General features: G+C 44.6%; 1 protein-coding gene across 3 annotated transcripts; it reads left to right on the top strand.

The window, feature by feature from the left end:
- The first annotated feature begins 46,381 nt into the window (after positions 1-46,381).
- On the top strand, positions 46,382-128,493 carry Klf7 (Kruppel like factor 7). Of its 3 annotated transcripts, none has more exons than XM_041631859.1 (4): positions 46,382-46,916; positions 86,253-86,681; positions 122,168-122,291; positions 128,074-128,493. In XM_041631859.1, the coding sequence occupies exons 1-4, from the start codon at positions 46,815-46,817 to the stop codon at positions 128,109-128,111; spliced, it is 693 nt and encodes a 230-aa protein (XP_041487793.1). In that variant the 5' UTR covers positions 46,382-46,814; the 3' UTR covers positions 128,112-128,493. The 3 variants fall into 3 exon arrangements, with proteins under 3 accessions (XP_041487793.1, XP_041487792.1, XP_041487791.1); XM_041631858.1 differs by having other exon boundaries at positions 86,253-86,880; XM_041631857.1 differs by having other exon boundaries at positions 86,253-86,883.
- Positions 128,494-144,179: the final 15,686 nt, after the last annotated feature.

Below are 144,179 nucleotides of genomic sequence, written 5' to 3'. Positions count from 1 at the left end.
ACGAAGGGCTTATGGCAGGCCTGGGCCCTGTGGTGGCCCTAATATAGCCATCACTGGAATGCCAAGAGGCAGCCTGCTGTGTTAACAGATGTCATTCTGTGCCAAACTCACATAACTGAAAGGTTATGGGCCAATAAAAAAATGTGGCTCTCCTTCTTTGGTTATGAGATGCAAGAGCAAGCATTTTGGAGAGCAGGCTGCCTTGTTTCCTGTTAAAATATGCCTGTCAGAGTGGCCAGTTTCTATGGTGTGTTGTGTTTTGTAAAGACATTGTGCCAGCTTTCCGTTGTCTGGTGGGTGAGTCTTACTTGGGTATACGCTCACTGCTTAACAGCAGATCAGTGCGGGAAACTGATGCAGGGTGCAGGGACCCGAACATTTGGGTCAGGTTGGTGGTTTGCAGCAGGGCCAAGATGCCTCGGGGTCAGAATGAAGAACAAGGTGTCCACACTCTCTGAGAAGAAAGCTCTTGTCCAGCTACCTAATGATTGTTTAATTTGGTGCAGGCCATGCAGCTGGCAAGAGCCTCCACCGTGTAGTCTGTGAATAGGATTCATTTCAAAAGTATTAAAAGATCAGAATGAGTCTGTACAGGGTGCCTTAAAATTACAGTCAGAAGACTCCTAAGTCTTATTGGTCTACCCTGTAATAAGCAGTTTATGTTATGCCACTTCCTTTTCATAATTGCTCAACCATGTCAGTGGCATCTTCATTCTCACATTACAGGAACGTGGGTCTAGAAGTGATGGAGGTGGAGGGCTAAGATCCCTCCCTGATCCTAATCTATTGGCTCTGTATCATCCATCACTAAAAACTAAGCCGTACGGCTGTCTATGTGTCTCAGAGAAGTGAAAGAAGATTCGGTGCTCAAAGTGAGTTTCCTAGCACCAGGCAGGCAGTTGGGAGGCACTTCAGCAGTCCTGGGATGCTCAGTTCATTAGGTTCACAGGTGCCACACCTCTGTTTTTGAAGAAAAGCCCCTCCTGACATGTGAAGCTAATTTCCAAAGTCCTGTGTGTGTTTACATGTGACTCTGACCGCCTGGTACCTGTAAATCTTCACTGAGTGCTGCCTCTTGCACCAGAGCCTCAGTAAGAGGCTGGGCTGAACTCTGGCATTGCTCAGCGTCTGCTGGGGGTGGGGGGGGGAGCAGGGCCAAGTGGCAGGTGAAGGGCTCCCTTCTCCTAGAACCAGAAGAGCCAGGAAAGACCACAGTGTGATGTGAAGTGAAGACTCTATGGATATTCTAGAAGGCTCTAAGCAGCAGCCCTCTGAAAACACAGTGCTCCCAAGACACAGAAAACAAAGAGTGGTGATCAGGACTGTGTTCCTTCCAGCGGAGGCCTTAGTGCAGGTGGACAGTCAAGTAGAAGGCAGGCAGCCTTGGGGTGTTGCACGCCAGCACTGATATCCTTAAGATGGGCACAAGATGGCTCCAAAGGGCCCCTCTGACTTTTGGAAGCAAGGGTTGGAGCAGTTTGTGGAGCCCTGGATCTGAACCAAGGCCATGGTGGTTTGAGATCCAGCAAGTGGCATATCTTTAGTACCAGATTTCAGGCAGGACTTGAACCTGTCAATGTCTCGTTACGGTGGATCTGTCCCCTCCCTGTTAAAGAACAACACAACAAATCCAAATTCATTCTGACTCTGATTCAGCTTCTGCCTTAAGTGTGTTATTCTAGTATGATGAGTCCTGGCTCCGAGTCTCCTGCAGCCTTTCCCATGTAGGGTTAGTTGAATTTTTGACATATTCTGAAAGCGCCACTCCACGAACCCCGATGTTTATTAGCTGTATCAGCGTGATTGTTTCGGTTAAGCATTTGCGGTGATGGGGACAAGTGTTGTGAGTCCTTTCTGTGCACTTTCCATGGCCACAAGCTCATTGTGTGTCTTATCCAAATTAGCAGAATCTCAACCTTTGGATCAGCATCAGGAAAATGCAAATAACGGCGGTATCGAGGAAGCGTTTCCAGGACTTAATTAAAGCACAAAGTCACCCTTGCTGATCTTCTCTGTGGAGCTGTTCTGATGCCAACATAATGATACTGAAGATCAGTATACAACCAATGAGTGGCACCCAAAACTCGCAGCGTTTTAATATTTAGCATGCCGCTATCAGAGAAGATACTTATCACTGCTTCAGTGTGAGCAGTGTTAGGACGCTCCAAAGGTGTGCACAGAAGTTCTCTGCTCCTTTCTAGTGATCGCTTCTAGGGAACAGAGGTATGTAACACTTCATAACTCAGTCTGCCATGAAAATGCACTCCAATGTTTAAATGCTGGTGTGGGAGAATTGTCTGTAATCCGTCAATCATGTTTTAAATAAACGCTGATTGGCCAGGCAGGAAATATAGGCGGGAAAACCAGACAGGAAGTAGGAATGATGTAATGAGAACAGGAGAATTCTGGGAAGGAGGAAGCTGATTCCTCCCACTCCTGCCTAGACCACCAAAGCAGCAGGATGTGATCTGCCCCACTAAAAAAGGTACTGAGCCCCATGGCTAACATAGATCAGAAAGATGGGTTAATCAAGATGTAAAAGTTAGCCAGGGAGAGGCTAGAGCTAATGTGCCCATCAGCTTTATAACTTACAGAGATCTTTGTGTGATTTTTCTCTGGGACTAAACAGCTAGGGGTACAGGCAGAACAGAAACCCAAACAAACAAGCCGCCCCCTCCATGTTACAAAATGCCTATAGTTAAGATTAGCATGTCTTCCACTCTGGAGAATTCTTTCAAGTAGGTTATCAGGCAGTTGACATCAAGGTGGGCACTGTATCTATAAGTACCTTCCAAAATGCAAAGTGCTGAAGCATTGTTCTGTAATTTGGATACTTCTTCTGGCTCCCTTTGTGACACTCAAAATTACCTTTACGTGTCATGACTCTGTAGTGGACACTGTTTCATTTCTGCCTTACAAAAAAAGAAAAAGAAAAAAGAAAGAAAAAAAGAGAAAAAAATTAAAAAAAAAGAATTTTAATGGAAATTGAGGTCATACAGAATGTGATAAGAATAGATATCAAACAAAGTCTCGGCACTGCAAAGCACAAACCTCAGAATTGCACAACGTCTATCAAAGGCTTTCCTTTCACCCCGGGGAAACACTGTCTATGCACGGGCAATGGGACACTTCTGGGCCTTGACTATGATAATCATTGAGCAAAGTCATGGGGATGAGCTGAGGTGCTAGATAGCATCTGGCCTCAGATTCTGATTCTGTCATACAACTGTTCAATCTCAAAATAATCTCAAAGACACCCTATCTGTGCGGGGAGGGAAATCCTTCATAGGGTTATGGAGAGTAAATGGGTTAACACTTAAATCATAGAGACTCTGAGTGGATCCACTCAAGAAGCCTTGAGGGATGGTTCCTGATGATTGGACGAGATGCTGTGACAGAAGAACTTGGCACAGAGTTGGTTCTCTGTAAGCAGTAGCTATGGGCCACATTGATTCATTATATGGTCTATTTTGTCCAATTATAACTTTTGACTTCCAGTCTTACCTACTTTATATGGCATCCAGTTTTGCAAAATGTTTTTCCAAATTGTCCATTTGTCCTGGTTTCCTATTTTTATGCAACATGTGTACTTTACTGTTTTGCAAAAAACCTTCATCCTATGGTCTTACTGATTCTCCTATCCCTTTCCTCCCATCCCTCTCCAAGTCCTCTTTCTCATAGGGCCTGGATCTGCTCTGTCCATGGTCCTGACTCAGCATTCTTGACTCCCTTTAGCTATTCCAGTTCTCAAATTTCAAGCTGAAGCTAAATTTCCAGATGGTTCACAGAAGACTCTCTGATTACTCCAGTCCGCACACAATTACTAGTGTGAGTTTTGGCGGTGCTTCAAAGCCTACCTTGATCATATTTGACTAGCCCTTCTGTGGGGGCTCTCAGCTGACACAGGGAGTGGACTGGACCAGTAACAAGGCCACATCATAGTTAGAGGTTATAGATAACTAAAAACTGCACTGAATTCATTTATAACAGTCACATGCAATGCTGGCACAATGATGATACATCAGAAAATAATATAGAGAAAAAATAAATCTTTATATGAATTTCTATAAAATAGGCACAGTTAAGTACCTTTAATTAACTTGCTAAAATGAGAACATTGTATTTAAAAGGGATTTTTCTTACTTCTTATCAAAATATTCATGAAAGTGTGTAAAATGTGCAAATGTGTTTACAGTAGCACTAAGACATCAAAAAATTTCATTGATATATATTGTTTTCAGTGTTTTCATTGATATATATCAATGATACTTAAAGCTGCCAAATATTCATGCACAGAATACCATGTAGCTCCTAAAAAGAACAAAATGGATGTATTTGTATTCAAGGAAAGACATTTTTGCTACATTACATATGAAAAGTTGCAACAGTTTATACTATTTCATTTTATAAAATGGGAATATATTTGAATACAGTTTATGTTCATTTATGAGTAGAAAAAAACAGATATTCTCTAATTTGTTAAAATACCTCTGAAGACTTACATATTGGAGATTAAAGAATGGTGAATTAGATCATTTTATTTTTTAAGTACATATTCAACAAATAAACTCCTTGATGTCACACATTTTACCAAACCAATACAGCTGTATGTACTTAAAACCTTGTCTGTGTTTTCTTACAGTCTTATGGTTTTTTTTTTAAATATAGCATGCATGATTACAAGAATTGAATTTTTCTCAATGTGAACTTTCTCCCAGCAAGAAGTGTTATTTGGTTGCTTTCCTTGATATTTAGGTATTATTTGGGTATTTAAATATTATTTGCTATTTAGATGTTCAGATTTAACATAGTTCTTCTAAAAAATGAACACTGCATGGATTAAAATTTATCATCCCAATAAATACATTGTAAGTGATGATATTTTAAAAATGTATTGGATCTTAAATGGCTTTTGTACTGACCAGCCAGGACAGATGCTGAAGGGGATTCATGGCATCCTGGCAGAAATCCAAGGTTGGGCTGCAGTGTGTGAATTAGTAAGAAGTGCCACTTGAGTCTATCCATTGCTTGTATCTTCTTGATTTCCTCCCTTCCTATCAGGTTCTGAGACAGGAGATTATATTGAAGGACACTGCTCATCCAGCAGGGAGGCAGGCACACCTGTTATGTATATACCTTGGACAAGATAAAACAAAGTGAATTGGCATGATGGAGGAAGAGTGTGGGCTTTGAAGCTGACAGATCTGGGCTTGGTACCTGATCTATCATTGCCCTCCTGTATGGCCCGATGCCAGCCAGATAATCTCTGTGAGTCACTGTTCATATGTGATGAAAGCATCACTACCTCTTAGACACGTGACTGGGTAAAATGAGGCAGCCTGCCAAGTGTCTGGGGGTATGATTGATACTAATAAATGTTAATAATCTTCTCTCCCCTTCCTCCAAATCTTCCTTTTCATATGTCCTTAACTTACCTCATGAATGTGAGTCAGGGCTTTTTAATATCTATAGCTAACTGACTTTCTCGGCCGGAGACTGGCCATTTTTCTCTTGTCCAGTCCTGTATCATGCGCTCATTGTTTCTCAGGATTAAAAGGATAATGTTTCAAGCACCAGGATTTTTTAGGAAGCATCAAATACACCATTGTGCAGAGCTTAAAGTATATAGAATACACCAACTCAGCTTTGTGGTCCTTAATGGTGAACTAGGTCAGTTTACTCTTTTTCCCTCAAGTGAGTGCTCTCTCAGGTCAGACGCCAATGTTGACCTACTCTCTATCTCTATGTCTTGAAAAATTATCAGTATATTCATCAAATACTGAATGACTGACTGACCCACGCATCGCGTAACCTCTTTAGGTATGAGAAAGCAGCTTTAAAATTGGCCAGCAGGGTTTGATATAAAGCTCAACTCTGATTGCTGGGGCTTAATTACATCTCCCAGGCAAGCACAGCTATACCTGTGTTATTCCAGATCAGATAAGATCTTCCATTTGTACCTATTCTTCATTTTCTCGTTGGCTTTGCTGGGGCTCATTAGTGTAATGGAAATTGCTGGAGGCAAGTTTCGATGGTCTGAGAGCACAGGAAGACATCCCTGAGCTTGGAGAAATTACCTGGACAGCCCCAGAGAGCATGAGGGAAAGCTTTGGAGAGGCAATTGAGAAACCTCCCAGCGAGACACAGTCTGCGGATCACTGGCCCGATATCACATAAAGGCCCCATCTGAGCCATTACAGCCTATTGTGTCGATGTGTTTCCGTGGAGGCTGCCATCCATAGATCACCACTGGCAGTGAAGGTAATACTTCTGTGGGAACTGTTACCATTTCCCACCGGTGAATTCTATTAGAGGTCCGTGGGTTATTGCTGCTGGAGTTCATATTAACTCTGTCAAGGGGATGGTGATCGATTCTGTGGAATCTTGTGAATATACACAGAATACATTTCATACTGTCATTTGGGTTTTGTACTGCTATTCCATGATCCCTACTACGTGGTAAAAGCACAATATCAGCTCCTTAAATTGCTACAGAGGAAAAAAAATCCCCACGCTGAAATATAATGCTTACTTCTTTTCTTCTCTGGTCACAGAAGATTTAGACATAAACCACTGACTGCTCCCGTAACTTGACAATTTGGTCTGAAGGAAGGGGCATATATTGAATGCCTACTGTGTACCTAAAAGCGAGGGAAACTATGAGATGATACATAAAGCTGAATACATTAATATTCTCAGAGAGTTTATGAAGTTAGAGATACAAATGATTAAGGAATATCATTATGAAATGGGTAACAAGATATGATAAACTCATAACCAGGTTCAACACCTAGCGCAATAGCTGTGTTCTCCAAAAGATGGGTGACTGCAATACTGGGGGGCGCTGAAAAGAATGAGCTCTTTACACAGAGCCGATGGACGCACCTTCGTCACCTCGTGTACAGAGATTAAAAGTGGTGCACTTTAGGTACAGTTTAGGTACACTTTAGAATTATTCTCTGCCCTGAGGTAGCAGTGGGTCCTTCATAGCCACCCAGGATACCCAGGTAGAATCAGACTCTGTATGTAACTATGCTTTTGTCCTATAGATTCCCGTAATGATATTTCATTTATGAATTAGTCACAGTAAGAGATTATAAAAGATAACCAGTAATAAAAACAGAACTGGGATAATATATTGTAAGAATGTTATGTGAATATGATCTATCAAAAGAATCAAATCAGATATTAATATTTTAGACCATGATTGACCATAGGTTATGGAAGCCAGGAAAAAAAAATGAAGCCACTTGTCTCGTCGTAATGGGAGACTGGTCTAGTAATGGGGTTACTGGTCTAGCAATGGGGTTACTGGTCCAGGAAAAGCAGTAAGAGGTAACTATAGAATATTGCCTGGATGGATTGTGTTTTAGATGAAGGCTGTTACGTGAAAGGCAAGAGCTGATAGCAGTTTGGGGGAAGAACAGCTTTCCCACGTGCTCGAGGTGGGAGAAAATGCATCAGGTCCCCTCTCCTCCCTCAGTAGGTGCTGCTCAGTGTAGGCTAAGTTACGTGTGTGACAGGCTGTGGAGCCCTGGCACTGTTTGAGTACTGGGGATACGACTTCTGAGCTGCACTGTTCCAGTGCATTCTATACTCAACATTGGGGTGATCTGTGTCTCTGACATATAGACATGGGTCGTCCTGCGCCTCTGCCCGTGTCTGGACTGCTGGATCAGCAGCTCCTCGAGTGCATGCTGGATGTTTTAGCCAATACCACACTGATTTAAAGGGGCACAGGGATGTCATTCTTTATGGCACCTCTTACTGAAAGGCAGAGTAGCCTGATGTCTCCATTGTGAAGATGGACTGAAGATGGTCTGGTTGGACAAGACCCTTCCTTAGTTGCCCCTTACTGTGTTCCTTGAATTTGTACCTCCTTTTAATTTTTACAGTTCTGGTAAATTGGATTCATTTTGTCAGAAGGACAAAGAGACAATGATGGATGGATACATAAAGAAATATGTAGGTAGAAAGACAAGACAGACAGACCAACTATATTTATACATATTATACTATATTATATTATATAAATAGATTATAGATATGCAGATATATTAATATAATGTCAGTTGATCTTATTTTTAACTCTTTCTTTATCCAAAAAAAAATTCAACAAAACCAGCTGTCCTCAAGTCCATAGACAACAATCCTCCAATCCCGTTACCTATTACATTAACAGTCCCCATTTTTCTCTGGCCTAACTAAGTCCCTCTGACCACCCCCAAAACCATCTCTGGACCTGTATATTACCACTGGGATTCCTCTTGCCTTTGAACTTTCTGTTCTCTCCTAAATAAAGTCCATTTCCCCTTCTGTGTTTCCCCTGGGAATAGCACAGTGCTCCAAAGTCCTGCCCACTTTCCTCTCTAAGCCACTTTGATGAGAACAGGCACACCCCCCTCTCTTTTAGGATACCTTCCTTATTAAGGCATTGGTGCCTCGTTCCTCTCTGTTTCCCACTGAAAAGGAACCTTCACAGCTCATCTTTTCCTCAACACGCCACACAGTCTTCTACAAGAGCAAGGGTCACACAACTGAGTTGGTGCCGCTCCTCTCCAGGGCAGATGCGATGAAGCTGCGACCCAAGGGGGACGTAGGCTAGAATCTCCCTGGTAAGTCACCACCTTGTGGTGCTACACACATTAATAGAAATGGGCCAAGCAGGGTTTATATGAATACAGTTTGTGTGTTGTTATTTTGGGGCATAAGCTAGCCAGGCGGCTGGGAGCTGGGTGGCAGGAATGCAGCCCACAGCTCCTTCTACAGAATGGCGCCCGAACAGGGACTTGAACTCTGGACCCTCAGAGTAAAAGTCTGATGCTCTACATTATTAGCAACAAAGATCACTTGGGATCCTACCGCTTCTATTGTCTATAGTGGCAGACATATAATATGAGAGAGCCCACCTCCCCATCCCCAAAGCAGTGAAAGGGAACTCAGTGATAGGAGTTCCTTCTTATTCCACTGGCCTTGAGGAAAAACAGTGTACCCTTGACCTAGACGAGGAAATCCAGCTCAGGTAACAAGTTATGACATCAATTACTGTATTAGTCTAGCTGAAGAAACTAGCCATGAACGGGAAGGTCTAGTCTGCTGCATTGCTCACTGTATTCTCCCAGCCTAACAGGCTGCTTAGTATGTAGTTTCCAGTCAGGATATAGCTGTAGAGTGGGTGTTTGTGGTGGGGATAAATGATAAAATGTATGGAAAGGTTTGGTGATGTGTATTGGTTTAAGGATGGTAATTAGTAAACAGATATGACTTGAAATTGATGGAGGAAGGTCATTGGTTAAGTAATAAAGAAACTGCTTGGCCCCATAGGTTAAAACATAGGTGGGAGGAATAAACAGAACAGAATGCTGGGAGGAAGAGGAAGTAAGCTCAGAGACGCCATGCTCCCCTCTCCCAGGCAGACGTGATAGCTCTGCTCTCTGAGGCAGACGCACGCAATGAAGCAAGCCGCCACGTCAGACATGCTGAATCTTTCCCAGTAAGACCGGTGCTACACAGTTTATTAGAGATGGGTTGATCGGGATATCAGAATTAGCCAGTAAGGGCTAAAGCTGATGGGCAGTGTTTAAAAGAATACAGTTTGTGTGTTATTTCGGGGCATAAGTTAGCCAGGCGGCTGGGGTGCTGGGGACGCAGCCCCGCCGCTCCGATTACTACATGAAATACTACATACAAATGATGATCTTTCACTTTCAGTATATGTATTTCAGATAGAAAAAAACCTAAACCAATAGCTCACACTAAAAATAGCAGTGCTTTGGGGGAGAAAATAAAACGGAGAAAAACCAATTAGCACTGGGGCAGCACGTAAAGAGAACATCAATAAAAACAATCATTTTCAATAAATTATGGTAACTTAGACATAAACATTGTATTAACGTTCAGCTAAATACTCCGTAGCACGCAGAGGACTTAAAAGGGAAGGTGGCTTGGTAAAGGGGCTGACTATTCAGGAGCGGAACAGATCTCTGCCAACTGTGCAGACACGATGAGAACGCACAGCGACTGGGAAGTCTGTGTAAGTGACCATTCCAAGACAGAGCTGGATGGACAGCCCAGAAAGGCATCCCCTACGGTTTGCTACACCAGCACCGTCTATGGAACATTACTGTGTGGACAGAAAGGTCTGTGTGAACGACCCAGTGTGCAGTACACGCTCCACTGACACAAATCCTTTACCAGTCATAGACGGCTGCTTTGTATTCTGCAAACAAGAGGGGTAACAGATTATTCCCTCTGAGTACACTCGTGACCCCCTGATGGGTCACACTAGTCTTCCATGTAGGTCAGCGGTTCTCAGTTGGTGGGTCACGACCCCTTTGGGGCTGCTTATCCAATATTTACAATTCTTATCAGTAGCAAAATTAATTACAGTTATGAAATAGCAATTAAATAATTTTATGGTTGGGGGTCACAGCACTAGATGGGTTGAGAACCGCTGGTGTAGACTATGAAGCATCTTTGTATTGTGTGTTTGTGTGTGTGTATGTGTGTTGGTATGTTTAACATTCAAGAATTAAGAGATTTTAAAATTAAAATTGGGACTTTGTGGTTTTTTTCTTCATAGCAATAATTCAGTGAACTGGTGGGAGGAGCCTCCCATTGAAATAGTGGTTCTGTTAATTAGTAAAACCTGCATGAACAGCGCTGGCTAGTTCTATCTCCCAGCCTTCGGGGCTCTGCACACGTGTGCCTGTGTTCATAAGTCAGGTGGTTGTGACCTAAGGAATGCCTGTGGCTTATTTGTATCTACAGATTTTTTTATTCTCTTTTAATGTATGGACGTGTCATTGCCCTAAATGCATAATTTTTTTTTTCATTTAAAAGTGACCTAGATCCATACAAAACAGGTCACAGATAAATGAGATAAATGAATCCCAGGAATAGAAAAGGAAATAATGAGTTTTTTGGAGAATCAAACATTCCACTCCTAATCACCATCATTAACTGCTTAAGGAAGATCTGTTGGTCACCACTGGGTAGTATTTTGGTGCGTTCTTTTAAATTTGATGTGATTTAACTGCTGTGGTCCTTGTGGAAAGACAAATGTGTATAATGCCAATGAATTTTTATCAGCTGCCTCCCACACAGTTACTTTAACATAAGCCTTCTTCATGGCTATACTTTGACGTTCTGTAACTAGTATTAGCGGAAACAGAACTTAAAACTGTTACATCACAGCTATCTAGTTATTTGTAATGTTTATAGGGTTATGAAAATGAAATCAGAAGACATTTTTATATTTGACTTTTATTTTGTAATGGAGATATTTAATAAATAACTTCCTACATTTTCCTAGAATATATAAATTGGATTCCAGGTCAATGCCCTATATACATCTTGTATTTAAAAGAATTGGTTTGGAGCTTGTAGTTTCTTCACATCTAACTCCTATGGTATGTTACTACCCACTGCATTCTCAGAGTGAAGAATCAGAAGCCATGTTTCTGCCTTTGACCCTGGACCAGGTTGCATGAAGTTTAAGCCTTAATCCCAAGGAGCTCATATCTCTGAACCTGCATATGATGTCTATGTGTTCACTGCATCAAGCTCACTCTGTCTTATTCCAACAGTGACTGACAGCTTTGATGTTAGTCCATTAAGCTAAAAGATTTTTCTATGGATGACCAGTCAGAATGAGAATGTTCAATAGAAGACACAAAATCTATAATCTTAGTTATTGCTCTTATGGACAAAGAGTGGAATGAAGAGGTCACAAAATACAAATACATATAAATTAATGTAACAGGTTCTTTTGTCTTTATGATTTTACATAGTTAAATATTATTGGAAAGAGCCATAAGCAATAATCTAGCATGAGATAATCTAGTAAATGACAAGTAAATATTTTAGGTCATACATTCACTAACCTTACATTCATACAAAGCAGCTCAGTTTCCTGTTCCTTTTGATGCTGTTGATATATAGTTGTGTTTTGATAATCAGATTGAGTACATTTCTTTGTACTACCCTATGATCATAATGTAAATATTTTATTAAAAATACTTTAGCAGGGGCTGGAGTGATGGCACAAGAGTTAAGAGTACTTGCTCTAGTTCCAGAGGACCTAGGTTTGGTTCTTGGCACCTCCATGGCAGTTCACAACTGGAACTCCAGTCTCAGGGGTTGCCATACCCTCTTTTGAGCTCTGTGGTACAGACACACACATGGTACAGAGACACACATGTAGAAAAATCTCCTGTATGTAAAAAAAATTATTATTTTAATTGTTGAATTTGTAGTGTAAGAATTTGTGATTTTTCATATGAGTATCTTTGTATTATAAATATTTCCATAAAAATAAAGTGTTACAAAAGATCAAGTGTGTCTACTCTCCCTCTCCCCTCCTCTCACCAGCTGAGCATCTAGTCCCACATTTAGGGCAGCAGCTATCTCAAACCATTCTTTGCAACTGCTTCTGTTTAAGACTTCTATCTCGAGTTAAATCTATATCAAACTACAGCAGGATCTGTCCTCTTCAAATAAGCATTGCTTTACGTTTTTTCAAACTTTGTACTCTACTAGTTTCTTAAAAAAATTCTATTCTCATCTTATTGATGATTATTAAAGGAGTCACTAAATAGATGCATGCATTTTATCCATTTTATCTGTAAACACATTTTTCAATTTTCTTTTTTTTTTTAGAATGTTCTGCTTGTAAAATGAGCCTATGGGTAATGCAGAGTCCTGTTTACATTGCATGTCTTTGTATTTCCTCTGATGAGGTTGATGTTGCCACCATCATAAAGGAGCAAGCCCTGAGAGCTAGGAGAACTGGTCTATCCTTGTAATGTTCATTCTTATTCCCTACCTGTTGCCATGCATACCTTGAAACTACTTAACAGTACTACAGCAATAATAAATGCATAAATAGAAGCCAAAACCTGGACAAAGGAAATGAGAGCCAGAGGTGTTTCAAGTTTAGGATCAATACAGTGAGTTGAAGTCTAAAGAGTACAGTTATAGATCAATAGGCTTTGTCCTTAACATGCTGTATTAGTTAGGGTTTCTATTGCTGTTAAAAACACTGTGACCAAAAATCAAGTTGGGGAGGAAAGGGTTTATGATGTGGGATTCCCCTCTGCATGCTGTGAATACTATTGCTTAATAATTAAGCTGCTTGGCCCTATTGCAGCGCAGAATAAGGCAAGGTGGGAATGCCTAGCAGATAAAGGAAGAGAGAGTAGGCGGAGTCATGGAGATGCCGGTGCACACACAGCCATCTTGTAGAGTGGATGCTGAAGGTCATGGCACAGGCAATGCTAGTGAATGGGGTGTATGGTCTGTCTCTGAGGGGTGATGGAGACAGCATTGCCTGTGCTGTGTCCTTCTCAGGACAGCATATGCAGTTTGACCCAGAGCACAATAATCTTCCTTGCTCTTATCTGCTAAATCCCCTTTCACCAACGCAAGAAAAAGAAACCCTCAGACTTAACCATTAATTCACTAATATGATGATGTCTGGTTTGTTCTGAAGGAAAATAACTTTATAGGTCTTACATAGTGTATGATTACATGACAGAACTGCAAGTGATCTAGAAGTGTTCAAGGACAAAGAGAAACAAGACAGGAAGAGATGAAGGCACTAAATTCCACAACCAGGATCCTGCCCCCCTATTGCTCAGGTGAGAAGCCATTTTAAGAGGGATCATGTAGATAAAGGGTGTCATGATAGCAGATCGTCCCAAGGTTACTATTTTAGGCAGTAAGAAGTGATTCTTAATTTGACTTAAATTTAGTACAAAGAAAAATAACAAAAGAAGTGAAACGAAAGGATTTGCTGAGCCAAATCTGCTCGCCACTCTTGTCTTCTGCTACCATGTAAAGAGTCACACTGGACCCTACCTTGGATTGGAACACCCATCATGGATGGGGATAGAGACTTTTGAGTCCAAACTTTAAAAAAGGAGCCCATATGTTACTGTTTAGCATGTGAGCCTTGCAGAGTTTCTGCCACTTTGGAATTGTGGCTCTAGGTAAAAGCAATAAACACCAGGTGCTCCTTTACACACACAAAATCAATGAGTATTTTAAAATCATAGAGTCACACAATGGATAGATGGATGTTCAAGGCAGTAAAGCTCTGCCCCCCCCCCCAACAAGACCATGAGCATGGACAACATAGGTAAACCCACGCGAAGAAAGTGAATTTTCAAGTCATCCTTACAAAAGCTCCTTTTGAGAATGCTTTACAGCGTGCACACACTGACTTAGCAAGTGGAACAAGAACATCACTTTCAAAGAAATGGACAAGTGTGCTTTGAAGATGCAGGCTCCACGTTGCCTTAGAGGAGCGTCTTGTCAAGACTTAGAGTCCTGCCAGGTGGGAGATGCAGGCCCAGCCTGGGAATCCTCTGTGTCAGTATCTGTTTGCTCTTCCCCACTCTCTGTCCCCTCCTTCCCAGACAAGCCGGAAAATCAAGATGGAGCACTGCTATCCCAAAGAGCCCAAATCCCACAGGCAGGGTAGGGTAATGTAACACAGACGGAAGTCATCTAGCCCCACTCATTTCCGTGCCTAAATTAATGCTATTTCCTGTGTTTAATGCATTTTGGTGTGAACTTTCTCAAATACACACTCTGAATTAAAGAAAGAGGTGCCCCCTCCCCAATGTGTCCAGAAGAGGCTTTCACTAGTCCCGGCAGATTCATACAAATTCTCATGCTTCAGTACACGATTGAAAGAAAAAGCATAAATAGGCTCGAAATTTCTCCCACACATCTTATTTATGTGATTACTTTGCCTTGCTAAGAATTTGCCTCTTGTTGACCTTTAAAACACTTATTAGAATATTTATCAGTTATTAATGCATGTGTGCATTCACAGAAAGAAGCTAGCTCTTTAGTTACTTCCTGCTGGGACTAATTTAGGTTATAATATCGTGTATGTGAATTTGTAAGTAACGGAGTCCAAGAGTGGATGGAGGGAAGACTCCTCCAACTTGGGGAGAGAAGCCAGATTAGCCAGCAGGTGCAGACGCGGAGATCACTGCCTGCTACATTTGGGTTTTTAGATTCAAATAACCAGGCATAGGGCTACTGTTGCCCATTACCGCAGACATAGAGCTACTGTTGCCCATCACCGCAGGCATGGGGCTACTGTTGCCCATCACCGTGGCTAATTTGGTGTGCTTGTGTCACATTCCAGAGACTGGTTGGGTTCAGGACTGAAATAATTTTTCCCACAGTTCTGGAAGCTGAAGTTCAAGTTCAAAAGCATCATAAAGACCAGTTTCTTCTGAGCACGCTCTCTCCCTCTCCCTCTTTGCCCCCCTTCTTTCTCTCTCCCATTTATAGATGAACATTTTCTTCCTGAGTATGCATTTGGTCTTCTCTCTGTGTCTGAGAAGGTCACTCGACACAGTAGACTCGGGTCTACACTCATGACTTTATTTTCATTCATTTGCCTCCTTCAAATTCCTGCCTCCAAACACAGTCACATTTGAGGCACTGGAAGTTAGCTCTACAACATCCAAGTGGGTACAAGGTATAATTTCAACAAGGTGAAGGCTCCTTGGCTACCCTGACTGCATGCATTCCAGCCAAGTCGCCGCTGACATGGTACTGGAGAGTAGCTTTCTTTGATCCAAACAGCCTTTACACAGCTTTGTGAAATGTTTTATTGTGTAGCTATTGAAGAGTTTGTTGCTCTTCGTGCTGGAGATGGCTGTGTTCCAACAAGGAATGGAGTGTTTCCTGAGCCGATTCTGTAATGAAAGAACTAGAGGGAAGAAAACTGGGTATATTAGGACTCCAGTCATTGCTACAAGATATTCAAGCATGCAACTTTTTGTCCCATTTGGAGGTTTCGTTTGCTTGCAAAGAATGCTGTTTATGGGTTGATGTAAAGTTCAATTATTTTTCTCCCCATTCAATCCCACCTGAAGTGACGCGAATTTGAACACTCCAACATATAGTGAAGAGAGTCAAAATACAATTGGCTTGCTAAGTGACCACACAAGATTCTCTTGCTGGCACTTGCAGTATTTTCTTTGGCTGACCAAGTACTTTTCTTCCTAGAAAGTAAACAGAAAACAGCTGTCTAAGAAATGGGTCAGATAAAATGTATTTTTTCAGGTGCAGGATAAATAGATCATAGATTCGCTAAAATTGTCCTAAATAAAACAAAACAAATCTCTGCCACACACACAAGCCCAACCTGAAGGCTTTCAAAGACAAAGCAAAACAAAGCAAAAACAAAGAAAAAAATCAAATATATTCATGGGTGGTTCATAATTATCTTCAATTTTGTTTCCAAAAGCTTGACTATTAGAATTATAGGTGATCAAAATATTTTAAAAATCAACCCAAAACACAGAGTCTAGAGAGAATTGTCCTATGATGTCATGTGTCATGGAGGGCTGGAGGGCTGGAGCCCTCGAAATCATAGATGGGATGATGCGGTGAGTACTGAATGCTGCGTGAGGCGGGAGGAAAATACACCAAGTTGACAACCAGGTCTTGTATTTTAGAAGACAACCTATTCTTTTAGCCACTCGGAAAGGATGGAAGAAATACAGGATGAAAGGAAACAGCAAAGGTGAGGGATGACTTGGTGGATAAAGTGCACGTTCTACAGACATGAAGACCCGTGTTCAGCAGAGAGCACCTATAACCCCTATGGGGGTGGTGGAGTCGGGGAGAACCTAGAGCTTCCTGCCAGCCCGTGGACCCTAGATGGCAGGCCCCAGGTTCCATGTGAGACCCTCGCTCCAGAATTCAGGTAGGGAAGCTGAAGAGGAAAGCAGTTGAGCTTTCACAGGTACATACACGGCACAAAGACCCAAACCCACAGACACGTGCACACATCAGCATCACACACACATGAGACGGGGGATCAGAGAGAGGTGAAAATCCAATCTGAAGAGGAAACACAAAGAACCTATCGATTTCATCAAAAATGAAACAAAATGATTATTGTTCTGTGTTCGCAAAGAGAATGAGAAATTTGAGGAATCTGGTAGGCAGGAAATTTCAGTGACCTTTTTGGGTCCCCCCCCCCATTCTCTTTCGATGGTCTTCATCCCTTAGTAAAACTAACACTGTTGCCATTGTCAACTAACATGAGAGATTCTGGAGTCCAGGGGAACTTAGGGGTTTTCTCCCTGAAACTCCTTTGCTGTGGAGGGTATCGCTCAGCCTTCTGTCTTCCTCATTGAATTTTCTCTTCCCCCTCCTTCCTGTCTTCGTCCTTAAATACCAATAGTTCTGTTCTTCACATCCTCTCCCGTTCTTGGGAGACTGCAACACCGCCCCCCCCCCCCATGCCAGTGACTCCCACTGTGTATCTGTGCCACAGCTCACAAAGCCAGCTTGCTACAGTCCACCTCTCAGAGCTAAACACAGCAGACTGGAGTTTCAGCATCTTTAATTGTGGTGGCCAGCTTCCAAGACGACCCCCGTAACTCCCACCCCTTGGCGTTTATGCCACTGAATACAGCTTTCCATGCCAGAGAAGAATCATACGTGTAACTCAAGGGACACTGGAAAATGATGGCCCTTGTCTTCCAAGCATGGATCTTAGAAGCAGCTGCAGCTTCTCCAAGGACTTTTGCACCGCTCACTGTAGGTGAAGGTTGCTGCTATGTCATGAAAATGAGCCCCATAGAGACCATGTGTTACAAATAGTGCCCCCTGCTAGCAACCAGCACCCACTTGCTACCCACCTTGCCTATTCTAGTCGGCCAAACGAGAAATAGATTCTCAGCCCCTGATGGCCTGCAGTCTTGGCCAAGCACCTTCACTACAGCAGACCGGAATCGGAACCATCTAGCTAAGCCACTCTCAAATACAACCTCACAGAAACTACAAAGTAACACAGTGTTGGTTTGGGCTACTCTGTTTGGGGATTTTTTTTTTCATGTTGCAAATATATAACCAGTACTCTCCACCAAAGCCCATAGCTCCTGCATTCCCTCCCCTCCCCCCGTGTCCATACCAGAATCCAAGTTCATCAGTTCATGCAACAACTAATGACAACCTTGGCTAAGATGGCAGGAAGAGAGCGAGCTAAAGAGATATTCACAAACATTTTTGGAGTTTGGGGGCAGGAGATATGGCAGAGGGTATTAGAGAACAGTAGGGTGTTGGGATGAGAGGCTTGTTCATTCTGCTGTAGGCTTTCCTGAGCTTTAGTTCAAATGGAAGGTAAGAAAAATCCAATCATGACGGGAAGGGGAAAGTATTAATAATGTGTCACCTCTACGGAAGAATGCTGACAATACTTCACATTTCTGTCCGCACTCTTGGAATTTCCTCTACGTAAATGATCACATTTCCTATTTATAATAATACTGTATGTCATTGGATTATTCTACAATGGATGTAGCAAGAAAGGGTGATATTTGTCTTAGTTAGCATTACTATTGCTGTGATGAGGAAAGGGCTTATTCAGCCCCCACTTCCACATCACTGCTCATCATTAAAGGAAGTCAGGACAGGAACTGGAGCTAGGAGTTGGCGCAGAGGCCATGCAGTAAGTGCCCTTACTGACCTCCTCCTCCTCAAGGCTTGTTCAGGCTCCTTTCTTACAGAGCTCAGGACCAGCAGCCCAGAGATGGCACCACCCACAATGGGCTGGGCCCTCCCCCATCAATCACTAAGGAAAAGCCCTATAGGCTGTCCATAGCCCAGTCTTGTGGAGGCAGTTTCTCAGTTGAGGTTCTCTCTTCTCTGATGATGCTCGCATTAGATTTCCCTGTATAATGTTGTCCGTCTGTTAGTCCTTCTTTCGGAAACTGAGAGGGGACCCAGGGCACAGCATCTCAAGCCAAGGGTGAGTTTGTAACTAAAATGACAGGAGGCGGCACAGCACTTGATGAATGGGATTCAGCCTTCAACGAGGAGACTGGGGCCATCTCTTAGCTGTGTTCTGCCGCTTGCTTGGTGTTCCTGCACTCTTGTGACAGGGTGACGTCAGGCTCCCAGCCTGACCACACCCCACACCCAGCAGCAGCTCAATGGAGCCAGAGGCAGTAGCTTCAGCTAGCTTGTAGGAAAGTCCTGAAGTTCACTCTGATCAAATGTCTACCCCAAAGTTAACCATTACACCAGCTGACAAAAACCAAACAAACAAAACAGTGTGCCATGAAATACTACGTGTAAAAGCTGACAGCACACAGGTGAGCCGCAGCAGGTACGCGGAAAGAAGTCAATAAGTTGAAATGTAAAAACAGGGTTAAAAAAAATAGCGCTTAAGCAGATAATTGTCTGAATATTAGAAAGTGTCACTTGTACCCTAACATAGTGGGGGTGAACAGTCTTGCAGGTTTCAAAGAGAGGATGACTTCCCTCTTCTATCCACTCCCAGCTACCATTTCATTTCATGCTGGGTCAAAGCATCCTCCACTTTAAGTTCTGAGAGAGGAAGCCATGCCCAAGCCAATGTACCGATGCACTGTTGTTTTTGAGATACTGATCCCCAAAGACCCGTGAGACTTGCGGAACAGAATGAGAAAGAGACCTGTTTGGGGGGTGGAGTGTTGCTAAACGCAGTGGACTACAGGTAGGTGCACAAGGCACCTACTGACATCTTCCCAGTTTGCTGAAATCAGTTTCCGGCCTGGAATCCTGGGTGGGAAACCTTCGCCCCACGGCATAACAGGGCAGAGTATGCAGATGGGACCCACACCATGGCAGAACCGGCAGAACCGAGTCTTCTCTGCCACGTTGTCAGAAGCGCGCTCCCTTCTCGGAGCAGCCAAAGGCTTTGTCCTTGAGAAGAGGGCTGGGGGAAAGTGAGCCAGAGTGGGAGAAGCAATCAGGACAGGCCTGCTCAGTCGGGGGCACGCGAGCTTTCTACTCAGACTCCTTAAAAAGCGGTCCTATGGCTGCTCTGGCTCGTTCAGGGGGTTAGCTTTGAACCCACAGCAGGCCGGAAGGTTTAAGGGCATTTGGGGAACAAACGCTCATTTTGAAAGCATGACCTACAGCCGATTCAGTTGTGTGTTCCTTCTCCTGGATGATCAGACTCCATTTTCTGTCTTTAAGGAGAGCTAATTAATTCTAATGTGGGGAGGCTAAAGGATATTTCTTCCTGACTTCTGACCTCACTTTCTTTTCAATTCATTGATATTTTTTTTAACACACATACTTCAGAAATGGCAAGTGACCCCCTGTAGGAACACAATGAAGGGGAAGAGGTACACTATAGAAGCATATATTGAGCCAAAAAGACAGAAAGGCATTATAATCCTCATTATTACTAGCAATGAAAACTGAAGTTCTAAGCCTACATTCAGAAAGGAGAAATGGGAAAAATGCAGCCATGATTTGTTTGTTGAAGGAGGAAGGGCAGTACTTAGCAGCTGGTTTACACTGGTTTTACAGGATCGGTTGTGAATGCCTGCCTTCTGGAGCATGCGTGCACACAGGAGAAAGAAGCAGCAGTATTTTACACTTCAGACCCCAACTCTGAACACGAGACTGACAAAGTTTTACTCATTAATTTCCACACATTTCTAACAATAGCCCCCAGATAGTCTCAACCTCATCGTTTCCTGTCTGATTTGGGACATTTTCTGGTATAGATGGTCATAAATCTTGTAAGGAATATTGCTTTTTTTTAAGAATAAATGGTGATTCCAAGGCGAGGGCTGGCAGCCTCTGTCATACCCCAACATGCTCTCTCTTCTGCGCTGAGGTGCTCCATGGGTGCCAGCAATTCTTGGTGAGTGCCCCACACAGAAAGGGCACATCATCAAATCTTCCCGCTCAGGCCATCTTGTCTTCCTGGAATTTGTAATATTTTTCTGATACGGGTAGGGAATATTTTTGAGAGTGCACAGTCATGTTAAAGTAAATGCCCTGGAGAAATCCTTTCAATTAAAATTCAGTGGGTTTAGAAATCCGGGCTAGAAAGGATTTCCCTGACCTACAAAACCTAATAAGATTTTTTTTACTTTCCATTTTATCCCTTCTTATACCTCCTAAGTGTGCGCGCCTGCCCTGCTTTCTTACCTGGTGGCCCCATTTAGCTCTGCCCTCTAGACATTTCAGTCAGCAAATGGCTTTCAAGAATATTTCGAGAAAACTTGACATACTGATCTACTCTCAAACTCAATGATTTTTTTTTCTGGTGTAGAAGATAAAGAAACCACACATGTGTGTAGGTGTGTGTTGTAAGTATACGTTCATGTAGGTGTGTGCATGTATAAGTAGGCAACCACACTCGTGTATGTGAGTCCAGAGGTTGGTCTTGGCTGCCTCCTTTGATTGTTTTCCATCTTATTTTCTTAATATTTTTATTGACTTAGTGTGGATGTGTGTACACATAGAGGACAGTTTCCACCGTGTGGCTTCCAGAGATCAAACTCGGTTTTTTAGGCTTGGTAGCCAGCACCCTTAGCTCCTGAACTGTCTTATTTCTCTCCGCCTTATTTTTGAGACACATCTCTCATTGGAACAGAGCTCATGGTTGCCAGGCATGACTGGCCAATGACCGCAGAGATCCACATCTGTCTCTCTGTCCTCCCAGGGTTATAGATGCCTGCTGTGATGGATGCCAGGATCTGAACTCAAGTACCACACGTGTGTGGTGCACACTCTCGGGACTGAGCCATCTCCCTAGCCCACTGCCAGCAAAACAGTCAAGAAAAATCTGACCAGGATTAGTGGTGCATGTTTGTGATAAGAGCACATGGGAGCCTGAGACAGGAGGATCATGTAGATGGAGGCCAGCCTGGGCTACACAGCAGCAACACTGCCTGAAAACAATTAAACAAACCATATAAGTCAGTAAAACTTCCCCTCCAACAACAACAATAAAAATTAATTGGGAGATAGGCAAAATCTGTGATGACTGATAAAGGGAGTTCATGCAAGAAAACAGGGATGGGGCTGGGGAGGTGGCTCGGTGGTTAAGTGTGTTGCTTTTATAGAGGCCCTGAACTCAGTTCCTAGCACGCATACCAAATAGCACATAATCACCTGCAACTGTAGCTCCAGGGGACCCTAGACCCTCTTCCGGCCTATGCATGTGTACGTACCCACATGCAAACAGATAGACACACATGCACAATTAAAAATAAATAAACACTAAGAAGACCTGAAAGGAGGGCAAGCAAGATGAGATGTTTCTATCGGCATATGGATGTGCAGTTAGGAACCGTCCTCTCTCCTGTAGAGATCAGCCGTGGCTTTTCAGTTATCACATGCACTATGAATGTCTGGGCTGAGAATTTCTTGGTGAGTTTCACACACTGCAAATGTGACATACAAGGCCACTTTAAGTACTGTGCCTCAAAATAACTCCTTGACTCTTAGAGTTCTCACTATACAATACTAAATGTCCGGGCTCTCCTAATGGCAAGCAAACTCTCTTTATCTGTAAATGGGGTCTCATTAGGACTCTGGTTAAAAGAAAAGATCTTCAACCCAAATTAGAGCCAAGAAGCAGGAGATGAGTGAGATGAACACAGAGTGCTCCTTAGAGTCGATTCTTATTGGAGGAAGAGTTAGAAACAGGGAGTTCCCACAGAAACCCAGGCCAGACACTGAGGAGGCCTGTGCCTTGGGGCCTCCAGGCCAGAGCCTGCCCAGAGCACCAAGAGAGCCTCTGCTGAGTAAATGCCCTGTGTGACCCTCCTGCCCTGTCCTAGTGCCTAACGATGTTCTGAAGCTACAACAGCCACTATTGCCGAAGACCCAGCATGCGTGAGTGAACAGCGGGTTGTGGAAGACTATGAAGTTTAACTGCACAGATGACCTCATGTTCAGTCATCAAAACCCACGGAGGCACTCGCTAAAATTTCCACTGCCAAGGGTAACGAGTCATGACCTCATTCTCTCTCACACCAGTTTCAGTGAAGATACTAAGAATAACAAGTAGGAGCCTTTTATTGGATTTTCAGAGGACACACTGGGGGCTGGGAAACAACTGTCACCTTCAAAGGCTGCCCCCAGATGGCAGAAGATAAGCGAAGTGTCTAATGTACCTCAAGAAACAGGGCAAAGGAATTCTAAGAATACTACAAAATTTCTCTCTAAAGAAAGCACAAATTGGACTCCTAGGTTCAAAGATGCAGGGTTATCCTTAGAAAAACGTAAAGGGCTGGATACGTGCCCAGAACTCAGGAGACAGAGACAGATGGATCTCTGTGAGTTCAAGGTCACCCTGGGCTACATGAAATTGATCCAGTCTAAAAGAGAAACAGAGCTAGGCTGTGATGGCTCATACCTTTAATCCCAGTATTTGGGAGTCACATGACTTTAATCCCAACACTAGGCAGGTGGAGACAGGAGTGATATGGTGGAGAGAGGAATATAAGGTGCGAGGAGACAGGAGCTCAGGGCATTCAGTCTGAGGACTTGTAGAGAGAGGATACCCCATTCAGTCTGAGGATTTCTTAGAGGCTGCTCTGCTTCTCTGATCTTTTAGTTTTCAACCCCTAATATCTGACTGTGGGTTTTTATTGCCAGAGTTTGCAGTACACTCCAGTTTGGAGCAGAAATTTGAAATAACTCCTTGGAGCTCAAGTTTTGCTGTGCAAAGAACACAGAGCTTACTTTACTATGCCCATTATATAGATTTGTATAACTTCTAAGTTATTACAAGTGGGAGTGCCATTTCTGCTCTTAGCATCTTAAGGCTAGCAACATCAGGAAGTATCCCGAGGACCCAGTCAGTGGCAGACAGGAGTGCTGCTCTAGGAAGTGTGGCTGTTTATTCAGCCGACAAGGGCTTATGAAGATTCTCAGACCCAATAGCTAACCTAGAACAAATGAGACTTTTCTCAGAAATCACAGTAATGGAGCAGGAACAGTAGCTCCCTGAAATCTAATTCCTCCCCCAAATGGAAAGGTTGCTATAGAAAATTAGCCCTTACCTCAGAGTCAAGAGGGATAGGCAGGTGAGGGTGCTGTCCTGGAGCTTTATGGTGCTGCATACATACACGTTCAGAAAGAGGATATTGAGGAACCCCAGCTTGAACAGATAAGGCATGTGTGCTTGTGTGCATTCTGGCTCGTGTTTGTGGGGGGGGGGGGAGGGAGAGTGATGTGTTCATATGAGTATGTGTAAGTCAGCGTTTTATATCTGGTGTCTTAAAAAATTCTTTTATATTTTTTTATTTTATTGATTTTTATTGAGCTCTACCTTTTTCTCTGGTGTCTTTTTTAATGGTGACAGTTCTCCATTTTATTTGCTGGTGCATGGTCTCTTACCAGATCCAGATCTTTGCAGTAAGCCTAGCTACCCAGCTTCCCCAGACAACCCCCTGTCTCCTCCTGGAGAATACTAGGATCACAGGAGTGTGTCACACTGACCTAGTTAGGGATACTATTGCTGTGATGAGACACCATGACCAAAAGCAAGTTGGGAAGGAAGGGGTTTTGCAATCACAGTTCCATGTGAGAGGTCATCATCAAAAGGGCAGGAACTCCATCAGAGCAGGAACCTGGAGGCAGGAGCTGATGCAGCAGAGGCCGTGGAAGAGATCTGCTTACTGGCTTGCTTCAATTGCTTGCACAGCCTGCTTTCTTGTAGAACCCAGGACCCTCAGACCAGGGAAGGCCCAACACACAATGAGCTGGGCCTTGCCCCATCAATCACTTAATTAAGAAAATGCCCTGTGGCATTGCAGAATATTATTTTAAGATGTATTACATTTGTTTATACAGTGGAACATTTGTGTAATGATGTAAAGATGTGTTGTATTATTTCATGTTGCATTTCTTTAACTCTGTGAAGCTGGGTTACTTTGCCTGTCCAAAGCACATGATTGGTCTAATAAAGAGATGAGCAGCCAATAGCAAGGCAGGAGAAATGATTAACAGGGTTGTTAGGCAGAGAGAATAAATAGAAAAAGAAACATGGGGAAAAGATCAAGGAGCAAGAAAAGAAGGGGCCAGCTACCCAGCCACACAGCTTGACACGGAATAAGAAGGAAAGGAAAAAATATACAGAAATAGAGAAAGGTAAAAACCCAGAGGAAAAAAAAGGTAAGATGAGATAATTTAAGTAAGGGAAAGGTGGCTAGAAACAAGCCAAGCTAAGGCCAGGCATTCATAAGAAAGAATAAGTCTTCATGCAAATTTATTTGGGAGCTGGGTGGCATGTCACTAAAGAGCAAAGTACCAAAAAATCGAAGAGTACAAAAACAACCAACACTATAGCCCATTCTTGTTGAGACATTTTCTCAATTGAGGTTCCCTCCTTTTAGATAACTCTCTGTCAAGTTGACATAAAACTAGCCAGCACAATTGACCCCTTGTTAGCTTGACACACAAACATCACTGTTAAGCCATAACTTTTCCTTTTTTGTTCATCCCCAAAATTACATATGAATATCAATCTTACAATACAAACATTCTAAATTTTAAAAGTACCACAGTCTTTTAAAATTCAAACACTTAAAAATTCAGTCTCTTTAAAATATTCAGTCTCTTTTAAAATCCAAAATCTTGGTAAAATCCCCAAATCCCTTTAATGGTTCTAAGTCCCTCAACTAAAATGATAAACTCAGCATCTAATGTTTGGGATTCACTCGCTGTGTGCTGGGCTCCTCCAAAGGGCATTGGGTGACTTCTCCAGCTCTGTCCTCTGCAGCACACACAGCTTGTCTTCCAAGTTTCGACAGGTTCTGCTCCGCCACTGCTGCTGTTCTTGGAGGTCATCCCACGGTATTAGCGTCTCCAAAACGCTGGCGTCTCTTGCATCTGGGCTGAACTTTTACCAATAGGCTCTCCTGGGCTCTTTTCGAGATTCCAATTTTGCCCCACAGTGCCAAGCCTCAGTTGCTCTCCATGATCCCTGTATGACTTCAAAACCAGAAGTACCTGGCTGACTTTTACACTACCAGGTTTGACTGCCAGCATGAGGGACAAACTTGGGCTCCCCTGGAACACAGCTTCTGTGTGCTGACCCCAAGGAAACACTTCCTAGAAGATTTTACCTCAATGATGCCCGTGTCTTTGTTTGATTTTCCTTTTTATTTGTTTTGCTTTGCTTTTTGAGACAGGGTTTCTCTGTATCAGAGCTCCAGCTGTCCTGGAACTAGCTCTTGCAGACCAGGCTGACCTCAAACTCACTGAGATCCACCTGCTTCTGCCTCTCGAGTGCTGGGATTAAAGACGTGTGCCACCACTGCCTGGCTTGCTGGTCTCTTTTTAATCACTGCTAATTTCTCAGCTCCAGCTAACCAGCAAAGCAGAGGTTCTACTTCAGTGCTCTGGCCTCTTGATAATCATCACAGCTGATTCTTCAGCTCCAGCTGACCAAACACCACCGATTCCTCACATAAAATACACAGCAGAGTCTTTGTTCCCTTCTGAAACTTTACAAGCCCAGTCTCCAATGTCTCCCAACATTCTTACCTTTTTCTCTAAAGATTTATTTTATTAATATATTTTTATTGATTTGGGGGAAATTTTGCATCATGCACCCCAATCCCACTCATTCCCCAGTCCTTCCATATCTGTTCTCCACCCCTGCAGTCTCCACAACCTACTACACAAAAGAAAATTAAAAAAATAAAAATAATTCTTTAAAAAGAAAAACCAAACCAACCAAACAAAACCCTTAGCTCCTCCATCTTTCCTGCCTCTTTGTTATAGACTCTTTTGTTGTAGTGGCCTTGGGAGCTGTGGTGTCACACAGTAGACCCTTGGCCCAAACAGCTGTACTTGCAAATGTTCATTACACTGAGTGTTGGTCTGGTTCAAGGCCTCTGACTCCCTCTACACCATCAATGCTGGACTCTCACTGAAACTTCTCTTGGATATCCTGCTGTCCCTGAGTAATGGAGATTCTGCAGTACTGTTCTGCAGGACCAGTCCCTTGTCTAGCTCCAGCAGGTCATAGGTGGGGTGGGCCAACTCAAAGCCTGAGTGGTAGTTGGGGTCAGCTTTCTAGCTCTTCAGCCTTCCTACACGCATGGCCACGGATGGGGTCAGCTTTCCCATGTGCAGAGCCAGTTCTCCCAGGGCCGTTTGAATGACTGGGGCCGGCTCTCCCATATCCACACCACTGGGGCCAGTTCTCCCAGGGCCGTTTGAATGACTGGGGCCGGCTCTCCCATATCCACACCACTGGGGCCAGTTCTCCCAGGGCCGTTTGAATGACTGGGGCCGGCTCTCCCATATCCACACCACTGGGGCCAGTTCTCCTATGGGTGTGAGGTGGGGCAGGTCCTCCACTGCGGCAGCTGGCCAGCTCAGGCCACCAGGGCCAGCTCTCCCTCGGTCTCTACTAGGTGTTAGCATGGGTCCAGCTGCGGTAGGAACTTGACCCAGACATGACCTTCGGCTACAGCTCAGGCCTGGATGTCATCATGTCGGAGAGTAGCCGCACAGGCCACTCAGATTGGTGCGACCTTGGTAACGGTGCGGCCCTTAGTCCCCAGTGTGGCCTCAGGGGGCAGCCCAGACCCTGGGCATTCTCATGGCAACGTTCTTATTTTACAGACTCGTACAGAATAGCTCACTGAGCTTTGAACACTCAATGACTTTCTAGCCCAAACTTTCGAAGTCCTTCCACAATCCTCCCCAAAATAACATGGTCAGGCCTGCCACAGCAACACCCCACTCCTGGTGCCAAGTTGCCTTAGTTAGGGTCAATATCGGTACGAGTAAAAGCAACTTGGCGAGGAAAAGCTTTGCTTTCCTCACAGCTATATAGAGAAGCTCGTCATCTACAGTGCAGACAGGAACTCAAGCAGGGCTGGACACTGGAGGCAGAGGCCCTGGAGGGGTGCTGCTTTCTGGCTTTGCTCTGACGGTTTGCTCAGCCTGCTTTCTTAAAGAAGCCAGGACTGCCAACCAGGCCAGGGATGGCACCACTCACAATGGGCTGTGCCTTTCTCCACCATTACAAATTAAAAAAAATGGCCCTCCAGCCAAATCTTGAGGAGGTATTTTTTTCAGCTAAGTTTCCCTCATTTCACATAACTCTAGCTTGTGTCAAGCTGACATAAAACTGACGAGACATCCTTCAAGCTTTTACATGGATGCAGAGGATCCCAACTGTGGTCCTCACATTTGCACATCTAGCACTTTATCCACCAGGTTTCCTCCCCTGCCCCTCCTCTACCCTTACTGTGTAGCCTGGGGCTTTTATTCAAAAGCACCTAGCAGCTCTGTAGGTCTAGATGGGGCTGTCCTCTGTGCTGCCGGGTTGTCTGGTGGTGCAGGTCTAAAGGTTACACCTGGAGCAGCAAAGTCCTCCCTGATCTCCAAAGTGAAGCCAGCCAGGGGCCAGGAGCTTTCCAAACTGAAATTCTGAGGACTTTCTGGGGCTGGCCTTCCTCAGCACGGAAACAGAGGACTGTGGAGATCCTGGCCTGAGTAACCTCAGGATTCCTCAACAAACTCGGCTTACAAAAGAGTGTGGGAAAGCTGGAGGGAGAGACACACAGCAGAGAACGATTATAAACAAATGGTATAGATTAGCCTAGAATGTTGAAACCGAGTGCGGCATGTCATTTAAACATCATTAAATGATAATATGAGGGGGATTCAGGAGATAGACTTAAGGTAGAGACCCTATTTCCTGAACACTGTGGGAATTCTTACAGCGGGCTGCTTGGAGGCCAACCAAAATCTCCTAAATCAAAAGTATATTATTACTTCGACATAATTTCTTTAAAAATTCTATGAGTTACAGCTAAACTCTTAGGGTGTACGGACTCAGAAAGATAAGCAATAGTCTCTAGGGATCAACATCTGTGCTTTACGTTGGAGTCAGGCCAAGCAGTGTAAAGACTGCCTGAGTGGTGACGAAGCCCGGCCGGAGGGCTGTGGACACAGTATTTCTAAGTAACACAGCCACTGAAACGGACCGTGCTGCTGGTGCTGTGGTTTGAACGTGATGTGCTTGCATCTGTAGTTCCAAGCTGATGTACGATTTTAGAAGGTAATAAGATCTTTAGGATGTGGTATATGGCTTTTTCTGTTGGGCCCACCAACCAACTTCCAAATCATGACAGGAAGACTTCTTCCAGCTTAGGCTTGTTTCTAGCTAGCTCTTTGAACTTAAACTAACCTGTTTCTCTTTATCTACCTTTTGCCTGAGGGCTTTTCCCCTCCCTCCCTCCCTCCGTCCCTCCCTTCCTTCCTTCCTTCCTTCCTTCCTTCCTTCCTTCCTTCCTATCCTACTTTTCCTGTTTCTGTGCCTAGCAGGCTGGCCCTGAGTGTGTCCCTCTCTTTCTCCCTCCTCCTCTTCTCTTCCTCTTAAGCCTAGATTTCTCCTATTCATTTTCTCTGCCCACCAGCTCTGCCTGTCCCTCACTTTCTGCCTATTGGCCGTTCAGCTCTTTATTAGACCAATCAGGTGCCTTAGGCAGGCAAGGTGAAAGAGACGTAACACAGCTTTAGATAACTAAACACACACCCTTACATCATGCAACAAATGCAGCGTAAACAAATGGAACACACCTTCACAGGTTAAAGCCATATTCTTCAGCATTAACAAATGTAACATGTCTTTATATCGTTAGATATTTCATAACAAGGTGGGGTCTCTCTGGAAGAAGTGGCTCATCAGGCTGGTCCTTCTGCTTCCTGTCCACAATGTCAGGATCCAAGGAGGAGAGGCAGTAAAGCTGCAGGCTCTTGCCACCCCAGGCCTTCCTGCCACATAGCCGCCCCTCCATGCTAAACCCTATCTCCTTAAACTGGGGTTCTCCCTTAAGTTGCTAGTCAGAAATTCACTCACAGTGAAGATAAAAGTAACTGACATGCATGGTACCACCGTGGGAAAGAGAATGAGTCGCACAGCATGTGCTAAATCCGCCCAGTGTTAGATAGGAAGGCGACTGAGCTCAGTGTAAGAAAGGTGTTTGGGAAGGCTTCAGAGTAGCAGGGTCATCCGTGTTGGTGGAGCTGCAGGCTGTGTTTCTGCCGCCCAGCTCCTGGCCGCCAGCTAGCTTATGCCCTGAAATAACAACACACAAACTGTATTCTTTTAAACACTGCTTGGCCCATTAGCTCTAGCTTCTTACTGGCTAATTCTCATATCTTGCCTAACCCATATTTAGTAATCTGTGTAGCACCAGTCTTACCGGGAAAGATTCAGCATGTCTGACCTGGCGGCTTGCTTCATCGTGTCTGCCCTGGAGAGAGGCATGGTGTCTGAGCTTACTTCCTCTTCCTCCCAGCATTCTGTTCTGTTTACTCCACCCACCTATGTTCTAACCTACCAGGCCAAGCAGTTTCTTTATTAACTAACCAATGAAATCAACAGATTGATATATGACACTCCCACATCACATCACCCTCAGGGTTCTGACAGGGCAGGCACGGGCAAGCAAGACACACAGGCTTTCCACTTAGCTCACCCAGCTTATCCCTCAGCGACTGTGCAGCCTAGAGGGGTTTGTTTCATCCTTCTGTGCCTCACCATTTTAAATAGGTGGACAGTGAGTGGGGTTGTGCGTCCCATGGTATTCTGTGTCTACAACACCAAGGTAGACACAGGATAATATGTGCCAAGCCCTAACACAGGACTAGGTACACAGCAAGCTTTATGTGTTCCAGCTATAATTATCAGGCCTATCTATTTTGTAGGCATAAGTGATGAAGAGTTAGGAAGGGTACCAAATGTGTTAGACTATGAAATCAAGAACTTAAAAAGACTTTCGACTTGAAACATAAAAAAATATTAAAAAGTGACGTTTAATGACAGAAAAGTCCATTGGGGGCAAAATAACAAGAACGAGCTTGTTTTGATAACAATGCACCAATTATAAGTGTTTAGTTGATTACATTTGACGTAAGTTAATATATACTCGCGAAAATTAAATTGAGGTTGACTTAATAGAAATACAGTGTTCAACACTGACCCTACGCTGGTGGAAATACAGTTGGGATTCCATTTCATATTCTTTGTAGGCATTGAAAGTGAGTGCATCCAAAGGAATCAAAGTCTGATGGCTTAGATGAAAACCCTTTTCTCTAAGATTTAACTTTATTTTATGGACATGTGTTTTGGCTGAATGTATATATGTATGTATGTATACACACACACACACACACACACACACACACACATCACATGTGTGCAGTTCCTGGGGAGAACAGAAAAGGGCATCACACTCTCTGGAACTGGAGGTCGTGAGCTCCCACGTAGGTGCTGGGAACTGAACCCCGGTGCTCTATGCAATAAGTGTGCTTCCCTGCTGAGCCATCTTTGCAGGCCCTGGATACATACCTTAAAAGGAAATGTTTGTTTCAAGGAAGAGTCTGGGAAGATTTAGCCAATGTGGTCCTTAGGGGTTGTTCAGAAAAGGGTACGGATCTATGGGGTGGCAGGAACTAAAGGAGACAGATGCACACCCAGCGTGAAGAAGTGAGACGTTAGGTAGACATCTAACTCTTGAACTGACCTAGAAACCTAGGCCAATCAGTGTGACACTCAAAGTCCTTCCCTTGCAAGGGTCATCTACTGTTGCTGTCCACTGTCCCCTCACCCTAGGCACTTACCATGCCAACATTGATGCCCCCAGACTTCTCCCCCACCCCACAACGCTAGAGAATCCCAGCATCTTGCACATGCTATACAAATGTTCCAATACTGAGCTCTGCTCTTTGTTGGTTCTGAGACAGGGTCTTTCCATGCAGCCCACACTGACCTGAAGGTTGCAGTTCACCCGTCTCCACACCCTGTGATGGAATTGGAGGTGTGTACCATCGTGCCTGCTGAAACCAAGCTCCTTGAACTTGCTGACATTTCTCATCTTCTCACGCTTTCAGCTGTGTTTGCTACTTAGCCTCAGTCTTCCCTAGTTATTTTGGTGGCACATGACTCTGCTGATGGATAAACATCTTCCTGGCCTTCCTTTCCCTGCAGGAACTAAGATTGGTGAGTTCGTCCTGCTAGATCACTTCTTTAATATCTGCTGTGGGAAAAACTCCTGTATGCTGTGAATAAGTGTTGCTCTAATTGGTTGATAACAAAAGTTGATTTGACCTAAGACAAGATAGAATAAGGCTGGGAAAGTCAAATGTAGAAAGGGGGAGAGAGAGAGAGAGAGAGATAGAAGCCAACCACAAGAGAAGCAAAATGCTAGAGAAAAGGTAAAACCACAAAGCCATGTGGCAAAATGTATATTATTAGAAATGGGTTAATTTAAGTTATAAGAGCTAATAAGCCTGAGTTATAGACCAAACATTCTGCATTTAATATAATAATATAATTTTGTCTTTGCCTGTTTATTTGAAACTGGGTAGTTGGGACAACAGAAAACTCCGCCTCTGTCTACACCTTCATATTGAAGGTGCTCTCATACTGCCTACACTTTGTTTATTCTCAGGGGGTCTCCCTTGGCTGGAGGCACATTGAGTCTGTCCATGGTGTGGCAACCACTTTCTAAAAGCCATGGCTGAGAACATGGGGTTTCAGCCTACCCACTGTAAACCCATGTGAAACCTGACCTGCATTTAGATTTTCACCCAAGAACATCACATTACCTTGGCAACTTATGTTGCCAGTTATGATTTTTGTCCATATCCATTTCTCTTAGTTATTTTGGTTGTTTAACAGAGAGAGAAACCTGCTTTAATGGTCTTCTCAGCTGTGTTACTCTCCTTGGTTTTCATTTAAATCTTCTTCAACTAACATGTCAGTTCTGAAAGGGGAAGAATCGCATGCATCCTTGTAGACCTAACCCCCAAACTAGTGCTTGTCAGGACAGGCCGGCAATTGCGCCTGAGTAACTGAAACGATACAGCTCCCAATGACAGAGTCTGGGTAGTGGCCTCACCAGAAGTGAAGAACCTGTAGCTCAGTTCTCCCTGTTCAAAAAGCAACAACTAAATTCACAGAGGTAAGATTTTTGTGCTCTAGGGACCTTGATTCACAAAGCAAATTTACAAGGGACTAATTTATATAAAAAAAATCACATCGTGATTAGTATTTAATGGAAGGCCTAGCTAGAATGGCGAAGGGAACCTATTATATTTATTTTTCCCTTTTATATTTGATTTTTGTCTTTCTTTAAATACAAATAGGTTTTTGTATTAAAGATCTTGTTTTTTATTGCATTTATTCATATGAACCTCTGGGAGTCGAAGAAATAATAGGCATGTATGAAAATAAATAAAAATGGATACCATGAGTTTATCCAAATATTAGCAAGGACAATCTTGTATAAGTCAGTCCACTCCGAAAATGAAATCACAGACTAGGAGCTTGCTATAGTAAGGACAAGCCAGAAAGGGGCAATTCAAGGTTGCCAAATTCTCACTGTGACCTTCTGAAGTAGAGACCTCTCAGCCCAGGTGATCTTGAACGGTGATTTGTACGAGGCCATCTCACCTCCTGTCTATGTGGAAAAAGCTTGTAGTTAGCTTCCCTGCCAGCATTGCCGCTGGTTCATAGGAAAGTCCATTATCACACCATGCTTTGTAAAGTGCCCGTATTAGGATCACATAGTTTCTCTTCTAAAAACAATGTAACAAATCTCAGTGTATTTGCTGGTAGGCCTGTGTTAAGATTTAGCTGTAAGCCTACAAAAGGTCCTCAGCCTGCTGAGAGCTGTTAAGATATGATGGGGCCTTTAGGAAGTGGGGCACATTAAGTAAACCTTGTCACAGGAGCGTATACCCATGGAGGATACATTGGCACTGGAGACCCTGTTGACTCTTTCCCTCTGCATCCCGGCCATGGAGAGGTGACGAGGTCCTCTCACGATGTGCTGTGCTGTCACTGACCCAAACAGATGAGGTGCAGAAACCATGCACCAAAGTCTCGAAAATCATGAACCAAAAGAAACCAGTCTTCCATTTTCTTTTCCTCAGGTAGTTTATCATGATGAAGTGAAGCAGACACAACTGGGGAACACCTTATAGGAACACAGAGAGAGGTTGGTATGGTGGCACACACCAGCAATCCCAGAACTCAGGAGAATCACACGTTTGAGATCAGCCTGGGCTACATAGTGAGCGTCAGACCAGCCTGAATCATAGAAGGAGGATAGCCTGTCTTTAAAAACCAAAACAACATGCATGCTGAATCCTATACATTAAACATAGTGTAGATAGTATTCATATATACAGAAAAATCCAGTTACAGAATACTAAAACCCCCTGATGCTCAAGGTCCTTCTATAAAGGGGTAGAGTATTTGCATATAACCTCCACACATACGCCTGTGTATTTTAGATCATCTCTTGCTTATTCATAATACTTAATATGATGTAAATGCTGTGTAAACACTTGTCACACTCTACTGCTTAGAGAATAACTAAAGAAAAATGTTTGTGCATATTGAGGACACACTGCTCTGGGTATATGAGTGCCTCTCTGCCCTGTGGTTTACTGAATCCACAGCTGAAGAATTCATGTTGAAAACCAATGGCACGGAGGTCTTTCTAGAAATCCTAGAACTTTTATTTTCTTGAAGTCCACTTGATATCATATAAAGTAACATTTTCTTTCATTTAGCCAACTTCACAGAAGCTGGTATAATGTATAAACATGCCTGGAGAAGGAGGAATCTTATTTAAAACTTTATTTATCATGTTTTATTGAAAAAGATTATGTAATGTACACACATGTATATGTGCATACACACACACACACACATATGGTCAGTATGTCTGCCTCCTGAGCGCTGTGGTTACAGTGGGTTGCAGTGCCCACTTGGCACTTAAGTGTTTGCTGTGGATCTAAACTCCCATCCCAAAGCTTGTGGACCAGACATTTTACCCACTGAGTCATCTCTCCAGCCCTAAATCTCATAAATTTTTTGAAAAGCAATGTGTATGTTTCTACAGATGATAGGAAATTCTCTGTAGGATTGGTCTCAAAGAGATTCCATCTCCTCAAAGGGGTTATGATGCACGCATGCGCAGAAAGAACGACAGAACAAAGGAACTGGTCTAAAGCAAGCACCCCTTTAATGGCGAGAACTCGTTCTTCAGAAAAACAAAGGTGGCATTAATCTCTAGCACGGGGAGGTCAGTGGCCTCACCTTTGGATGGCTGGGTGCAGAGAGGACTCTTTCTGGGTTGTACTGGTTTTAGTCTTTGCCAAATGGGGCTTCTTTGTCTTTCCAAGTAGTGACACCCAACTTGGATGCAATGTAGGCAAAGAATATTTGCCAAAAAGCCAAAATGAGATAACCCCCAGGGTAAGACATGACCGCTCTGATCAATCCTTCACCATTGTAAACAACAAGGAGAGTTGGTTAAGAATGGGAACGGTTCCAGACGGGCACTGAACCATTATGTCTCCATTGAGACTGCTGGAGAGAGTGTCTCGGCTACTTCTGAGAAGGGCAGTAACCACCACTAAAAGCTGTGGACTTTCTACCCATTCAAATAAGCATTCTTGGTAAAGAAAATTCAGTAGAATTCAAATGAGCCACCAGTCAGCAAAAAACTGCTGCTGACATTATTAATCTTCCAAATTACTCAGATCCATCATATACATAAAACTCATCATCGGGCACTTGTGGAATAGGTATCCTTCACTTAAGAAATGGTCCCTGTCAGCAAAGTTTGCAGTACAGAGACTTTCTATCAAATCAATCTTATTTTCCCATTGATTTCCATTACAAAATCCGAGATGCATTCTGCTGTTAACTACCATTAACGGCCTATGGAATGCTTTGGAAATGGCACACGTAAAAGAAAAATGATAATATCCCAATAAAAATGACATTGATATTTAATATATTAATAATAACATTGTGTTGTATTCAACATGTCACAACAAAAAAAACCATTCAGGCTAAAATATAAAACTGCCTCACGTTCACAAAGGGAAACATTCCCTAAAACATGGGACTTAATTTATCCCTACCTTTATAACGGTCTGGTGTTTCTATCCTCCTACAGTAAAAGTCACTTTTTATCGTTTAGAAAAATCTTCTCATTTCCTGCTGGTTTCTTTCTTTAAATCTTTGTTCAGAATCCCTTTAAGGGTCTCTGATACTGCCCCTAGATGAGGGAAATCAGCCTGTCAGGTTTAGTCATAGTGGGTTAACCCTGTGCTGCAGGGATTGAGAGAACTGGGCGCCTCCTGGAAGGGGCTACAGAAGTTAGTGTTAGTAAAGCATAGGGTAGACGCTTCTGGCGCCTTGTCTACATCCTAGGACAGAGTCTCGGAACTGCCCAACGACTGTCCGACACTGGTGACACATCTGTGTTTACAGTATTATTTTCGGCCTATACCTTAGCACCGTATATTGTGTGTTTTACTGAATGTAAGTTGAATGACTAAATTTCAATGACTTTGCTCATTCTTCGCTACTGCTTCTCAGGTCTAGTTTTTCAAACTAGACAAGTGATTGATGATATTGATTTCTATAGGAATCATGTCATGATGGTGGAATTAAACATCTGTCTAGACATAGAGCCTGGGCTGGATACTCTTGACAATGGGCTTTTGCTGAATTTTTCAGTTCCTTACTTTTTCTTTTTTTTTTTTTAAAAAAAATATTTATTTATTTATTATGTATACAATATTCTGTCTGTGTGTGTGCCTGCAGGCCAGAAGAGGGCACCAGACCCCATTACAGATGGTTGTGAGCTACCATGGGGTTGCTGGGAATTGAACTCAGGACCTTTGGAAGAGCAGGCAATGCTCTTAACCGCTGAGCCATTTCTCCAGCCCCAGTTCCTTACTTTTTCATCATTCTCCATAAAGTTTTGTTAAGCAACAGGTCACTCAAGTTAGAGAGAAAAGCAAACTGACTCCCTAGCCCTTGTCTGCTACCAGTAATGCACCGAGCCATCTTTTTGCCCAATTTGGATGACCTAGTAGAGTGCAAGCCTCAGTATTCTGTATTGGCCTTCACATTTTATGTTGAAATAAATATTCTATTAAACTGTGACCCACAGAATTCTGAAATGTTAAAAACTGAAAAATTGGGGTACAGCTTGAAGTAAAATCAGTAGACTAAATAATTTTAATTTGTTAAGAGTCCTTGGTTAATTCAATCAAGACTTATTATTATTATTATTATTATTTTGGCCGATCATGTTCAGAGTTCTCAACATGTCAGTGTCTCAAGACTGAACCCATATTGAGAGTGAGGTCCATGCTAACTCAACTCAGAAGGAATAAACAGAATCTTATTTATAAACATTTTTTATTGGCATTAGCAATCATGTTGGCTGCAGTGACCATGTTCCTTTAGGAGGTACATCTTTTCCCTGCAGGCTGAGCAGGAGGGATGCCAAAGTATGAGTGGAAGGTGAGCATCGGACGACAACTAAGACAGGTATTTAACCTTTAGAAAAAGTATTCTGTAGATGTGTGGTGGTCTAAACAAGGCATTTCTGAGGCTGTGCTGGAAGAAGCATGCCACTGGGGCTGCGTTCTCAGAGTTCATGGCCTCGCCTTATTTCCTATTTCCAGCTCACTCTCTGTCTTGCACTTACAATTCAAGATGTGAGCCCCTGATTTCTGCTCCTGCGGCCAAGCTGTCCCTGCCATCATGGATGCCAACTCTCTGGAACTGTAAGCCAAAAGTAAACTCTGTTAAGTTTTCCTGGTCACGGTGCTTTGTCATGAGAGTATAGTGACTAAGGCAAGAGGCCAGATAAAGCTGACTTTTCTCGACTTGGAATCACAGGACAACTTTCTCCTCTCTTCTCGCTCTTCCATCTCAGCCTTCAACATTTACACCTCCTCTTGTCTGTTTTTAACCCACCTCCTGTCAGACATTCTTGTTTACACATAGACCACTTCCTCACCTCTCACTTTATTCTAATAAGAGTCTGAAGGGACGGAAGTCATAAATACTTGAAAGTATTTTTAATTTTTTTATTACAGTTATTAATGCATAACTAATTGGACACATTAATGAGTTTCATTATGAAATATCCATGCATGGAAAGTATTTATTCGTGGTAAGACCATTTGTATTCAAATGCTCCTCCCTGATACTCCCCTTCCCCATGAGGACAAAGACAATATAATGCAAATACATTCAATTCTGTTGCAAAGTGAAACTGCAGGTCTGGCAAGAGGTATAAGCATTCATATGCCAATGAAGGTGAGGTAAGGAAAACCACTGGCAAATGAGGGGTGCAGAGTTAAACTCAAAATGCAGGTAAAATCAACAGGCAAGATGACTAGTCAGAGAAGAATACTTCAAATACAAGATGAGATCTTCCAAGATGTGTATGAAGTCTCACGTTTTTACAAAATGGCCCATTCTTTGATTATGCTGCAAAAGTCTAATGATTAGACAAAGTGACTTAGGAGTTGAGGAATTCCTCCCTCCTGTTGGAAGGTTTTACACCCTTCCGATATATACGGATAGCAAAAGATGACTTGGGAGAGAAAGCAAATCAGATTTATTGAATTAAGCAAAGTTATGTGTGAGATGAGGAAGACTGCATCTTAGTGCTTCAGCTTGCTGAAGACGTGGCAGTTTGCTGAAGAAGACGTGGCAGGTTGCTGAAGAAGACGTGGCAATTGTGGGGAGTCTGAGGGGACAAAGGGCATACAAAGGAGAGTGACAGACTGAGGAAGTAAGCAAGGCTGCTGCTCAAAGGCTTCTGCCAGTGTGGGGAGGGACACTTTCAACAGGAGGATCTTAGGGGAGACAGCGGGAAGTCACAGGGTGACACTCTTACTTGCTATGGGTCATTCTGGAGGAAAAGAATCCAATTTTCGCCACAACTTCTGGGGAGTAAGGAGAGGCCAGGGTAACCCAGAAAGATCTTGCTTCATTTTCAACTCAAACTTACTCAGCACAGCAGAACATCTTAGTTTGAGAGTTTGTTGAGACCCCAGACAGGTGCTTCGTATTTTGTAGACAAAATCAAGTGAATAAAATTGATGTTATTAATTAATTCTATAATTAGAACAAAAAGTCCAAAACCACATTTTTTTTTGCTAAGTACCACTTAGAAGAGTTATCTTTTAAAAATTGTTTTTGTTGAGCTATACATTTTTCTCTGCTCCTCTCCCTGCCCCTCCCCTTCTACTCTCTACTCAAGAGATCTTATCTTTTTATCCTTCCTGTGCAGATGTGTGCACATCTCTCATAGGGTCCTCTTTGTTGTCTAGGTTCTCTGGGGTTGTGGACTGTAGGCTAGTTTCTCTTTGCTTTATGCCTAAAAGCCACTTATGAGTGAATGCTGGTGGGAGAGCAAACTGGTACACTGCTTTGGAAATCAGTATGGCAATTTCTCAGAAAATTGAGAAACAACCTTCCTCAAGACCAAGAAATACTATTTTGGGGTACATACCCAAAGGATGCTTAATCGTACCACAAGGACTATGTTCAACTATGTTCATGGAAGCCTTATTCATAATAGGCAGAATCCAGAAACAACCTAGATGCCCCTCAACTGATGAATGGATAAAGAAAATGTGGTACCTTTACACAATGGAGTAGTACATAGCAATCAAAAAAAAAATGACATCTTGAAATTTGCAGGCTAATGGATGGATCTAGAAAAATGCTGCAGCCAGCGCAGCCTGGATAGCCAAGACTGACGAGGGGTGCCAGGATTGAGACTCCTAGGCTTCTTTTCAGGTGAAAGAACAGCAACCTGTATTTTGCCCAGCAACCTTTTATACCTCTACTCCTTCTGTGGAGACCCACTGGCCAGAAAGAACACAAACATCCTTGTCAATTACAGACCACAAGGAAGTTCCCCTGTCAGTCAGGGGGAGTGAGGGCAGATGGATCACAACAACTCCCCCCATTTTATTTTATAATACCTTGCCTGTCATGGGGAATAGCCCTCCAATATTCTCTGTCTTAGGTAGCATCCTGCTCCCAAAGTATTCAGGGGGAGTGAGGGCAGCTGGATCACAACAGAAAAAACCATATTGAGTGAGGTAACCCAGACCCAGAAACACAAATATAATATGTAATCACTCATAGAATAGGTATCTTAAGACTTAAGGCTTTTTATTTATTTATTTATTTTTTGAGAATTCCATATATATAAGTACAATGTGTTTTAATTAACTGTACCCCCTTTTCTCCCTCCTACAATGATATAGGAGGGTCATCTATCTTTTTGTTACTTTCATTGGTTAATAAAGAAACTGCCTTGGCCTTTTGATAGGCCAGGCCTTAGGTGGGTGGAATAGACAGAACAGAATTCTGGGAGGAAGAAAGCAGAGTCAGGCAGACACCATGCTTCTATTACCCAAGACAGACACTGGTTAGAATCCTCCTGGCAAGCCACCACTTCATGGTGCTACACAGATTATTATAAATGGGTTAGTTAAGATGTGAGAGTTATCCAAGAAGAGACTAGATATAATGGGCCAGGCAGTGTTTAAATGAATACGATTTGTGTGTTGTTATTTCGGGTGTTAAGCTAGCCGTGTGGAAGCTGGGCCGGATGAAAAACAGGCCTGCTCCCCTCATCACCACACTGCAATTTCTCTCCTATTTCCCTACCAAAGTTCCTTCCTCATTTCATCTTGGTTTTAAAATCCACTGCTACCTACATTTAGCATTGAGTTTTAGTTTTAAATAAAATTCCAAACAAACCCTTAATTAAAAAAAAAATATTGCTCTAAAATTCGGTCTCTGTTTTAAGTAGCTGTCCCCTGAGGAAGCCCTACTAGTCCTAAGCATAGGAGGATAAGCTATCCATATATTAATAAAGCTGAACTTACCCAGTGGTGATGCCTGCCTTAGTTATGTCTGTGAGTGACATGTCTGTATCAGCTACTTTCATGCCATCATGGTCCGGAACTCATGAACAACTTAACAGAGGAAAGGCTTGTGTTGGGCTTATGGTTTTGAAGAGCTGAAATTCATCCCTGCAGGGAAGGCATAAGGAGGGCTCTGTGTGTGGCAACAGGATCATGAAGAGAGTGGTCACATCTAGTGGACCATGAAGTAAACAGAGAAGGACAAGGCCCAGGCAGGTACATCTTTAAAGATCCTATCGCTTGCTGCCTACTTTGGAAAACCAGGTTTCAACTTATAAAGTCTCCACAACCTTCAGAAGAGCAAGCACCACCAACATGGCAATCAAATATTCAAAACACAAACCGATGGAGGGACATTCAGATCCAAACCATGCTTTATATACTCAATTACAATGCTTTGAAGATTTATTTCATGTGCGTGAGTATATGTATGTATGAACACTGTTTATGTGCCTGGTGCCTGCAGAGGTCAGAAAAAGGTATCAGATCTCCTGGAAATGGAGTTATAGATCATTTTGAGCCATGATGTGGGTGCTGGAAATCAAACTTGGGTTCTCTGCAAGAGCAGCAAGCACTCTCAACCACTGAGCCATCTCTCCAGCTTCTTATATTAAATTACTATTAATAAAATAGTCTCATTTCTGAATTCATGAGGTTAATATTATTTATTCTTGGGTAGTCCCTGTAGTATCACTTCTAAAGTATTTTATTTATTTGATTATTTAAGGCAGAGTTTCACTGTGTAGCCCTGCACTGTCTGAACACACAGATATCTGGCTACCTCTACCTCCCAAAAGTTGAAATTAAAGGTATGTACCACCACCTCTGGCCATTATTATTGAAGATGTTATCATCAGTGTTTCTCAAGGCAATGTTTACCTAGGAGACAGATTTTGGAGTCAGCCTGGAGGGATAGCTATATCTGAATTTGCTTCTAGTACTTAACAGACATGGAAGAATGGGAAAAATACATGCATTCTCTGAGCTTCAATTCTTCAAACAGACCAACACACCACAGTAGTAAAGACCTGATGTGAACAACTGGCAGATGCCGGATACTGCGAAGGCATTCAATGTGTGAGTAAGAAAACTGCAGGCTACTTTTGTTCCCGTGATCTTAATTTGTTGATTATTTCATACACTGACATACTTAACATGTATTTTTGCAATGTGAAACTAGGATTTCTAGGCTATTAAAAATTTCGGAACAAAATCCTAATACACAAGACAGCCCACTCTGAGTTGCTGGTCAGCGGAGTCCAAGAGACTCCCAAAACAATATAGGTCATTTCTGTTGACCTTGCTTGCCTCCCAGAGGTTTACAGTAGGTCCCCTATTGTTGAAGACATTCACTTCCGAGGCTGGATCCAAAGGACCCGAGCTAGATCTGATCTGAAAGACTCCTTCCGGAGGACTAGTTTTCATGGCACTGGAAGGCACCATGCAAGTGTCCGAGAACCACAGCAGCCACCACCATGGCATGGCAACCCTAGTGGCACTCACCTTGGTGGTAACCAACAGCTCTCTAATTTGAGGCCCCTCAACAAGAGGGAACTCATGCCTGGTAATGGAAACCAAGTCAAGTACCCAGGGTTAGTGAGGTCAGGGATCTTGGAGGAAAACCTACTGCTGCGTATCTTTACACCCACAGGTGAGTGCAGCTCTCACCCATCATCAAAGGAATGTCCTTTGCAATAGACAGACACCATAACAGAAAACCACAACTTGTCAGAATTCAGAGAACAAAGAATCTCGAGATGCCCAGCCTCAGTTGCTCCATCTACAACACAACTCCTGCGCCTAAGGCTCGGGAAACACCAAGGAAGAGGAGGCAGAAGACTGTAGGAGCTGAAGGACCAGGAAATCCGCTGTGAGGCTGTCTTCTACAAAGGCATGGGGCGTCACCCATGATTCCTCATGCTGTGAACACGTGCATCTCCAACAGATATGATGGCCTTGGTTGTTTTTACTGTTTTGCTCTTTTTGGGGCCTGCCCAGCTCCCAAACAAATACACACAGAGACTTGTGACTACTTATGAATGCCTGGCCTTAGCTTGGCTTGTTTCTAGCTAGCTTTTCTTAACTTAAATAATCCCATCTATCTTTTTGCCCCTCTGTTTTTACTGTTCTGTCTGTCTGTCGTCTGTCTGTTTCTCTCTCTCTCTTAACATACATTACTATTTTACCATGGGTGTCAGGTTTCCTGGACCTGGAATTACAGACAGCAGTGAGCTGTCACATGGGTACTGGGAACTGAGCCATGGTCCCTCTGAAAGAGCAGTCAGCGCTATTAGCCACTGAGCCATCTCTCCAGTCCATCTTTCTCTATTTTCTCTGTAGTCTGCTGGGTGGCTGGCCCTTGGAGTCTTCCTCTACTCCTCTTTCTCACTCCTCGATCCTCTCTTGATTTTTTTCCCTTATTTACCCTCTCTGCCTACCAGTCCCCCCTATCCTTGCTCCTGCCTTGCTATTGGCCATTCATCTCTTTATTAGACAGGTGTTTTAGCCAGGCAAAGAGACATTACATCACAGAGCTAAACAAACATAACATCTTTGCAGTATTAAACAAATGTTCCAGAACATAAACAAGTGTAACCCATCCTAAAATAATATTCTCCAGCATTATGCTAACAGGGAGGGGGGAAAGTGTCACAGGGCCCACCCCTAGGCAAAGAATGCAGGCGACTAAAGAATGCTGAGCTTCCTGTTGGTTAGCCGGTATCAACTGGTCAGCCCTAAGATCATATACATACAACAACACTAAATGGACTGAGTATACATACATTTAGACATGTGTGTGTGTGTGTGTGTGTATTATACAAAACCACATATATACATATACAAGTATAACAATAATAAAGAAAAGAAGGCCATGAATTTGAGATGGAGGGGGACAGGACATGGAAGGATTTAGAGGATGGAAAGGGAAGTAAATTTATTAAATATCTAAATATGATGGATTTTGGAAGCATGCCATTTGGAGTGCTTTGTTGCATACATCTCTTAGAATGAATTCTCGATAAAAAAAAAAAAACCCTCAAAATGTTATTTGTAAGATTTACTTTGTAAAACTTTGTAGGTTGGGTGCTTGAAAGTTACATGGAGAAAGCTTCGGTGGCAGTCCTCCAACCCACTAGAGCAATTGCTATAAACACATCTTAACCTAAAACCAAGAAACCCAATATTTCGCCAGGCAGAGCCTCATGCAGAAGTCTTGTAAGTCAGGCACTCATGAGCTTGAAGCTCTGCCAAGTCACTTCCTGCCTATCTGATCTTGGTCAATTTATATACTAAACCTGGAGATCTTTGTCTATTAAATTAGAATAATGAGAATCCCTATTCCGGGGTCGTCCTGAGGGTTAAAGGAGACATTACACACATAGAGCATAATGTGTGAGATTTACAAAATCTTCAAACTCAAAAGTTAAGACGAGATCGGGCGCGTTCAGGGTGGTATGGCCGAGATGGCTCAGAGGTTAAGAGCATTGCCTGCTCTTCCAAAGGTCCTGAGTTCAATTCCCAGCAACCACATGGTGGCTCACAACCATCTGTAATGGGGTCTGGTGCCCTCTTCTGACCTGCAGACATACATACAGACATAATATAAAAAAAAAAAAAGTTAAGATATATTTTGTTTAAAAAATGGTAATAAGCTGGGTGTGGTGGAGCACACCTTTAATCCCAGCTCCCAGGAGGCTGAGGCAGGTGGATCTCTGTGTTCAAGGCCAGCCTCGTCTACAAAGTGAGTTCCAGGACAGCCACAAGCTTCAGAGAAACCCTGTCTCGAATAAACAAAACCAAATAAAAATGGTAATAGAAAAAAATGCAAAAATTTAATTTCCCTGAGCCTTAAATAACAAATTATGCAATCTTGCCTTGATATTTTCTCTTGTATCCAAGTTCTTTTTCTTCTCTTATTACTCATGAATACATCTTCGGCACTAGGATCTCTCAGTGGATTTCTGCCCAAGTCCTACAACCAGGTAGGGCACGAGGCCATCTAACAAATTAATGCAACGGCTGGGGATCTTGCTTTCTTTTTCAAGACCCCTCTTGGTTCCCTACGGAGCCTATTAACTCAGATGCTCTTTAATTTCCTTGCTTAAAGTCTGGAGACAGTGACAGCTAACATTTAGTGCTTTTAATAGTGACATACTACACTAGGTGGATTGCAAACAGTATTTTGTCTCTTTTGACAAATAAAGGCAGAGATTGGCATTGTTGTGCAAAAGCCTCGACTCGACTCCGCCATTTGCTAAGGTGGCAGTGGCAGCGTTTTGTCCAGGAAGATAGCAATTATAAAATTAATTTGGTTAGTTTGATCAACAGAATCTCAGGGACTGAAGGATAAATAAAACGGCTTTTCTTCAATCTTAGCAATTTGTTTAATTTTCTCTGAAGGCTAGGGATTTTTTGTTTTACAGAACAAAGTCAATATTGTTATCAATGAACGGGAAAGGTTTGGAATTGGTGAAATTGTGTCTTCCATTGAAGGTAGTTTCTTGTCCCTAAGAACTGAATTCTGCAGTCATTCCGAAAGTAGTCCAGCTTTCGGTGTATTATGGAGAAACTTGTACCACACTAGCCATTTAAGGTCAAGCAACTGGGCAACTCTTAACCACGTGCACCGCGCAGGTTCCATCTCCGAGTTTGCAGAATCTCGGCATCTCTAAAGCCCTGCACCATCCCAGCTGTTTGCACGACTTCAGGAAGCTCCTGGATAAACCTCTGTAAGGTACACTAGCTAGCTGCCTGCTCCCGTCTGCACCCTAATTCTACCCAGGCACACTCAAAGATGCTGGGCACCAGTGCCTCAGCCAGGTCTCCAGTTCCGGCCAGAGAAACCAGAGGGCGGTAGGCGATCGGCGGCGCGCACGGAGACGCGCGGGCCGGGGCGGGGACAGCGTGCGGCGTCGGGGGCGGGCGCAGGCTGCGTCTGTGTGCAGCGCGCCTTTGTTCTCTGCCATTGTGAGGCACTTCCTCCTCTGGCTCTTCATTTCTGCACCGCACGGGGAATTCGGAAGGGGCTTTTGGGGTTTACTTTTGGGTATGTGACGCTGTCCTGTGCTTGGCCTCTCCCTCGCTGCCCTCCTTCCCATGCCTGTTGGGGAGGCCGAGTGCAAAGAGCCACTTGACCCCCACCCCCCGACGGCTGCGCCACTCAACCGGCTGCACCCGCAGGAGGCATCCCAACCCAGCACCAGGGATCGCACCTCCCGATCGGCCACCGCGGCGGCGACCCGTTCCCTCGGATCCGCACAGGGTCCGGGCACCAGCGGCCCGGGAGAGCCCCGCAGCGAAGGTCGGAGGCCAGCGCGCAGCCCAAGCCCGGTCGCCCCGGCTCCCGGGAGCCAGCGCTAGTGTCGCAGCGGCCCTCCCCAGCGCGATCGAGCTCCCCGGCCGCAAGGCGGCCGCCTCAGCCCCCTTATATAGCCCTCTAAAAATAGCTTGCCTCGCACCGCCTTGTAAGGCAGCAGGGAGATCCGCAGCGCGCCAATCGGAGGCCGCCGTCGGGGCCAGGCCCCGCCTCAGGGCCTACTCCGAGAGCCGCATTGGTCCTCAGTGACTTCATGAGCCCCCTGTTTACCTTACATGGTCACACGCGGCCTAATGGACGCCCTCCTCCGAGATCCCACGGCTGCGCGCAGAGCCCGGCGGAGGGAGGGAGTTTGGGGAGGGGGAAGAGCAGGAGGAGGAGACAAGGGGGGGGGGGGACTACAAACTAGCGAGGATGGGGTGGGGGGTGGGGAGGGAAGGGAAGGGGTGGGGGGGGGAGAGAAGCGATCGCGAGAAAAAAAAATGCAACCTCCCAAAATAAAGAGCAAAGATTGCATTAGGAGCGAACAGCGCTGCAGATATAGATGGCAGCTTCGTGTCAGTGAGTTTGCGTCCCCTTTCCTGATCCACGAACTGGAGTGATTAGAGCCCTGGAAGGGAATCGTTGCTCCCGTGAAGTCCCCTTTTCCTGGCAGTCATCTGCACTGTACACGCTGGATCCCTCGCTCCATCCACCCCACTCACTCGCTCCTCTCTCACCTCCTCTCTCCCTCTCTCCTGCATTGATTTTTTCTCTCTCCTTTTTTTAGTTGACTGAAACAAAACAAAACAAAAGGGCCACTGGATGTCTGCCTTCTTGGGGGGTGAGCCAGACAGACTGACAAACAAACAGACCCAGCTGAGCTCGGGGGAGGGTTTCTCCTCCGGTTTTGCCCGGCAGCAGCAGCATGGACGTGTTGGCTAGTTATAGTATATTCCAGGAGCTACAACTTGTCCACGACACCGGCTACTTCTCAGCTTTGCCATCCCTGGAGGAGACCTGGCAGCAGGTGAATGATTTAAATTACTTGTGTAAATCGTGTTGCGGCGGCGGAGACGCGGGGGCTGCGTTGGTGTGGGCTTTGCGTTGAATTTTTAAATTTTTTCTTATTTTCTTATTTATTTTTGTCTGTGTGTTGTTTAAAATGTTTTCTGAAACAATCATATGCGCTTACCTCTCCACCCACCCCTAACCCCTTAGTGTGCTGAGCTGAGCCGGTCCTGGTCCTAGCTGCCAGCATTTCTGTCACCAACACATAGCCCTGAGCACACGTTGTCGGGCTCACCGTCCCCCAGCAGAGACCTGCTGGTGAACTTCTGGGGGTATAGAGGAGCAGTGGTTGACAGGATGCCACGCTCCCAAATTCAGGAGTTCTGACCTTCCTAGTACTTAAATCAGGTTCATCTATTTCAGCTGGCACTGAGGACCATCGTCAGTTGTGTGTGTGTGTGGGGGGGCACGGAATGTTTTCCCCAGTTATTTAGCGAGGAGCTAGATTTTTAGATTAGAAAGTGAGCTGTGGGAATAGATGCCAGGTGACAAAAGACACTTAAGGATGTGTACAGGAAGATGGGAAGATGGGTCTTAGGCTGACAATGCATTGTAGGTTTCCCCAGCTAACGCCTCCGGAATGAACAGCCAATGCTGTGCCCTTGTTTTTCTTTTTTGTTTGAGGTGCCTCTCAGGTTAGCTCTACCTTGGACAAAGGGTGGTGTGTGCTTCTTTGCTTCTGACTTTGTCTTAGAGGACTAGTTAAGAAACTCCTAAGATGCTGAAGGGTACCGATGCCAAGTTGGCTTGGCATGCAGGTGAGGTTGAAGCCTGACTGGGGACAAGTTTAAGGGGCTTTGTGAAGTGGAATAAAGAAAGTGCTGGTCAGTGGAAAGTGCTGGGTCTGCTGCGGAAACAGTGGTTTTTCCAGCACAGATTAGGAGCTGCTGAGGGGACATTCTGCAAGAAAGATGGTGGTAGGTGGGGGCAGGGCGGCTGGGGAGAGGGGACACGATGCAAAGTGGAGAGTCCAGGAAGACCTTCCAGATTTGAACGTCAGGAGTGTGAACTTGTACCGTTCATCCAAGATAAAACCACTTGCCCTTGGGGAGGGCTGTGCGATCCTTGGTGTGTGGCTGCTCGTGTAACTTCCCTGCTCAGTGACAGCAGCTTGTTAAGGCTAATGAACGGCTGGGTTTTCTCTGCCAGGATCCAAAGCAGGATTTGCCAGCTCGAGGCTGGGGTGTAACAGTTGCTGCTTTAGGAAGAGATGTTTAGCTCGTGGTATGAGGAGCCAGTGGCAAAGCCCTTGTTCTTCAGATGGTGCTATTGTTTCTAGTTGTTCTCGCCTGGCTAGAAGCTGAGTTCTCCTCCAGGTATTGGTGGCCTGTGTCTGTGAGCCTGTGCAGGGCATGCATTCCAATCGGAAGACTGGAAGATGGTCGCGGTTGCTGGCCTTTGCTGAAAACACCCAGCCACACCAAAGGCGCATGCATCCTTTCCTCTCATCCTTAACAAGGCTAGGTCACATGAAGGAGCTGGCTACATCCCTTTCCTTCTTTTCATTGCGCTTGTGAAGTAAGCCAAAATGTTGCCAGAATTTCGTTTTCTGAGCAGCCTTCTTTTCACAGCGTCAGCCCATTGGTGTGGAGTCAGTGGCGTATTAACAGCCGTCTAGACTGGTTAGGGAAGGGAATCTGTTGATTTAGTCAGCCTGCCCCAGGCAACCCTTGTTGGCAACTAACTGTTTAGTGTTGGAGGGAAGAAAGTTGGCTTTATTTGTTACAATGTTCCCTCCTGATGAATCACACAACTTTGTTTTGGTTCAAGTTTTCAAGGTAGTAAAGCCTGCTCATGGAGAGGGGTGGGCTCTTTAGAGGATACCTGCTTTTCTAGATCTGCCTAGAGAATCCAGAAGGTACAGCTTCAAGGAAACATCATTGGCTTGACAATTAGGGGATGTATTAGATCTATTGTTTCCTCAGAAGCCAGCTCTGCTCTTCCTCTCCCCCTCCTCCCTCCTTCATCTCCCTCCTCCCTCTTCTAGAAACCTCTAGCTTAGTGGTTTGGTTTTTTTTTTTTAATGAGCAGGCAAAGGAATTCTCATGTCCTCTCTTATTTTCTTGCCTCAACTGTCTCCAACTGCCATCTCTGTCATGTTAAAACCCTTCTCCAAGTCCACATGGAAACATAACTTGTGGGCAAGCACTTATAAACAGGGTACCAGGGCCAGGAGCTCCCTGCACCTGACTCTATGCACAGCTGCTCTGTATAAAGGTAACTAGGACCCGAGTTCATGCTCATGACAAAACCTTTAGCCTTTATCTCTTCCTTCCTCCCCCTCCCCAAGCCCCCTTGCTTCTGAGTCTAAGGGGTACTGGTGGTTTTACGCAACTGTTAGTTCACAATTAACCAGATGGTGAAATTTTAAGACAAAACAGCTCAAGAAGGTTGCTACAGAAACCCCAGGCAGGAGGAAGCTTCCCGATGGTGCTGTGGGGCAACCGGATTCTAGAGGTCAAATGAGGAATCATTATTAGATGTTTTTCTTAAAGTGAACGATATACCTGGCCTCGGGGAAACAGGGGTACTGATAATCCAGTTTGGTTTCTAGAGAATGGTTTTGGATGATAAATCCAAGAACACCTGTGCATTGGAAAACCGAGGAGGTGCTGTTTGTCGACTTCCTTCAGACTTAGGCTGTGTGATAGTTTCCTGCGTGTGTGACATGGATTCTTAGGCAGTGATAGTCAACCAGAGGTCCAGCTCCCAAAGTTGTTGTTGGTGTAATTAAAAATCCAAATGGACACCCCAGATAAGCAGCCCTCCACCTCTGGCCCCTATCTGCGTGCTTAAGCTCCTGGCCCACGTAAGATCACATCTGCCTGTCATGTAGCTGTAAATCATGCATGTGTGCTTATGCGGTCTGTTATTCTGTGGGATTCAGCTGACATAACTCTGAAGGCTACCAACCCTAAGCTCTCGAAAACTTTCAGTAAATATTTCAGAAGCTGTTTGCACAAAAGTTGAAAACAGTCAAGGCTAGGACAGAAGCGAGAGTATAAAGTGCAGGGTACCATTTGATGGCAAAGCGAGGTATGTCCATAAAGTCAGGAGAAGTCGGACTCTTTGAACTGACTGCTGACTCAGAAAATAAAAAGCTTTTCATGTAGCGCATTCATTTTCTTCCAGACCCTATAGAGACTTAGAATTTTTATAGATTCTTTATTCCCGGCATGCCGCTTCATGAGGGCAGTCCCAAGTCATGATAATAAGTATTATTTGCACTTAACTTTGCTACATGTCATTGAGAAGCATGGCATGTTTGCTTGAAAACTCTTATGGAATTATGTTCCTTGTTAATGCTGATTCATAATTGGCAAATGGGGTCAATTTCAGGCCTCTCTTTTGCTTGGAGAAAATTTTCCACTGCTACTGGAAACAGATAAATAAATCATAGAACATCCTTCCCTCCTCCTCCTCCATCCCCCGTTGTTTTAAACTAATGGCAATCTTGGCTTCTGTGAGGACTAATGTGTCCCCATAACTCCGCAATTTCATCTTGGTTTCAGGCATTCTGAAACACTTTTTATGAGGGCTTTTGGTATGGGGCATCTCTAGGGGGAAAACCTACAGAAATGGTTGCCTTCCAGGAATAGCCTCATGGTACCAGAGCTGGGATTTGGTCTGTGAGGAGATCTTGCCCTTCCGTTGCCTTCCACAGGCCTGGGCTGCCAGGTGCTACCTCAAGCAGCAAGACAAAGCAAACTGCAGGAACTGTCCGTCTGCAGGTTTGCCACTGTCCCAATTTGCAGGAAACCTTATCATGAATTAGAATTTCTTGGCAACAGCACCACCCTGAGAAATTTGTAGACACAAAGGAGCCTTGGCAACCACGTTGAAAGGATAAAATAGCTGGCTTTTGTGTGTGTGTGTGTGTGTGTGTGTGAGTTACTGTAAATCTATTTCTTTATTTGAAACAGTGTCTTGGTAGAAAAGAATCAGAACTACATGATTATGAATATTTCCTTTATCGATGCGGTCGCTGAATACCGAGAGCACGTGTGAGTGGCACCACTCACACACTTAGCCTTTTTGTAATAGATCCACTTTTATGTTCTCTTAATAAACACGTCTTCGCACACATAATCATCCAGTCTACCTGTTTGCAGTTTGGTATTTTAAAGTAAGCAACGATCTCAGTGCAGACACTGCCACTATACCTGTCCTCAGTAAGCGGAAGGGACTCACTAGTCTTTGTTCTCCTGTGTCTCACAGCCCTGCTCACCACTGTGAGGAGACGGGGATGTTGGGGTCCCATCCATTTAAAAGCCAAAGTGGAGGATACTGAGTGACAGCTTTACCCTGGGATGATTTATGGGTGGGTATACCGGAGACCTTAAGTGTTCCAGTGTGTCTTCTCTCCCATCCCCCTTCTACATAGAAATGCCTATTGAGGCTAATTTGCTTCCTCTTAAACGGGGATGGTTTAGAGAGGGTCAGAATGGAGCTTTTGATAGCCATTCCCTTACGACTCTTCAAGTTCTCCCTTCACAGAATCCCTTGCCTTTTAGCTGTTGGAGTATAGGCTCTCCACGCTTCCTTTGTGCAGTCGGAGCTAGCTCGTGACGATAGGGGACCTCTTCCAATATTTGACCTGTTAGTTGGTAGATGTTCCTATCCAGAGTTTTTACTCGCCTTCCCTGGACCTGTTACTGGTGAGTGTATACAGTGCCTCCGTGGTGCTGGCTCACTTACCTGGAACTAGCACACATGTTGGAGCTGGGATTTGCTGAAAGTTTAGGACAGCTCCCCGACTTGACATGAACCATGCCAAGATGGTGAGGGTAGAGACTTTGTGTCCTACCAATCCCTTTGTTCTCTCGAACCAGCTAAGTTCTTGCTTATCATAAACAGGTGGAAATGTGTTACCAACTCTACCAAGGAAGGAACCAGAAAACTCTACAGCTACTAACAATACTTAATCATTAATGCTATATATAACACTGACAAAACTAGAAAATACTCTTTTCCCTACATTATATACCCGTTTTAGAACATCCTCAAGAGAAAACATTCTTACTAAATCTCATTTAGGAGTCCCCCAAATAAAGTCTTGCCATTTTTAAGATGCGTGTTTGCCCGAGTAGCTCTGACCCTGCCCTCTAGTTGCCCGTGCTTGCTCTGGAAGTCTGCAGTCTGTTGGTCCCACTTTCTGGTGCAGGAGCTCTGTCTGCCACATCCTTTGTGTGTATGCTCCAGCTGAGTCAGCAGTCGCCTTGGGGAAACGAGTCCCAAATGTTCACCTGCTTGAGATGCAAGTGACCTCCGGTTCCAGAGGGAAACCATTTCTGATTGACCCAGTGATAGCAATAGACCCAGTGATGCTGTGTGGGACTTGGCTATTAATAAAATATTCTATTTATAAAGCTATATTAAACCTGTTCCATGGTAAATATTTCATTTATTAAGACTTTATTTGTGCAGACTGTGGTGTTTGAGTCATGCAAAGTCGAATAGGATTGCTGATTCTGCGCCATGGCTGCTTCACCCCAGAAGAGAACATGTCTAATGTTAACACAGAAAAGGTCGCCATTGTAAAAATGAACTCTTCATTGCCGTCGGTCTGTGCCTGTCTTTTTTTCGCCAATGGACTTGTTTATTTCAACCAGGCTTGAGATCTGCTCAGTTCTATTGTGGGCAAGCTCGGGGCATGTTGGAGGCCAGTGAGCACCAGTGTGACTTCACCTATTCGTAATGTCCAGGAAATGGCGTCTATGTGTGTGTCATTCGGAAATGACTTGACGTAATTAAAATAATTAATGTAGAACCGCGTGCAATATCTATTTCTGAATATGGATCCATTAACCATTTCCTGAGGGTCATCTTGAAAGTCTGGCCTCTAGCTTGTAACAAAGCTAAGAACATAAAAGTCTTACAATTTCAAATCTTGAAAGGGGTTCTGGTTTGCGCAACCCTGAAATACTGGAGCTGAATCACTGTTAGCACTGATGGCTCCAGAGACCAGGACTCAGACACTTGAGTAAGATTCAGATAACTGCTTATGAATATACTTCAGCTAATTTCTCGTTCTCCCATCCCAAAGAGACACAAAAAAAAAAATCTTCCTTTTACCTTGGAAACAAGAACAGAAACAAAACACACACACACACACACACACTTTTGTTTACATTAACATCGCCTTGGCCCTAGAACAAACCATAGAATACTTTAGGGACAATGGGTTCAGCTGGACTCCTCTCCCACTCTCAGTAATCTACAGTGGTTCTGTTCTTGGTGTGAGGCGAGAGCCCCATAGTAATAATGCCACTCTTCTAAACAGTGGTATCATGCAAAGAGCAGCAGATTGGTGGGGAGGTGTGTCTAGGTATAGCTCTCAAGGGCTGGGTGGAAGATGGACCTGGGGTTGATACAGAAGGCAGCAGCTGGGAAGTGGCCCTTGCCAGCCAGGGGACTGCATAGAACACTTGCCTCTTCGTGGCCCAGTTCATGACAGCCTTTTCTGAAATGTTCTCAATTCTCTGGAAATTTAGACGGATGTGGGGCTGGGGTGCATAAAGTAGGAAGAAATCCAGTCTCACAAACAGAACATTTATATGGCTGCCATGTCACTCCAGAGTCTAGGATCCTCTTTCTTCTTGTATACCCCCTCCCACTCCCTGCTAGTTCTCATGGGAGAAATTCTCTCCTGAAACTCGCCTCATGGTTACCCTTTGCCTTCTAATTGCTGAGAAGCTGAAATTCCGCACACCACCCCCATAGTTAGAGTCTGCTGTAATGTGTCAGCGCTGTGTTCTGTTCTCTGGTCTTTGTGAATGTGGTGTGCTGCAGGGTTTTCAGGTTGTTCACCGTCACTAAAGCTCTGACTTTTCTTCTCCCGTCTTCCCTCTTTGTTTTGTGACTATGGCAACCCTTCTCATGACCTAGCTGCAGCTCTCCAGCCGTCTTTCGCTGCTCTCTGTATTCTCTATAATAAAAAAGTTCTAGATTGAAAAATCCTGTGAGTTGATACATAAAATCAGTGTTAAATCTTCCATTGAGCTGGCTTTAATGTGTTAGCGCTGGCCTTCAAATTTAGCTCCTTCTGTCACTGCTCTGGAACTGTCTTTGTATCACCTCCTGTGGTCAGCTTTCAAGCCTCCATATTACACATAGGATAAATCTCAGACTAAGTATCAAGCTGTAACAAGACCAGGCCCATATCACATTAGCAAATTGCCCCTGCTCTTAAGAGTAGCCAGTGGCATCCAAATGAGGCAAGTGGCTTTATCTACCTTTGTTTTTTTTTTTAATTTAAGGCTTCCCCCCTTTACCCCTTTTCTACTTTTTCCTCTCTCTGCAATTTTCTTTGTCTAAATTCTGTATCCTTTAACTTTCAGATGGTTGCTGTATTTCCCAAGAAACCACCCACCTGTTTTTCTTGTCCTTAGTCACTAGCAACTGCTTCTATTTTTTTTTTAACAAATTGTGTCTAATTCTTTATTTCCTTGTGGTCTTTTCTTGTTATACTATCTTCTACTCGGGTTATAGTTCTTAAAACAGAGTTGTGCCTTATTTATGATTTTGATAGTTACCTTTTAATATTTACCTGCTAGGTTTTAGTAAATCCAGTAGAGGGTCCATAGTTCCTTGAGAGCTTGTGGTGGCTGTGGTTTAAGATGTGATTTTTTTTAACCGTGGTTCTTAGTCACACAGACCAAGCAAGTGGCATCCCATTGGGAGGGACTCAGTCGGGCTTCTAATAGGACTCTAATATGTAGCCTCAGATTGGAGCCACCGGTATACAGAGGGTTAACTATTCATCCTTACATTAGAGTAATTTGAAAATAAGATTGCTGGCTGTTTCTAAGGAAGCTGAACAGAGATGTTCAATATTCCTCATCCAGCTTTGTTGGGATGTTGAGTTTTGTTAGGAGTAGCTGCCCAGGGCTTCTTCCACCCATCTTCTTTGTTTTTCCAAACTTGGTATGTCTGAGGCAGTTCTGTTTGGCTCACATTTCCTATGACCCACCCCGAGTTTGCTTAACCTGGTCAAATTCCATTTCTGGAAGCTTTGAGGTGTTGGGCATTAGTATCCAGTTAGTGACATTTCAGATAATTTATCCCTGGTAAGTCTGCAGTCAGGGTTCTCCACTTAGCTCAGCCTGCTCTGTGGTTTAAAAGGAATCTATGCGTGCATCATGCCTGTCTATCAGATGGTACAGGCAGGCATTAGGGTCCACTTCTCCGTTTTTCTTACTAACCACAGTGTTTGAAAGTAGACTCTGCTGATAAAAAAAAAAAAAAATCAAAGGCTCCATCCTTCTAGTAAGAGGAACAAAAATAAACTGTAGGAAAATGACTGCTGAGGCCGTTCGGGCAAAGAGCAGCCTCTAGATCCATGGAAGGCTTGGCTCCTGTGGTCATGACTATGGGCATGTGGTGATATTCACAGAGCAGCTTTAGAAATGCCTCTTTCTCAAACTGGGATGTTTGCAAAATTACATCTCCTGTAGCTTTGTCCTTTTATCTGTAAGCTGTCTTTGAAGGGGTATGGTTGGCAAGAGAGACCTCCAGGAGAAGCTTAGGGCTCCGAGTTGAAGGATGCTTTTTGGAACGCTCAACCCAGCTGTGAAAGTGGCAATTAGCCATGGAGCGATTGCCCTGCAAGGGAATGTCCACCTGCTTTTGACCCCACACACATTCACATTCACCGTCCCAGGCCAAGTGAGCAGCATTCAATGGAGTGGTTATAGTCTTGGTGCTTACTTTTGGAGAAGCAGCAGATTTGTTCAATCTACAAAGGAGTGGAAATAGATACTACCTGCCCCTGACTTTTGAGCCTTTGTGTTTTGTTCATCTGGGGACCATTGTCCCTGCTCATGGGTATAGTTTCTCCTCTGGCATTGGAGGTCCCCTGTGAAGAGGCTGTGGGCATAGCAGTTCTCCTGTGATCCTGCTCATACTGAATTCTACATTCAGGAGTTGTTGGCCCTTAGCTCTAAGTCCTCCCCTGTGACTCCAGATTCTTCCTTCCTTTAATAATGACCAAGAGATGATTTACTCTACAGTAAAGAGTTTCACATTAGCCAGGCAGTGGTGGCTCACGCCTTTAATCCCAGCACTTGGGAGGCAGAGGCAGGCGGATCTCCGTGAGTGTGAGGCCAGCCTGGTCTACGAAAGGGAGTTCCAAGACAGCCAGGGCTGTTACACAGAGAAACATTGTCTTGAAAAATCAGTCAATCAGACAATCAAATTTTCACATTTGTTTATGAGAATCTTAACAAACATATATATTGAATTTAAAAGTTCTAAGGGGCTCATAGCCTCTTGACATTGACACATTCATTCTGTAACTAGCAAGAAAATATTACAGAATTTCCTCCTCAGAGGTGAGAAAATTGAGGTGGGGATGATTAAGCAAGTTATCTTACTGTGGCTGCAAAGTAAACAGGTTGCAAAAGGGGTGGTAGATATGCTGTGGTTGCTATTCTTATTATCATAAAAGGATCAAAATAACACCTAATATGTATCAGATACTTCCTAAAGATTTTCTCCTTTGAGAGTATTATATGTATGATTTTATTCTCTTTTCTGCACAACCATGTGAAACACGCAGTGTGCTCGTCCCAGTTTAGAGATGGGATCACTGGGGTTTGGACATCCGGTGGCTTACCTAAAGTTACATGCCATAAAAGTGGCTTGGCCGAATCCAAACGAGTGCTTCCAGTTTTGTATGTATACTAACTCTTGGTTTGGTAGGAGACATAAAGGTACAAGTCAAAGATATGGCTTGGTACTAGTTAACCCATAGATGGTTTATGGGACGTCTTGCTTTTTGAACTTTGATTTTTGTCCTCGCTACATGTTCCAGGTGCTTCACATGGTTAGTGTTTTGTCCTACACAAATTACATGGAAGTGTAGCTGGAACCTCAAGGTCACTCTTATTCCTTACCTGGAATGGAATTACTGGTTCCTAAGAGTTGGCTCTGTGACCCACTCAGCTAGTGCTCCTAGTACTTAGAACTAGGGAAAGGAATGCACTGACCCCAGAAGTCAGACCTAGGGTGACATCCTTGGAATTTTCTTGGCTTGTTCATGCAAACATCCAACCTTTCCCCTTTCTTTTGCACCCGTCTTATTTTTAGCTACTTTTCCTGAGTTTTTCCAGTGTGCATTCTCCCCTCCCCCTTCTTCTTGGAGCCAGAATTAGGCACATCTAACTTAATACAGTGCTAGTTACCACACCTCCCATTTCCAGCTTACCTGATGACTGAGCTTACAGCAGCTCATGAGAACAAATCAGGTTTTATGAGATCTATAAATATCTCAGATAGGAATTTTATTTCATTTTCCTCCCTCAAATAAGACATAATGGAAGCACTCACATATACGAGGAATATTCTTTCTGTGATAAAGTGGGGTGTTTGTGAATAGGCCTCTGAAAAGCAATCATTTGATACGGTTGTTCATGTTAGGAGTTTTCTCTCAGGGAGGGGTGCAACTAGGCTTACACTGCCATAAAACTCAAAGATTAGATCTTGGAATTTCAGGTTTGGTTCAGCACCTATGGAGAGGTGTATTTTACAGAAGCCAGCCTGTGTAAAGACTGCATCCCTTCCTTCAGTGGATTTTGCATCTCTTGTTTTAGAGATAGAGGAACAAGACTAGACAAGTCCCATTGGCCAGTAAGGGTGGCGAATGTCCAGAAGGTGTCCTCAGTTTCCCTAGTTGCTTCCCTTCCAGCTGACTTCCCTTCTCTCCCTCTCTCCACTTCATGGATTGCCCTAGGAAGACGTCAAACCACTGCATAGCACTGAGGATGCTGTTTTCTCCCAGGTTTAGATTTTCAAAATGTGTTTAAGCTTCTTCATTTCCTTAAGGTGTGTTAACCTACACCTACTAGTGGAAAGGCCTCTTTATTATCGTTATTAATTATTATTCACCCTTCCCTTTGAATAGTAGCTGCAAGGAGCTTGTGCATTTTGTAGCACGGGCTTCCTTTGCTGTACCATATCCAGGGCTACCTTTAGAAGTTTATATATAGATTTAACAGAGGTTTCGTTGTTTGTCTTAGTTTTGAGGGGTATTTTTAATTAAATGCCAGACATGGCCACTGAAGTTATTTTTTCTTTTCTTTTAGCACACATTTATTTCCCCTCATCTCATCCCCACTTTCAGGGACTCAGTTTAACTAGGCTACAACTTCATTTGTTCTTGAAACAGTGAATCATTTGGACTAAGTATGCACGAGCCAGATGAGGATTTTTCCTCTAATGTTATTTGTTTGCTCATTCATTCATTCATTCATTCTTCCATCCATCCATTCATTCATTCACTGGCTTAAAGCTGCATCTCGCTTGGCTAGCATACATGTTTCAGTCTCCTTTATACCTTACCTTAGCTGTTTGGGGCAGGATGGCCTCTTCTTCCATTCACCTTGTCTCCGATGTTCACATCCTCCTGCATCTGCGATTCGCATGCATTTGGGGTGGACCCCTAGACTAGCAGCACTCTGAGGCCCCTGCACCTCCCAACAGCTCCTGTTTGGGGACAGCCCTGACTTCTCCGTCACTCTTGTAAGCTGCATGGCTTTGGGCATTCACCCAGAATCCATTTTAATTTCTGCCTCAGTCTCTCCCATCTTGTTGAATGTCTTTTCTCCGGGGCTCATTCTGTTTCATAAGGCAATTTCCAAATTGCCTCTCACTTTTCCCTGGTCATCCGGGTTCTGTTGTAGATGATGGAAATCTGGGGTGGAAAAGACCATCTGTCCTGCCCCTCCCCCACCCGGCTCAGCCGTTGCTCCAGCACCCATTCTTTATTGGTATCTGCAGCACTTTCCAACTTGGAAAGAAACTGACTCTGGGTTTCCTGAGCCGTGCAACCTCTTCTTGTTCTAAATGAGAGTAAAATGGAATTTAAAAACGCACGCGTGCGCGCGCGCACACACACACACAAATAAACAAAACAAAACCCCCAAACTCTTCAACCCCTTCAGTGCTATTTATGCTGACATTTAAAATTAAGTGAAATTTATTAAATAAAATTAAAACTCAAAATCCTTATTTTCCCACCAGACATTGCTTGCTCATTAACAAAAATGTTTTTGCCAAACCCTGATGTAGAAACATGTGCAGAACTCTGCTGACACTTCAGCTGCGGGGTTTTGTTTTGTTTTTTGTTTTTTTGTGGATGTTGACTTTGTGGGACTTGTAGAAGTGGTGCTCTTTGTGCTAAAAAGTCCTGGTTTTATAATAAAAGACTTTCTAAGGCTCAAGGGCTTTGCCCTCTTCCTGCCATTGACATTCAGAAATTGCCAGCAAGGCACTTGGCCTTCATTTCTAGTGTGTTCAGAATGCCTGTCTACATTAGGGGTGCTTAAAGGAATTATTCCTTTCTGTTGGCTTCCTTATATAACTAAGGGTATCACTTTTGTTGCCCAGATGGGATTTTTTCTTTCAGGGTCGTTTTTATGCCCCCCCTTAAAGCAATCTCTTTGAGTGACTTAATATGAATTATTCCCCTCTTTCTCCAATCCCTAATTATTATTTTTTCTTTTCTAAAACACCTGAATAGTAAGTCGTGACTCAAGGTCAGTCTCCATCTCTCTCTTTCTCTTCCTCTGTGTGTGTGTGTTTGAATAAGTTTTAGAAGCCACGTGCCATTTACATTACTGTGTGAATGAACCACTAATAAAATATTTCAGAAGATATTTCTAGCAAGAAAAAGAAAAAGAAAGAAGGAGAAAGGAATACAGGCAGACAGGGTGTGGGCACAAAGGGGCTGCAGAAGAGAAGCAGAACGCAGGCCCTTTGCTCTACCCGAGACGTGCCTGCTGACCTTTTCCTCCCGCCTCTGGGTCATGAAAGACAGAGTTGTGAGGACTAGAAGTCCAAGAGCGCTATACATTTCATGGGCATCTCTTCTCCTCCCTCTCAATTTGCAAATAACCTGGCTGAGCTTTAGGGGCCATTAAGTCCAAGCCAGGATTGGTCTCTCAAGAATTGTGAGCCCTCTGTGCAGTAATATAAACACATTTGCATATTAGCACAGTGTGTGGTGTGGGCCAGCCTGCTTAGGGCAGTGCCTGCCAGGGTGGACTGTGCAGGTTGGGGTGTGAGTATGGTGCTAAACAACACCCTTCAGCTTTCTCTCTGTCCTTCTAATGTGAGCAAGGTCAGTGTTGGAGTAGCTCCTGCCGTTAGCCTCGCCGTCCTTCCCTCCCCTGTTTTCTCTGTCCTTTCTTTTGATTTTATTACCAATGCTATTACTACTATTTTAAATGAAGAAATTCGAGATCCAGGACATCGGATTGGCAGACATTCAGATACAAGCTTGTAGTAATCGTTTTTGTTTTACGATTTCCCACATGAGCGCCTGTTTTTAATAAAAAAAAAAAAAAAACTTTTTTTACCTGTTTGTTTTGTTTTTTTGAGACAGGGTTTCTCTGTGTAGCTTTGGACACTGTCCTGGAACTCGCTCTGTAGACCAGGCTAGCCTTGAACTCAGAGATCCGCCTGCCTCTGCCTCCCGAGTGCTGATATTAAAGGCGGGCACCACTACCGCCCAGCAATAAAAACTTCTGGAACACGCACGGCTGTAGTGAGGTGATCAGGTTTGCTGATCTCATAGAAGTGTGCGATGGCAACCGAAGTGGTAGGAAAACATGAGGGAATTCAGTCTCGTAAGCTAAACGGAAACAAATCATCAAGCTCTTTTCCCCATCTGCAGTGCGGGCATTGTAATGACAGGATTGCGGTCTTCAAATGGCACAAGGATGTGATCACCTTGTATGCATCACGTGGCGTCCTGGACTGTGTTTTCTGGATACTGGTGGGGGGACTGTGGTTTCCAGCTTTGAGCTAATGCTTCTTGTTGACCTTTAAACCACATTTTTTTATCATTAAAATATGCTGACATATTTAAACTCAGTTGTGTGTGTGTGTGTGTGTGTGTGTGTGTGTGCGCGCATGTGCGTGCTCACGTTCTGTCTGGTCGAAGCGTGCAGAGATGAAGAAAGGCTAGGTTTGAGGGTGGGAGAGAGAGCTCTGTGCCTGAAAGTGGATCTGTGTGGCTAAGGGACTCATTGACAATGAACTGTCACCTGCTGTTCTGTGATGGGACGATGGGGGCTTACCTGGATAGGAAGTCCTGGGCTTACTGGGACCTCCGATGTGGTTTCTCTGAGAGTCTTCTAAGTTTCTGCCACTGTAGAAGTGAGGCACAGAGCCGCATGTGGCTGTACTCGATGGGATCTCTTGTCTCAGCCGGAGATGACCTTGGTGGGAAGAATGAAGGTAGGAAGGGAGCACGAGTTTTCTAAGAGGGCCACGTTGACCTTGGATGGAGTTGCCGCAGGTAGAGAAGGACGTCACGTCCGCACTAACTGGACTGGCCAACCTCCATGACATCTTTCCTGAGGATGCTCGTGCCTGTCTGCTGTTCAGGACAGGTCTCGTGCTGACAGGGCTTTGAGAATCAAGTGTCGGTTACTAAGGACGTTCTCAGTCTGTGTTCCCGAGCACTGGGAAGGGATGTCGCTTCTAGGTCACTGTGAGAGATGGTCTATCCCCCTGTTACTTGGGACGTAGCCAGAATGCGGTACCTATAGTCAACATGCTCCAGGGCTTCTTCGAGAGTTTCAGATTTCCTAGATGGGAAGGCATGGCCAGGCATGAGGTGTGCCTGGGGACCCCTTTTATCATGTTAGTCTAGCACCCCAAAAGCTCAACTAATGATAGTGCTTATGGACAGAGGGGATGCCTCTGAATGGGGTGTTGCTTTTAGCATGGTTTACTTTTTTTTTTTTCAGAAATCATTTAATACCCTTCACAGACAAGAAATTCCATCAATTCTTAATATCACTTAATGTGTTTTTTGTCAATTTCATATCTCGATCAATTTACTTCCTCTCAGGTCTCTCTCCCCTTTCCTCTTTCATGCCCTACCAGTAACTCAGTGAGTTCAGTTTGTGCTGCCTGCTGGACATGCACGTGGGGCCACACACAAAAGAAAACACCCCTGCTGTCAGCTGCCCATAGCTCCTCAGCTAGGGCCAGGTGTCTGGTAAACACTTCCTCCTGCGTGCTGGAATGCCATGCTGGAATGCAGGCAACCATAGCTTCTGATTGCATGTGTACCGCGCAGTCCTGCCATGCCCAGGAGACAGCATTCCACAGCCCTTCCTCATCCTCCAGCTCTTACGTTCTTTCTCCTCCCTTCCTGTGATATTCCCTGAGTCTTGGGGGGTTGATATAGATGCATAGGGCTCTGCATTTGGCCTAGCTTGCTTTTTATTGCTGTGATAAAACACTGACCAAAACCAACTTGGAAATGGTTTCTTTGGCTCCCAGGTTATAGTCCATCATCAAGGGAAGCCTTGGCAGGGACCTAGATGTAGGAACTGAAGCTGAGATTGTGGAGGAGTGCTGCTTACTAGCTTGCCCTCTCTGCTTGCTCAGTTACCTTTATTATATAGACCTGCTTGTCTAGGTGTTAAGCTCCTACAGTGGCCTGGGTCCTCCTATACCAACTAGTAATTAGAAAACACTTCCATGTCCACAGGCCCATCTGACTCTCTTCTCAGGTGACCTTAGGTTTGTGACAGGTTGATGGCCCAGGTTAGGACAGCACTCCACAGTCACTCATTTGCAGCTCTTTGACCAGGTCTAAGCCACTGTAGTGATTGCTGCCCAGTGACAAAGCGCTTCTGGCAATGAAAATGCAGAGCTACCTCGTCCATGGGTATAAAGAGAGATTTAGAAAGCAGTCTGACAACATGAGCATTTACCCAAACAACACCAGCGGTTCTACGTGAAAATCTGTGACCTCCTCAGCTGTGGGCCTTTGGCTACATTTGCAGTATCAGCCATGAATTCCCTCTTGTGAATGGGTTTCCCATCCAAGCGGAAAGTGGTTGGTTACCTCCATAACGGTCATGCCACCAGTACATCTTGCTGGATGTATTGGTATAATCCAAGATGCATCCTGCTAGGCCGGGTTTTGTAACATTCAGGGTCCCCCACTGGGTAAGTCCGTTGAAGACATTTTCTCTACCAGTTGCCTTCATAGCTTCTTCTGGCGCTGTGAAAGCTGGCCAGCAGAGAGGATGTTTCCTGTAGATTTGGAGACTGATGTCTCAGTGTCCTGCAACCAAAGCATGGTTCTCTAATTTCTTACTACTTTTTACAAGGTTTCTCAACGATATTATTGTGTATGTGTGAGAGGAAGAGAGGGAGAGAGGGAGGGAGAGAGGGAGGGAGGGGGAGAGAGAGAGAGAGAGCGCCCCTGTGCAGGTGGTGGGACTGGTTTCTGGAGTCAGTTTTCTCCTTCCTCCTTTACCTGGGTTCTGGGATTGTGCTCTTAGCTTGTCATTGCCAGGTTTTTGCATAAAGTGCTTTTACCCAGCGAGCCACCTGGTTGACTCCAGTTTCTCATTCTTGTCTAAGAAACCGACATATCTAGACGGCCTGTGGGAGAAGCTGGTGTCAGCCCTCGATGGCTAATTTTCATAGTCCTGCAGGTAGAGCAGGAGGGGCGCGGGGACATTTCCTTTTTCCTTGTGGTTATAAGCAAAACTAAGGCATTGGGGGGCAGGTGAAGACTGGGTATGTAGCACATGCTAAGAGCACCAAGAATTTGGAGAATGGAGAACAGATCGGGGATAGAAAGGTGATGGAGACATTAGCAAATACAGAGAGCCATGGGAGTGGATACTGGAGTTAAGGAGAGGCTGGCAGAGTGGCAGGAAATGGAGAGGTGGTAATGTTGGCATCTAAGGGGGAAGCACCAGTTCTAGCCAGCTGCTGCTGCTAGGGGGATATAAAATCTGCTGACAGATCTCAGATTTCAAGAGACGCTAAAGAAATCAAGACACAGCAAGAAAGAGCTAGAATTTAAGAATTGCCGTTTCCTGCTTATTTTCTGTCTAAAACACTGGCAGAATAAAAATATTGAATATTCAAATAAACATTGTGGGCTGGGCCCGGCCTGGGTGTTTAGTTTATCTGTCTTTTAGGCTTGTGCAGTTTTGTGCCTCTGTGTCCCTTCAAAGTGAAAGTTTGCATTTCGGGGTGACATTGGGCAGGGGTACCATCTACCAGGACTTTCTTGGTCTGTCTGCTTCAGTAGGCAGACTTGAAGTAGAGGCCAGTGAGGTCTCTGAAAGCTCACAGCTACCGATGGTCTCTGCTCTAGATTTCCATGAGGAAGCAGAGGTGAAATTGGGCAGGCATATTCCTCAGCCTCCTGACCACTTCTCTAGGGATTTGTTAGGCATACATTTGACTCAGTTTCCCAGAGGGGCAGTTTGCTTGTGGGGTCAGGAATGTAACAGAACACTTGAACACGTTGCTAGGTTTTGCCACCAATATGATTTGCAGAGAAGTGTGGCCATCGAATGCTTGAGGTTTGAGTTGGTCAGACTCTTCATCTGGTCAGCTGCGCCTGTCTCTGTAAACGTGAATACTTGTGTTTATTGAAGGTGTAGCTTTGATTTTTTTTTTTTAAAGAGAGGATTAGAAAGGCTCAACTATTAAAAAAAAATGGTAAATGATTCAGATTAGGTAGCAGCATTCCAATTTATAACTATGACAGTTAACTTCATTTGAAAACAGTTTTCTTCAAAAAAAAGATCAAAATATGTCCTAAAATAGTTCAGAAACTGACTGGTGTTGTCCCAGGAGCCCTGACCCAGGGACCATAGAAGTAGCCAGGCCAGGGGTGGTGATATTTATATTTAAAATCTTTGCTCTCCTTAAGTAGGTCCCCTTTCTCCTACATGAGGGGCCCCTCACTGTGCCTTTCCCCTTAAAGCACGGAGTCACTCATTTTTGAAGACTTTATTTTGAAATAATTATAGACTCATGGGAAGTTGCAAAAAAAAGAGTACAAAGAGACCTATGTGTCCTTTACCCAGGCTTCTCCAACGAGACCTACACACCCATCCTAAAGCTTGTTTTATTTTGAGGCATTTCTTAGGAGTGTGGTGAGATAGGAGAAATGCCTAGGAAAACCATGTGTTTATGAGCAATAAGGACTGTGGGGAGGCTCTGCTCGGCTCCAGTGGGGGTGTGGGGAGGCTGTGCTCCAGTGAATGTTGGGGGGTGAGGGCTCTGCTCGGCTCCAGCGGGGGTGTGTGTGGGGGTCTGCTCCAGTGGGTGTTGGGGCTCTGCTCTGCCCTAGCCTCTGTACCTTTCAGATGATAAAATGAAAACCCAAAAGCCAATCCCTTTCCTTCTATAAACAAGAAAAGAAAAAGTAATAAAACTATCTGTTGTGCATACTCATGTACATAAAATTTGAATATAAAACATAGGAGAATTCAGAATGATGGTTTGGGGGAAGGGATGAGGTATAAGAGGATCCCAAGAAAGGGGAACTTGGACTTTCTATAACTTTCTGCTCTCTTTAAATGCTTTTGGTCTTCCTGTGGGATCATTGCTTTTTCAGTTTTAAAGAGCAGTCTAGGTAATGGAGTGATGGACCAGTCATGTTTTCCTGTGTGTGAGTGTGAGTGTGTGAGTGTGTGTATGTGTGTGTGTGTGTGTGTATGTGTGTGTGTGTGTGAGTGTGTGTGAGTGTGTGTATGTGTGTGTGTGAGTGTGTGTGTGTGTGTGTGAGTGTGTGAGTGTGTGTATGTGTGTGAGTGTGTGTGTGAGTGTGTGTATGTGTGTGAGTGTGTGTATGTGTGTGTGAGTGTGTGAGTGTGTGAGTGTGTGTATGTGTGAGTGTGTGAGTGTGTGTGTGTATGTGTGTGTGAGTGTGTGTGTGAGTGTGTGTGTGTGAGTGTGTGAGTGTGTGTGTGTGAGTGTGTGTATGTGTGTGTGTGAGTGTGTGTGTGTGAGTGTGAGTGTGTGTGTGTGAAGTCTTACATGTTAGCAAGGTTCTTACTTGGTTTGCTGGTTTGGACCATCAAGAGGGCTCTATAATAAGCACTACTGCTTTTTCAGCACAGGCAATAAATGGATCTTTCCTCTTCCTGCAGCCTTCCTGGAGTAGTCGCGAGAGCCAGGCAGGTGAACGTCAGATACCAGCTTTGTTACTGATGAAGCTGCATACAGATCCATCAGATGTACTCTCTCGGTCTAGCCTCTTTATGTCTAACCACTTTTGCCCAGAATTGAGCTTCCAGTGGGCTGGTGTGTAATAGTCCCCGTCCTACCTGGGCTTCAGTGGAACTGCTGTATCTTGGCCCATGATAGGGGTAGAATCGGGTAGAAGACAGCCCCTCTCCAGGGAGAGGTCGAGTGTGGTTGCGAGAAGACAGCTGAGCCGTGCACTGACCTCTTTCCTTTTTCTGTTTTCTCTTGGGCAGCAGTGAGTGGAGTAAAAGGAATTCTGGGAGGCTGAGTTCCCAGGGTACCTTGAAAGAATTTCCTTACGTCAGTGGAGGTCTCGATGGGAAATAAAGACCAGAAGAAGACAGCTTTCGGGGGGGGGGGGGATGTGAAGGGAAGTTTCAGGGAAGCAGGGGAGCTGAGGGGGAGGAGGAAAGTGAAAAGCAGTACCCACAGATGCTGGCCTTGCTCAGGAGCAGGGCTAGAGGGAGTATTTCCTCTTAGTATTGGAGGGAGTGGCAGAATGGAGCAAGTACAAGGGAATGACTTAGAGAATAACTTTGCCTGAAAGAAAAAACGGAGGGAAACGAGAGGAGTATTTAGCAGGACCCTCAGTGGGCAGGTAGTGTAAACAGAGCGATGAGAAGACAAGAACCCCGGCCTCCCAGCCTTGGACTTCCTGCTCTTTAACACTTTACATCAGCGCAGTTACTCCTACTCCTGAAGTCAGCCAGCCTTGCTAGAAGAGTCCCTTGTCTACCAACAATGGGTGGCACACGAGAATGGTCACCCGTTCAGTGTAAGCCAGGGGATGCTTATAGCTGTAACTCAGGTTTCCCCTTCTGTTTGTTTTCTTCCATCCCATCTATTTAATCCCCCCCTTTTTATTCTTCCTTCTCTTTCTTCAGTGATAGAGTTAAGCTCTGTGCTACGTGTGGAGGATGCTCTAGTGAACCAAAGGGTCATCGTCGCTGTTTCCATGGAGCGTAGTGTATAGGAGTGGGACAAGAAGAGAGGAGAGTAACTATGGAAGCGTGAAATATCCCTGGGACAGGAGGAAAGGGACGTGTGGCCAAGCGTGGATGGTATTCAGACACATCTGACATAGCCGAGGAATTTTCCTACCCGTCTTTCTAAAACTGGCCTCCCAGAACTTTCCCCAGGTGTTTATAGTTACTACTCAGAAAGACTCCAAAAGGGAACAGATATTTGATAATTTCTAGCAGCAACTCTTGAACACCTGAGTTTCATTATTTTGAACCTGAAAAGTTGTTTCATTTTCTTTCTCTGCATTTAGCTGGAGTTTGCTGTTCCTAAACAAAAGTCTTGTCGCCCTCCATGTTTTCTGTATGGTGGCACTTTGTGTCTATTCCAAGGCTGGGTCGAAACTTAGGAGAAAGTAATGTCTGACTGAGCATGTGCACGCGCCTCTTCCTCTTTCTTCCTTCCATATCCTGCTTTTCTAAACAGCAGGTGTGGCGGCTAGTTCCAAAGCACGTACACTCTAAAGGGTGTTAGAAGCAATCTAGAAATTACTTAAAGAGGTCTGCAGATTATGCACAAATATCACACCATTTTAGATAGTGTTTGAACAGATTTTAATGTCTGATGGGGGGGGTTATTCTAAAAATTAGCCTCCCACGTACTAGAGTTGAGTGTTGTCATTAGCATTGAATCAATGTGTTGTTTAAAGCTTTTTTAAAATTCCCTTTTTGGGGGGAGGTGAAAGAAAAAAGAAAGTTAGTAGGTGTCCCTATGTGACTTAGTAAATCATGTCAGGCAAAAGAAGTCCCAACAGAGCCCCTAAATACAGAGCAGTTGGTTCATGGTCATCAGGGGTGGTAGTTTGTTGCTGAATGTAGATGACAGGGAATGTCCTGGTCCTGAAGTTCTGCTGGAGGCCCGATGAGCGAGGTGCTATCTACTCTGCTGACAGATGTGAATGTTTGTGAGCAGGCTGCAGGAGTCTGATCTACTCAGGCCTCTCTGGGGAGAGCCATGCTATTAACAGCAGACAGACAGAAAGAATGTCTGCTTTTCAATAGGAAATGGTCAAACTTCTATTTAGCATCAAAAGCTAGAATCTGAGAAGCTGAAGGAGGGATTTGCTTGGTCTGTGTGGAGGCTGTGGGACTAATATGTACCTGAAAGCATGCTTGTTTATGTTTCATGACAGTTGGCTGTGTGCAGGCAGCCACTGGCACTACCGAGGCCTGGTGTTGGGAGACAGCACATACTTGCACATGAAGGCAGACGTTGGGAGTCTCATTTCACTGTGTCCTGTGAGCTTTGGTGGTGGTTTTGACCTGGTGATGGAGGCATTTGGATTGGGTCATGAGCCCTCTTGGAGGGGAAAGTGACCTTTTTTCTAGGCTGAGAGCCCTAGGCAAAGCAGAAGTGACTCAAGCCTGGTGATGCCAGCATCTTGGCGGGGTTAGCGTATCTCCTCTGCCTTTTTTCCTGGGGTAAACAAACCAGAACAAAACGGAAAGTATTCATTTTGGTGTTTGAAGGTGACTCAAATCCAAGTAGATATTTAGTGACAGTGGGATGCTTTAGGAATTTATGACTGTAAATGAATGGATATCGTGTTTGCATGATACACTTCAGACTTTTGTCATAGCCCCCGGCATGACTTTTCCCTCCTTGGCATTCAAGAAGCTAATAGATACTAGCTGTTTGTGGGCTAGACTTTGCTTGGTGTAGCTGTTCTTGGTGACAACACTTGGACCTGGAGACATTTATTTTAAGGGAACCCTGGGTTACTCTGTTGCTCCTTCAGGGCCGCTGCCTCCTTGGCTTCAATGGGTAGTCAGTATCCTCTCTTGCATCCGACAGCCCCTCCCTTCTGCCTTCTAGGCAGTGGTAAAGCCCTCTCTCATGATATTGCAGAGTCCATAATACTGCTATATTGATTTTGGGCCTGGAGCATGGGGTGAGCTGCTTCCAACTCTTTCCAGCTTTTGTCAGTTTGGAAGCTGCAGAAAGAGCAGTTCAAAGTTCTGGCATCCCTGAGCACTCCGTCCTAAATGAGGGATCCTTGCCTCTGGAGCTCTCCTTAGGTGACCAGCATCGAACCCTTGCTGTAGCTAACAGAGCCCTCCAGGTGTCCCGGCTAGATCTGGATTGCACCCCACATCCAGAGGAGGCCCCCCTCCCCCTGGAGCAGTGAGTGCCATTGGCTGCTACAGTTGGGTCACAAACTCAGCCTACAGGAATGGGAGAGGTTTCCTCTTTGCTTAGAAAGCCAGAAAAACATCCACAGTGAGAGGCTACAAAAGAGAAAAACACGCTCAGGCCATGAACCTTTGGTTGGATCTTTGACAAAAACCTTTCTGAGGGTTTTGAAGGAAAGTGTTTCAATGTATGAAAAATCTTTTTGTCGGGGACAAGTTTTTCTCATTATCTTTTCAGCACCCCTTCCATTGTGTGTGTGTGTGTGTGTGTGTGTGTGTGTGTGTGTGTGTGTGTTATACATATGGTAAACCTAACAAATGGCTATCAGATAGTTGTTTGGTGGGGAGACTTTCTTAGCTCACTGGGGCTGTGTTTAGGAACCTTTCTTTTCTTTTTTAAGCTGTTTAGGATAGAGGTCATATATGTATTGATTTCTTACCCTGTTTCGATTCTGTTTTGCGCTTTGTTGTGAGTGTGCTTTATGTTGGGAGTATAAACCTGGAAAAGCAATGCCTAAGAAGACTTTGTGAAGACACATAGCTTCAGAAATACCACTTCCCCGAGTTGGTACCAGCTACCTAGAGAAGCAGCCAGGCCCTTTCAGTGAGTGCCCCAGCAAAGCTGAACCAGAGAAAACTAGCTGACCAGTGACCTGCAGCTGATCGCCCTTGGCCCTTTCTGGGCCTTGCTGGTATATTTCTCACTGCTCCTGATCATGTACCATGTGCATCAGAACCTCCTAGGTGGGGCATCTTTCCCCAGATACACAGTGTAGCGTTGATGGCTCCAGGCCCTTCTTCATGTGGCCTGTACTTCAAGAATGTCATTATTCTGCTGTCCACTCTGCAGTGGCTCTCTCATTAGTCAAGGTCTACCTCAAATGTGCCTCTGTCACAACATTTTCACTGACCCCTTTAGCAGCAATGTATTGGTTCCTTTTCTGTGTTGCCATAGCAACGAATCTATCCCAGGTACTAGTTACACATATACAAGATCACCTTCCATTGCTCGTGTTTCTGAACACAAACACAACCCCAGCTCCATAGCCGGATGTCCTGGCTGGACCTGGATGGCTATCCAGGAGCGGGAAAAGGGCCATTGACTGCCATGTTTGTAACCATATTTGTAATATGATATACCGTGGGCAATTTTCAGTGAAGTACTGAGCTACAGGATCCCCAGGAGTTTCCCATCAGTGCCTGACAGAAAGTAGAAACTCACGAAGTTAGCGTTGAGTTAATATCAGAGCAAAAAAGCTGCAGTCCCTGCTTCTCACGGCCTACCATCTAACCAGAACCTTTTTTGTCCTCCGTCATTATCCTGTTGACCAGTCCTGCCTATCAGGGAGTCTCACTCAGTCAGTCACCTCTCAAAGGAACATGCGATGAGAAATAAACATGGCTGTATGAATCTAAATCTTTAAAAAAAAATTCTTCATTTTTAAGTTAATTATGCCTCTCCTGAGCCCACCAGACTCCAAACTCTCAGACACAGATGGCTCTCATTAAACCTGGTGGTTCACATGACCAAACAGATAGACGTGAACACGACAGAGACATTTGTGGGAAGGGGGATGGATAGGCAGGGTATGGTAGGGGGCTCAGAGGTTAGAGTTGTTGGTTTGCAGAGTATACATGTGGGAAATTAGTTTTTAAAAGATATAGAAGTACATAGAATACCAGAGAAGATAAGATATTAAAGTGCAGCCATCTAGTTCATAAATACATAATTTTATTAAATATGAAAATGTTTTTATGTAAAATTTATTTCATCGAATGACCGCCAGCTGTGCCGAGCACCATACTTAGCCCAAAGGAAGTTTCATGTTTCAAGGCTGCTGTGAGTCATCGTGGTACCTGCCTGGGGTTCCATGCTGCTATCTCTGTAGTTCATACTTCTTACCGAGACACTTTGTAAGAATAGGGATTGTAGCAAGGGGTACTGAGCAAGAGCGTTAGCCAGATCTCAGTGTGCAAAGACGCTTGTTCTGTGTTCCTTCCAGTGGGTCTCTCTCCAAAGGGTATTGCCTCAGAATTGGGGGAGAGCCGTTCAGGTCTTCCTGGTCGGTAACTCCCCTAAGACTCAAACAGGAAAGAACTGCACAGAAGTGCCTGGAGTTTTCCCCCTCTCCTCCTTTCTTTCGGAATGGAAGCCCCAATATGGCTTCTGTGGCTCATTTGCTTATCTCGTACACTCTAATTTTTCATAGTTCAAACGTTCAGGAGAGTTTAGATAGCCTTCTTGGATTTGAAGCAAGTCAACTCTGGGTCTACATTTCCCAGGTGAGACCAGCGAGCAGAGACGATGTTTCTCTTTTTCAGTTGGCCATAGTCCCTACTCCTCTTCACTGTCTTATTCCTTTCATGAATACATCTTATTTTCCTTGGCCCCTCTTTGTATTTGAGAACTATTGATTCATCAGGAAGAGGATTTAATGGCTACAAGCGTCTATCCACAGAAATATTCTATCATCTGCCACAGTGTTAACAGTTGGACTTTGTGTGGGAGATGGGGTAGACACTGTGGTTTCAAGTCGCTATCATTGAGGTTCCTGGAAACATGGCACTTTTTATATGCAGAGGGATCAGAGTGGCAAATCTCATCTCCTTTGTGCCTAGCTTCTTGCAGACAGGCAAGATTTGGCCATAAGAAGTTTATTATATTGACAGCCAGAGGATTTTCAGGTATTGAAAAGGATTATGTATAGCTAGTCCATTTTTATTAACACCTTTAGTTTCTTGGTAAAGAAACCAGGGAGTAAGGATCAGATGACTCACCAGGGGACACACAGTGAATTAAGTAGGAGGGTCTGGTAGAAGTTCTCCTGGATCTGGTCTGCATTCTTTCCCCTATATTTTCCTTGATTTTCCATGCTTTCAAAAGTCCCGAAGTTGAAAGACCAAGCTCTTCCGGACAATCTAGCCGTTCCTTTCCCCAAAGTTACTAACAGAGATGATCCACCACCATCCAATCTGAGTCACGCTCATCCTTATTTACACTGTCCCTTTCCCATTTAGTCTCTTACTACCAAATGACTAGATACAAAATGCTATAAAATTAATGTTTACATTCCAGGTAGGAAGCAAAGCCGTATGTCTGATGGATCTTTATGTTGGGGGCCAGGATTTTTATACCTAAGGGAGAATCTCGCTGTTCTATTTCCCATTGCTCTATTTTCTCCTTCTCTTCTTTAAGAAATATTTTAAGTCTTATTTTTATTGTCTTATTTATGTGTCTACGTGTGTATCTGTGTAGGTCTATGTGTGTGCACTTCAGTTTAACTGTCCTCAGAGGCCAGAGGCATTGTCTATGTGTGTATCTGTGTAGCGCTATGTGTGTGCACTTCAGTTTAACTGTCCTCAGAGGCATCTGAAGTTATGATCACTTGCGAGCTGCATGACATGGTTGTAGGGAACCAAATTTGTGTTCTCCGAAAGAGCAGTGCACACACTTAATCAGTGAACTGATGAGCTATCTCTCCAGCACCCTTGCTTTTCCTTGTTGTTTTAAAGATTACATTTTCGTGTGTGTGTGTGTGTGTGTGTGTGTGTGTGTGTGGTAGTGGGGAAGCCAAGGAGACCAGAAAAGGGTATCAGATTCCTTGGAGCTGGACTCACAGGTAGTTAGTTGTGAGTCGCCAAATTGGGTGCTGGGAACAAAATGGCGGTTCTCTAAAAGAGTAACAAGCTCCCTTAGCCACTAAACCACTCTCTAGCCCTTTTCCTCCTCTTGCTGCTCTTTTCCTGTGTTTCTTTTTGTTATCTGCCTTTTCTGTTTGAATCTTAGACAAATATGGATGAATGATTAATAATATTGGTGTTAAAAAATGAGTCAAGAGGGCCAGTGAGATGGTTGAGCGAGAAAAGGTGTTCGCTGCCAAGTTTGATGTCCTGAATTCAATCCTCACTTGGTAAGGACATAACGTGGTGATGTGGTAGAAGGGCAGAACCAGCTCACCGTTCCTATGTGTTGCCTTTAGACTCCACACATCTGCCGTGACATATTCACATTCTCTCTCTCTCTCTCTCTCTCTCTCTCTCACACACACACACACAGTGTTAAAGAAGAGAGAGAGAAAAGGAAAAAAGGAACCAAGAACCACTATTTTGAAGAGTAATGTGTGTGGGGGGATGTTGGTTTTCATTAATAAAAAATTGTATTTATTTAAGTCAGGAAATATTTTTAAAATGTTGGATAGCAGACTCAAATCCCTCATTATATATACACTGTAGTTTACATAAATCTGGCGTTGATGAAATAACTCAAACGAGGCCTTCAGTGTACTATATAAGTTTTCTCTGGCCACACACTAACAACTTTCACTAGTGTTGTTCCTTTATATTTCAGTAAATTACACTGGAAGTTGAGAGATTGGAATGACTAAATCCCATTTGCCTTCAGCAGCTTTACCAAAGTATGGAATAACCATAGAAGACAGAAATGGCATAATAATGGGGTGTTTTCTGAACCAAGGGTGCCCAGCCCAGTTTTATCAGAAACGAAAGAAAAATATAGTCAAAAGCTTCTGGAATGAAGCTCAGGATCTGTGGGTTTTTCTGATTTAGAAGATCCCATTCCCTCATCAGAAAATTTTATTCCCCCAAAACTTCTGAGGGATGTCATATGTTGAAGTTTTAGACCGAGATCCCAGGTTGAAGGCTCAGGGTTGGACCAAAATTGTTGAACCTAATTGTTGTTTGCCAAAACTTTTGATTCTATCTCTGGTTTTATCGGTGATTTGGCTGCTTAATTGTGAAAATGCCAATTTTTTTACTAAGTCAGGTTCCATATACACTGGAATTTTAATCCTTGTAGCCTTCCAAGGCTACCCAACGGGACTCCCAGCTATGAGACCATGATAACTCCCGATAAGCCTTTTAGATGGTTTTCAGAACATGAATTCTGTTTGGAAAACAAAAATCATCGTTTCATATGGATTGAATTTGAAGAGTCCTACTCCTGCCTGTGTTCCAGTTACGAGTTGGCTTCTCATCTGCCAGCTTTGTTTGGTTTGTTTAGAGGAATGGAAGGTTTCTGTAGATTTCTGAATCAGTAAATCATTGGTTGTCATCTCACCGTGTGCTTTTGAGAACTCTGTAGATCCTCTCCTCTCCTTCATGGGGACGTTAACAAATACTGGGAGTGTAGATGCCATCGTTGTTTTTCAAGAAAATAAGTCCCGCGGAAGAAGAGCTTAAGTCACTGAAGGTCAATCCAAGTATGACCAAACCTGTGCAACAATATTCATACAAAACATCAAAAGTCCCTTTAATTAGAGCAGTGGTTCTGCTGGGGCCCACATTCCAGGCTTGTCAGTAGAGAAGATATGTTTTCTTTACAGGCGAGTTTTATTAGCAGTGATGTTCCGGTATGTGGTTCAGGTTAATTAATGATGTAGTCACCCTGGTATCTTGCCATGAGCTTTATTCCAGTGAGTGAGCACTAGGAAATCGCATTGTCTTATCTTGTCATACCAAAAAGAAATCCGTAATTCGGACCATTGTAATATGTTTCTATGAGGTATGTCAACAAAGTAATTTAAGAATTCTTCCATGAATATGGCTGTTGACTAAGAATTAATTCACTATAAACAGTACATGTCCTGGGCAGTGGCCTCAATGGTTATGCACAGTCTTAACTATTTTATTGGCTGAAATGATTGAGACCTCAAGGTTCAGACCACCCACAAATTCCAGAGGCACTGACCTTCATTGTATGAGGAGATTTGTACCAAGGGCCATCCCCCCCCCCCGGGGAGTTTTTTTATTATTAATTTTTTTTATCATGATAATGTTTTAAAACTTAATTTGGGTTGTGCCTACATAGCAACCTTCCTTGGAGGTTGAAACAACAAAGCAACTGGATTGGAAATTAGATTTTCCCCCTTCCACAGCTAATGTAGTTCTCATTCCTTTGGGAGTTCCCCTTTGCATGGGCAGATGATTTCTCTGGAACTCTATGGAAATTGGTTCAGACAGGAACAAAGGGGAGAGGGGTGGCAGTGATGATTCAAATTAGTGTCTCTTCTTCAGTGAGAGTCTGGTCGCTTGAAAGTGCACGTCATCTGATGTCAGTCAAGCCGTCTAGGGTTAAGTGAGGTGCCAAAGTAACTGGAATCCAAACTTCAGGGTCTCAGCAGTGAATTCATCCTGTCAAGATGGCTTGAATTGTTCATTTGAAGCCTGCACTATCTCCACATGGTTCAGAAATGGGCCACACACAATTTTACTTTTCATTACATGATGGAAAACCCTCTCTTTTCTCCCAGGCAGCCCAAGAAAGATTCCTAGTGCCTAACATAATGAATTAGAAAGGGAACAGCTTAGCGACACAGAACAATGCCAGCTTTACGAAGAGGCATCCAAAATACATGAAAAAGAATACACACTTGCTGTCAGTGGCTTGCGTGCAAACACAGACACACAGTCAAGGGAATGCTGCACAGATCCTATCCAATATTTTTACCTTCAGCTCTTGCCGGTTCAAACACCATCCCCTGTTAATTGAATTTTGGCTTACTTCCAAAGTTTGAGAGCCTGTACCCGTGAAATAATGACCTGAAATAAATAGTATCTCTCACTAGAGATATCTTTTTATGTAAAATTCTTAAAAGGAACAGAGAGGAATGAAATGCTTCTATGTTTGGAAGTTACGGGAAAGACGGACAAATGGGCCAACAAAAGGATTTCGAAGGCCCTCACCCATGGAAGTGCGCTAAACAACAGAAAACGGTAGTTCCTGGAGACTTCTAGGTTTGAATGGATTTTTCTGTGGAAGGACTGATTTAATGTTTGATGGCTATACGACTGCTAATCCTTGAGACTAGATTGTTGTAAGCATCCGTGCTTTGAAGACTGAGTGACTAGAGTCACCTTTGTTGTGGACATCCCATTAAGTGGCAGAAGTGGGAATAAATGGTAGGAAGTGGATTGAGCGTCTCTCTGTCGTTACCCTGTTCCCTCAGGACAACAGTTAATAAGCACCCATCATGCAGGTACTGAGAGGGGTGGGTTTCTTCTCCTGAGTGGAACTTGAAGTACATGATGCAATACGGCCTGCTGAGAAGAAACAGGAGGGTGTTTGCGTCCGTCTGGAAGGGGCAAGTTTGAGCAGCCCCAGGAGACTTTGTCTTCAGGAGAGACTGTTTCCCTCCTGTTTGATGGGTGTGAATCAGCAGTTACCTTCTAGGTAAAATGGTGAAACCTGTCAGCTCAGTATGACAACATTTGGGGATGGATTTCCAAGCTCGAGAGATCACCTCAAGGGTTGTCTAAAATTCCCAGTTAAGACATAACTTCATTTATTCATTCAACTATTCCGATTTTGGGGGTGGGGTTAAAAGACATTTTTGCTGTGTGCTGGGGATTTATTGGTACATTTCAGCCTCTACTCTCTGGATCTATTGCTCTTGTAGGACAAGGAGGGCAGGTAACTGTGAGATCAGTCCAGGACTTTGTAAACACTAAACCGCACGTCAAACAAGGTAGTGTGGAGATGAGTGGATGGGGGTTCTTCGGGGCTGGTTTGTCTAGGCGGGGCACAGCAGGCCTGTCTGTGTAGGTACCGGTGAGCCGAACCATGACAGGAGCCCACGCTCTGGGTAGTGGGAGGGTGGGTACGAGGAGAGTTGTGTCTACATGAGGAGAGTAATGAGTGGAAGAGAGAGGAGTGGGTGGGGGAAAGACAGGTCAGCAAGGCGTAGGAAAGAACCAGGGGGTGGTGGTGGCTTATTCACAGAAGTTTGTGGCGGGGGTGGGGGGTGGGAGGGGGAGTTTGAACACGTGGTGGTTCATGCATCTTGTAGAGAAGCAGATGAGCCCTTGCTTGGGGAAAGCTGAAGGATCAGGTGAAGAAAGGAAATCCTGAACCAGATTCTCAGGCTCGGGTTTTTTCATCAGTGGGAGTGGGGGTGGGGAACAGCCACAGAACGAACAAGAGGAGCACGGTGTCCACTTGTCCACACTGCTCTTCTCTTGATGTTTTCTAGAGCAAGAGAAGAAGGAGGTGGCAAGTCTGTGAAGGCAATGACGTTTCTTCCGCTCAGGTGCCTTCTCTCAGGCCTACCCCATGAAATGAAATTGCACCTCAGCTTAGACTGTGAGGTTTTTTTTCTGTGTTGTAAACATATAAATTTATCCTCAAAAGCCCTGAAACAGACATGATGCTTGTAGTCCAAGCTTCGTGAGAAACAGGAGCAGGGACAACCGCCCACCCTGTCTCTTGTGTTTTTCCCCACTGAAGCGGTTTTGCATTTATCACACTCCTGTCTCCCCAGAATGTGGTCACTGATGGCTTTTCCACTGAATCCAGGTGAATCATTCGTTCATTTACCTACCCACCCGTCACGCAGTAGACAAGTGTATGAGGGCAGGTCACAAGTCAGGAATTTACATTTTAGATATTGGTGAAGCCAGCAGCCAAGTGGAGGCAGGAAACACAAGATATAGCATTCTGTGTAGAGGGTTGCAGAGAGTCCAGGCTCTGAGTTCCTGCTCAGAGACATGTCTCGAGACACCGTCTAGGTTCTCCAAACCCTTCCCTTCACTATGGTATCAGCGCTGAGCCGTGTCTCGTGCTTCTGACCCTGCTCTCCACGTGCGGGCTGCACTTCCAGTCTGTCCGTCCCATTTCAAGGGCTCCACCTACTTTAGGCGTTCAGTCCATTCTTCCAGTGGATGAGCACACCGAGTTCAGGGATGTTAAGGTTGCTCCGTCACACGGCCATCTTAAATATTTTACAAAATCGATTCCACGGGCATACAATTACACAAAATGACAACAGTCCTAGCAAGAAAAGCAGCTCGGAGCTTGCTTTCATGGTGCCCTTGGCTGCCATTTTCCGTGGCCTGGGGAGTACAGCACTCTCCTTGTTCCCTGCATTGTCTGTAACACTCTGCACCAGAGGTTCCTGGAAGCTGTATTTTCAAAGTGTCTTCTGTGATCATCAGCCACGAGATTGCATCTGCCCCTGAGAGCCCCAGTGGGCTTTGAACCTGTTGTTCTTGGGAAATTCAAGCTGTGAGGGGGATAGGAGAATGCTGTGCGTGTGTGCGATGGTGTGTGTGCGTGGAAGAGCATGTTTAATTAACCCAGTGCAGAAGGACGTAACAGTGGCCTAAGAGGAAGTCTGTGAAAAAAAAAAGGAAAGAAAAAAAGGAAGAGAAAATTCCCAGTAGCCTGAGTCAGGCTGTGTAGTGTTCTGGGAGAGGAAGGGGGATGATGTCATGTTCCCATCCTGGTTGCTGAGAGTGAAGGGGCCCAGGGAGTTTGTGGAGGGTTTGTGCATGTGTACATAAGGTTAATGGGAACGGGTGGGGTGTGGATGAGCGAGCCGTAAAGCAGGATTAATAACCCCTTGTCAGACCTTTCTCCGTTACTGTGTTTTTCAGTAATTTTCGTTTGAATGAGAGCTCTCTAGCCAATTAATGTTTATTTGTTTCTTTTGGCAAGGCATGGTGGGGGAAGGGATTGAGGTTGGTGAGTTTAAATTTTTTGTTTTGTTTTTGCATTTTGGAGGAAGTGTGTAGCATGAGCTTGGATTTTCAATGATGCCCCCCCTCCCCATCTCTTAAGAGGCAGGAGGCAAGACATGGCCAGCTGGTGCCTTGAACTGGCACAGGTGCAGAGGCTGTGGGGGTGGGGAGCCAGGAATAATTACAGGTTTCTGAAGCATCAGGCCCTGCCTGACACAAGCACTCGTCAAGAAAACTGCTCTTTATGGGAACTGAATGGTGAAGCTGAGCGCCCATCAGGCTCACCGTTGTTCTTGGGACACCATCAGTGGGAAAGAGTCCTCCTCAGCCTGGGGCTCTGAGACGTCATCCTTCCCAAACAGGAGCTGCTTAGCCCTGTCTCCGGCCATAATAGATCTTTCCTTTGGGGCTCTCCCTTCGGGGGTCTTGTTTAATGTTCAGATCTCGTCCATTGCTCTTGACAGCAGTCTATGGAGTCATTTTCTTCGACTCTTCTTAAGGCACAGGTTTTATTCTGTCCATGCAGATGTAAGAATGGCTACATCTGGGACATGTACTGAAACTTAGCTTTGTAGCAAACAGTGCTTTCACCGGCTTGACCCTACATGGTGGCTTGGTTGGAAGAGACGGAGAGAGGAAACTAAGTGTCTTCTCTGTCTAGCTATTCCGGAGTCTTAGCATCTAAATCACTCCAGCACTGGGATTTAGTTTTGTTCCTTGGGTAAGGAACAGTGTGCAGCCTTTCTGAGGGCTAGCTGCAGACCCATGGACTTCAATTGCTTTTCAAACCCGTTTCCAAGTGTTCTGAGAATGAATGAGAACAAGGCAGAACCAAGTTTAGAGGTTCTGTTTGTGCTTGGTCCATCTCATTCCTAGTTGATGCAGGGAGAGGCATTCCAAGTTGGAGAAGGTGGAAACCCAGTCTTTCTCCTAGACCCCGAAGCTCGGCTTTGTGCAGTGCCTGACGTTAGTATTTTATTTGGACTTGAGCTGTTTTGGATGATTTGCTTTCTGCATCACAACTAAAGATCCCTTGGAAGATGAAAGGGGTATTTGAGGATGCTGCACATCATGTACCCAGGAAAAGTAATTTCAAAGACACCATCCTCTTCCCAAGCTTTTATGCTCCTCTCCTTCCTTCCTGGCTTCCCCAGGGAAACATATACAAACACATATTTTCTTTATCTGTTGGAAATCATTTGGGGGAGGAGAAGCCCTTGAAGACATTTTGATACAAATTTCCTAACTTTCATGTTTATTTGGAATTAAATTAATTTTCACAACATTGTCTCAGAATTTAGAAATTACTAGATGGAGATGGCTTTAATTTGGTTTCAGCTCCAGCAACCAGTTGATGTGAGAAAGAGCCAGGAGGAATGTGATCTTGCATCTCCTATAGTTCCCTGGTTGTTTTGTGGAGCTCATCAGTTCTGACAGCAGTGTGCAATGGTGTTGTACCTATGTAGTGTGCTATTGATGTGTTGTTGGTTTCTTTTTAACATGCAGTAAGAGATCGCTGCTTATACTGTATTCTTGCTTATTCAAATTCTTCCCTTTCCAACCTCCTACCCTAATGTGCTGATAATAAAAATCAAGAAGGTGAAAATTGGCTTGGGGGAGTGACTGTCTAAGCTGTAGGAGGTGGGTTAGTGACAGTGACGCCAGTTCGTGTGCATATTCTGTCCTAAAGTATTCTCAGTGTGACTATGCCCTTTCTCAATCAGCTTTAAAATGTTGAAGCAATGGACTTTTCAAGTGCTTGGGAGGAAGCTGAAATTCTCCCCCAGGCTTACTAGGTTAGTCAGTGGTGGCTCTCCTCCTCTAGCCACGGAGAAAGATGGTAGCAAATCTCTCTGGTTCCTCTTCCATCTTTCAGTGCTGACCTCATTTTAAAGAAATATGTCAGCAGCTTTGATCCTGTCATTCTTTGAAGAGACAAAGCCATGAAGTTCCCATCCATATCAATCTTTGTGAATCTTTTTGTTGATATCAGGAGTTGGATGAGCCCTTCTCTTTTGCTAGAAAGTTTAAGCATACGCACATGCTCAGAGTCCCCGGGAGGAAGGTTTTAGAAGTGTCCACGCCCATCAGTAGCTTGTCTGGTACCATGCTGAATTTCCATTCTGGGATGTGTCTGAAGATTTCAGAGCACACACACAAAGTGAGCTTTAGGCCCCTCCCTGGAGAAAGCAAGAGGTTGCTTCCCCGCTTTGTCCCTGTGAGGCTCTTTAGGGACTGTAGCACGTGGCAAAACCACATCTAATAATTGGCAGAAAGAGGTTCCCATGGGCAGCCAAGTGCAGTTCACCTGTGTGTGATTACCTGGGTGAACATTCTTGCTTGGAACAAACGCTCACCCTTTCCTTGCCAGGAGCCCCATCATTGCCACTCATTACCCTTCCTCAACAGCAGCGTCAGGTCAAAGGCTGATCTGAGAGAAAGCCCGACTTTGTATGTTTAAAAAGTGCAAGTCTATATTTCCATTTATTTTTTATTTTTTTTGCATCTATGTGTTCTGCCTGAAATTGTCTTATCTCTGTGTAGGCTCAACTCTTGACCCTTCTAGGTGAGACAGATGGGATGCTTGTGATGGAGGACAGCCGCCACAAAGACCACAAGTGACCAGTGATTGATTAGCAAATTACGTATCGATTCCTGGCCTTTTATTTCTTTGACTTTGCATTATTCCAGAAAAAAAAATCATTAGCAAAATGCAATTTATTGTCCGCTTTTTTTATTTAACTTAATAACTTGAATAAACATGGATCCAGAGTCCGGAATACCTGTTCTGCCATAGTTATTAAATAGTAACAAACGTGTTTCACCTATGGCGTTGTCTCTTGTTCAAATTGAGATGAAGGATAAAAATGAAAGCCTTTTACGGGCTAAAAGGTTTGAAAGGGGATGATCCCGGGGAACCTAGGCTAGAGCCTGCTCTTCTTGCTTTTATGATCGTAATCGTAAGCACCCAGACATCCCGCCACTCTGTCCACGCTTAGATTTGGTTTTGCAGATACATATCATTGCCCAGACTTGGGAAGGAGAGTCTTTCAACATTTGGCAGTCAGCACATTTCCTCAGCACCCCATTTTGAAGACCAGGCTTCCTGTGGGACATGGACTCCATGCTGAGATTTGAATGAAGAAGAATTAGTGGGAGGGAGGGTGAAAGATAGCATCAAGCCTGTGAACTTGAGGAAAAGTAACGAGGAAAAAAATGAGTGAGAAAACCCTTCAGGGAGGCGTGGCGAGGAGGTGGTAATGGATTGGTAGTTTGGTATAATTTGTAATGAAGTGGGCAGAGTGGAACAAAGCCATTTGGTGACTTTGACATCATATACCCAGGTGCTTTACATTTTTCTTGAACCCATGACAGTAACTGTTTACTGCCAGTGAGGAGATTTTTGATAGGCTTGTGTGCTGCAGGCCTGGAATTTTCTTGATCTCCTTCAACTTTGGTTTCTGGAACTTGTCATAGAAGAAGAGGCTATGGCTGTAACAGGTTTGAATTTTTTTTTTTTAAATCACTTTCTATTGTTTATTTGCATGGTGTGAGACAGAGACAAAGTAGGGAGTTTCAGGTCAAGGAGCCCCTGTAGAGATCAGCTCCCTCCTTCTACACGTGGTTCTGGGCCTCTAACTCGGAAATCAGATCAACAGGAACGGCAGCACCTGCTCACGCGGAGCCCTTTCTTCAGCCGATTCCCCTTCTTCCTGTTTCTAAAGCCAGGTCTTGGATTGTTATCTTTCACAAGCTTGTTTCGGTAGCAAAGGGGCTGGGAAAGCATGAAGTAGGCCATAAGGGAGCTTTTAGGGTGGTAGCTTCAGAGGCCGCTCCAGGGATCATTATTCGGAGACGGGGCAGAGAAGCCATGCATTTCAGAATTGGGTATCACAGCCTTCCCGGAGCTCATCTGTGACTGTAAGTTCGTAAGGAAATCACTAGCACTTGCGAACTGGCTCTCCCTTTGCTGAGATTAATGGCTTGTTCAGGATTCAGGCTGATGCAACAGATCGAGCCTTAAGTTGTGTTGTTAGATCAGGCTGCAAGAAGCCTCTGTCACCAAGGTGAGGTAGCAGACAGGCATAATTCGTGTCATTAAACTTGATGTCTGCTGACCCAGACTTGGAGTTTGGTGGCTGACGTGTCATCGGAATAGAGAAAAACATATGAACACTCTTCAGATTTATAGCCTAGAGATATCAGCTTGCTGATGTTTGCTCAATTTCATTCTCCCCCTCTTCTTCAATATAGCTAACTACGGTTTGATTATCACTGCCAGGAAATTTTCATTGGGAAAAATACCATTAGCTAGTTTATATACTTTATTTGAATTGCATTATTTTCCCAATATTTTATTTGTCTAAGATCCATTATACTTAAAGTATCATATCATTTTGTCTCTTCTGGTCTGTGACAGCTTCTCAACCTTGCTTTATAGTTTATGACCATGACATTTGTAACTGGCCAGTTGTTTTGTGTAATGGATTCTGTTTCGGTTTGTCTCATATTTTCTCATAATTAGATTAGGCTATGTATCTTTGGTGGGAATACCACAGAATCTTGTAGTACCCCATTGAGCGTATCATACAGGGGTTACCAATACGACTTGTCATGAGTATGTTAACTATAAACAGTGGTTCAGGTAGTATCTGCCAGCTTTCCCCACTGGGAAGTTACCATTTTTGTCTCTGGATTTAACATCTCATTGGGAGATACTTTAAGAGGACAGATACCTTGCTGCTTATGTTTTCCCCTCTCGTCTTGAGCCTCCATTGATTAGTCTTACTTGGTATCGCTATTGCTTTGCTGTTTGTTTCATGCTGGGTTTTTAATTACTATCAACCTTTCTCTCAACCATATACTTGTCATCTCATATAAGGAAGAAACGATCTTTCCCCTCCATTTATTTATTTAATAATCTGTTTATAGTAGTGTGAGGTTTTGATTTATTTGGGTTGTAATCTGTTGCCATTATAAAATTTCCCCTCACTGTCTCTATTTGGCCACTGAAGACTTCTGTAAGTGAGAAGCATGGATGTCTTTACTGTACCCCACTTCCCTTACACTTCCTTGTCTTCTGGGATCACAGGATCTTCCCGGCTTAGCTAGTTTTAGTTTTACCCTAGTCCATGGAACAAGTATTTTTCTAGTGAGCCCTGACTGTCTTTGCGGACTATATATAAGTTGACAGAGTTTAGGAACGCTCCACCTATAGACCCAGACACTAGGTGTGTGACAGTAATCCTTTCATAGGAGACAGAGAGCTACCCCAGGACATTCAGTAACCCATGACTCAGCTGATTTTTACCTGGACCGTTCCGCTTCTCCTCTTTGGAGAAAAGGGCAAGAAGCGTTCTGCTTGTGCACCCAAGGCCATCTTTTAGTGGTCATTTCTAAAACTGCCTGCCTCAGCAAGATGAGCCGTACTCTTGACTGTAATGTAAACCTCAGTAAACTTAAAAGGCTTGATAGCTACAGTCTGTTAATTGTTGACAAAGAAATGAAATCAGGAAACACTAATAGATATCTAGAAAAATCTCCAAATATCTGGACATTAGCATACCTTTTACTTGCCCCCCGTGATGATGGCTGTCTCTAGTGAAACAGCTGTAGAATAGTGAGCGTAACAAGACCATCTACATGAAGGTGCTGGAGAGATAAGAGGGGTACACAGATGTAGATGACAAATACACTCGCCTAGGGGAACTATACAGTTATGTTCCCGTGTGTGTGTGTGTGTGTGTGTGTGTGTGTGTGACTTTTGAAAAGTGGTAGAGACAGAATGACCAAAGCAAGAGTGCCCAGCACTGTCCCTGGTGGGGGAGGAGGAACCTAATAGTTTCCAGATTAAGGTTTTATAACACAGAAGTGAATCCATTAGAGCGCCGACTGAGGGCATTGGCAGTGGAAAGAAGGTAATAATCCATAGCAATTAGGTGGAGAAAGAGAGGGGAAAATGTTTAGGCATAAAATCCAAAAAGGGGTCCAGCAAGGTAATAGAAATTCTAGATCTGAGAAGGTGGCAGTATTGGGTTATTTGTTTCTAATATAAAGTACCTGGAAGAGGTGAGCCATTTAGTTGTGTGGTTGGCAGTAAAATATCAGAACTTAGTAAACCTTCCGTGATGAGCACTCCGCGTTAGAAGGGAGAGTTCCTTCCTCGCGTGCCTGTCAGCACCTTGGAAACACTTGCAGTCACCTCACTTTGTGAATTCACATCACTCTTACGCGCCACTGTTGACGCTACCCCTACCTCACACGCGTGACCGCATCTACTTCAAGCATGAGCGTTGTTTGTATGAATGAGTACGGAAACCATTCATTCGTTCATGGCATTAGACACCAGCTGGGAAGCCCAAAGCTGATTTTTAGTCATGAATCTGGTTCTCATTCAGAAATACAAAGATTTACCTGGTCTGACCAAACACCAGTTGGTTTAAATGTTGCCAAAATAAAATCCTAACAGACACAATGTGTCTACGCATGCCCTCAGAATATGTTCTGAACAGGATAAACCCTGAACGCTGGTTGAATAGAAGCACTGTGGAGGCAGTAAATCTGCAACAGTCACTTTTGTTATTGCCGTTAGCCTTAGAAGAAGGAGTGGAGGTGGGGTGAGTGTGCGAGTCAGCAAGATCATTTATGGAAGAGTCTGGAATGGTGAAATTGAGGAGAACTTTGGAAGGCGAACTTATTTTTGCCATGAAAGAACTCCTACCATCTTTCAAGGACTTAGGAGCACCTTGGTCAAAGATTTGCAAAAGCTATTTTTTTATGATTTTTATGAAAGTTTTATTATTTATAATCTATCTTTCATAGGTCTTTCATTCACTACCTAAGCCAAGCCGGCCAGGGACTCAGAGATTTTCCTGCCTCTGACTCCTGAGTACTGGGATTAAAATTATGCACCACCAAACATGGTACCTTTTATAGGTCCTAACTGTTATCTTTGAATTTATTTTTGCTGGACAGTCAGAGATACCAAGCAGTAGTAATGAGATTCATGTGTCTTCCTCCAAAGTGGAGAGTAATTGCATTTGTTATAATGTACTAAGGACAATAGAGGTTTTGTCTTACGTCTTCAAGATTTTATAATAGGCATTTTGTAGAATGATATCCATTCCCTGTGGTCATAGAATCCAGACTCAAGTCAGGGCGGGCTCTGGTTGACGGCTCCAGAAGTTGCCTCTTTGATTAAATATGTGTAGAACACAGCTTGTAAAGTTGACTTAGCTTTGTAACTTGTTCAAGTCTGTCTTGAACATTGGATTGGGACCATGAACAATCTTTGCTTCTGTTTGCATCTTGCTTCCATGGCAAATCCTAGTGGTGCTTCGACCATCTTAGCTGCTGAATTGATAGAGACGAAATAGACCGTGTTGGTGTAAAGGTTCTGTGGATTTCACAAGTGTGAGGCAGTCCTTCTGGGGATCCAGTGTTCCGTCTCCTACAGTAGTTGAAGTTATCCATGTGGCCTTGCTGAGCTCCACAGTGGGACTCAAAGAGTACATACGAAGGCATCAGACTCATAGGCAAGAGCATTTTCAGACGTTGGCCACGAAAGCCTTCATTGCAGTTCCCATCTGCCTCCGGGTGTCCTTTGCCTCTGATGGTTACTTCTCTTCTTCCTTCCCCCACAGACATGCCTTGAGTTGGAACGCTACCTCCAGACGGAACCCCGACGGATCTCGGAGACCTTTGGTGAGGATTTGGACTGCTTCCTCCATGCCTCTCCTCCCCCGTGCATTGAGGAAAGCTTCCGGCGCTTAGACCCCTTGCTGCTCCCAGTGGAAGCCGCCATCTGCGAGAAGAGCTCTGCGGTGGACATTCTCCTCTCTCGGGACAAGCTGCTCTCTGAGACCTGCCTCAGTCTCCAGCCAACCAGCTCTTCCCTAGACAGCTACACGGCCGTCAACCAGGCCCAGCTCAACGCAGTGACCTCACTAACACCCCCCTCATCCCCTGAGCTCAGCCGCCATCTGGTCAAAACCTCACAGACTCTCTCAGCCGTGGATGGCACAGTGACGTTGAAACTGGTGGCCAAGAAGGCTTCCCTCAGCTCAGCGAAGGTGGGAGGGGTGGCGGCAGCCGCAGCCGTGGCACCAGCTGGCGCAGTTAAGAGCGGACAGAGCGACAGTGAGCAAGGAGGGGTAGGGGCTGACACATGCCCTGAAAACAAGAAGAGGGTCCACCGCTGTCAGTTTAACGGATGCCGGAAAGTTTATACAAAAAGCTCCCACTTAAAGGCCCACCAGAGGACTCACACAGGTAGTGGTACAAGTTGGCCGCAGGTCACTTCTTCCTCTTTTACATAGTCCCCTTGTGGTGAGATGGGCTTCTCTTAGAAGAGGTTGCCTTCCTGCTCACAGGCAGGAGAGCTGGCGAGGGAAGTGAAATGCCTCACTTCTGACTCTAGGGTCTTAAAGTTCTTCCAGCGCAGGTCGTGGGATTTTTCACTGCCTGGCTGAGGGGGGCTAGTTTCAGAGGCAAGGCTAACCCCCGCAGAGAAGCAAGGGTTGAAGGAAGGGAACCCTGGTGTGACATTCCCAGTACCCCACACTAGCATCTCTGAGTATGGTTCTGAGTATGATCCACACGGAAGCTGAAGAGGTACATTTCAGAACATCCACGGCTGTACCTGGTAGCCAGGACGGCCCTAGTCACTCTCCCCCCAGCATCCCTGATTTTTTTTTTTATCAAAGTCACCAGCAGCAGGAGGGTTTCAGAGTTCATTAGATGTGATCATCCTGTAATTAATTGGCATCTCCTCTTTTGCATTGTTCTCTGGCGCATGCTTTATGGAGAGGTGGCAGAATTGCTTTTTAACGAGCTTGTTACCGAGAAGAAGTGATTACTCGGCTGTGTGTGCGGGAAGGGTGGCAGGGAGGGGACGGGATATTTCACTCAGGATTTCCGTGCTGCTCTTGGGGGCAAGGGGATCATTTGGAAGTGGGTGGTTCACACAGGAAAGAGAGGGGTCGCCATTTTCCTTGAGGCTGTCTGTGTTTTCAGTTTGGGGACTGGAGCTTGGGCTCTCATCTCTTCTTGGTCGGCTAAAGTGCCACGAGGAGAAATTCCTGGAGCCGGTGGTTTGTGAATGGGTCGCCACCAGTGCATCACGTGTATGGTTTTTGTGCCCTGCTTAGGGAGCATCCCCAAAGGTGTAAGAGATAAGAACATTCTTAGAGGAATGCAGGGAAAAGGCCTGTGAGGTAAGAGAAGAGCCTAAAGAGCCTAGGGCCAGTGCTGGCCTTCAATCCCAGCACTCAGGAGGCAGAAACAAGTGGATCTCTAGTTCAAGGCTAGTCTGGTCTATATAAGTGAGAACCAGCCTAGTCAGGGCTACACAGTAAGACTTTGTCTAAAAACACAACCAAGCAACCGGCAACAATGTGGCTCTGAGGGTTTCTCTCAGCCCTGAGGTTTGGGTTCCATGATGTCTTTGTATGACCATCAACAGTGCTCCTGAAGAAAAATGCACCCTGTGTGAAGAGAAGCCACCGGTTTGAACCTCATTGGTGTCTTCATTGCAATGGAGAGGCCTAGCATTGCTTCCTGGGTCCTGACTTAGGCAAACACCCACAGGACTGAGCAGAAAGCATTGTGTGATTCTTGCTAGGTTTGTGGAGTGGTCTTCCTAACACAGCCTCTGAACCCATGGCCCAGCTTCAGATTCTATCAGAATCCGAGTTCAGCTTCTCCGGCTGCAAACACTGAAGTCAATGCTGCTCTCTGTCGTCAGTCCTTTCCCCTTCCCTCCCCCTCTTTTTTTTTTCTTTTTTCTTTTTTCTTTTTTTTTTTTTTTTTTTGTTTTTTCAAGACCGGGTTTCTCTGTGTAACAGCCCTAGCTCTCCTGGAACTGGCTCTGGTAGACCAGGCTGGCCTTGAACTCACAGAAATCCGCCTGTGTCTGCCTCCCAGAGTGCTGGGATTAAAGGCGTGTGTCACCACCACCCAGCCCTTTCCCTCTCTTAATACTATTTGAAATCATTTTAATTTTTATCTTCTTTGAGTCAGGGAAGAAAGTAATGACAAGACCTTACAATACCCTCAGGCTGTAGAGTAAAACTCACTCCCTCTGTTCCCCAAGGAAACCAAAGAAAGCAAAATGAAGCGATAATGTTGTGATATGCTGAGTTGTGAAATATGTGATTATAGATAGCTACCTTCCTGAACATTTGGCACTAACCAGGTTACCTCTTGGCTAGAAGCTGGGCAGCTCTGAGGAACAGAGATTTAGGGAGTGGTGGTTAGAGTCTAGTGTTTTCCTCTTCTCACCGTGCGACCCCGGCAGAGGTGTCCGAAGGGTCACCGTGATAACTGATGCATGATTTGGGGATTTGTTCTTTGAAAATAAAGTATCAAGGTGGGGCTTGTTATGCATAGCGCCTGCAGCCACTTGCTTCGTAGTGGACGGAAGTGCCTAGATCACTGAGCACAGAAATGTACTGAGAAGGAGGCAGTTGAATAGCAGTTGAACAGGGTGGTATAGTCAAGTCCACTGGGGCTTGTGTTCTGCCTCTTCTACTAACCTAGACTTATGACCTGTATACATTATCTTCTCTGGCCTGTCTCCTCGTCTATGAAGAAGGATAAGTACGTCCACATTATGGTTTCCAAGACTGAATGAGCTGTTTGCTTGGCAGACAGTCGTAGCTCATTAACGATAGTAGTGGAGCTGTTTTGTTATTATTATGGTTGTGATGATTCATTGGGTAATGATAAATTAGTGGAACAGCTGTATGAAAACTACACATGGGTCAGTTAGGCAGTGCTAAAGAAAGGCTGAGTGTCCTTAACCTCAATGTTCCAAACTCCCACACTCTCTTTTGGTGTGTGTGTATATGTATTTGTGGGTTGTGGGTATGTGCACACACATGCCTGTGGAGGCCAGAAGTCAGCATTCAGTGCCTCCCTCAATCCCTTTTCCCTCTTAGTTTTTGAGAAAGGGAGACTTAATGAACATGAAGCTCATTAATTGGCTAGACTGAGTGGCCAGTGAATACTCAGGGTCCTCCTGTCTCCACTTCTCCAGCTCTGAGATTATAGATAATACTTGGTATCTATCTGTCTGTCTGTCTGTCTGTCTATCTGTCTATCTGTCATCTATCTGTCAGCTATCTGTCATCTATCTTTCATCTATCTATCTATATCTATCTATCTATCTATCATCTATGATCTATCTATCATCTATTTATTTATTGAAAATAGATTCTTTTCTCATACATCCTGACCAAAGATTCCCATCCCTCCACTCTTCCCAGCCCCCCACCTCTTCTCTCCCAGATCCATGGCTCCCCTACATTTCTCTTCAGAAAAGAGCAGCCTCCAGGAGACAACAACCAGATACAACAAAACAAGGCACAATAAGAGAAGGCAAATGGACTCATACTGAGGCTCAACAGGGCAACCCAATAGGAGGAAAAGAGTCCCAAGAGCAGGCAAAAGAGTCAGAGACATACTAGCTCCCACTATTTTGAGTTCCACAAAAACACTAAGCTAACAGTCATAACGTATATGCAGAGGACATGGTGCAGACCCATGTAGGCCCTGTGCATGCCACTTCAGTCTCTGTGAGCCCCTTTGAGCCCTGCAGGCCATGTTCTCCTGGTGTCCCCCATCCCCTCTGACTCCTACAGTCTTTCTTCCCCTTCTTCCTCAGTGTCCCCTGAGCTCCGAGGGGAGGGACACCATGAAACCTCCTCTTTAGACTCTTTACATATATAATGTCTGGCTGTGGGTCTCTGCACCCACTTCTGTCTATTGCCAGAAGAAGCTCTCTGATGACTGCTGAGTATAGCACACTTCTCATTACGGGCGTGTTTGTATAAGATCAGAAAGTACAAAGTATGGGATACGTCTGCACCTAAGCTTTTTGGAAGGATGCTCAGCATGCAGTCAAATGGCTCCCATGGCTGATTTGTGGGTGGGGAGGGATGATGCTGTTGGACACCAGAGTGCAGGGTTAAACCGGTCCTGCAAATTCTAGCCTAGAGAAATGGCTTTCCTTAGATATCAAGGGAAGCTGTCGTAGAAGAAGAGCATGGATAGGAGAAGAGGAGCAGTTGCTGTAAGGAGGAGAAATCAATGTGAAGGGGAAGTGGGGAGAGGAATGGAGGATGGGCGAAGGGATATGAATTAATTTGGATTAAATGGATGGGAATCAGAAGTATTTATTTGGAATTGGTGTGAATGGGGCACATGGGGAACTGAAAATGAAGGTGATAATTTATGTGGTGTGGATGAACTAAGAATAATGAGAAAAGCACGAAGGGTGAAATCAGACTAAGTGCCTCGGTATAGGAGATGGGCGGTGCAAGCCTAAGGGCAAAGGTACCTGGCGGGGGGGAACTGGGATGGAAGGGTCTGCTTCTGATGGGAAGAGTGCAATAGGCAGAACCAAATGATGAGACGACTCTGGATAGATCCAGGCAAGCTATCCAAGTAGGAGATTCACTCCAAGTCAGTGGAAATATTTCTTATGCTTCTGATGTTTGGGGATAGAAAAAGAAAGACCATAAGGAAAGGATCCCAGAGAAAGGAGAGAGACTGGCGTCTTGTCCTCTAGAGTTATATATATTTTGCCGTATCTCTTTTCTATAGTAATATGTTGCAAAGGAGACACAGTTGCAAAATGAGATGAAATAAGATAAAATGTGTGAGCCTGTGTCTTCTCCACATAAAGACAATACATTGTTGGTGATGTGAATTTGTTCACATTGGGGAATTTTTAGAGTGTTATTCACTTAGTCTTTATACAGATGGGATTTCCTAGGCTGGAAAAGATATGCATTTTGTTTTTCTTTCTTCTGTGACTGTTTTTGAAGATGCTGAATCCTGCAAACCTTCTGACCCGGAGAATATCAAGCAATGAGATGGTTTTTGTTTTTTTCCTTTACTACTACTGCTTCTCCTCCTCCTCTTCCTCCTCCTCCTCCTCTTCTTCTTCTTCTTCTTCTTCTTCTTCTTCTTCTTTTTCTTCTTCTTCTCTCCTCCTCCGCTTCCTTCTCCTCCTTCTCCTCTTCCTCTTCTTCTTCTTCTTCTTCCTCTTCTCTCCTCCTCCGCCTCTTCCTCCTCCTCCTCCTCTTCTTCTTCTTCTTCTTCTCTCCTCCTCCGCATCCTTCTCCTCCTCCTCTTCCTCCTCTTCTTCTTCCTCTTCTCTCCTCCTCCTCTGCCTCTTCCTCCTCCTTCTCTTCCTCCTCCTCCTCCTTTTCCTCCTCCTCCTCCTCCTCCTCCTCCTCCTCCTCCTCTCTTCTTCTTCTTCTTCTTCTTCTTCTTCTTCTTCTTCTTCTTCTTCTTATTCTCTCCTCCTCCTCTGCCTCCTCCTCCTCTTCTTCCTCCTCATCTTCCTCCTCCTCTACCTCCTCCTCCTCCTCTTCCTTCTTTTTCTTCCTAACAGATGTTCAGTTGGTAAGTTGGGTCCAAATACCGTTTTCTAAAGGAGAAGTTAGGGATTGGGCATCCAGCGTGGAGAGGTAAGAAGGTGAGACAGGAAACCCGATGATGGGAGCGCTGAGGAAAAGGATCTGAGTGAAGGGAGGTGTGTGCACAGGTTGACCTGTGCACCATTCGTGTGTTCAGCAGCCATGCCATTGCACAGACCTGCCCCGCCCCCTTCTGATCCGTGTAAAGTCTTTCTCATTCATTGACGTGCTTTGACCATAGTTTTCTCATCCATCGGCCTTCATGTAGTTGAGTTATCCTTATGTTTTGTTACCAAGGGAACCTTCTCTCCCAGTGTTTAAGAAAATCTCCATTATGCTCATTCTCATCAGCCCACAGCTTCTTACGGTGTGACTATCTTTCTGCACAGAGACAAAGTTCATCTTCTTGATCTCTGCTCAGAAGAAGGACAACTGAGGTGGCAGCCGGGCTGTGTACACAGGAGGCCTTTCCTGTTCAGCGACCCTTAGAGAAGCATGCCCACACTCACGATAGTAGGAGTGAGCTGTGTAGACAAAGGCAGGACAGAGGCCAGCATTCCTTCTGGGCTTCTGGGTCACCCCAGAGGGAGAAGGAGCCTGCTCTCCTGGGTGCTTCTTGGAGAACCCTTTCTGCGGGGTGGGGTGTTGTAGGCCATGTGCAGGAGGACATAGGTTTTACATAGAGGAGTGTAGCAGGATGCTTCCCAGCTAGGGGAACACAAGTGTGAAGTCTGCTTTGGGGCAGTTTCTGGTGGAATCAAGAGGTGATATCATTTATTTTCAAATGAGAAGGTGAATAAAAGTATTTCAAACAAAGGGACAAGTGTGGGTGTTTGGAAGGTAAACAGAAGTGGTTATAAAATGTACATGGTGAAAGTTCTCTAAGGTTTGCGTGGAACTTATTTAGTTTATTGCTCAGCAGACTCTTGAAAAGTGCTGCTGCATGCCAGGCGTCATTTCCATCCCTTACGAACCTGACCCCTCAGTTCTCATGCTAAACGGCACAAGTGCTGTCTTGTTTTATATAGGAGGAAGTGGCTCAGAGAGGTCAGATGGTTTTCACAGCGTCACACAGCATCACCCATCTCACGGATGACTAGGCTAGGATTTGAATCGAGAAACAGTGTTTCGGTCTGAGATTTTAACTTCCATGTTCAAACTAATGACAAAGGGAAGTAAATTTTTTTTTCATAATCTATTTTTTGTCGTTGTGTTGTTTTGTTTTTCAAGATAGGGCTTCTCTGTGTAACAGCTCTGGCTCTCCTGGAACTCGCTCTGTAGACCAGGCTGGTCTCGAACTCACAGAGATCCGCCTGTCTCTGCCTCCCAAGTGCTGGGACTAAAGGCATGTGCCACCACCTCCAAGCTCATAATCTATTATGAAATGAAAAACATAGTTTAAATATAGATAGACAATAAAAACTTCTTTAAGTAAATAGTTACAAGTTAGGGGCACTTTAAATGTACTTCTCTTTAGGCACCTGGGACTCAGAACAAGGAAATGGCAAAGCTAGCTACTATTACTGTGGTTATTACCACCTTCAGCCTTAGGATTAAGGAGAGAATTGCTTGCAGATATTCCAATTCATGTGTTAGAACAGCAGATATTAATCACTCTCCCAGTAAAAGAAGAAGGGCAAACAGTATCACACACAGGGGAAACTGAGATCAGAGGTGAGACACACTTTGCCTAGGCTGTTCAGTCCCCTCACTGACAGCCTTAGGGGTAGACCCAGCTTTCTTTCCCACCTTGTGGGTTTTCATTCTTTGTAACAGGTTATCTTGCTTCCCTTATTTCTTCTTCAGCTATCCCTCAAATGCCACTAAGTGCTGACATTGCTTGCTGTCATTGTTGCTGTGGCAAGACACCCGGCAGTGTAGGGAGGGAAGACTATCTTTCGGCTCATAGTTTCGGGGTGCGGTCCGTCATGTCTGGAAGACGGCAGTAGGCAGGGAAGACGGTTGATCCTATTGTGACTGCAGGGAAGAAGTGGAGAGAATGGATTTGGGTTCTCGTTCTTCCTCTTTTTATTCAGTCTGGCACTCCAGGTCAAGGAGTGGTATTGCCCGTAGTTAGAGTGGGTCTTTCCACCCACTGAACATCTAGGAAATACCCTCACGGACATGCTACCCTAAGACAAACCTAAATCCCGTGAAGTGGACAACCAAAATTAAGTGCCACGTTGCTCCCAGGTGAGATCCACTGTGCCACCGAATGACCATTAGAACAGGGGAGGGAATTCTGAGAAATCTCACAAGGGAATGGGCTTTTATCAGAATGAGAACAAGGGCCTTTATCAGTAGGGGGAAGCAGCATGGAAGATTCCGCTGTTAAGAAGTCGCTTTTCCCTTTTTGGATGGGCGTTTAGTGATGCTGTTCATGTTTTTAAATGACAGGAATGGGATAATACACTAATTTATATAAATAAAAGACCTAATTCAAGGTCAGGCATATCAGCAGGATGAAATTAAATACCTCAGCATCAAACTGCAGGGGGCCTATTGGCCCACTTTCAACTTCCTCAGTGCCTTGGATAGGGCTTCTTTGAATTTATACAATAGCAACTGAAATGGGGACAATTTAAAGACATTAAAGGGGCCTTTAAGATGCTAAGACACATGGCTGCTAATGCCGTTTATCCATGTGTTGAGGCAGAAACTCATTAGGCCTCTATTAGGGCATGGAAAGTAAAATAAGGGTTAATCATTCAGTTCACGAGGTAGGGAGAGTTCACTCGTCTGGATTTAGCTTGGGAGCTTGAAAAGAAGATGTACAAAATGAGGTGGTAAGAGACAATTGATGGGAGAATTTTATGATTCAGAGAAATCTAGTCTTCACTACATGATAATCTAGTAATGCAAACGCTCTAAACATTTATGAAGATAAATTTATCTAAACACATGTTGGGTAGAATGGTTTAAACTCAGCATATACACAATAAGCACATTAATTTTATCATTATGGTATAGTAATAAAATATAGGCTTTGTAGGACGCCTATTCCAGATGTCCTTTTAATGGATAATTGGTGTTCACACAGTAAATAAGTATGTTAAAATAAAAGAACCAAGAAGGAAGAAGCATGAAATTACTCAGGATTTTATTGCTCTGCTAGAAGGTCTTCCTGCCCCATCTCTGAGAGTGTGTGTCTAGTCTGCACGAGTGGATTCTTCCTTCTCCCAGTCACCCTGGATGTTCACCCATGTCTGTTTATACTTACAGCTCAGTTCCACATCTGTGGAAACCTGCAGTATCTGTCTGAGTCAGGTTTGTTTCATTCTGTTTGTTAAATTTGAATCTAGTGGAAGTTGCAGGTGAAACCTTGACAATGCATCATTAAGAAACCAGCTTTTCACATGCAGTGGTTCTGACGAGCAAGTGGAATTGCTTGGGCACACATTGGGAGAAAGTCTGACCCTTCCCATCCTGGCAATTCCTGATCCTACCCTGATGGAGCATACTGAAGGCCTAAATCCCAATTCCTTCTTCTTCACTCCCTACCCAGTACCTGATCCCCTTCTCCATTTGCTTCTGTAGCCTTCCTTAAATGAGGATTCACTAGCAGTGAATAAAGTTGATTGGTGTCTTACTTGTAGCTGAGGACAATGGGATGATTTCTTCGTTTAATTTAAAAATTCTCAATTATGTGAGATTATAGAATTTTTAGGGTCTTTAAACAAGTTGATAGACACGATGGAGGTTTTAGAAATTACTCTATCCCTGCTTCTTCATCTCTGGTTCTCTGTCTTCCTAAGACTAGCTTCTCTCCAGCGTTATGTACAAATAATATATTGACATGAGAGTCATCACACTAAATGTCAGTAGAGACATGACCATTAAAGTCATCAAAAGGTAGCAATGTTTTAGCATGCTTAGTATTTGGCCAGCTAAGAAGGCGTTATTCTCCGTTCTTACAGTGCTCTTGTTCTCAGATAACTGTTCTCAGTGGTGCTGTGACCTTTGGGGCTTATGCAGTGGTGCTCAAACCCCCTGAATTATTTAGGAATATGTATAGCAACAGGAACTTTACCATGATTTGTTCTGTATTTTGGTTGCCTTACCAGCACAGTTAAGGCTTTCCAAAGAAGCTGGCCAGGGATTGACCCAGAGCTGGACCACATACGTCTTCAGGGAAATGAAGATCAGGAATATCCCACTGCCAGTTCCTTAGGAAGCTCAGATACAACTTTGTCTGAGCCAAGCCTCTTTGATAGGTCCTCTTCTCTTTTGCTCTTGTAGCTTTCTCTGTCCTCCAAAATTGTATCTTCTCTCAAGTGCACTCTTTTGTTGGTGTTTTCAAAATAAAATGCATTTATAATTTGGACCTCTTTATGTTTTAAACCATCATTCAGTATCATAACATACACTCAGCTTTCTTTTGTTGTTTTGGCCTTCAGAATATACCCTCATTTTATCACTATGATGAACACTAAATATACGAAAATCAGGAAGGTGTGCATGCTGCTTCCAGGAAGTTCTGTTTCAAAAATTCCCAAGTATATTGAGACAAAACAGTTTCACCCATTTTACTGGATGAACTAAAGATAACAAAGCTATCGGTCTTTTTGTTGCATCAAGAAGGTGGATGCTCTCTTCCAACTCTCTTGCCTCGTTAGGTTGTGCTTGATGACACCTTCCTCTGGATCCCTCGCCTCCACATCAGGGCAGTCTGAAGGAAGAGGATACGTTCTTATGTGTGAGCCGTTGTCAGAGGAGGACGATCCTAGGATTCTGGAGGGTGCCCTGAGAAGAGTAGAACTGTGCAGTGTTTGCTAAGGACTAGGCTATAAGGAAAGGCTCATAGATTCCACTGAATAGCAACATCAAGTATAGCAGGAAATATTTAGAATAACTATAGGAAGACAGAATAACTATTCTGTCTTCATTTTGTGTGTTCATGGAGTTTGATGTCACCTTAGTGGGATTCATTGCTTGGTTGTGAACTGATTGATGATAACATGAAGATGGGAGCCCCCTACAATGGGATACGCAGCATCTTTGCTTGCTTATGAACTGATAACATGAAGATGGGAGCCTCCTACAATGGGATACGCAGCATCCTTTGCTTGCTTATGAACTGATAACATGAAGATGGGAGCCCCCTACAATGGGATACGCAGCATCCTTTGCTTGCATTCAACTTGTAGCACGGAAATAATGATTGCTGATATTGAATTCTCAATTGCTCATGAGCCTGTTGAAACTGGTATTGGTATTTTAGAAAGAGCAACAAAAGATACATCTCCCTTTTCTGATACAGGTAATAAGACGTCTTATGTTCCCAGTCTTCAGGGGAGCATCAGAAAATCAATATGAATAAATTCGAGTACCCAGAAGATCCCACCTATTTGAAGATGCAGAGCACGGCAAATGATAGAATGTATTAGAAATACTTCTGCTTCTCTCACATGCTAACGCTTGCATGTAGAAGAGGTTTCGTAGGCTCCTTAGACATTTAGGCAGAGGGAGTGTTGCGGCTTTTCTTTTTCTTCCTTCTTTGTTGTTGTTGTTTAATGTTTCAAGGCTTACAGCTAAACTGAATTTGAAACTAAATACTGTCATTACAGAAGATTTTTTTTTTCTGAGTTCTTCCAATTTCTCTGGGGACAAAATAATGGTTGCTTGAAGCAGAGGAGAAACAGTAATTAGGGCAAATAGTAATACTGTGCATGATTGAGGAAAATGTGGGGTGGGGGAGAGAATTCAACAGACAGACTTGTACAGCTTGTTACTAGGAAACCACATCAGCATTAAATACAGTGTGCTAATTGGCTATCCTGTTTCTGCCTGGGTACCAGCCTGGGCCTGCTACACAGCTGTTTCTGCTCCTTCTCGTTGCTAGGTAACTGCATCATTCCCCCTCCCCCTCTGTGTTCTGGAGGGTAATTGGCTACTTCTGCTCCTGGTGTTGCTGCTGGGTACCAGTCTGGGCCTGCTGCTCTGCTGTTTTCCAGAGGGATTTAATGGGGGAGGGGAGAAAAGGAGAGAGGAAGATATGCTGGCAATTAATGGAGCATAAGTGCCAATTGTGCACAATGTCTGGCACCTGCGTCCCCTCGGCCTGCTTTCTCCACTAAACCCTTTAGCTCTGAAAAACACATCAGGCTCTTGAAGTCTTTCCTTTCTCTGCATGCCTTATGAGTATAGTTTAAAAGAAATACGGCATTTAAAGACCAATCACATATAAATGATAATTATAAAAAAAAAAAACAACCTGGCAGACCGTTACACACTGGCATCTGATAGAGGCACCAGCAGAATCTGTACAAAGGTTAAAATTACTATCACTAACAAAGCAGCAGCTTGTGTATCTCCGGTGTAATACCACTTTCTCTCTTAAACGGGCAGAATTCTTTTGTAAGCCTCTCCTTGATACACGGTACACAAAGTACAAACAAAGTGAACCAAAACACAATAGGATTTCTCCGAGTGGTTCTGTTCCCTACAGAGTGGTCGGGGAAGGCTTCTGGACCCTGCTGACTCGGCATTGTGGGTTCTGTTCCTCTGATGTGCACAGCACATGTCCTATGCTTAAGGACAGTACATTGTTGCAGCCGCAGGGAATTACAGTGCACGTTTTTGCACAACTTGATTACTTGTGGCAAATGACCAAATACAAAGTGAAATACTGAAACCAATCCTGGGATTCTTAAAAGAGATTTGAGGTGGAAAAAAAGTAAAAAAGTGTCATTACAGTTGTCCACTCCTGTTCAGGTCGAAGTTTCCAGTTTCCATTATGGAAACTCTCCCTGGAAGAGAGGAGGATTCTTCAGATGTGAGGTCGTGCTCCAAGGACATTTCCCTTTTGGTGGTTGGGAAAGTCGATGTAAACTGGGGCCCCTTGAAGAGGCAGCTCTCCCGGTGCATGCGGTGTGACTGTACAAAGAAATAGTGAGCAAACTTGGCACCCATGGCTGCTGCCGGCTTCCCATCCTAAGGAGATCACCATGCCCTTTTGGAAATGCAGCAGAGGAAGACCCTGCTGCACAGGCAGGCCCTTCTACTGTACGTTCAGATCAGGCCCCGCGAAATCAGGTCTGTTTAGCTGGGCTTTAAAAACAGTGGATGTACTCACACGATGCGAGTTGGATGGAGAGACTGTGGCATGTCCCACAGTAGCAAACCAGCTGGCCATTAGTTGCGTTCAGTGAGCAAGAGACAGCTCTCACCTTTAGAGGGTACCACCAAGCCGGTGCGGTTGTATTTCCATTGTCTGCACTCAGAGGACCAGTTCTTAGTCACTCCTACGTGTTGTACGCTGAAATGCAGCCATTTGCTCTTGTGGCACCACCAGAAGTCAGAACATTCACCGTTTGTCAAGTTGTATATTCCAATGAGGAGTGTGTTGTTAATTGGAAGGTTTAATCATTGTTGGTAGCAAATTGCCAGAATAACATTTTTTAAGTTTATGTTGATTGTCCCTAGTTGACTTAAGCAGTATGTGAATTAAAAAGTCCCAAGGAGTCCTGAGGATTTGTCGTGCCTGCCCCTATTTGTCTTTGTCCGTTACTTGGATATGATAATGTGGCCTCGCTGTATTTCTGGCCAGGGGAGCTCGGAGGGGGAGTCTTTGAAGTCTTGGGTGATTGGTGGTTAGTTCCAGTGACAGGTGGGCATCAGTGCACACTTCTGAGTTCCCTTTGTACTCTCCAAGAGAACAGATTCATTGTCTTTGGGCATCTCCATTTCTAAAAATTAGTGTATCCAATCAAGTATACTTTGGGGTCTGAAGGAAGGAGGAATATTACATAGCGCTTCAACGTCGCTATTCTCCGCAGTCCTAAAGACAGGTTTGCTAATTCTTGTGCTTCACAGTGCTAATGCCTGCAGTTGGGACCTCTGGACAGAGGAATCTGATCATTGCTTCCCAGCCAGGATCAGTGCTAGCTGGAGTGTGCCTTGGTGGGGATCTGAAACGGGGGCTTGGGGGACAGCATGGGGTGGGGGCAGACCTCTGCTTGGGGGAGTAGAATCAGCCTTTCTTCCCCCTTCAGCTTTTGAGCTGGACACCATGTGTTTATTCTTACATGGCCACCTTCTCACCAGGGCAGTGACCTGCTCAGACATACATCTCACTCTTAAGCCCTGAGGCTAACGAGGTTTAGCAGGAATATGAAAGTCAGCAGTTTGAGTGGAAACTGAGGACTCTGCCTGGCTGAACAGCCCCCTACAAGTGCAAACAGACCTTTGAGTCCAGCTGTTTCCCACAAATGTGAGATCATCAGTTGCTAAATATGGTGGTCCCCAGCTGAGAGTGGGGAGCGTTGGCCCTGGGGGACATCTGGCAAGGTCTGAGGATACATTTCATCTCCCATCTTGGTGGGGGTGGAGGCTGGTAAAGCTAGCATCTGGTGAATGGAGGCTGAGAGTCTGCTAAATTTCCCGTGATGCACAGAGCAGCCTCACAGCTGAGGTGGAGAGATAGTTGCCTGTTACAGCCTCGTCATCTGCTCCCTGAGTCGCTATACACAACTTGAAAAATATTTCCTCTTGACTTAAGATCATCGTCCAGGCCTTCCCTCTGTTTAATGGTCTTTGGGCCAAATAGATGCATTTCATACGATATTATTTCTGTTGAGATTTAGAACCTATGCTGATTCCCCCTTAGGAAATGAAGGAAATCACCCTACCTGTTAGATGCTTTCCTTTCTAGATTAATATTCGTGAACATCATCCATACGGTTTTTGCTGATGGCTCCTGACCTGTAATAATTTGAGATTTTGCCCAATCAAAAATTGGAATTAGACAAGCTTCTGGGTTGCTGGAAGTTGGCGGAGCCAGCCAGCTCTGAATTACCATGTGGTATTGTCTTTCTATACCTGTCTGTTCATGTGGTGTGTCCACAGGGATTTATGATACCCATTTCCCTGCTATCAAAAAGATGAACTCTTATAATACAGAAATAAGAGAGATGTATTTCCAGCCCAAAATGTTACTTTTTTTCGAGGAAACTTTGCATTGTATTTGATTGATGCTTCATTTTGTGTTCTGTCACTCACTGCGGAGGTCTACAATAGCACCGTAAGGAATAGCCTGCAAGTGTTTGGAGTTTGTAGAGAGAGAATAGTGCCATTGCAGGTAAAGATTTAAGTGGTAAAGCGCAATGCACAAGTATTTTATATGTGCATTTTATGAGACGTTAATTATGCATTGGCCCTCTTAGCTGTATTCACATGCATAGAGAATAAGATCGTCAGCCCTGCTCTCTCCAGATACAGTGGACAATGTGCCATTAGAATTGCGCGGCCCTGGTCTTGCTGGACACAATACTGCTGACAGTAATGCTCTGATACGTGTGGATGTGGCTGAGTCCGTGACATCTGTGGCTTTCATACGGATTAGCTTCTCCATTGCAACTTGGAGAGATTGCCATTAGTGAGCTGGCCTCATGGGGTCATGGTAAGTGTCATGTTTTGGATCACAGTTGTTATTGGACCTTAGTTTTAGACCCTGTAGGGAATCAGTAATATTTATCTTGATGACCTATAGATACAATGGTTATTTAACCGGTTCCCCGAGCAGATGTGCCAAAGAAAGGATGGGCTGGCTTTGAGGATGAGGAGGCAATCTGGGTGCCAAGGCTGTTTCTCCATTATTCCATTGCCCAAGTATGCTATAACGTCCCTTCTATCAATAGTTGTAGCTTACAGAGCACACTCCGTTGTTCACTCACCTTCCCAGGCGTAGGTTATTCTCATACCCATTTTACAGACGGAACGCACGACAGAAGATTGCTAACTGTGATCGGGTAACTGTCACAGAACTTGTCACCCTAGTTCCCCTTCAAGGCCTGTTGTTTCTTTGGGGAACTCTGTCAACACAGAGGGAACATAAATTCCTAACTAGTTTCTGTTCTGCTTAACTCACACGCAAGACAATGGTCATAGGAAGTGTCACCTCGTCCAGTCGGATGGCGAATTCGGAATGGCTGAGAGAATGGAATGTCTTAGGTATTCTGTCCATGGGGATAAAAAGGGAGTCGTAGGTGGATATTCCCATTGCAAGTTAGTTTGATAGATGCAAACAAATTTAAAGCATAGATTCTTGAAATGATATCTAATAGCAGAGAATTGGTGGCCGGAAGTGGAAACAGAAAATTCTGCCTGGCTCCTTAGTAGCCACCACCTTTGGTTACAAGACTGGGAAGTCAGATGAAGATACTGTATGTAGGAAATTACTCTGTGTATGAATGGATCTCGTGTCAGTGTTCCATTCTGATTTTACTTATTTTATAGTCTTCCTAGCAGTGTTTGAAAGAATCACTTTGCTTGTATGAAAAATAAGAGATTATGAATAATTCCGTTTGGTCACTTTCCACCCCACCCCACCCCAGTTTTTTGAGGATCATTATGGACAAGCTTTAGCTTCAGAAGCGGAAGCCATGGAAATGCAGGAATTGTGTGTCCACTAATGAGCCCGAGCACAAACTTGGGCCAGGAAGTGCTGTGATCTCTCCTCTGTATTCAGAGGGAGCACATGGTGAAGAAGAATGGCTGTTCTCTACCAGTCTGTCTGAAGGATGTATGGGGACCACAGAAAGATGGGCACTTACATTGTCTTCTAGAGATCTGAAGGAAACAAAGCTACTAACACCAGCAGATGAATTCCTAGAAGGCAAGGGAATAGCACACCTCACCCCTCAGGGCTCGCTCTTCTGAGGTCTGTTTGCCTGTGGGTTTTCCTTTGTGTGGTCCTCTATTCTCATGAATTGCTGTGTTTTCAAATCCATTTCTCCCTTTCATTTTCTCCTTCCAGCTGAGGAAATAAACTTAAGAAGCCATTGTAATTGGCTTGCTCTACCCCCATTTGATAATAGACTTTGGCTTGTTGGTCATTTGCTGTTGAGCATTTAGAGTAGTTTCTAACCTGCCTTCAAGTCCTCTCTTCCCAGCCCCGCTGCCACAGGGTTTTCCGTGGTTTTCCTCGGTGTCCCTCCTTCTTCCAAAACCAGAATGTTTAATGATCAAAGCCAAGGACTGGAAAGACTCCTTTTCAGCCAAGGAGAGCCTGCGTGCACGCTTCCCACGACTGTCATTGCGTGGCCTAGCAGGGCCCCGGGCACAAAGCTTATTAGATCAGTTACTACAGACTCGCTTTTACACCTTTTTTTCTTTGATCTGTTATGGGGCGAATAGGCAATACTTAAAATTAACTGAAAAGCGTTTGCTCTATTGAGGCGTTAAGTCTTTGTGTACACAACTACATTGTCCACACACGAGTTCTTTCGGATGTGATTTACACTCAAACCACTGAAATTTTGAGATCTGTGGATCAAGGGCCCATATTGATATGGTTTGAAAAGTCACCTGATTATTCTTGTATGAGTACCTACTGCAAGGAGAGCTGGGAACCCACGGAGCTCCCTGCCTGACGCCACATCACAGAGATCCGGCTGGCATTTGGCAGACAGCTTCTGTGTGACAAGTGGGGGTGGGGACTATCCATGAAGAGAGGCTGCTGTATATGGGGGCCAGTGGGGAGTACTTGGGAGCCACTGGGGCCCAGGCAATGAGGCAGCCTGAATGTGTAGAAAGCAACAGTTATAAAATATAAATGTGTTTATTATTATACTGGGCCTGTGCTATATAATTTTACAGCCATATTTGTGATTTACGGCTGGAAATCCATATGGAGGGGAAGCTGGCTAATTCATCCAGATTGACGAGGAGAGCTCTGAAGATGCTCCAAGAGGGAGAGGAGACGAGGCTGAGAAAATGGCCTCCTGAAACAGCCTCTGAAAGGTGGGGGGTAGGGAGTGCTCTCTCAGACACTCCTTTGTTCATTTATTTTGATAAGCAGAGCTTGGCTTTAATTATTCATGATAATGCTTGCCCTGGAAGGAGCGGCCTCCGATGTCACGGCAGCCGCAGGCTGGTGTCCGGTTCTCTGCACAGTTAACACTGAAATGTCTGCCCCGCTTTTCTTCGTAAGAGTTCCTGGGCTTTCTCCACCTGAGCCCTGAGAATTAGTTCCATTGACGCCCGGTTCCCTCTCTGGGGACTCAGCATTGGCTGGAGTAGAGGGAAAACGTTGGGGGTTCTGAGCAAATTGGGGAGACCAGTGTTTCTTTACATGTTCTGTTTCCCTGGATTTTTATAGGGAAGGCAGATTTTTTCGAGTTCAGGAGCTTAGGTGTCTGCATTTAGTAAATGGTCGCTGAGTTGAACTGCCCTTGAAGCTGAGTATCATCGTGAAGCTTGCTCGCCTGCACTGTCGCGCTGCAGTTTCCTAGGGAGGAAACGAAGAAAGGGTCCCAGTAGCGACGAGCCCGCCCCCTCAGCCCACTGGGGCCCATTTGCTGTACTCTCGTCCTCTTCCCTGGACTTAACATCAATTACCGTCCTCATTTCCGGCAGCATTCCAGAGTGTTTCTTGGCTTAGCACAATCTGTAGTAGTTGTTCTGAGCTCTTGAGAAAGAAAGCACACTGGAGCAGTGTGTGCTTTAATCCCACCATCCCCAGGGCCTCTGCGATGCACGCCGCTTGAAGGAGGACTTCGTGCACGCTGGCCACTGCAGCCTCAGGACACTTGATAAACCAGAACTATTAGCAATATAATGCTGACTGGCCCATCCACTCTGCACGGAGTTTGTAGAGTGAAATCCGCGATGTGAAATGTGGCCATCGGAGTGCTTTCCAACAGGAAGGTGCTATGAGCGTCATATATGTAATTACAGCATTTTTCTACCACTTCCAGTTCAAAAGTAGCCAATCGCCCCAATTGATTAATTCTAATCCTGTTTTATTTGTTCAATATCCAAAATACAACTTCAAAAGTAATTAATATAAACAATTATGGCGCTATTTTGTAGCCCCTTCATTACTGCTTTCTTCCCCGTTTCACAGACTGTGTATTGCTCACTTAGGACGTAGCTCCACTCAGATCACTCACGTTGGATGTACTCAGGATTTGCAATGCTGGAGGCTGTCTGATTGGATGGTGCCAGTCTATAAGCCTGTGCTGTCTGACCCCTGCCTATTCTCCAGTCACAGTGAATAGCTCCCGATTGTATGGCAAGACTTTTTCTGGGGAGATGTAATACACAGGCCTACTCACCATGGAGGACGAGTCCACCAACTTGGTGAACCAGTGAGTTTTCTGGAGGTTACTTCCTGGAACAGAAAGGACTCAAAGATAGCTGCATGACCAAAATGCATCCCCTGCATAGGTGGCAGCTCCCAAAAGCCAGGAACCTGGTGCACACCGTATAGCTTGCAGGCAGCTCAACACATTGAAGAATATCCTTCCAGGTGGCCCAGTTAATCCGAACCTCCTCCGGGCAGCTCAGCTGGTTTGTGCTTCTTCCAGACAGCTGGTCTGCTCTCAGTTGTCTTTGTAGCTTGTCTTGTCTGAGAGTGACTCTCAGCAATGTTTATTATTGATTGCTGGGCGGGAGGGGCCTAATGAATCTGGTCAGTTTTAGGGACTTCCTGAAGCTATTTTGGGTTGTTTCCCTTCTGTTTTAAGGAAGAAACGTTTCCACCTGGAAAGACACTGCTGCGTCCCAGCAGCACACGTTCCAGCTCCTCTCTTTGATGGACCAAGTCTGGGGGAGGATGTGACTGGGGGAAGAGAGAGCATCGGGCCCTGTGGCGAACTTGTGGGAACTTGTTTCTGGCAAGGCTGCTAGCCTCGCACCACTGGACGTGGGGGATGGACGAAGGCTTGCTTTGCAGTCGGCCGTGTGGATTTCCAGTTTGGGTTTACCTAGAACTGTTTCAGGCAACAAAGATGTGCAGGAAGTGAAAGGAGTGACAAGAGAAAATGCTGATCCAGCTGATACTAGCCTTCTTGTCTAGGAAAGATAGCCCGCCTTCCTGCACTGCTGTACTGTAGCCAACAATGTCATTCTGTGCACCAGCCATGGGGCCTTGGCCCCTGGAGGAGGTTTCTAGCCTTCGCAGGTTACATTCCTTTGTTTCTTCATATGTTAAAAGTATTACAATGTAGGTGCATCAAAATAGTGCTGACAGTCTTTCCCATTGAAACCTTTGTTTTATGAGAACTTATTTCCAAAGGAATGTAAGCATGATTTTTTTTCTATTGTAATTGTTCAAAGAGGTGGTAAGATAGAGATTATGTATGTTAAGTAAATTAAGGTAAAATTGCCGAGTCTGAAATCCGTACTCCTCCTCTCGTGCTCTAGGTGGATTGGCACATAGCTTCATTTCTCATCTAAAAAAAAAAAAACAGAGAGGACTATCCTGGTCTCTTGAGAGAATTAAAGAGCAGAATATTCATAAAGCAGCTCAGGGGCTTCAGGGATACAGTATCTAAAATGTGCTTGATAAGTATTAGACTGGCCCATGCCACCATGATGAGCCAAACATGACCAGCCAATAAAAAAAGAGGTGGAATCAGGCCACGGCCTTAACTCGGTGGTCATTCAATGTCTTTCTTCAGAGTACATTTCTTGTCAAGCTTGCCTGGGCGTACATTTTGTTCCTCTCTCCAACATTCTCTTTCTCCCCTGGCCCCACTTCAGGTAGATACACAGATCTATTAGGCAAATACAGACATTTGACTGTATCTAATAGAAAAGGGGCGCACATTTCACTGAATGAGCTATGTGACATGATGAGTTACACGCCATAGTTTAGCAGGGTTTAGACTTTGGGCTCTCTTTATAAATGCGGCGTTGAGCTTACGTTGTGTGGTTCAAACCCTTCGGTTGCCTAACCATTGCCCATTGCCGCGTCATGTGTTGACAAGCTGGAATATGGAGGCGCATCTCTACTGAGAGAAACACGGGTCTGGACATGTGTCATTTTCTTCTGCTCGTTTCTGTTATCATGTGAATTCATTGGGTCCTAAACAGAGCTTTTGTGTCCAAGATTCAAGCTAGTTGAAGATTACATGTAAGATTTTCTCTTTTATGAGAAACCTGGGCTCTTGGCTGTGTTATAAGCAGCCGGTCAACACCTAGACTCATCATCATCCCATGTTCCCGTCCTCAAGGCTCACGTTTTGAAGAATTGCTTGTCCCTGCTATTTAAGGTGGCTCCCAGCAGGTCTGCTTTCCAGGGACCCAGTTTTCACACAGCTCTTTTCAAAGTGGGAAGGAGTGGGGCTGTCCCAGCCTTTACAAGTGCATTTGTCACTTGGATTCATATCTCATGAGCCAGGGCTTAGTCACATGTCAGCAAATAACTGCAAAGATCACCTGTCTGCCAGTCCATCCGTCCGTCTGTCCATCCATCCACCTATCTATCCATCTGCCATTTTGAGACCTTTTGAGGTAGGGTCTTGCTGTATAGCCCAGTCTTCCCTGAGCTTGTAGCCCCCACGCCTCTGAAATACTCAGGTGACCGGGTATGTACCACATTCCTGGTCAGATATAATCTTTATTCTTGGTGCTCATTAGCTTAGCTAAAAGTCAGGGGCTCTACTGCAGGTGAGAAGCTCATAACGGAGACAGTCACTGGCAGTTGGTGCTGCACGCTTTCAGCCTATAATGCAGACATCCTAATATAAAATGCTTGGCTTGTGAAATTCCCAGTGTGGCACATGGTCCGGGGAAAGTCCTAGTGCATTCTAGTTGGTATGTGAAAGTTAAGCTCCTGATGGGAGTTTTCGTGTGCGTTTTGCATGCCATGAGAATATTGCTCTGTTGCTGGAAGAGGATGAAGTGAATACCAAGTCCCCAGCTTGAGAGAGCAAGCACACGGGGTCAGGTTGGCCACACGCTAAAATTTATTGTACCTCTTCTCCCTCCAGAATGCAAAGTCAGATTGCATTGGCATTTTCTTCCCAGGGTGCCTTCATTTTTCGGCAGAAGAATAAAGAGAAAATATTATAGCTGTGGGTTTAGCACTGAGAAAATGCAGCCTGTTTGGGGTTAGGACTCTGTAGTCTGACAGATTGTGTGGGGGTGCTTCTGCATATGTGGGTGTCTGGTGTTTGTAGATTTTAGGGGAAGAGGAGGTCGAGTGTATGATAATGTAGATTCTATAGATGACTTTATCTCTGTGTTTTCTTCCTGATGATCCCATGAGGAAGCATGAGACAGAGGACAAATGCTGGTGGACAGGACAGTGCTTGAAGAAAGGCGTGTGTGTGTGCGTGTGTGTGTGTGCATGTGTGTGTGTGTGTGCGTGTGTGTGTGTGCGTGTGTGTGTGCGTGTGTGTGTGTGTGCGTGCGTGTGTGTGCGTGTGTGTGTATGTGTGTGTGCGCGCGCGTGTGTGCGTGTGTGTGTGTGCATGTGTGTGTGTGCGTGCGTGCGTGTGTGTGTGTATGTGTGTGCGCGTGTGTATGTGTGTGTGTGCGTGCGTGCGTGCGTGTGCATGTGTGTGCGTGTGCGTGTGTGTGTATGTGTGTGTGCGCGTGCGTGTGTGTGTGTGCGTGTGTGTGTGCGTGTGTGTGTGCATGTGTGTGTGTGCGTGTGTGTGTATGTGTGTGTGTGTGTGTGTGTGCGCGTGTGTGCGTGTGTGTGCATGCGTGTGTGTGTGTGTGTGCGTGCGTGCATGTGTGCGTGCGTGTGTGTGTTCGCATCAGGTTAACGCAAGTTCTCTACCAGTCTTCCAGGTCTTGGCAACATTGAGGTAGATTGCTGTTGCCCTTAAAGGGACCATTGGTTTTGTAGTTCTAGGCCTTGTAAAGCAGATTTCTCATATGATAAGTCTCTTTAGACCATGTCTCACAAGGAAGGAGAGAGGGAGAGGGAGACAGGGAGAGACAAAGGGGGAGAGCGTGCCTACCTGTGCTAGTGACAACTTCCCAGAGCACGGGCTTCTGGAAGTACGAAGGTCATATGTTATGTCAGGTTCTGAACATACAAGGCTCACAAACTGGGCCTCTGGCCTCAAGGCCATCCATTTGAAATCAAGTCCCTTGTTCTGGCTTTTACCATCTGTCTGTCCGCTGGTAGTATTGCTCCTCATGTGTTCACCCTTCACCTCCACTATGATAGACCACTGCTGCTGCTTGTCTCTGGACCTTTGCATATGTCCCTTATATGTCCCTTCTCTTTGGAGTGCCCTTGCACCTGGCATCCTTCGAATTTCACCATCGCTGTTCTCCTTCTGTTTTCATGGTCCTCATGAGTTATAAGGATTTTTCTCTCTACATGATAGCCCGTGTGTGCATGCATGTGCACACACACACACACACACATACTGGACCCTGCATCATTTGTGTGCATGCCCGATGCTTTCCCCCTGGGATTTCTCCGATGGAACCATTCTTTCCTACACACTTTCCTCTCTAGCCATGTCATTGGTGGATGCATATTAGAACTAATGCTGGTGGAACCCAGTAGGTCACAGAGCTGTGTTTACTGTGGACAGAGATGAGGGAAGGGCTCATTATCTTTATGATAATGCATCTTAAAGGTCTGTGGAGCTGATAGGCAGTCCAGTGCCAGTACGATCCCAGTGCCTGGTCACACACTCTGCACTTAATATTTATTGAATTGCCAGTGTAAAATGGCCCAGTTTAAAGAACACTTTGCATCTGAATCAGGGCACAATATTGTGCCACAAGAAGATAACAATCTACAGGAACTAGAAGACAGATAGTCATACTGAAATGTAGAGAAGGCTAAAATTTGGGGGGAGGCAAAATACTTCAGTAGGGGCGACATGTGGAAGACAGACATCTTATGAGTGGAAGACAATGACACTCCAGTAAGTGGAGTTCTAGGGAGGTGTTGGCATTTCAAGAGGATGCAGATGCCATGTCTTAGACATGGTAAATAGCTGTGAGGTAGAAGAGCAGACCACACAGTTTCTTGGACAGCTTCTCTTAACTCCCTCCGTAGGGGGCACAGTGTCTGCCCTAGGTTGTCATTTGTCAAAAAATAGGAAATATAGGTTTTTCTTTTTCTTAGACTTTTATACTAAGGTAGAATAGATGGTTGGATTGATTTAGACAATGGAGAGATTCAACTTCTGAAAAGAATGTTTGATTATTTAGGAAGAGGTTTTAGTAGGTTATTGATGACTTAACCCTTTACTTGTTTGACGTTTATCGCTAAAGGAACTGGATCCACACATATTCTGTTGAAAGCAGCTCATCCAGAGGGGGTATCTTCCTCCATTATCTCTGTGTAAAGTCTCTAATTTGAGCTTTTTCGGGGTTTGATAGACTTGTATTTTTTGACCCGTTAAATTTTTCGACATGTTTAGGCTGCATCTCTAGCATCAGAGTTGTATTATCATGGAATAACAAAATATCATCATGATCTTAATCAAATCATTCCAGTCATTTTATAGCTTCGAAAAACAGCTCTGATGTGGGTTTGGATAATCCTGTCCTATTTTTTTTAAATACATATCATCTCTGTTCATAGTTATAACATATATCGTAGAAAGCTCACGTCTCATCCTAATAGTAATTCGGGCTGTATTCTTCAGTTTGTAGTTAGGACTAAAGAAAGAGCAGCATGCCCAACGGCGCGTTAGATGTCGTGCAGTGGATGTGTCTTGGTAGGAGCCACGCATCTCAGCTCTGGCTTGTACTAATGCTGCACTCTCGCTGTCCTGACCGTCCCATCCTCTCCATGTTCTGTGATTCCCAAGTCCCAGCCACCCCTCATTGTCCTCAGCTTCCCAAAAGTCACGTAGGCCAGCCCTTGTCCAGACTTCAATGTTCCCCAATTGTTCTGTTTTTTACTATCAAATTCCAGTCAGTAAGAATAGACTTGCCATTACACTCTAGGGCTGCCAGCCTTTGAAAGGATTGGCTCCTTAGGAGGTCCACGTCTTGTCAGAAAGGCTTCCTAATGAATTTCTTCAAGATTCTTTATGCTTTACAGTTTTTGTTGTAGTAAAAGCCTGCTCTTTAGTCCTTTATAACTATTTCTATATTTGAAAGTGAATCCCAAGGATTGGCCACAGGTGATTTTAAATAAAGCATTTTTTTTTAACAATAAAATTCCTACCTAAATATCAGCATGAATGGTAGAAACTTGACTTAGGGCAGAATTATTTTAGTAGCAAATGGAAAAATTATCTTACGCATTAATTTCAATTCGTTCACATGGTGGTGAAGTTGTCATGTTAAAAGAAAAATATGAATGCTCAAGTAACTTTCTTCTTCAAATTTGACATATTCCTGGTCTTTAACTCTTATTTGAACCAGTCATCAGCAAAATACGTTAGATTTTCCAGGGACATCAAGCTTTCTCTAGATTAGTCTCTAAAACAGCTGATAAAAATCATTTTTAAAAGTAAACTCAAACCAAGTACAAAGAAAACAGGAAAAAATACTTTTGCAAGTAGCTTGGTGCTTTAAAAAATGGTAGTAGTTAAGCTATCTCAAGTTCAAGTGGTCATGATTTCCTGTTTCATAATTTGAAGACAGAGAATGCCAGATATGGGTGCTGTTGGGGTTTTATTTGGTCCCCATCTCCTTTTCTCTTGGGGGGGAGGTGTTCTTTGAGACTGTTGGCCTTGACCTTGCTATGTAGCCAAGGATGAACTTGAATTGCTGCCCGACACCTAAATGTGTAAATGAGTTGTGAGGATAACAACGTGCCTATCTTAATCATTGTACGATTTGGCCTTGTTGTGTTGAGGGATGATGTTCACTGGCTGTGCTTTCTTCGACCCCACTAGAACAGGTTAGAACACTTCATAGATTTTCCATTAAACAAGAAACTAGACTACAACTGCCCTTCAGCATTCTTTGGCTTATGGGAAGCCTGGTGGGGTGTGTCTCCAAACACGTGGGACGGCATCACGGGTTCCACATAGAAAAGGCTTCTTAGCTTGCAGCAAATAAGTCATTTCAGCATCTAGGTTGCCACCTTGATTTCATGACTGACCCAACCTTTCAAACACAGTCACTTCCGTGTATGTGACAGGGGCCTCTGTTCACACCGTCCTCTCTGGCCTCTCAAGTGCCAGATCCTTTTTGCCACCCTATCACAGATCAAAGTAAGACCTTCCATCGCAGTGGGGCAATGTGGTCGGCAGTCACGCTCACCCATCCGCCTTGGATCATGTTGTTGTTTTTGTTTGTTTTATTTTTTAAAATTTATTTTTATTCTGTGTGCATTGATATTTTGCCTACATATAAATCTGCGTGAAGGTGTCAGATCCCCTGGAACTAGAGTTACAGATAGGTGTGAACCGCCATGGGGATGCTGGAAATTGAGCCTGGGCCTCTGGAAGAGCAACTCATGCTTTTAATCACCATCTCTCAGGCCCACCATCCACCTTGTTCAGGCAGTTGGCCTCGTTTCGGCAGCTGTGCCGTGTACTTCAGGTTAGCTGGCTCTCACGCTTTTAGATGGGTCTCCTGTCTTCGCCTCCCACCTCACTGTAGAAGTGCTAAGATTCCACGTGTACGCTGCCACATCCAGGCATTCTCACAAGGGTTCAGGAAGCTGAGCTCAGTCATCTGGCTCTCGGCGTGCCTACGTAGTGCTTTTGCTTGCTGAGCCATCTTTCCAGCCCATGGACTCTCTGGTGACTGACTCCGAGGACACACTGTTATTATATGACAAAGGTAGAACTGAATGATCCACTTCCCCCCTTTGGAACAATGGTTTCTGAAGCATTGACTAGGAATTTGCTAGATACACAGATTCCTGAGTCTTCCTCTAGTGAGTCAGACACTCTGGGTGGAGTCCAACTGGTTTTTTTTTCCCCTAGACCTTAACGGGACTCTAATGCAAACTGAAGTGAAAAAACTCCTGCAATAGATTATCCATGGCAATAGAGGTTGCTATGGGACATAAAAACCACAAAAAACAGTAATTATGTTGGGCTTCTTATTGTACTTTGTGGATATATATATATATATATATAGTTGAACATATGTATGTAAAAATTAACATATAGATGTTAATGGCATAATACACATGTTAAACTTTCAGTGGTGTAAGTTAATGTAGTCCTACAAAGAGTCTAAAATATTTTATAATGCCTCCGTTGTGTATGTATCTGTGAATAAGCACACACACACGCGAGAGAGAGAGAGAGAGAGAGAGAGAGAGAGAGAGAGAGAGAAAGTTTATGCTATACTCTGTGAATAAAGGGAGTATATTAATCATGGATCTTGACCTCAGTGAAACTTACTCTCTGGCAAAGAGGAAACTCCATCCACCTATTAAGTTTGGGAGATCAGAGAAGTGTTCTTTGAGTCTTTGGATAAACATTTCCTAAATGCTCCAAGTATGTGTTCCCATGCCCTTACCCCGTGGTGTGGTTTAAACTTACAGAGTTTCCTTCCTTCCACATGTTTACTGCCTTCACCTTGACATCCTGGCTTGACTGTCACTTGATCAGGCTTCCAAAGGCATGCCCAGAGAGTCTCAAAGCAGACTGCATAGAAGGATAACTCAGGCAGTCAAACTCATTGTAGCAACAAGGAGAATCCACCAAAGAGGGGGGGTTGCTGGTACATTTGGGGAGTTTGCCAGAGCCTTCTAGACAGAGAAATAGAGGCAAGAGGAAGAGGGAGGAGTAGAAAGAGAAGGGGGAAGGAAGGAGAAGAAAGGAGTAAGTTTGAGGATCCACAAAGTAGAATAACTGAATGGGGCTACCAAGCCTCTCTCTTCACAGCCTCTTAGAGTTGAGAATTCATGCAAGTTTCTCAGCGTGGGAGCAAGCTTGCTTCTCCCACAGGTCAGAACATGGAAATACCAACCGTGGGTCTAAAGCCATGGGCTGGACATGGGAAGAATTGTAGTCACATTCGGGAGGATGGACCTTTAAGGGTGAGTTGGTCTGGAACTTGTGAAGTTCAGTTGAGAGCAGAAATATATGTGTGCCACAAAGGCAAGCTCTTATTTTGTCTGTGTAAAAAGAAGGTTGGGGGGAGAGGTTAGCTTAGTCGCAGAATTCTTGCTCAGCTTCAACAAAAAAACTGCCAAAAAGTAAAAGAGAAACAGGTAAAGTTAATTTTAGCAACATATAGTATGTAAAACAATGCACACAAATATGATAACTTAAAATCGATGTTAAAAAGGAGGCAGAAATCTTAAATAAATAAATAAATAAAAAGAAAAAATAAAATGGAAAAAAGAGGCCATAATTTAAAAAAAATGTATTAATATGTCATGTTTTCCACTCCTTTTAGAGTGGGTCTTTAAAATCTAGTATGTATTACTTTTGATGGCGTATCTGAATCCGGGTGTTAAACTTTCAGTTGTGAGTGTAGTCCTGCTAAGAGCACAAAGTATTTTGTGCTGCTTCCGTCTCTAAGGTGCATTTGACAACTGTAGGTTGTAGTTCTTAGCTCCCCTAGAGCCGTTCAGTTATGCCCTGCACAGATATCAGAGGCTAGGAGAGGAAGCCAGAACCCTTCCCATCTCTCTCCATGTTCTGAAGTAGGACCTATCTGTCTTTGAGGATGTGATTTCACTTACTTACTTTTGGACAGCCATCTTAAAGTAGATACTCAGGCTATGGAGAGTTCAGCTAACCTAAGATGGCCATTGCTTTATAACTGTTTGAAGAATAAAATTTAAAATCTAAAGAATAGATAGTAATTTGCCCTGAAAATGGATAAATGCTTTGTGTAAATGCAGTAGCTTGGTTCCTAGCGCCTGGGAGGCCGTGGGTGAGGGAGTAACAGGTGAATGGAAAATCAACATGAAGTCCAGATTAGCGAAGACACTCTATTTTATGTAGTAGCTATTGGAGATGCTTTCGATAGTCTGGGCAGGTACAGCCTTTGTCTTAGCTTCCATCAGTCAGCCAGTCCTTTATTGGAAAAGAAGAGAAACTACTTAAGATATAACCAGAATCAAAGAGAAACCTGGGCAATTTTCCAAAGCGGAGCCCATCAATAACTTGGTACTGGTACCTACAGCCTAAGCTGGTAGGACCAGCTAGTTTGCTGGTTGTTCTGTTTCTAGTGTTAGGAAAGTTTCATGGCATTGCCTCGCCTGATGATTCATTCCCTGCATACAACACTGTAGTCTTTAGTGCTGTTGAGTGGGATGTGAAAGCAATTGGTGGGTCTGTGCTGATGGCCTTTGGTTGTCCTTAAATAAAAAAAATAAATAAATAATGAGCCCATTGCAGTATTTCCCATCCTCTCCATTTCCTGATCTGAGAAATTTCCGTGTTCTTAATCCAAGTCCTGAAAGGACTGGAGCCTGATGTACCAGGATGCCTAGTAATCACATCACAAGTAAGCAAAGATTTACATTAGCCTTTTCAGATCTCTAACCATGTCAAAGTTTTCCTCCTTTTAAGACATGGATTCAAAATGACATTCTGCAGATCAGGAAGTGGATTTAGAAAGTTTGCGTGCACACTGCTCATTTCCAAGGGTCTTTTAAAATCCTCACGTGCACGATTCTGTTTCCTGCTCATATTTGCTGCTCCCATCTGTATCTTAAAGGTGAACTTGAAACTCGGTGCATCTGCTCCATCATGGATGCTCTCCAGTCCAGCCCCAGAGGCAGCCTTTAGAACTGGACTTCCTAGGTCCATGCGCTCCACTTTCCAGGGGGCAGTTCCTCAGAAGGCCCAGGTCCTAGGTGTGAGCTGAAAGTGGTCAGGATGCTTTTTTTTTTCTCTGAGAGGTGGGAAAGAGATGGAAATGGGGAAGTGGCCTCTGGTGGTGAAGCAATTACATTTAGTCCACTTCCAAGAAAAATGACAGATTTAAACATCCTTGCATACATTTTACCTCTTAAACCAGCAAGGGATTAGAACTCACATCAGCTTTCTTGGTCCTGTGTGGACTCTAGCTTTGTTGACAGTGAAAATGCAGTAGGTTTGAAGAATTTATCATCATCTTCATCAATATTAATATAGTGTGTTCTACTGCACACTCGGAGCTGTACATGGATGCTTTGCCTAAAACTGACAGTCTCGCAGAGGAAGGGGACAGTAGCACACTAATGCCACGGCACACACCAGCCCCACGCAGTCTCATTTCCAACATGGCACACACCAGCCCCACGCCGTCTCATTTTTAACACGGCACACACCAGCCCCACGCCGTCTCATTTCCAACATGGCACACACCAGCACCACGCCGTCTCATTTTTAACACGGCACACACCAGCACCACGCCGTCTCATTTTTAACACGGCACACACCAGCCCCACGCCGTCTCATTTCCAACATGGCACACACCTGCACTATGGCATCTCATTTCCAAGTGAGAGGGACAGCCTGCACTTTGTCTTTTATTTCATCTTATTTAGAGACACGGCTGGCTTTGAATTCTGCATTCTCCTGCCTCCTTCTACCTCCCACATGCTAAGATTGCAGTGTGTGCCACTGGGTCCTCCGTCACCTGCTTTCTTCAGAGGCTAATGAGGGTAGGACTACTTAAAGCCAGAGGCTGAATATGAAGAAACAAGAGCCAGGGCATACAGAGGCTCTGAGGTAGAAGTGCCTTCAGAGCTGCCAGCAAGATGGCGATTCCTGGAAGGGGAGGCTGGTTGATGAGAAAGGTGGTCAGGATTCAGGTCATGCTAAATGCACACTGTAGGGCTCTGTAGACTCGGGACTTTTTTTCTGAGAATGATGGAGAACAACCAAACATTTGTATTTCATTTTAACCTTATTTGATGTGGGAGTGGTTATGGTAGCCTGGTGTAGTCTGTTGTTACCTTTCACAGAAAATGGTGTGTGGGGATGTGTGGCAGTATGTGGGGGTGCATGCATGCGTGGCAGTATGTGGGGGTGCATGCATGCCTGTGCACACATGTGCAGGCATGCATGTGAAGTTCAGTATTGTGTATCTTCTTCAGTTACTATTATTCTCTGCCTCATTTGCTTTGAGACAGTCGCTCACTGAACCTGAAGCTCACTGGTTTTGCTATGCTGGCTAGCCCGTGAGCTTCAGGCATCCTGTCTCCACCCACCTAGCTCAGAAGGTGTGTGGCACAATGCTTGCTTTTTTAAATGTGGGTGCTGGGATTCCAAATTCAAGTCCTCATGTCACCTACTGAGCCATCTCCCCAGCCCTCAGAAAAAGGTTTTCAGATGCTTAAGACAAAACCCATAGAATATCAAAGAAGCCGATTGTGTGGGTATGTCAAGGTGCCCTGAAAGAGACACATGCTGTGGTTTGAATTTTCAAAGGTTTCTATGAAGAATTAAACTGTAAGGGCCACAAACGGAAGCAGATCAGTAGCGTGGAGCTAGAGCAGCTGCTTGTCTTTGCCTTCCAGGACCCTGGCCTTAGAAGCCGGGCTGTGCAACTCCATCTTTTTGAGTGCAAGAGGGAAAAAAAATGTATAACTTCTATTTATATTTAATTTACAATCTTTTTAGTGCAAGAAGAATAATGTATGACTTGATTTATATTTAATTTGCCCTCATTCTTTTTAACGATTGCTCTGTTGAATATAGGCTTTACAATATCCTAGCATGCTAGGACTTTAGTACATTTATATAATTCATGAATAAATCTACATGTGTTTGGGCTGCATGGTCAGAAAGTATTTATGACAGTGTTGTTTGATCCATCAGGTCTGCCAGTTGCAATTTAGGGGGAGTGGCCCTGAGAGAAGCCGAGAAAATGCCATGCTGGTCTAGAGCACACTCCATTTCAGATCCATTTTGTGGGAGCGTGTGAATTCTTGCTGTAATTCAACCTCGATAAATGTCAGTTGTGTTTCTCAGGCACCCTCACCTCTCCTTAAGAGCCCTCATCCAACAGTAAATCACCTCTGAGGTGGCACGTCTCCCCCAGGGAAACAAGTTTTGTGATGTGCTTGCCAGGCAGGCAAAGTGGTTCTTGATATTCAAACTGAGATCCTGGGGTTGTGAAGGGTGCTCCCCTTCCTGCACTGAGAGCTGGGCGCATAGTAGCTGGGTGTGCAGTCGCCTCTGGGAGGTGTACGCCTGCCTCTACTCTGTCATCCACTGGACCTAATGCTTTATGTGTCTCTTAATCTGCCTGTCTCAAACGCCCTTCTCCTGGACATTTTTGTTCACTCTTGGGGTGCAGCGGGATGAATGGTATAGCCGTTCTCGATGTCCCACAACTGTCATGTGCTTCATTTTTATGCCCTGGAGGAGTATCTGGATAGACAAGAAGGAAGTCAGGATGAATGAGAAGGCCAGGTGGGGAGAAGAACTGGGTCACAGTTTACCTAGTCCGCTTACAGTGAGCAGCCGCTACCATCCCTCTGGTCTTCTTCCCCTTCCTCATCCACCTTCCTTCTCTTTCCTCTCCATCTTCTTCTCCCTCCCCCTCTTTTACCTTATACATCCCCCTCTCTCTTCCTTCCTCTCCCATCTCCCTTTCTCCCTTTTCTTTTCCCCTCTCTCTCCTCTCCACCCACCTCCCTTCTACCCCCCACTCCTATGTTTCTCCCTTCCCTTCCATTCCCCTCTTTCTCATTAAAATTATTTTCTTTTTCCAAACAGGGAAATTCCTTTAAATAGAAAGAAGATTAAGCATTTCATGAAATGAGCATACTTTCCCTTAGGTAGGACTAGTAGGATACAAATTCATGCCTTTTAGGTCTCGGTGGGTCCACACCTCAGATCTAGTGAGGTGTTGGAGTCTATGGAGAAGCTATCCTGACCACAGTGAAAATGCTAACAAGAATTTTACAGACCTGCCTCACCAGTAGACAGTTGGTTAAGGATCTGGGCCCAGAATGTGGAGGTACAGCAGCCTGATGCCTGGTCCTGATGAGAAGGTATATCTGCAACTCCCTGTGTCTTTTCTGCTCCTCTGACCTCTGAGTCCTGTGTTCAGGCACAGCGCCTTCATTTTGCTCAATTCTCTTATGATTACTTAAATTTTCTCATTTAATGAGTATTTGCAGAAATGGTAACTTGAAGATAAACTGATTAGACATTGAAGAAAACAAACCTAAAACCAAAAAAACAGGTCAGTGAGTCACCGTAATGTAAGGTGACTCAGATGTCCTTTGTACTCGTGCCTGACCACAGCCAAGACAGTGCGGGGAGAATGACCCTGCAGGCCTAGGCTGTCTCACTCTACCCTGCTGCCAGAGTCACAGCCCCAGGGCTCTGAACCCTCCTGCACAGGACAACTGGTACGTGCAGGGAACAAGCCAGGCAGGTGCAATATTTGGGGAAAAATAACTGAAACTTAATTTAAGAAGCAAAACAGTTAAAGAATTCAGCAAAAGAAAACCAAACCCTTTGAAATGAGAAAAACAAAAACCCTAAGTGCCCCTGCTTCTGTTCCCTTTCTTCTCTGTCTTTTCTGGACCCTTCCCTACGTGGTTAGCACTGCTGGACCAGCCAGTTCCAGGGTGACATTGATCTGGAACAGTGGATATTGGCCGTGGCTGTGGGATTCATCGTATTTCCTCAGCTCCTTGTTGTCATTTGACCATGCTTGGTTCCTGGAACTAGGAAATTCCTGTCTTTAGATTTATTATTATTATTGTCGTTGTTGTTGTTGTTGTTGTTGTTATTTGAAGGTCTTTGGGACTGGAAGGCATTTTGAATTTTTGAGCACTTAGGTGCCTTGTTCATATTTACATATGTACTTTTGTGTGATCCATGGCATTAAGTAGTTGGTGCCCACTGGTCTTTCAGACAGGGCACTGTGGGGTAGCTTGCTTTCCTAGGGTATCCCTCTCATTCTGAATGTACCTGAAGAGCACTCTGGTCTTCTTTCCATCCACATACTGAATAGCTACCATAACTTCAACTGTCTCCTTGTTTCTCAGCATTGAAGCTGACCATATTGGCTCCAGCCTTGCCTGTCTGGAGTCATGAGCTCTCAGTGCTTTTTAAATTGGCATCTGATTAGGCCTTCCTCCCAAGCAGTTCCTGCAAACACAGGAACTAGGGGAAGAATTGACGTTCATTGGCTATTCACGAGGTACCTGGCCCACGAAATCTGTTGTACGTACCATACAGATTATTTTAAAACAGATTTACTAATAAATCCACTGACTCCCATTGAACGGATTGAGGCACTGATTAATGAATTCAGCCACGTCACAGGTGTGCTGACTCACAAGCTGAGGGGAAATCTTAACGCTTCTCTGCAGCAAGTATGTCCTTTTCACATCAGGAGCTATCAGTAAGGTAAATCCAATATTGCTTGCTGCACACACACTTCCGTAAATGAATCCTTTCTCCTAGGCTCCTACCATTCCTTCTACTCTTGGTTCCCTTTGGGAGAAATTTGTGTCTCTCTTCTCTTTGGCACTGTGTCTTGCAAAGCAGTGGGCGTACTTAAGCAACAATTTAATGAAGTAAGAATTTCAAGCTTGAGTAGGCAGTGGAGCCTCACGCCTTTAATCCCAGCACTGGGGAGGCAGAGGCAGGCGGATCTCTGTGAGTTCAAGGCCAGCCTGGTCTACCGAAAGAGGTCTAAGACAGGGAGGACTACACAGAGAAACCAGGTCATGAAAAAAACCAATGGGGGAGGGGTGGAGAATTTCAAGCATGTTTTATTTGATTTCAAGTGATAAAATTAGAGAACTGTGAGCACTTTTTAGTCAAGTTTAAAGGGAAAATGCTACCGTAACTGGTAATGTTTTCTTAAATGCGTGCTGGGAGACGTAGCTGTTGAAAACGCAGAAAGATGGTTGTATCCATCGTACTTTGGAGGGGTAGCCTCTGTGGCCCGAAATATGTGTGTGTGTGTGTGTGTGTGTGTGTGTGTGTGTGTGTGTGTGTGATGTGTGTGCTCTTGCAGCTGTGTCTGTGTGTGCATGCAGGTGTTTGTTCATGAACACAGAGGCCAGAGGTTAGCATCTGGTATCTTCTTCCATCATGCACCACTTTGGTTTTTGAGATGATCTCTCATTGAACCTGGGGCTCCCCGGCATGGTTGAGCTGGCTGGCTGGCTCAAGAATGCCAGGAATCAGCTTGTCTCACTCTAGTGCCGGGCTGCAGGTGTGCACAGCTGTACACAGCTGTTTCACATGGATGTCAGGATGCTTGCTTATTCATGTGCCCATGCTTATGCATCAAGCACTTTAGTGAGCCATCTCCCTGGCCCTCAAATTGTGTATTTTATAATATTGAGCAATAATATGAGTCTCCCATGTGCCTCTACTGTTTCTAATTAATTCGTAATATGTAAGCTATATTGTTAATTTTTGCAAACCTTTTAGGGGTACACACTATTGTTATCTCTGAGAAAACATGCCTAACTTGCCCAAGGTTAGACAACCACCCAAGATTAATTACCCTTGCCTGTGGTCAAAGACTGGACCCCAGGAAGATTGACTTTGAGTCCCAAACCACTGTGCTCACCTGCTTTTCAGTGGCAGGGCCTCCATGTCATGATTTCATTTGGGGTTTTAAACATTTTTCTACTTAATGAGGACCAGCTCACTATATAGTTAGAAGGATAAATATTTGTCCTATTTGATGACAGATGTGATGGGTTAAAAAAAAAAAAAGCCCCAGGCAAAGCCATGCACATTTTCTTACATATTCCCCCATCTGTATTTACTCTGTGAAAAGGTCGCTTGGGCACAGTGCTCAGATTTCGTGTTCCTCAGCAGCTTCTCTGTGGCTAAAGCTTGCTCTACAAATCGGCTTCTGCAATATTTTGTGATGATGTATATGCTATCCAGTGCGAACACTCTAAAGAGAGCCACTGAGTTACGGGAACCTCCCAGCTAGGACCTCTGGGAGCTTTCCCCATAAATGCCAGGAACTGGGAAGTGAGTTTTGTCTTTCTCTCAGATGAGATCCTGCTGTCTGTCCATCCAGTCACATTTACTGGAAGGAACACTGTTCTGGGAGCCTGAGGGGTGTCTCTCATCACTTAACTACCTGGCTATGGGTTGCGGGGGGAAGAGGCAGGGAAGGGAGAGACAAAAAAGACTGAAAAGGTAATTTACTGCAGGTTCTTGAGAAAAATAGAATTAGAAGCATTTGTGGTTCGGATGAAAATAGCACATTTCCTTTCTGCTTGGACCATGAGGCTCAGAGTGCTCCGGGGAATAGAAAATAAATAAAAATTGATTCCTCACCAGTTGAAGGAAATGCCCTGACTCTGGGAACTGAAATGACAGCCCCAGAACCAAAGATCATGTAAAGCCACTTTTGAAGGTTAAAAAAAGAAGGAAACAAAAGAAAACAACACCAGGAGGCTTTTATATATATATATAAAGTGGCATTCTATATTAGGGAACATAGTCTACCTACAATGATCTGAGAGGCCATTTTCTGATACTGACTGCCAGGTAGCAGAATCTGAACAGGCGTGAAGTCCTTCCTTGCTGACCATGGTCCTTCTGTGTCTTCTGCAGGTGAGAAGCCTTACAAGTGCTCATGGGAAGGATGCGAGTGGCGTTTTGCACGGAGCGATGAGCTCACAAGGCACTACAGGAAACACACAGGTGCAAAGCCCTTTAAGTGCAACCACTGCGACAGGTAAGGTCACTTAGAAGCTGCTGGACTGAGGAGGAAGATCGTGCAGTAGGTTGGAGGGTGGTCCACACGTATGATGTGGGACTAGTCACGGGGCTGTTTCACACCCAGCTCCACAGCCCTAGCCATGCCTTCTACTTCTCTACTGCTTAAAAAAGTGAGATGCAGCATGCTCGTACATGGTCTAAATTCAGGTTCTCGATTTGGTTGCACAATATTTACTCTGAATTGGCCTTGAACTAGTGCTGGTCACTGGGTACAAAGAAGACATCAGCACTGGCTCGCACAGAGGTGATGGGAGAGAGAATGACAGTATACTGGAAGAGGGAATAGAATGTCTCATCATGGTTGCCCTTTGATCTTTTTATTATCATCCATACCACCTTTCCTCATCTTTCATAGTGAAGGGAAAAAAGGTTGATTCATGGGAGAAAGACTGATTTCTAAGACTTTTCTCAGAAGCAGTATTGGAAATGGTTTACTACAGGAAAGGCCTGGTCTTTGGACATCTGGACTATTCCTTCCTCGATGAAGATATGCTTAAGGGTCCAAAGACGGCAATACTCCCCCGACTCACCCTTAATTCAATTTCAAACCTTCAGCATTTGATAGTGGAAGGATCACGTAGCAACAGATAGTAACCGAGTAATAGCATCTGACAGCCCTGGCATTATCAGCCGATAAACCCCAAAATGGAGACTCTGCAGGCCAAGGTGAAGGCAGGATTAGGTTTAGACATAATCAAATAATGGGCTTGCATCTGAGCATGTTATCCTTCTAATCCTATTTCTGTGTTTAAAAGGAAGCTTAAGAAAATTAACCATCTTTTTAATGCAATACTAAAGGTCTCAGTTATGATGAGAAAAATGCTTCTAATACAATAAAAGCCCCTGAAAGCCTCAGGGCTCCTCGGCTTTGGACAGCGGCTTGCAGGATGGCAGGTGGGGGAGCAGGATGTCCACCCAGGCCTGGCCGTCCTTGGGAGGAAATGAGATCTCTCTCACTTCCTGCGTCTCCCAGTCCCTGTGCTCTACGCCTGCATCTCCCACTGGCCAGACCTTCCTCTGAGGGTTTGCAAGTTTGGAGAGATGGAAGTCCACGCTCTGCCAAGTTAACCCAAGCTTACAAAGGACAGTTCTCCTTTTCCTCCCCCATTCTTCCGGAAGAGGCTATTTTCCTCTTATCTCTGTACTCTAAGAACTAAATAAAGATCCTGTGCCTCCTGGAGGCAGAGATAACCTCCCCCCAGGCCTGAGGAAGTGTGCCTCTCAGGGCTATTGTCTTCTACTGCCTTGAGAGCTATGTCTACAACGTAGGAAGTGGCCCTTGTTCCAAAGCCATTCCTTTCCCTAGAAGCTCTCAGGAGTGCAGCCTCTTTTTTCTTCAGCATGTCCCAGTCAGTGTCTCTGTGTTTGGCACCATCTCCAACCTCTATTCCCATATCCCGGTTGAGTCCTCCCCAGCCCTGGCTGATAAAGAAGCTAATAGGTGGGTGTTGGCTCTGCCCACAGGCCTGTGAAGAGCTTTCCACTGTTACCTCCTGGGATGAAGATGAATCTTTGTGAGTTGTCAGTGCAGTGGCAGAGGTACCCTGCCCATCTCTTGAGGGATTTGAGGTTGACTTGGAGATGGTGGCATTATGGCTTGCCCTCATGCTTAGAAGCGGCCAGTGAGCACTTAGGAGGAAATTGCCAGGTCAACTCACTGAGGAGTTCCTGACTTGATCCATTAGCGGTCAGTCATCCACTTGTGTGACTGATGCAGAAAAATATTCCCAGCCTGTTGTTGGGTGTGAGGGAGAGAGCGGCAATGGGAAGTCTGGTGAGTCATTTGCTTTCTTTTCCTCATCAAAATACACTGTGGCCTTTGGAGGTGGAGTCTGTTGTGTCGATGGCGCAGATTCCGTGGCGCTGGGGGAGTTTGAGTAGACCCTATGCCCTAGGTCAACCTCAGGAATAAGGGTGGGAATTTGCTAGTACGTCTCATGACAGGCAGTACCTACCATTTCACCACTTAGGGTGCTAAAATAGACAGGTCTGAGAGCTGTCGTGCGGCCCCAGAGCAGATGAACAGAAAGCCCGCAGTGATGGAAGCTTCCATCCCTTAGGAGACTTTGACCTTTGGACATTGAGGATATCTACCGCTGCTAGCAGGATCCTGTGTCCTGTTGGCTTCACAGTGTGTGTGAATGCATTGTTCTTTGCCTCAGACATTACGCAGTTCAACCCCTTTTCTGTAGAGACTCAATGAGATTTAGCCTCCCTTTTCTTAAACATACACCATGTATAATGTACATTTTTATTTTGTGTGTGTGAGTTTTAAAAATACATGAAGTAATTAAATTTATTTGCTTCCTTTGCTCCTACTTAAAATGGTTAAATGTAGTTTTATCTAGAACAATTGTACCTGACCACCACAGGCTCCTATTCCCAGACGTTGTCATGGCGATTGCTTTTGTACTGTCCCCACCACTCCCTGTTGCCTCTCCACCGTGAAAGCGCGGCATTGGTTGTCTGGTATTATCCTACTTCCTGTGATATTTCCTCTCACAAGGAGCACTATTCCTTCATACGTAATGCCTTTTCACACGTGGAAAGAGGCAGTCCTGGAGTGTTGTGCATTTGTTAGACTAGGCTCGATGTGCTTACATACTTTCCCTGCCTGGCCCCCGAAAACACTGAGCTTTGTGACTCCAGGCTTCAGGTTCAGGTTGGAGAGAAAACCAGTGAGGACTGTATCACATCCTCAGCATCCAACAGAGCCTGCGTTAGTCCGAGAAGTGATCCGTGCCAGAGGTCCTGTCTCAGCCTAGAGCGCATGAGGCTAGTGATGGGGATAAACAGAGCTCCAGTTCTACAGGGAGCAGGCTGGTAGAATCCCAGTGGGCCTGCTACCAAGGTGGTCATAAAGGTCTTAGATAGTTGAGGGCGAGCGTTTTAGTTCTATAGCAGTACACCTTTAGGTGATAAAAAGAATTAGTTAGGTCAGCCGCCAAGTCCTCTAGAGGGTTGCAGTTGGCTTAACATACATTCAGAGTGCCCTAACTGTTAGCAAGAAAGATTGTAAGATTTGACTAGTCCTCTGCAATGTACCGATTCCAATCACTGAAGACCTTGCTATGTACTGTCACTAGGCTGCTGTGTCATGAATACCTCCTGGGGTGCGGGAACCTTAAAATGACTGACATTTAAGATGCCCTTCTAGATGCTCAGTTTATCTACTCCTCTTTTCTCTTTCTCTGCAGAGCTCAGGAAGTATAAATTGATAAATATAAATTCATCTTGACTAAGTACCTAACCAGGTATATTGAATTTGAGTGGAAACCTTAATGCCGGGGAATCTGGTCTGAGTCTAAATATCAGACATTTCCTGGAATTTAAGCAAATGAAGATGCTTGTTTGGGTCACTTGGCACGCAGCTGTACTTCATACCAGGCGAAAGGACTTGGCTTTTTTCCTGAAAGATTGGAGGATAAGGCTACGTAGACTTGAACATATATGTCTAGATGTCCTGCCATAGTAGAAGCTAATGGAAAGCTGGACACGGGTGACTGAGTAACATTGCATAGCAGGGATATGTTCCCAGGACCCGAGAAGGAAAGCAAAGAGGCCCCTCCTCATTTCACCAATTCAAATCATCATGTGTCCTGGATTCCAAGATCCTGCTCTGTTGTCTTCTCTCAGGTCCTAATTCCACCCTAACCACTGATCCTCTGGGTTGATGTTCTGGTTGGTGTGGCCACCTGCGACCACAGATGTCTCATGTTTATTTACATTGCAAAATCCTTCCCTTGCCAGCCGGTAGCTTCCAGGTTCAACGTAAGTCCCTCTTGCTGGGCTGTGGTCAAGGTGTTGGCAGCCTGCATTCTACCGCAGAGGGTTTTTTTGGGGCGGGGGGGGGGGTCTATTTCTTGCCCTTTTCCAGGATCTAGAAGCTGCCCGTACTCATTGTTGGAGACTCCAGTCCTCCATTTTCAAAGCTGCTCTGCCTCTTTCAACCCCCCTCTTCCATTTTTAAAGACTGCGCTTTGATGATGGAGGGGAGGGATAGAGTCTCCAGAAATGGTGTGGGCGGCCTGTAGATGCTAGAAAAAAGCCAGGGGAGGCAGGGAGAGAAGGAAGGAGAGACGGCAGGCCCATGACAGTATGGAATTGTGCAGGTTAAAAACTGAGTTCCTACAGATTAGTTAGCTGTATTGCTGTTCTGCTTCAGAGTTAGTTCAGAGGGACTGCCTAGATAGCTCCCTCCCTCCTGATTTTCCCATTCTGTAAGTTTTTTTATTGTCTTTCTGTCTTATTTTCACATCATCTCCTTAGGTCCTGTTTTGGGTGTGTACCTATTTAAGGACTGGGCACAGACAGAGGATGTAGAGACTGTTGGGGTCAGGGGACAGGGTGAATTTGGGTTTGTTTGTTTTAAGAATGAACGAACACAAGAAAGTCTTGCTTTAGACTGGAAATTCTGCAAACCTGAATGGGCAGCTTGCTAATTTCCTAGCAAGGGTTTTGAGTGATGGGGCTATCTCAGGCTACAGGGATGCCTAGGAATGTTTCCATAGGCAAGGCAGAGGCTGGCTTACGGAAAGAGGGAGAAAGGGAGGGCACACAGCCAGGGTTAGACTGAAGTTAGTGTAAAAGGTTATCGGTTAGCTCAGGTAATTGTCGGAGGTGCAATTCGGTTTGCCTTTAAGGCTGGTTCAATCCAGGTTCTCAGATTTCATCCAGATTTCTCTCCTTTCACCCTTTTCTCTGCCTGCTTCCTTCTCCAGTCGGCTTTTCCACAGCTGCAGTACAGGCAGCTCCAAGCTCATCTCACAATTCAGCATTCCCAGTCGAGGGTGAATGTCTCTCTTCCAGTAATTTCAGCAACTAAGACCTGCCTTCCTTTGGCTTCTGTGGGTCATGTGACTGTTGCTTAGCAATCACTGCCGCCACAGCTTTCACCTTCGAAGGAAGGTCAGCTTTGTACGACTGAGAGCGTAAAAGGATTTCTACCCGAGAGACTATCGTGTGTCTACTATCAGTAAAGATGACTATAGCATCTTGCCAAGGAAGGCGCTTGGTTATAGAACTTGCGCAAAGTGTTGGTCCAAAAGCCTTAGTCCCATCTCCATTCCACTCACTCCTCCCACCTATGTAGCCTCAGCCCAGCTCTTTAACACACACAGAAACAGACAGACGCATATACCCAGACTGACGGACGTCAGTAGGGTAGTGTTGAGGGTATGCTGGCACAGTGCCTACGTACTCCTCGGTCTGTGAACACTGTTCTCCATTCTCTGCCCTGTTGTGCAAGTATTATACCGTGTGACCCTGTGGGAATGACAGGTACTACATTCCTGGGCTCTCGTTGTAAAGCTTGAGACTGCAGTCTGGGTGTCAAAACATCAGTGCTCCGCCAGCTGATGATGATACAGGCCAATTATTCGATACTGTATTTACAGTGTATGAGCGTGATGTACGTTCTAAAAGCATCTTCGATAATTATAGTTATGATTAGAACAGTTAGTGTGCATTGACATCTTACTCCATGTGACGTGATAGTCTAACACTGGTTTGGTTTAATGCTGTGAGCAAGGCCGTGAGCTACAGTGAGCATCTGTCAGCCCCACAGCTCCTGGAAGAGCTTGGGTTTGAACTGAAGCAGTTTGACCCTAGTGACTTCTCCAGTACACTTCTTCATCTTTCCATAATTCATGGGTGTGGTCTCTCTTTAAGACTGACCATTTGGTAAAGTGATAGAAGCAGCTGGGCCTCTCTAACATGCCTATTGTTTATTGTTCTAGGTGTTTCTCCAGGTCTGACCATCTTGCTCTCCACATGAAGAGACATATCTAAACAAAACAAAACAAAAACAAGAGTCAACAACAACAACAAAAACAACAAAACACCATAAAGGCCAGAATTGCCATGGCATCAGCCAGTGTCCGTAGGAGATGCCCTGAGGCAGAGGGCTGGACTTCAGGCGGGGAGCACTGCCTCGCAGAAGAAAGTTCTCGCTTACAAACCTCTGTGTACATACATGTACACGCACACATACATACACCCTCACACACAGACCCACTGTCATGCACTCAACTATATTTAAAGTATATATGTGTATTTCTTATGCCTTGCCCTAGCCAGATGGTAGAAGACGAGGAAGAAGGAAGCCAGGTGAACTCAGCAAGGCGCTGGCTGCTGACTCCACCCCTATTGGAATTACTTTCCGCTGTTGCCAATGGAAAGAAAGCGAACAGACGAACGTGGACGTCTCCACGGTGGCCGGCCGGCGGTGCAAGGGGCTTATGTAACTTTGCTTCTCAGTGCAACGTTATAAGAGAATTCAACATCTCCTGGTTGCGTACGTGTAGCGCTAACGTTTCTTTTTAAATAGTTGGGGGAATTGACCTAGCAAACCAAATTGCAGTTTGGTAGCCAAACTTAACTCCTGGTTTATTTGTCCGTTGTGTGTGAAAAGTCCTGCTATTCCGTGCGTCACGCTTCCTCCCAGAACTGTCGTTTGGTTTGGGTTCTCCTTGGGACCCTTGAGCTCTTTTGAGTCGGTACCAACGGCTTAACGGCAGCAGCCTGTGGATTCCCATCTTACACCTCTCTGGCCTGCATCTCTCTAGACTTCACTCTCAAGGGAGGAGTTTTCTTTTCTTATCTTTTTGACTCTCGCACATCATATGCACTAGGGATTCTGGAAACTTCTAGCATGACTGCAAAGTGGCCAAGAGAATAAAGTCCTTGATGACAAGTCACAGTGTACCCCTTGAGCCTCACCCTTCTTGCCAGTGCTAGAGTTTTTCTTTTTAATCTCTCTGATTTTTTGCTAACGGAAACTTGAAAAAAAGCTTATTTGGAAGCTTAAATGTTTTATCTTTTCTCCATGGACTAAACCTCTCCGGGACTCTCGCAGCACCTGGATGTCCAGCTCTCGAAGCAGCCAATCAGACGGGACATCCCAGTTCTCTCCTCCCTCCTTGAGGCGTGATGACCTCCGTTCACAGGGAGCAGCTCCTGTGCTGCCATGACTACCCTAGAACCAGTTACAGCGTAGATGTCGCTAGTCTCCAAGGGCAGCTGCATACTTAATCTAACTCTGGGTTATGACCTGACAAAAAAGCCAAAAATATCACTCTTTTCCAGGAGTGGGGAATCTGAGGATGCCTTCCAAGTCGAGAGGCATCACAAAACATCATCCCATCCCTTCCCTCTTACCCACTGAGCTCGTGGTACCCACTTGTTAAATACATTCTCCAACATGCCATTGTGGGAATGAAGGTTGTCCGTTTACGGAAGGATGGAAGTGTCTCTCTTGTGATGTGTCTAGGGGGATAGGGGGCTTTCTTTGGGGGAGGGGGAGCTGGTTCTTTTGGCTAGGCCCACCATGACTTGTGACCTAAAGCACCCAGGATCAACAGAGGCCTCATATTTACTCCAAAAGCTGACTCCAAGGGGTTATATTGCTCACCTGCCTCTCTCACACACACACCCAATGTTGGTCTCTATCTTCCTGAATTCTCAGCTAGCTGGCACTGGCCTAAACTCCAAAGACTGCCTTTAGGACCATAAAATGTCCTATGCAAGCAAGCGGGGTGGTTATTAGGGCAGATTGTATATTTTGTATATTCTGGGACCATCCCTTCAAGACATGTCTAACAGACAAAATGGCATTTGGTCCACACATGGTGGCTGCTCCTTCATCCCAGCCGGCTCCCTCCTGCTTTCCTCTGACTGCTTCACTCACTGACTGTTAAAGGGCCACCCCATACATACGTGGGATGCAAAACTGAAGTCTTTTAAAGGAAATAATAATAATAATAATATAAGCAACACAAACACACATGACAGCAACCTTCAAGATCCTTGGCACTTGGGTTCTCAGCTTTCTACAACTTTTGTTTCACTGTTGAATCTGCTCGCCCGAGAGTGAAAGGACCTCCTTGTCACAAATGCTATAGCTTCCAGTGGGACCACTTGAAGCATTTCGAGGTCTGGCCTTTAGAATTTTCTTTCTTCTTTTACTTTTTTTTTTTTCAATTTAGACCAAAAATAAATAATAAAAAAAAAGAAAGGAAAGCACCCTAAAACACACACGTGCGCGCACGCGCACACACACACACACACACACACACACACACACACACACACACACTCCATTTGCCAGAAGCAATTATGTATATGTTAGTTGGAGGGTATTAAAGAAAATAGAAATCTCTTTCATTCCAAAGATTTAAAAGCGGACATGACTTACTTCCTGGAGCTCTGCTTACTGACAATCTCAATCTCTACTACATTGGAGTGCATTTTGCAGCCAGTCCATCAGGGCACACCGTGGGATTATATTTGAATGTGCGGTGCATCCTCTTTGGGTGAAGGATGTCTGAGGGACCTTGAACCTCAGCTGTATTGAACTGTAGCGCCTCCAGTCAGTGCACTAGATGAAACTTTACCCAGATTTTGTTGGTTTGTTCCTTTTTTTTCCTTCTCCAGCAGCCTCTAGCATGAATGCACGCACACGCCAGGGACGGCATTAAGCCGTGGCTGTCACGATTCACAGATGTTCTCTCCAAGGCTGGGGCTGCTCTTGCTCTCAAAATGTTATTACTAAGGTTTATAGTGCTTAATTTAAATTTTGTACTGACCATTGCAAGGCTCTATTTAAAAAGAAAAGAAAAGGAAAAAAAAAGAAAAAGAAAAAAGTGAAAAAAATACACAAAAGAGTAATCATTGCTATTTGTCCCTCTTGTCATCTGTGGTTTCATTTGAATGTGGCAGAACAAAGGCTCCTTGGTCCTCTTTGGTGTCTGAAATGTTTGGTAATTTCTCTTTTGTATCAGTGAGGTCCTCTGTCATCTGCTCCTGCCCTCTTGGAGCATGGTGCACTGAGATGCCATGATGGTGCTTGCTTGCTTCAGAGTCCTTTGTTGACTGTGGGAATCAGCCTGAGAATTTGGTGGGTGCTAAGCGCGTGGCTTTGAACCTCTTCTTCTCTAGCCCCGTGGACACCTGTGGAGGATATCTAGTCTGCAGCGTGAAGCGGGCAGCCCTTGGACATTTTGGAAATAGGTTTGTAGAGAAACCATCTGTCCTTTCTCAAATTGCAGAGGTGGTCTCTTGAAACCTTTCGGGGGGAGGGGGAAGCAGGTTTTCCAAGAAAAAAACCTCAACATATTTTGCTCCCAAGAGGACTGGTTATCTAGAATGACGTAATGGACATTTCAATCACAAAATCTCTTTCAGAGTTTAAAACATTACCTCCTAACAGTCCAAGGGGTCTAAAATTTGAAAGGACAGACCTGTCCTCTTGAGGGCTCTATCCAGGGTCCAGAGTTGGCTGTGTAGAAGATGTGTTTCTAAGCCACCAGCGATTTCCTTTGCTTCAAGTGACGCCTCTTTCTCGTCCACACAACGTCAGGGATGTGGAGACCTGACTTTGTTATGCTGCTCCTTGCTTCTGGCCTCCGGTCCCACTGTCGGCTCACTGGCCCAGCTTCATGCTCATGGTGATGAGCATTTGGTCCAGAAAAAAAGAGATGTTTGGATTCCATGATAAAGCTGCATTTTTGTAAAAATATTGGAGACCCCAAAATGACCTTCATGCTGGCCATTTACCCCTTCCTTTCCAAATTCCTTCATAAAATCCTCCCAGCACTCCTCTCCCTGCCATCACCTCCCCACGCACACCTCCTCTACCCCCTTCCATCTTCGATTGCCTGATGATAACAGGGTAAAAAGACAGCCAACCTCATGCCTGATGAGCAGAATGGGTTCTTAGGGGTTTTTTGTTTGGTTGGTTTTTGTTTTTTTAAATCTTCTTTGAAATCAGAGAAGAGCTTATTTGGGGGACTTGAATATGGGCTAAGCTTCCAAATGATCCCTGTCTATTTGCATTCAAGGGAAAACAACTGGGGTTGGAGTTGGGGCTAACCCATGCATTCAGAACTTCCTGTCTGCAGCCTCCACTCCTGCCTCCTCCCCTGGGAAAGCCCAAAGAAACACATTGCCAGTGCTAACCTCAGCAATGGTTCTTAAGAGTTCTGGGTGACAACTTCTTGGTCACTTTATAATGTCAAAATAAAAACAGCTTTTACTCCTCTTTTGCGTGCGTTCCTCCAAAAGGACAAAGGTGGGGAGCATACGGCCCATTTGAGTACACTAGTCAGTCTGCTTTCTCCCCTTTAAAAACAAAGAAACGAAAGCCCTCATGTCACCATATGGCTGAAATTTTGCACCCAAAATATTGACCGAGTGGAAATTTAGGAAGTAGTACCTGGCTGAAATAAATTCACAAAAGCTTTCCCTTAAATTTTCTAGAAGTGGCAGAAGTTGGGGCAGGCGGATACCTAGTTCTGAGTGCCCAGGGTGCATTTCGGGAACATGGGTGACACTTACTTAATTTGGAACTTAAGGGCCCAGCCTGGGTATAGTTTGCTGCCTTTCTGGTGGCCTCTTTTTCTCTTTGAGGATCTTTGGAAGCTTTTGAGATGGACAACAGAAATATGTCAAAGAAAGCAAACTCTGTTTCTATGAAATGTGGTGTCTCATCACTAATGCCTGGGGCTTCAGGGTTTCTTGTTTTTAACACTTAAGTCTCCTCTCCTGGTTCCTCTACCAGATCCCAGAAAGGGGACGACTAAGCTGCAGTTAACTTTCTGTGCATCTTTTCACTATAGTACTGTATTCTTCAGGTGTTCTGTATCTGCGTGTAAGTCCTTGGGAAACAGGTATCCAAAACAAGAATGAAATCCAGGCTGTTACTTCAGAAATATCCCTAACAAGATATACTCTTTCAAAACAGGGCTCCCTCTCTGTGGTCATGAGGGAAGGTTGATGTGTTCTTGGTTGGGGACCGTTTATACGATTTTTTTCAACTGTGAGCTCTGACCCCAGCTTCTGTCTACTGCCATAAAAAGGACCCCACGTCAGAATAATGAAGGTGGTGTGTGTGCACACGCTTTCCTGGGTGTGCGCATGCATGTACCACACCTTCACAGAAGGAAAACAGGCTCCTGAGGTATAAGAGGGGTAGCCACCAGTGCCTAATCTCTTTTGGGGGGATGAATGCTTATAACGCCAGTAAATAAAAAAACACACCACTGGGAGTTAGTTCCTTGTACAGGGGAGGAGCAGTGGGTGGGGAAAGGGGACATTTTAATCCTAGCCCTTGGGACCAGAGGCAGAACACTTTCTGTAAATCAGGTCCTGAAGACTCGGGGGCTCATGGATGGTTCTTAGTTTTGTTTCCCAGCATGCATTTCCTAACCCAAGCTCAGACAGTTCGATTTCTTTCATTTTCACTTCTGCTCCATTCCAGGGAGGGAAAACACACCTGTTAGGGCCAAGATCTCCTTGCTAGCACAGAGGCAAAAATAAATGTTTAATGTCTTTGGAGCCTCCCTCCCTCCCTCCCCTCACCACCACACCCCTGCACCGGCATCCCTGCTCATAACACATGCCTCCCCGGCCACCATGACTTTTGTTTCGACTCTCTATTATCTTCTTCACAGTTGCTTGAAGAAATTTAATTTTGCACTATACATTTTCGTTTTGCTGGACGTGTCTAACAAGCGTGTTTGGAAAGACTTGCTCCCAGCCCCTCCCCTCCCCCCACCTCCCCGTCACATTCTCTCAGGCCTTCTCTGGTATTTATAATATATCACAGAAGTACCCAGTCTTATAGCCCTCGGTTATGCCTTTTTTTGACATTTTATTTTTTTTAAGCTTTTTATATATATATATAAATATATTACTTTGTCAAGTTTTTTTGCTGTACAAAAGTCTTAAGATTTAAAACTATTATTTGTATTATATGATGGTGGTATGTTAATGTTACAAAATTATTAATGAAGAAAAAATTTATTTTTGTTACTGGTCTGTTTCATAATTCTTTTTTAAATTGGTATATTGTAAGATATCTATGCAAAAATGTTATGTGACGCATTTTTATTTAAGAATGTAATATGTGTAATAAACAGTAGAATGTGTTTGGCCTTGGGATGGTTCACTGGAGTCTCCGTCAACTCATTTCATTAGGGAAAATATCATCAAGGAGATGCAAATGGCTCCTTATAATCTTCATATAACTTTTCTTTCTTGGGGAAGGGGAGGAAAAAGGTGTCGCTCCTCTCTCTCTCTCTCTCTCTCTCTCTCTCTGTGTGTGTGTGTGTGTGTGTGTGTGTGTGTGCACTTCATGGTTTCAGTGAAGTAAAGGAGAAACAGCAAATGCTTGGAGGTTATGAAAAGCAATATTTTAGAATGAGGTCGATTATGGGATGCTGTTTGTTTAGGGAGCTTGGAGAGGCTTGTTGAAAGCAGGTTATTTGATGAGGGAAAAGGGGCAGTTTGCTCTGTACTGCCGTTAAGCAGAAATGTGTTTGGAAAAGATCATTTGAGGCGGTGTGTGGAGAAGGGCTGAAGGGGCCCGGGAAGAGGGAATCCCCGAGGTGTGCACCGCAGCAGTGGGTAAGAAGGGGCGGGGATGGCTAAGCAGGGCGGGAGAACTCAAGTGACTCCACAGATGCAGGTTCAAGTACCCCAGAAAGCAAGAGAGAGGAGAAATCGGAGAGAATCTCGGAAGGAAGAAACGACTGACATTGCTTCTGTGCCAGGCTTCTAGAGGGAGCATCAAGATAGGACGTCAGGTGGAAGATCCAACTGCAGTGTGACCCCAGCTCTCTTACCCTGCCATTCCCCCAGGGCAACAGTATTATTAGCCAAACCAACAATAAGCACTCTGTCCCATGGGACACACAGCTACTGGGGCTTTCTTTTCATGGTTTGGGTTTCCTGCAATGGATATGATGGCTTAAAACCGCTATCCCTCGTCATGAAAGCTGGCGGAGAAAATTTCAGTAAGTGTCCACATTAGAAACCATGACTGCAGGGACTGAGCCTGCACAGGAACACAGCCAGTGCTTCCTGGACAGTGAACTGAGGAGTGGGGTGGGAGCTGCCAGAAAGATGGGAATGCTTCTCAGCTACCACCTCTGTGCAGGGAAGCAGCCCAGACAGGCAGTGTCGACCCTGTGAGGGAAGGCACAGCACTAGACCTGCAGAATTCCTGCAGGTGAATGATTGAATTCTCATAACCAAAAGCATTCTTTGGAAACTTCTCTCAGCAAGAAGGGGAAAAGGTAGCTTTGCAGCATTGCTTGTGGCAAGGCTTGCTAGTCTACGTTGTTGCCTTATGATAAGGTATCACACTGGACACTTTAAATGACTGACAGCCTGCCCTGGGCTGGAGTGCTGACAAGAGAGGGTAAATCTAATCTGTATGGCATAAGGAGATGAGATACACAGGGAATATTCTGGACGACAGAAGGGCCCTTCTTTAGAGACACAATTTTGCATAGAATCAGTTGAAATGTGGATTATCCATACCACAACCTTTTGAATATCCCTTTAAAAATTATATTGGTGTGTGTGTTTGTAGGTCAGAGGACAATTTTCAGGAGTCACTTCTACCATGTATGTCTCAGAGTCTCAGATTGAATTTGACTGGTCAATCTTAATGACAAGCTCCTTTAATTACTGACCTGTCTTGCTGGCTCTTGAGCATCCATTTTATGGAGTATAAATTTGAGGACAGCTCCAGTCTCCAGGCTTTACTTCCCTGGCACTAAAAAACTATACTTTATGTAGAGTAGTAGTAGTATGTATGTATGTATGTATATATGTATGTGTGTGTGCGTGTGATCTTTGCCCTCTTTGGTTGTGGCAGAGTTTTTGTTTGACATTTTCTGTATCTATCTTCTTGTGAAATAGCAGATCAGATAAGTGAGATTAGGAATGTCTTAAATAAATGAATCAAAAATCAAAAACTACAACTGGAACCCAGCAGTAGTCTGAGCGTGCAGCCTGGCTCTCCTTGGGCATGAGGAATGTGAACAGGTTGCTGCAGTCCGAGTTTGTGTATCCGCCTGAGAATAGTGGACTACAGAGTTCGATGGAATTGATAAATATTTAGTGTTTTGTAGCTCATCTCCCACTCACAGATTTAGAAGAGGAGATGGCTGTAATTTCTAACTCCCAACTAGACATGGGTTCTGGTTGATCTGCGATGAGCCAGCTTCATCTCCAACTCTCAATGTTTTAGCTGATAGTTTTAAAGCTGTCAGTCTTAACTGGCTTGAGTTTCATCACCTTTTAAAAGTCTATCTGAGTTTGCTGTAGCTATAAATACAACCAAAGCCTATTTTTAAATGATGAAATGGTCCAAAAAATCTACAAGAGAATGGGAGGCCAAGATTTCTGTTTGCAGACATTTTTTTTCTTTCCCACAGCTGCATCCAGCAGTCTGTCAAGACTGAGTAGTCACTGTCCGCCATCCTAGACATTTGCTCTCTTAAGTAGAGAAAATGGTCACACTGAAAGACAAATACTGCAAGGTGTCATTTATAGAGTGAATCCTAAAATGTTGAATTCTTAGAAGCAGAACAGCGATCATCTTAATGGCTAAGCCATCTCTCCAGTTCCAAACAATTGTGTTCTTGAAAATCACAAACAGAATAGACTGTAAGTGTTTTCATCACAATAGACAAATAAATAGGTAAGTATGTCAAAGAATATGTTAACTAGATTGCTTGGAGTGAGTGGTCCACCATGCAACTCAAAACATCACATTCTATAATAAATATATGCTATTTTTAACAATGATTATTGTTTATTCAAAATTTATTCTAGAATTTCATCATCAACATAAACAGAATCTACAATCTTCTACCTCCAAACAGAAGTATCTTTTTTGTACCTTTGCTTTTTTCTTGAAATGGTATTATATTAGGATATATGCTATTTTTTAAAGTTAAAAATGATTAATAAAAATAAGTAAAGGAAATGCCTTAGGAAGACATTTGATTGTATTGATGCCACATTACACATGAGACAGAGGTGGCCACCGTTCCTTGCTTCCTAATCTAATACATTTACTTTCTCCTTCCCTGCTTTAGGGAAACCAAGTGTTGCCTGATGCAACACTCATTCCATCTCCTTGCTTCCTCTCCACTTCCCACAGAAGGCTTCCTGCATGGTAGTTAGCGTTGTCACGTGGTAGGTAGGAGAGCACCTTGGAGATGTCTGCCAGTGCCACTGTACCGCTTGAGTCAAGAGTTTAGCAGATTCCACCTTGCCCAAGTTCACACAGCACGTTCCTTGCACAATGAAGTCAGCCCAAGGGTGTTGATAGGCCGCCATGTTCTGATGGTCTTGACCATGGTCCTTCAACTTGAGCTACTTCAGTGTGCCGTTCAGGAGCCCTGTGATATCTTTGCACTAATTTTCTGCCCATCAAAGTGCTTTTAAGACATTAGGTATAAATTTTAGTTTTGTATTAAGCAAAACCATTTCCAGATCATTGGCTTGATAACTATTTTCTTTTAAAATATAAATGAAGATAAGTAAATAATTCAGAATATAACTACCCATCTTTGAATTGCATTAAAATGCCCAATTGCTGCGTTTGGTACTTGAGAGACACTGTTTGTGGCCCTCTCTCTGAAGTGTCTGCTGCCCCTTTTCCCTTTAGCTGACTGCTGAGTCCCTGAGCCTCGCCTTGGAGCACATTTCAAATTGATTCTAAAGGTAAGTGCCTGTGAAGATTTAATAAAGTCTGATTTGATGCCTGGGAGGTTACGTCAGGACACAGCGCTCTTGCAGCTGAGACAGCTGTGTGTGCTCTGCCTCACTTTCCCTTCTTGAGAGACTACCTGTCTGGACATCCTCACGGTGGGTTCCCATGTAGGTTGCGCCATTAGCCTGGGAGTGGAGCCTCACGTAAGAGGCGGCAGCAGATTCTCCCTTACTCCTGCTCCAGGGTCAACAGTCAGTGCCTGGAAAGCATTGCATTCTAGGAGGCTCATTTTCAAAATGGGCTCACCTTCATGCCATGATTCCGAGGTCTCTAGCCTGCACCCACACATGTACAGAGACACACAACTCGGTCTCCTAAATACTTTCCTAATCGTACCGCAGATCTTTCCTGTCCCCTGTCCTACTATTAGATATGTATACTTTGCCTAATGTCTTCCTAGTTCATATCCCCAACTAGCCCAAAAGAGGCAACTCTTTCTGTCTTACCCATGCTTAATATGAATGCACCTTAATATAAACAAATTTATTCTTTTTTTTAATATTTATTTATTTATTATGTATACAATATTCTGTCTGTGTGTATGTCTGCAGGCCAGAAGAGGGCACCAGACCTCATTACAGATGGTTGTGAGCCACCATGTGGTTGCTGGGAATTGAACTTAGGACCTTTGGAAGAGCAGGCAATGCTCTTAACCTCTGAGCCATCTCTCCAGCCCAACAAGTTTATTCTTGTACATGAAAGCAATGAGACAATGAGACGTGTGGAGATTATAGGTAAGAGGAAAGAAACTGAAGCAGTAGCCGACTCTGGAGATGTAAGCTGCCAGGCAGGCCACACCTTGCCCGTTACTGCCAGGCCATGGGGCAGCCAGAGGAAATCAAGGGACTGAAGCAGTATTTGTCCCCAGTAAAGTCTTCTGTGTGATCAAAATGAAGAATTGCCAGGAACCTGGGTCTGCAGAGCTGATCTCAAGAAATAGCTGCTAGTAAATGGCTGGATAAATAACCATGGAAATTGCATGTGCCTCTCATGCGGCTGGGTTTGCCTGCTCTTTGACGTGACAACTAACTTCCAATTGAGTCTCTTGGATATAAAGTCAGCAGGCTCTCTTGGCTGATGAGGATGATTGAGCCCCTGGGGGTGTATTTAAAGACACTGTTGAGGACTTTAAATAACATCAGAGCCACAGCGGTGATGGTGAGTTTTCTGTTGGTCCACAATCTATACTGCTCTTGTCATTAAAACTGCAAACTATTTTGAGAAGTATGTGAGCTGCAGTTACACAATCTCTGCTCAGAGAGGCCCAGCTGCTAGAAACAAGATGTGCAGGCAATATTTCCACGCTCTGGTGACCTCGGGGAAGAAGGTACAAAGTGCTGGGTAACTATACTAAATAACGGCAAAACTTAAACCTGGTCTTTGATTCTGGGAGCTCTTAGCACCTTTTGCTCCTCATCTTGGAATCCTGCTTTTTGTTTGTTTGCTGCTGTTTCATTCTGTTTGCATTTATTCTCTTCTTCTGGCTGACCTTTCTCACTCCTCTTTCTGCCTGCATGTCACTCTGAGAGGAGCCCGTTCCAGAGCCCACATTGAGCTTTCTTCTCTAGGGTGGTCCCAATGTCGCGGCCCATCTTTCCTGGGGGTTTTTTCATACTCCTTTCTTCCTCCTCGATAAAAGTCACTATCTCTATTTTTCAACACAGTTAGGATGGTTATAAGTAAAGAATGCATTTAGTTGGTCTTCTGCTTTCTCAAGGTATAGCCATAAAATGGAAAAGCACAGGGAAGATTCCAGCACATCTTCATATACGAGGCACTGTTATGCCAGACAGTGAGTCTGCTGTTTAGAATATATAAGTCCGTCATATAGATTTCAATATTCCTTACCGCATGTGAACAATAAAAGGTACATGATAGTAGAACAGTTATCTGCTGAGTTCTAGAAAGACAGGGCTGTAACATGGCCAGATGGAAACCACTTCCTGTCATTTGCAGTCCTTTCCACCACTGCAGGGCCGGCTTTGGCTTACCTGAAAACGTCCCCAAGCAGAAACCAACCTCTGTTCAAATGGATGCAGAAGCCGACTGTGGGCACTGTTTCTTGGAGTGGGCACCAGTGACCACAAACATTAGACTTGATCAGCCTTCGCTTTAGAAGTGCCATTTTCTGTTTCGTTTCAACTCAATTTAGACCTCGATGGCCAGGACTTAGAGCTATGGGCTCAGCGAGGGTGGTTTAACAGGAGAGCTCCCCAGAGTCAGAAACACTGATATAGAGATTATAAAACAAATAAGATTTTTGTAGGTAAGTAAGTATTTTTTATAGTTTTGTTCTGTGAAAATATGCTTTTGCAAAGAGCTGCAATTGAGATTTTGCTAGGTTAGTGCAGCTGTCACTAGGCACCTGTGACAGAGAAGACAATCCGCTCACGCCCCACACATATCCCTTAGTATGGGTGACTTCAGTAGGCAGCTGTGGTACGTCTCTCGGAGGATGTGCTGAAGTGAAACCTGTCTTTTCCTTTGCATTTTTTACCAGATTCAATCATTTTCAAGTGTGTGTGTGTGTGTGTGTGTGTGTGTGTGTGTTTGTGTGTGTGTGGTGTATGGATGAGAGGAGGAGAATTTTTGGGAATCAGTTCTCTCCTGCTGTATAGGTTCTGTGGACCAAAATCTTATCTTCAGTCTTGGTGACAGGCACCTTCATCCAAGTCCGGTCCCCACCCCCTCTCTGGGTCTTTTCTCGGCATGAGCCTCTGTGGTCACAATTCTTTGAGGAGATGCATTTTCATGTTGTTGGCTTTGTTCCAACTGCCTTGTTTGCACTTGGCAGCCAGCGCTCTATGCAGCAGTGATGTGCTCTGACTGAGCCATAGTGGGGTGCCAGGAACACTGAATCTGAAGGGCTCACCCATTTGGGGAATAAGATCACAGTTTGAGGCCCATCCTGGGCTGCAGAGGAGCCAGTGGCACTCTGTCAAGTCCTGTAAGGTTTTAAACCTCTGCCTCTCCCTTCACCATCCAAAGAAACCTGAGACCAAGCACTGGAAAGAACCCCATGTTAGAAAGAGCTTGAAGTATGTCTGTCAACAAAGTATTTGGAACTTAGTCCAGTTCTATGTCCAAATGTTCCCAGTCACACTAGGGGAAGGACTGTGTGTCACGGCTGGAGAATATGGGCTTCTCTGTATTCTGAGAAAATTTCTCTAAAAATAACCTCTCTGGAAGCCCCAACAGAAAAACACGAGCAGAGAGGAAATTATGGGATTATGGATGTTCTTCCTTAAAATGCTTAGATGCCAGTTCTTGCCTCTCTCCTTCGCCTGACCTGCATGACGGGGATGGTGTGGGTGACTTGGGGAACAGAAAGGACATGCAGTAAACCTGAGCTAATTCGTAACGGGAAGGGTGAGGCAGATACGTGGTAATCAATAGAGCAAGGCCTTGTTCTGTGGTCGGTGTTAAGGGCTCCTGGGATGGGATCCCGCTGCGCCTACCCCTGAGCCAGGGGAGGAGACAGCGTTCATAGCACTGTCTCCCCTGAGCTTGGTGGACCTGCCTTTTCCATACAGGGACTCCTCAGTTTCCCCACTGGAGAAAACGGTTATGGATGAGCCTCTACATTTTTCCTTTTTATGCCCCTGTGTTTTTCCCATAAAAGAGGAAAATGACCAATTTCTACCCCCACCCCCCCCCAGGTCGTTTGCAGGACGGAATGTACGAATTCGAAACATTTCCTTCTGAAAAATTCTGTTGGGAGAACAAGCAGGGAAAGCAGAGCCGCAGTGAGCACAGGGACTCAATTGTTCCTCCGCTGACTAAGCCAGCTCCATGCCTTGCTCTGCCACTGTGCCGAGGGACCAGGCAGAACGGGCTTCCTGGCCCTGGAAAGGAAGAGGCATGAAAATGCTTTGACTGAAAAGTGAGTGCATTAATTGATTGTTAATGACTGTGCAGCCCTAAATGTCTGGAATTTGGTTTAGATTCAATGTAATTTGACAGTTGCCAACCATTATTAAATCCCTTTGATGCGCTCCCTGCGCAGCCGTGATGAGCAGCTGATTGACTCTGGGGCATGGAAAATGCAACTGGCTGGGCAGGGAGTCAATGGGTGTCTGGAAGTCAGCCATCCTCCCCTCCCCCCCGGGTGGGTGGCCTTCCCCACACCCTGTTGTTTCTGCTTCTCTTATTCTTCTGCAGCCTGTTTTGTTTCCCTTGTTCTCAAAGGGGCATGCCTTCCAACACCTGTCCACCTGGCTCAGAGCAAGGCATCCTCTGTCCCATTGCTTTTCTCTGAATTAGAAGTCAGCCTTCCCTTTCTGATAAAAATAAAAAAAAAAAAATGCTACAGTTGTATCAAGGGTTAAGAAAAAGGTGCAGAGATTGGGGGTGCAGAAAAGCTACTGTGGGAAAAATAGCACTTGTGGGAATTTGAGGAATTTTCTCTTTCCCCTTCCCCCTCCCTCCCTCTCCTCCTCCTTCTCTTCCTCCCTCCTGCTCTTCCTCCCTCCCTCTTCCTCCCTCCCACACCTCATTTCTAGTTCTCACAACTCCCTTGGTTCCTCATCTCTTGCATATGGTGCAACGTAGCTTCACCATAATTCCTCCCAAATAACTCGGTTTCTTTCCTGGCATGACCTGTCACCTGGCTCCCACAGAAACTGAATCTGGGGACCCCCCCCCCCCCCGATTCCAGTTTCCCGGGAGAAAGAATCTGATAGTCCAGGTTCAGCTCTGTGGCTCACGGATGGCCAGGGACATACGTTTATCCTTCTGGAGCTCAGGTGAGTCATCGGTAGGCAAGGAGCCAAAGGATACGGCGCCCAGGGAGGCTTCTGCGGGGCATGGCACTAGGCCTGTTCTTTCTTCTTGAGATAAACTCTTAGAAGGTTCCATCTGGCCTTGAAAACGGTTGAACGGTGTGTGTTGGTAGTTCGTGAGGAACGCCTGCCTTCCGTGACGACAGCCACTTGCCTCAGCAGGAAGGATGGTTCCTCCTCAGGCAAAACCATTAATGCCCATTTGTGAAAGGGTCTGGAGGAAACCGTAAGAATCCTTCACAGCAGCTCCTGTGACCTAAGAGTGGAGCTCAGCCATGAGTGAAAACCCCTTAGTTCCATTCCGACCAGAACAAAGAGTCATCTTCCTTGTCATGCGCAGACAGCCTGATGGGAGAAAGGGGTACGTGAAGGCTCCGGACTCAGTTTCCTAGCTCTCTGGCTGTGCCTCTGATGAGCTGTGTGTCCCGAGGTCCATTGCTTGGCATCTCTGGGCCTTGTTCCTTCAGTTGTGCTGTGATAGTTGCAAATAAGAGAAATGGACATAGCAGGAGGGAGACACCAGGCCATTTCCCCTCCTGCTTCAGACCTTTTTAACTGCACTCTTGAAGTTTGGAATTACTTCCAAAAATATTTCAAGATTAGTTTTAAAGCATCTAGGATTCTTGAGCACACACTAATTATGAATCTCCTACCACCTGTGCTGTTCCAGGCTCTCTCAGCTCTCTCCACGGTGTTTGCGAGAATCACCTGAGTCCATGCAAGTGAATGATGGAGTGTGTGCGCCCTGGCACACTTGCTGAGAGTGTGCACCCTGGCACCCTTGCTGTGGGTGTGCATGCACCCTGGCACCCTTGTGGGGAAGTGCCTGCACCCTGGCACATTTGCCGAGAGTGTACACCCTGGCACACTTGCTGGGGAGTACATGGACCCTGGCACCCTTGCTGGGAGTGTGAATGCACCCTGGCACACTTGTGGAGAAGTGCCTGCACCCTGGCACATTTGCTGAGAGTGTGCACCCTGGCACACTTGCTGGGGGAGTACGCATTAGTGTCAGAGACAGATGGGAGGGGACAGTGCGGGGCGGGGCTCCTAGTCTGTGTGTAGTCCTGCCACAGTCTCTTCGCCTGCTCATCTGGGTCCCCAAACACAGTGTCCCCAAACTCCTCTGTGAGTCTACCTAGAAGCTGGTTTGTTCACACCGAGGTGAGCTTTTCCCAGCTTCTTTCTGGCCCTTTCTCCAATGACTCAATCCCTGAAAAACTAACCAATGTGTTCTCAGAAAATGGAACCTGGCCAGGAATGTTTGTCATTTTCTTAGCTAAGAGTTGCTTTTTTTCCATGTTGGGCCTCTGATTTCCTACAGTTCTTAGACAGCACTAGGAGGAAAAGGGCAGGGAACGGTGTCCCCTAAAGGTCTGTGCTTAAGTTTGTCCCCTCCCTTCTGTTTGGAGGTTCCTTCAGGGCTGCAGCAAGCTGGGTGCCCTGCACCAGTGCCCCCTACCCCATAAAAACACAGACAGCACACACACAG

Source organism: Microtus oregoni, unplaced genomic scaffold (assembly GCF_018167655.1).
Source record: "Microtus oregoni isolate MIOR12 unplaced genomic scaffold, Mior012 000038F_ref0000394, whole genome shotgun sequence".
Lineage (NCBI taxonomy): Eukaryota > Metazoa > Chordata > Mammalia > Rodentia > Cricetidae > Microtus > Microtus oregoni.
This window is presented reverse-complemented; position numbering and strand designations above follow the sequence as displayed.

What these genes read in the sequence shown, in the direction of transcription:
- Klf7 (XM_041631857.1), top strand. Translation starts at nt 46,815, where the DNA reads ATGGACGTGTTGGCTAGTTATAGTATATTCCAGGAGCTACAACTTGTC. An exon ending in CCAGAGGACTCACACAGGTA is followed by an intron (nt 86,884 to 122,167) that starts GTGGTACAAGTT and finishes TGTCTTCTGCAG; the next exon opens with GTGAGAAGCCTTACAAGTGC. An exon ending in AAGTGCAACCACTGCGACAG is followed by an intron (nt 122,292 to 128,073) that starts GTAAGGTCACTT and finishes TTATTGTTCTAG; the next exon opens with GTGTTTCTCCAGGTCTGACC.